Source organism: Arachis hypogaea, chromosome 12 (assembly GCF_003086295.3).
Source record: "Arachis hypogaea cultivar Tifrunner chromosome 12, arahy.Tifrunner.gnm2.J5K5, whole genome shotgun sequence".
NCBI classification, from domain to species: Eukaryota; Viridiplantae; Streptophyta; class Magnoliopsida; order Fabales; family Fabaceae; genus Arachis; species Arachis hypogaea.
The window spans coordinates 71428231-71572409 of NC_092047.1; the positions used below are offsets into that span (position 1 = coordinate 71428231).

The window sequence follows — 144179 nt, forward strand, 5'->3', positions numbered from 1 at the left end:
CGAGTTCTGTAACTCCAGAAAATCCACTTTGAGTGCAGGGAGGACAGAATCCAACAACATCAGCAGTCCTTCTTCAACCTCTGAATCTGATTTTTGCTCAAGTCCCTCAATTTCAGCCAGAAAATACCTGAAATCACAGAAAAACACACAAACTCATAGTAAAGTCCAGAAATGTGAATTTAACATAAAAACTAATGAAAACATCCCTAAAAGTAACTAGATCCTACTAAAAACATACTAAAAACAATGCCAAAAAGCGTATAAATTATCCGCTCATCACACATCTCCATGGAGACGTCGCCCTTCGGATTTCTCTTATGGGAACCCCTGAGATATAGTGCCCAGATCACTGTCCAGGTACCGGCACCTGCTCGCCTATAGGTCTGAAGGGATGCGAAGGGGATACTCTTGCCACAGACCTCACATCTCAATGCAAGCGGCACGAACCACCGCCCTTACGCCGCCGCCACTACCTTGACAGGCGGGATCCAACCGCCGTCCTTGCCGGGCGTATAGCGTCTCATATTCTTAATAAAAACAATATTTCAGTGGTTTTCAGAAAACATTTTCAATATACAGAGATCCATCGTCTCAATTTGAGTCCTCGACTCATCTCAACCATTGTCCATTCATAACTCAGTTTCCAATTATCAACAATTCATCATTCCTCATATCATATATCAATCATCCTTCACCTAACGTCAAATCGTTCTCAGCACGCCAGAAACCTAGGTCTCCGTTTTCTAATTATCATAAAATCATGTACTAGGACTCTTAAGTTATATCCCATACCCTAATACTCAAAACTAGGCCCAAAAGTCTTAAAATGGTGTTAAAGAAGCTTGCAACCTTGTTGGGAAGGTAGAATAGTTGAAAACAAATAAAATTTTGAGAAACAGGACGTGTGCGGCTGCACAAGGGTCTGTGCGTGCGCACACTCCTGAGAGTTTTAAAATTCGTGCGTACGCACAGGGGTATGCGTACGCACAGGGGTATGCGTACGCACATATGTCAATTTTTAGAAGGATTTGTGCGCTCGCACAACCTGTGCCAGCGCCCCCAACAAACCAGCCTCCCCAACTTGTGCATCCGCACAAGCCTGTGTGTCTGCACAGGTTGAAATTTTTCCTTGGATATATGCGTGCACAAGCTGTGCTAGCGCCGCGACCAGAACGCACTTTCCTGCCTGTGCGTGCACATAGATGTGTGCGTCCACACAGGTCAAAATTTTTGCAGCGTGTGCGTCCGCACGAGTGTGTGCGCCCGCACATATCAGCAAATCTTGAAATCATGCAACTTTGCAGAATTTTATATTTTTAACACCAACTTTGAAGGATCATAACTTCCTCTACAAAATTCTAATTTTCACCAATTTTATATCGATTTAAAGAGTTTTCAAAGATCTTTAATTATAAATAAATTTCAATCAGTTTTGAAAATTGAGGCAAAAGTTATGATCGAGCAAAGTTCACCAAAAACTCCATTTTACCAAAAGTTCACAATTTACCAACTTACTTATTTTCACAACTCAACCCAACCAATACCAAATAGAACCATTCCAAAACTCCATTTCTCATCAACACCTACACTTCATGACATTTTGCACCATTCTTTCCACATTTTCCTTCACATATTATTCTCAACCTCAATATCACATATTCACTAATCAACATTATATCACTATCAATTTTTCTCATCAACTCAACCATGATTCATATTAATAATCAACAATATTCATTTATCCAATCCAATAATCATCAATAACATATAAATTTCCAACCCTATCCTATAGGTCACTAGCCTAACTGTCCATGAATATTATATACTACATAGAGCAAACTGAAACCATACCTTGGCCAATTTCCCTTTATGTACCAAAACTCAAATTGATCACCAAATAGCTTTTAACCAATTTCGAAGCTTTCACTTCTACTCTAATAAGCACAATTAAGTTCCAAGAGCTCCCAAAGCCACAATAATCAAACTATATACATATAAATCACCTCAAATCAACCTAGGGTTCTAATTAAACATAAATTCACAAGGGTTTAGTGGCTCTTACCTTCTCCAACAGATTTACTAGTAAGAATCCAAGGCTAAGCAAGGATTAGAGCAAACCTAAACACCAAGACTCACAAAAACTCATTTAGGCACAAAGCCTAAGTACCCGAAATTTTCAAGAGTGAAACTGGGAAGATTTCTTGATTACCTTGAGGGTTTCTTGGGTGGGTTTTGTAGAGCTCTTCACAAGGAACGTGTAGCCGTAAACGGTGCGGCGATCGGAGCTTTCTAGCTCAAGATATGAGCTTTGGAAGAAGATGATGAATAGTAACCAAAAGGGTTTCTCTCTTCTTCTCTTTTCAGCATGTATGAGTGTGTTTGTTTAGTGTTGTGGCTGGTTTGGTTCATTTAATGAGCCTTTTATATGTTGGGCTTGGGCCCAACTTGGGCCCGGTCCAATCCGTTAGCGTTTTTAGCCCGTTTGGCCCAACTTCGGGCCAAACCTTTAAAATTAACGCCCGGTTTTCCATTCCTAACATTTTTCTAAGGTTTTCGCCGGTTTTCACTTTTTCTCATGCGGTACCGGGCAGACTTGAATCGGTTCAACTGGTTCAATTGCCGGTTCACAGTTTTTTGCAGTTTTTTGCAGAAAGCACATCTTCTGACTCAGAAAGACCCACTGAGTCCGAAAATCACCTTTAAATCCTCAAATTCTCTCTCTAACTTTTCAGAATCTAATTTGGGCAATTAATCACTTAATTAACCGGTTGATTTGTTGCGGTTCTTACATTCTCCCCACCAAATAAGAAATTTTGCCCTTAAAATTTGAATTACCTGAGAAAAGCTCGGGATAATCCTTTCGCATCTCAGACTCCAATTCCCAAGTGTGCTCTTCTACTCCTGCTCACTCCCAAGCAACTTTAACCAATGGGACATCCTTTCCTCGCAGCTTCTTCACACTAGTGTCATCAATTCTCATTGGCGTTACTTGGAAAGTTATGTTCTCCTTCAACTCAACCGACTCGGGTTCCAACATATGAGCCGCATCCGACGTGTACTTACGGTGCCGTGACACGTGGAATACATCATGCAAGTTAGACAGATGAGGTGGCAAAGTGACTTGATATGCCACCGGCCCGAATCTCTTTAAAATCTCAAACAGTCCTATGTATCTTGGGTTCAACTTCTTGGTCTTGATTGCTCTTCCAATCCCAGTTGTCGGTGTAACCTTAAGGAATATGTGTTCTCCTACTTCAAACTCTAACGGTTTCCTTCTCTGATCCGCATAACTCTTTTGTCGACTCTGAGCAGTCAAAATCCTTTCTCGTATTCTCTTAATCTTCTTAGTAGTCTCTGCTATCACATCTGGACACAATACACTTGCTTCACCAGATTCATACCAACAAAGTGGAGACTGGCACTTCCATCCATATAAAGCCTCACACGGAGCCATCCCAATGCTTGCATGAAAACTGCTGTTATATGCAAACTCCACCAACGGCATGTAATGATCCCAACTTTCAGGTTGATCCAAAACACACGCTCTTAGCATATCCTCCAAGGTTTGAATAGTCCTTTCCGATTGTCCATCGGTTTGCGGATGATATGCGGTGCTAAGACATAGCTTCGTACCGAAAGCTCTTTGGAAAGCTCCCCAAAACCTTGAGGTGAATCGGGGATCATGGTCCGATACTATGCTCGACGGCACACCATGCAACCTTACTATCTCCTTGATGTACAATCTTGCTAACTCCTCCATAGAACAGTTCACTCGGATAGGCAGAAAATGAGTGAATTTGGTTAGGCGATCCACGATCACCTAAATCGCATCAAATCCCAACCTAGTCCTCGGTAAACCCGTCAAAAAATCCATTGCAATTCCTTCCCACTTCCAATGAGGAATTTCAAGTGGTTGAAGCATTCTTGATGGTTTCTGGTACTCTATCTTTACCTTCTGGCAAGTCAAACACTTGGATACCACGGTTGCTACATCACCTTTCATCCCAGGACACCAAAACATCCTCTTTAAGTCATAATACATCTTCGTGCTTCCGGGATGAATAGAAAACCCACTGTTGTGAGCTTCTGACAATAAATCTTGTCTCAAACTCCCCACATCCGGTATGCAAATTCTTCCCTTGTACCTCCATAACCCTTCATCATCCTTAGTGAATTCTTTGTGCCTCTTATCACCAACTAGCTGAAACAATTATTGAAGCTTCTGCTCATCTTGTTGAGCCCTATATATTTCTGAGTTAAACGTGCTTGAGATTTGTAGCTAGTTTAGATAAGCTCTCCCGGAAACTTCACCAATATCCAGCTTAAGGTCTACAAACTTATCTACTAGCTCCTCTTCCTTAATCCTCATCCAAGCTATTGTTAGAGATTTCTGACTCAAATCGTCTGCTACTATGTTCGCCTTTCCAGGGTGATAACTCAACTCAAAATCATAATCTTTAAGCAATTCCATCCACCTTCTCTGGCGCATGTTTAGCTCCTTCTGATCAAAGATATACTTGAGACTCTTATGATCAGAAAAGATGCTAAACCTTACTCCGTACAAGTGGTGTCTCCAAATCTTCAATGCAAACACAATCGCCGCTAATTCCAAGTCGTGAGTGGGGTAATTCACCTTATGCGGTCTTAGCTGACACGATGCGTAAGCCACCACGTTCCGGTGTTGCATCAACACGCAACCCAAACCCTTCAAGGAAGCGTCACAGTACACTTCAAACGGTTCATGCGGTTCCGATAAGATTAGAACATGTGCTGAAGTTAATCTCTGCTTTAACGTATGAAAACTCTCTTCGCACTCCGACGTCCACACAAATGGCACCTATTTCCTCGTTAATTTCGTCATCGGTAGCGCAATCCGGGAAAATCCTTCGATAAATCTTCGGTAATATCCGGCTAAACCCAAAAAGCTCCTGACTTCCGTCACAGCCGTCGGTCTCTCCCATTCCATCACTGCTTCTACCTTAGAAGGGTCTACCGCTATTCCTCCTTTACTCACCACGTGGCCTAAGAACTATACTTTCTCCTTCCAGAACTCGCACTTTGACAACTTAGCGTATAACATATGCTCCTTCAAGATTTGCAACACAATCCTCAAGTGGTCCTCATGTTCTTTTGCCGTCTTAGAGTAAACCAAGATGTCATCTATGAAAACCCCCCACAAATTTGTCCAAAAAGGGATGAAACACTCTGTTCATGTAATCCATGAAAACAGCAGGTGCATTCGTTAACCCAAAGGACATTACCGCAAACTCGTAGTGTCCATAGCGTGTCCTAAACGCAGTCTTAGGGACATCATCTTCCTTCACTCTTATCTGATGGTAACCGAATCTCAAATCAATCTTGAAAAACACTCCAACTCCTTGTAATTGATCCATCAGATCATCTATCCTTGGCAGCGGGTACTTGTTCTTCACAGTCACCTTGTTCAACTGTCGGTAATCCACGGACAAGCGCATTCCTCCATCTTTCTTCTTCACCAACAAAACTGGCTCTTCCCACGATAACACACTCGGTTGAATGAACCTCTTATTCAGAAGCTCTTCCAACTGAGTCTTTAACTCTGACAGCTCTATCAGAGCCATTCTATACGGCACAATCGACACTGGTCCGGCTCCCGACACCAATTCGATCGCAAATTCAATTTCCCTCTGAGGTGAAAACTCAGGGATATCTTCCGGGAATACTTCTGGAAAATCTCTAACCACCGGTATCTGATCTAAGTTCTGGGCATTACCAAATACATTAGCAGCCAACAAAATATAACCCTGACATTATATTCCTCCCCACTACAATGCACCATTACAGAGTTCAGGTAATACCCCGTAGCTACCACTGCTCCATTTTTTCCTTTCGGCATAAACCGAATTGTCCGTTCAAAACAATCCAATAAAACCCGGTTCTTCGACAACCAATCAAACCCCAAAATCATTTCAAGCCCCACCATTGGTAAACAGATCAAATCATGCACAAAATCTCTACTCTCAAGCTTGAAAACTACTTGTCTACAACCTGACCTAGTCATAACTGTTTGATGCGGAGTATGCACATGCAGATCAAAAGGTAACTCTGACACTTTCAAGCCTAATTCCTCAACTTTAGCAAACAAAATAAACGAATGCGAAGTTCCAGTATCATATAATGCAACTAAGGATTTATCACCAATTAGACATATACCTCTCATCACTGGATCCACCTTGGAAGCATCCTTGGCATTCATAGCAAAGACTTGGCCTTGATGCTGACTATGGCCCGCACTCTGATTCCTCCAACAAGGGCAATCCTTCGCAATGTGGCCAGGTAACCCACACTTGAAGCAACCACCTAAACCAATCTAGCATAAGTCATAAGGGTGAAAACGTCCACAACGATTACAAGCTAAATCCGGAGAATCCTTACTCTGATTTCCTCTTCCCCTAGCATACTGAAACTTATTCTGATTGTTCTTTCTGAAGCCCCCTTGGCCTTGAGGCACATATCCTCCTCTTTTGAAGCTTTGTCCTCTAGGATGGAAATACTTGCCACACCCCCGACTAGAGCTCCCTCCATGAGTGTCTTTAGATGCCACCACGGTCTTGGCATATTCCTCCACTACTCTAGCCTTATTCACCAAGTCGGAGAAGCCACGGATCTCCATAGGAGCCACAGCAGTCATAATGTTATCCTTCAAACTCTTCTGGTACTTAACGTATCTCTAGCTCTCGTAAGTCTCTGGGTCACCCTGACACACCCAAGAAAACCTACAAAGCTCTTCAAACTTGTTGGTGTACTCAGCCACAGACATGGAACTTTGCTTCACCTGCATTAGCTCCATCTCCTTCGTTTCCCTTGCAGACTCAGGGAAATATTTCTTATAGAAAGCCATTTGGAACTCCTCCCATGGAATGTCAGCGTTCTGAAGCTATAGCAAATGACACTCAGCTTGCCACCAGAGCTAGGCCTCTCCCGCTAGCTGATAAGCTGCAAACTCTACATATTGATTGAGGGGAACATGCTGCGCCTGTAAAGCACGCTCCATAGCCTGGAACCAGTGGTCCGCTTCAGTAGGATTTGTGGACCCTCGGAAAGTTGGTAGATGAACCTTGAGAAATGTCGCCAAGGTCATCAGAACTCCTCCCGTGTTATCGCCGTTACCCTCAGCATTATCATTGGCATTCCCTTCGCCATTCCCATTCCCGGCCGGTTGGCCCAATCTCTGCACCCCTTGCAGAGTCGCAGCAGCATTAGCTTCCATGGTGTTAGCGAGGTTCACCATTGCCACCATGAATTCGGCATGATTGTTAGCTGGTTGCTCATTACTACTTTCTCACGTACGCGTTTGACCTCACCCGTGAGTAGCCATATAGGGTTACTGTCTACACCAAACAATCGATATCAAGGTGATCAGTCTCAATATCAAAAGCCTAGTGTTTCAATTATTCGAAACAGGCACTCACAAACAAGCATGCTAGGCATATATCCAGTAGATAACCTAATAGAATCAAAGAAAAGACACACAGAGTATGCAATGAAGCACAATCGGTCCATCCATCAGGCTCACGAGGACGAACCGCTCTGATACCACTAAATGTAACACCCTAATTAGCCTAAGCTTTACCTCGCATCGTAAAGCAAAGGTTAACCAGAGATTATGACAGTTCTAAAGCTCATACGTATAATATATAGAAAGAATAATATAATCTAGAAGTCCGATGAAAAATATAGCTCACATATTGGATTTCAAAGCGCAAAGCGTACTATCATAAGGCATAAGAAACAGAAGTGATATAAACAAGGTAATAGTATAATATCATAAGAAAACTAGCCACGACTCGTGGAGTTTAAGCCGGCTAGCCATATACAAACCATATAGAAACCTGACAGTTTAAAACTCCTTATACAAGTTTTTCTCTCATAATACAAGCCTCTAGGCTAAACAAGATACAAAAGTGAGAGACATAAAAACCAAATAAACCAAAAAGACTCCAATGGAAATCAAGATCCTCTGCTCCTGTCACCATCCAAAACAACTCACCGAGGTGGGTTGCGACCTGCATCTGAAAAATACAACAAAGATATGGTATGAGAACCGGAGGTTCTCAATATGGTAACAGTGCCCAATGATGTAGGATATAAGACTTCGGGATGCCAAAGGCAATCCTAAGCTCCATATCCATCACAAGATTCAAGCTTAAAGCATTCTAAAACAAATAAGCATAATATAAACCTCATCATAAATAAACCGGGTGATCTATCTTAAGGGAAAAACTATTCTAATCAAACACCACTGTCCCACAGCCTTCACCAACCTATCCTCCATGTGATCCCATCGTCACCGCCTTCCGAACCTCCTCAATCCCAGTAGAAAAAAAAAATTAATAACAATGCAAGTAATTTACAAGTAAAAGCATACAAGGCAAGTAGATCAAGTAAGCAATTAGACATGTTATTCAATTAGGCATACAATGATAAGTCGAAAAAGCAAACAAACAGATAGGAAATGCATATGATGAATGCCTGCCCTACTGGCTGTGATATCACATTGTCGGTTCAACTGCCAACCCGACACATCTCCATGGAGACGTCGCCCTTCGAATTTCTCATATGGGAACCCCCGAGATATAGTACCCGGATCACTGTCCAGGTACCGGCGCCTGCTCGCCTATAGGTCTGAAGGGATGCGAGCGGGATACTCTTGTCACAGACCTCACATCTCAACGCAAGCGGGATGAACCACTGCCCTTACGCCGCTGCCACTACCTCGACAGGCGGGATCCAACCGCCGTCCCTGCTGGACGCATAGCGTCTCATATTCTCAGTAAAAACAATATTTCAGTGGTTTTCAGAAAATATTTTCAATATACAGAGATCCATCATCTCAATTCGAGTCCTCAACTCATCTCAACCACTGTCCATTCATAACTCAGTTTCCAATTATCAATAATTCATCATTTCTCATATCATATATTAATCATCCTTCACCTAGCGTCAAACCGTTCTCAGCACGCCAGAAACCTAGGCCTCCATTTTCTAATTATCATAAAACCATGTACTAGGACTCATAAGTTATATCCCATGCCCTAATACTCAAAACTAGGCCCAAAAGTTTTAAAATGGTGTTAAAGAAGCTTACAACCTTGTTGGGAAGGTAGAATAGTTGAAAACAAATAAAATTTTGAGAAACAGGACGTGTGCGGCCGCACAAGGGTCTGTGCGTGTGCACACTCCTAAGAGTTTTAAAACGCGTGCGTATGCACAAGGATATTCATACGCACATATGTCAATTTTTAGAAGGATCTGTGCGCTCGCACAACCTGTGCCAGCGTCCCCAACAGACCAGCCTCCCCAACTTGTGCGTCCGCACAGGTTAAAATTTTTCCTTGGATATGTGCGCGCAGAAGCTGTGCTAGCGCCGCGACCAGAACGCACTTTCCTACCTGTGTGTGCCCACAGATGTGTGCATCCCCACAGGTCAAAATTTTTGCAGTGTGTGCGTCCGCACATATCAGCAAATCTTGAAATCATGCAACTTTGCAGAATTTCAGATTTTTAACACCAACTTTGAAGGATCATAACTTCCTCTACAAAATTCCAATTTTTACCAATTTTATATCGATTTAAAGAGTTTTCAAAGATCTTTAATTATAAATAAATTTCAATCAGTTTTGATAATTGAGGCAAAAGTTATGATCGAGCAAAGTTAACCAAAAACTCTATTTTACCAAAAGTTCACAATTTACCAAGTTACTTATTTTCACATCTCAACCCAACCAATACCAAATAGAACCATTCCAAAACTCCATTTCTCATTAACACCTACATTTCATGACATTTTTCACCATTCTTTCCACATTTTCCTTCACATATTATTCTCAACCTCAATATCACATATTCACCAATCAACATTATATCACTATCATTTTTTCTCATCAACTCAACCATGATTCATATTAATAATCAAAAATATTCATTCATCCAATCCATCATATCTCAACTTCATCATTCAATCACAACAACAACAACATCAATTCATTATACATTATCAACCCAATAATCATCAACAACATATAAATTTCCAACCCTATCCTATAGGTCACTAGCCTAAGTGTCCATGAATATTATATACTACATAGAGGAAACCGAAACCATACCTTGGCCGATTTCCCTTTATGTACCAAAAGTCAAATTGATCACCAAATAGCTTTTAACTAATTTCCAAGCTTTCACTTCCACTCCAATAAGCACAATTAAGTTCCAAGAGCTCCCAAAGCCACAATAATCAAACTATATACATATAAATCAACTCAAATCAACCTAGGGTTCCAATTGAACATAAATTCACAAGGATTTAGTGGCTCTTATCTTCTCCAACAGATTTACTAGTAAGAATCCAAGGCTAAGCAAGGATTAGAGCAAACCTAAACACCAAGAATCACAAAAACTCATTTAGGCACAAAGCCTAAGTACCCAAAATTTTCAAGAGAGAAACTGGAAAGATTTCGTGATTACCTTGAGGGTTTCTTGGGTGGGTTTTGTAGAGCTTTTTACAAGAAACGCGTAGCCGCAAACGGTGCAGCGATTAGAGCTCTCTAGCTCAAGATATGAGCTTTGGAAGAAGATGATGAATAGTAACCAAAAGGGTTTCTCTCTTCTTCTCTTTTCAGCATGTATGAGTGTGTTTGTTTAGTGTTGTGGCTGGTTTGTTTCATTTAATGAGCCTTTTATATGTTGGGATTGGGCCCAACTTGGGCCCGGTCCAATCCGTTAGCGTTTTTAGCCCGTTTGGCCCAACTTCGGGCCAAACCTTTAAAATTAATGCCCGGTTTTCTATTCCTAACATTTTTCTAAGGTTTTCACCGGTTTTCACTTTTTCTCATGCGGTACCGGGCAGACTTGAACCGGTTCAATTGCTGGTTCGCAGTTTTTTGCAGAAAGCACATTTTCTGACTCAAAAAGATCCACTGAGTCCGAAAATCACCTTTAAATCCTCAAATTCTCTCTCTAACTTTTCAGAATATAATTTGGGCAATTAATCACTTAATTAACCGGTTGATTAGTTGCGGTTCTTACACCTTTATTCTAACTTAACTGAATTAAGTACGAGAGTATATCTTGGAGAAGAAGTAAGTGTGAATTGAAAGAGAAATAGTACTTGTATTAATTCATGAAGAACAGCAGAGCTTCGCACCTTAATCTATGAGGTGTAGAAACTCTACCGTTGGAAAATACATAAGAGAAAATAGCCTAGGCATGGCCGTGAGGCCAGCCATGCATCAAGTTGATAAAAGATGATAAAGGTATGAATACAATAGGAAAGACTAGTATTTATACTAAACTAGTTACTAAGGATTACAGAAATTGAGTAACTAAGTGCAGATAGTGCAGAAATCCACTTCTAGGGCCCACTTGGTGTGTGCTTGGGCTGAGCATTGAGCTTTACACATACATAGGCTTTTTCTAGAGTTAAATACCAGCTTGGATGCCAGTTTGGCCGTTTAACTCCAGTTCTGGTGCCAGTTCTGGTGTTTTACGCTAGAAAAAGGGTCTCTTGCTGGCGTTTAACGCCAGTTTGGGCCATTAAATCTCGGGAAAAGTATGGACTATTATACATTGCTGGAAAGCCCAAGATGTCTACTTTCCAACGCAATTAAGAGCACATCAATTGCGTTTCTGTAGCTCCAGAAAATCTACTTCGAGTGCAGGAGGGTCAGAATCCAACAGCATCTGCAGTCCTTTCTCAGCCTCTGAATCAGACTTTTGCTTAGATCCCTCAATTTCAGCCAGAAAATACCTGAAATTGCAGAAAAATATACAAACTCATAGTAGAATCCAGAAATATAAATTTTTGCAAAAAAACTATAAAAATATACTAAAAGTTAACTAAAACATATTAAAAACTATGTAAAAACAATGGCAAAAAGCGTATAAATTATCCGCTCATCAGGATATAGTGCCCGTCGCTTTTCTCGGGATAAAGTATTCCCACACTCTTAGGGTATAACGCCTGTCACGTTCTTGGGATATAGTACCCGCCACACTCATGGGATATAGCGCCCGACACACTTCCTAAGGTAAAGTGCTCCCACACTCTTGGGATATAGCACTCGCCACGCTCTTGGTATAAAGTACCCGACACACTCATGGGATATAGTGTCCAATACACTTTACAAACAGAGAGAAAATAATGCAACATTAACAGAATAAATTATACACAACCAGTATCACAAACAAAAACGTAACTTAACATAACCATTCTTCAATCCACCTCGTCATAGTCATAGTCACTACATATCAAGAATATAGTGCCCATCACACTCTTAGGATATAGTGCTCGTCCCACTTTCCAATCATAATAATTATCCTCATAATCACTTTCAATTATTCTAATTATTCTTTTTCCTCAATTCTTGCTCGAAGCAAGTGGACAACGCCACCGCCTCTTACCCGGTCACATATATCTCATCTAATTTTAAATCATTACTTCTTCCATCATCCTCGTCAATCTCCTCTCATTCCACATTACTAATGCCTCTTTAATTCATCTAATACTTTGCAAAATTCTTCCAAATATCTTTCCAACCTTTTTAACACACCCATTCTTATTCTAAGGCTTAAAGGCTCACTAACAGATCTTAAATAAGTATAAAAGAGGTTTAGAAAGCTAGAGGCTTGGTTACACATTCAAAAATGCCATTTTCAGCCAAAACAGGGGTTTCGCATAAGCGGGACTATGTCCGCGTAAGCGAGTTTTCAAAACAATGAGGGATTCTTGCGTCGTGTATACTGCTCGCGTACGTGAGCGTCCAATTTTGCAAGTCCGCGTACGCAGCACCATTCTCGCGTATGCGAGACTCTAAGGTAGCGCCTAGATCCCATGTTGCGTGCACATTCCACGTACGTAACTAACCCCTTTTTACCAAAATCTGTTAAGTTTGCAGAAAATCAGATTTTTATACCAAACTTCACATGCGCATAACTTTTTTGTAAAAAATTATTTTTAGTATGTTCTTTGAACGGCGTAAACTTCCCGGATCTAATTTTTATTTAAAACAAGTTTCACAAAAATTGGAGTTCCAGAAGCCGAGTTATAGCACATGAAAGTTGGTCGAAAAATCATTTTTTACCAAAAACACCAAAACCTCTATTCTTTCCAAATTCTCAATTTTAAACCAAAGTTTCACAATCCAAAACACACCAACTCTCACCCAAACAACTCCATACCCTTATCATCCCTTTCAAAATATATCAGTTACTCAAACTCAAATTTCTACCCTAACAATTCTCAATCAAAACAATGCAATTCATCAATACATTAATAATTATACTCAAATCATCTAGTCTCATTAACCATCATCAAAGGCTCATCAATCGTCATCACAAACTTATAACAAAATCAATATTTCACCAAAACTTCTAACATTAGCAAGTTCACAACATTCAACTTATCCTATGGTCAACTAGCCTAAGTTTTCACAATATATTATATGTTATCTACGTGAAACCAAAATCATACCCTGGCCGATTCCTCCCTATTGCTGAAGCACCTCAAATTTCTCCATTCCACCAATGCCCCAGGCTCCAAACATACATCAAACAGAAACACAGCCTCCAAAGATCAAAATCAAGCTTTCAGCACCACCAATTTGGTTCTAACATATATAATTTAATCTAATACCAAATAATATTACTCAAAATTAACTTAGGGTTCATAGTTATTAATGATTCATAAGAGTTAGTGATTTCTCATCTTACCAACAGAATTTTGAACAAGACCCAGCAAGCGCACAAAGCTAATTTTATCCTAAACGCCAAAATCACATAATTTCTCAAAAATTAAAACCTTAAATTTTTTAAATTAGGGAGAGAGTGGTTGAGTAAGAAATAACAAATTTATTACTAAATTATTTGGTGAGTTTTGTAGAGAATTTTTAAGATGAACACGTGGCCGCTGACGGCTCGTCAATTGGAGCTCCGGATTGAAAGTTATGGAAGAAAGAAGATTGGAATGAGGTTAGGGTACTTCCCTTGGTGCTCACTGATAAACCCCATTTTTAGGGTTTATCTTGTGTTGAATTTAGAGGGTCTTGTCAACTTTTCTCCCATGTATCCAATGAAGTAGCATGGTTTTGTAAATTCTCCTTTAATTGTGCTTAAGAGTGAAAACAAACTTTTTAGGACTTAAAATAGCTAAATTTAATTCACCTTGATTCCATTAGATGCCTTGATGTGTTTGCTAAGTGATTTCAGGTTTAGAAGGTAAAGATTGAATCAAGGGAATGAAGGGAAAAGCATGTAGAAATGGAGAACTCATGAAGAAATGAAGGAATCGCAAAGCTGTCAAGCTTGACCTCTTTGCACTTAATCGACCATAACTTGAGCTACAGAGGTCCAAATGAGGTAGTTCCAGTTGTGTTGGAAAGCTAACATCCGGGGCTTCAAAATGATATAAAATTTGCCATAGTTGCATCTCGTTTAGAGATGCGCACACGCACTGTACATATACGCACCAATGTTGCACTTCACTCACTAAAGTGCAACTCGTGGCCAGCGATTTCTGGTGCATTTTGGGCCCAATCCAACTCATTTCTGATGCTATTTAACCTAAGGATTGAAGAGGGATGAGACATATAGTCATCATTAGTTTAGTTTAGATTAGTTTTGGAGGAAAAGTTAGATTTAGAGAGAGAAGCTCTCACTTCTCTCTAGGATTAGGATTAGGTTTTAGATCTAGATTAGAATTTCTTAGATCTAGGTTAATTTCATGCTTTGATTTACTTTTCCTTTTGTAATTCTTCTTCTTCTACATCTCTTCTTTTTAGTTAAGCATTTAATTCTTGTAATTCTCTACTTTTATGTTGCTGCACTTTTGTTTCCTCTATTTTCTCTTTATGCAATTTATGATTCATGTTCCTCTATTGTTCATTTGATTTGTTGTTGTTTAATTCCTTTCAATTGAGTAGTGTAGATTTACTTTTATTGCAATTTTACTATGCTTTTCCTTTTATTCCTTCCAAGTGTTTGATGAAATGCTTGGTTGGATTTTAGAGTAGAATTTTATGCTCTTGGCTTGGGAAGGTAACTTAGGAACCTTTGAGTTACTAATGTCCAAGTAATTGATGATTGGGAGCCATTAACACTAGGTCTCACTAATTGATTTGGTGGAGAGCTAGGACTTATGGACTTGGATTGATATAGCTCACTTGACTTTCCTTTACTACTAGTTAAAGGATGACTTAGTGGGATTGATCCTTGCCAATTCTCATGTTGTGGTTATTGACAAGGATAGAGATCCTTGACCACCAAACCTTGCCAAGACCTTTTTAGCTATTAGTTTACTTCCTTGTCATTTATCTTTCATGTCTCTTATCAAAAACCCCAAAAATATACAACTCATAACCAATAACAAGAACACTACCCTGCAATTGCTTTGAGAGACGATCCGAGGTTAAAATACTTCAGTTATTAGGATTATTAGGGGTTTGTTACTTGTGACAAATAAAATTTTTGTATGAAAGGATTATTGATTGGTTTAGAAACTATACTTGCAATGAGAACTTATTGTGAATTCTAGACTGCACAAAAATCCGTTCATCAAAATGGCATCGTTACAGGGGAATTGCAATTGTGTGCATTGTTATTGGTTATTGTACATATGTGAATATTGTAAATATGTTTATTTTTTGCTTGTTTGTTAGTTTTTGTTAGTTTTAGGACTCTATTAGTTTTGTTTTTATTTGTTACTATGAATTCTTGTCCTTGTGGTTTTGGATATGATTGTGACTATGTTGTAGGTGATGGAAACTTGAATGATGGCTCACATTTTGGGAGAGATGAATTTTTGAGAAGGGAGCCACATCCATATGAACACTCATCATGGCAACCTCCTCATTCAAGCTACTATGATGGTAATTCCTCCTACAATGCATATCATTCCAATGGATATGATGGTCATTATCATGATTATTCCACTCAACCACCATCATTCCATGCACCATACTCTCAATATAGTCCTCAAACACCATCATTCTAACCACCATATTCTCAATCCACATCCTATTTTCACCAATTGCCTCCACACAATCCTAATCCATATCCCCCCTATGCATATCCTTGTGATAATTATGAACAAGAAACCATTGAATCACAACCACTCCAACATCTTTACCCTTCAAACTAAGTTTCCATGGATGATACACTTGGTATCATTCTTCAAGAGCAAGAAGAGCTCCAAACCGCACTCACTAGTTTCACCTCTACCCTCCAAGAACTTATGTCCCGTATACTTCCACCTTCTACCAACAACCAAAACACCTTCCAACCTCCAAGCTTTGGTGAACCTCCTTTCCAACCACATGATGAATTTTCTTTTCCATCACAATCCTCCATGGAAGAATATCCATGTCCATCAATTCAAGAGCCATATGATCCTACTTATGTTAGTGAAGAGGAACAAGAGTCAAAGGATCATCTCAAGGAAGCAATGGATCGGCTCCAAGCAACCATCCGTCAAAAGTTGGACTCGTGAGATTCATGTCTCAAGCAAAATATGTCCACAGATGATGGTGAAAAAGCGACCAAAGAGGGAAGTACGAGGGAGATTTTAGAGTCTCAAGTTGAGCACAAGGAAATGGAGCGTGTTTTACAACAAGTGGAAGAGGTGGAGATTGTTGAAGAAGAAGAAGTGGGAAAAGACATTGGGGAGGTTGAACAAGAAGAAAACTCCATCATCGAAGACAACTCTACACCAAGCGACAATGGTGATCTTGTTGAAGCTTCTTCCATGAGATGTGAACCCGATGTTGAGGAGGGTGCGCAACCTCCAACACATGACTTGATCAATAAGGAAGAGTTACAAGAAGTTAGCAACCAAGAAGAATTTGAAGAAAGTTGTCAAAAGATGGAAATCATCAAGGAGGAGCCAAAGGAAGTGGACCCTACAATGTCAAGACCATTGGATATATTCCTTGCTAAACCACCATCCAAATCACAAATTGAGTGGGTAATCATCTCATCCTTTAATTTCCTTGGTCCATATCAATATGCATTGTTAGAAATGGATGGTCAATTTAGAACTATTTGTGCGTTAGAAAGTAGAAAAGAGTTGGATGTTGGTTGGCAACAAGAATCAAGGTACATAGTGGGTAGAAACTCAAATTTTAGGATCCAAAGGTGGAGTGGAATTCAAGTCAATGGAATTAGGATGATGAGAAGGAGTTACAAAGATAATTCAATAAGTTTGTCATCCTATTGGAAGCATGAAAATCAAGAAGAAGGGGGGGTTGACAAACAAAGTCTGGGACCCCGGAATATACATAGACAATCATCAACTTTGGGTCCTTGTCACTTGCTTACGCTTCCTTGAAGACTTTATGCGCCTAATTTGGGATCCCGGTGGTCATTGGAAGTGCAAACATTGGTGGGGATTCAAGGATGAATTCAAGCATAAGCCACCATAGCAAGGACCCCATGAAATGTCTAACTTAAGGACTTAAACTAAAAGTGCTAGGTGGGAGACACCCCACCATGGTAAACTCTTTCCATTCTCTTGTATATATACTTAATAAGTGATTTGAGTTGCCATTATAGGTAGTTTTCTTCTTTTCCATACTCTTCTACATTTTGTTTTGATTGATAGGTTGTTGTAGTGTATTTTCATTAGTTTAGATTGTTGTTAAAGTAGGTTACTTGAAGTGCAAGTTTTGTTTGTAGTGTATTTGAAAATTTTTCAAAAAAAAAAAAACAAAAAAAAACTTAAAGATTTTTGCTAAATTTGATTTTTAGTTGCTCTAGAATGTTTATAGGTTAGGAGAGTGTTAAATTCTGTTTTTATGCTTTAAAAAAAAATTCTTCAATCCACACTTAAGCACGCATGGCGCTTACACGTGGATTGCACTTCCGCAACTCCTACAAAAATCCGAGAGTTGTGCGAGATTTGCGCTGGAAGTGTGCGTTTCGCACAAACCAGACCCACACGTAAGCACGCATGACGCTTACGCGTGAATTGTCCTTGCTGCATCCGCGCATAAGCATGCATAGCGCTTATGCGTGGATTCGCACCCTGTTTCTCTCCTTTCTCCTTCTTTCTTCTTTTCTTCTTCTTTCTTTCTACCTTTCCTCTTCTTCCTCTCTTGAAAAAAAAATTAATTAAAAAAATATTAAATAAATAAATAAATAAATAAATAAAATATTAAATAAATAAATAAATAAAATACTCAAAAAAAATTTTTTTTATTCTTCCATTTTCTTTTATTGCATTTTCTCATTTTCATTTATTGCATTTTAATTTTGTTTTTATAGCTTGTTCTCATTTTATTTTCTATGTTTCTCATTTCAATAATGGTATTGTATCTTCCTACTCAATTGCTAAGAATTTTTTGCATTATTTTGGTGCTTCTTGACTTGTTTGATATTGATGGGTGATGAAACATTTAAATCAATACTTCCTCTTTTATGACCCTTATATCCCTTGCGCATTGATATGAACTCATATTGTTTTTCCTAACCCACTCTTCCTTGTTCGAACTTGATGCTTTTGAGTGCTCTTTATGCTTTGACTTTACTCTTGCATCCAGTATTAGTTGATATGCCCTTTGCCTATATTGCTCTCTCACTTACATGCGTAGCTAACATGTAGTGAGAACCTTACTCTTATTTGGCATTAGCCCCCGCCTATGTTCTATTTGCTTTGATATCTTTGTTATAGGCTTAATTTTCTTTCTTTTTCTTTCCTTTTAGGTTGGCCAGTAAAAGAGGAAAGGATAAGCTTCAAATGGGGAAACAAACAAGTTCATCTGCACAACCTTTTAAAGGAGCTCATCAATTGTAGCAACCCATCCACCTTGCCCTCCTTTGCATGCACCGAGGACGGTGCAATCTTCAAGTGTGGGGAGGTCGTCCGACCGATCTCCATGGGTAACAATTTCCTTTCAACACCAATTCTTAGTTTTCTTTGTTAGATTAGTTATTGTATTGCATGATAGGTTGCATGTTAGTTAGAATTTGTACATATTTTTATCACTTCTTTCTTATTAGGACTACTTGGTTAGGGTGATGATTTCTTTTCCAAGAAATTGTTTTAGGGCACCTTACCAATTCGAAAGAAAAATTTTTTTTGGTTGAACTTGCTTGAAGAATTTATTTTGGAACATGGTTTTTGAGCTATGAACACAAGCATGTGAGTTTTGAGACTAATTGCGTGGTTACATCTTATAACCACTTTTCCATTCTTGTGTGTAATTGTTCTCTTTCTATGATTGTAATCTTTGATTTGTTTGAATCTATATGTCCATTATTTTGTGTATTCATGCATTCATATGATTGAGGCCATCAATTCATTAGCTCACTTACCCAAATAGCCTACCTTTTACTCCCATTGTAGCCAACTTTGAGCCTACGCTTAACCCACTTATTCTCTATTTTAGCACATTACAAGCCTAAGGCAGAAAACCAATTAAAGTCCTTTGTTTGGATCTTTGATTAGCCTAGACTAGTGAGAGTGCTTATTATTTTCAAGTTTGGAGAGATTTGGGAACATTGGGTGGAGATAAAAGGATGTTTTGTATTTTTATTTTTGGGAATTGGGTACATACTCATGTATTAATTAAATGTATAGACCTTATGCATTGATGTTCTTGTATGTAGTTCGAAAGAAAGAAAAATGAGAAAAACAAAAGGAAAAGAAATAAAAGCCAAAAGGAAAAGAAAAGAAAAAAAAATTATATATATATAGAAGAAAAAAAGAAGAAAAAGAGAAAAGCAATAAAAGGGGACAAAATACCCCAAAGTAAACTTCAATAAAAGAATCAATGCATAAGTGTTGTGAAATGAAAAAGAGAATGCATGGGTATGTGGAAAAGTGAAGAATGGGTAGTTAGGTTAGCACTCAAATTGTATAGGTTGTCATAGGTTAGGTGGGAAGATTAAGTTGATCAAAGATTCAAATTCTAATCCACTTGACCATATATGCAATCCTACCTTGATCCTAACCCTATTACAACCTATGAAAAGACCTTATGATGAATGTATGCATGCATTGAATAAATGTTGATTGTTAGATAAAAAAACAAATCTTGGAAAGCATGATTAGGGGAGAATCGACCCTATACACTTGAGCGACTAGAGTGCAAACACTTCCGGTGAGGGTTCGATGCTCAATTCTTTAATTTCCGGCTTTCATGAGCATTCTTCTTGCAAGTCTATTTGAACTTCATTTTTATACTCGAATTGGTAGGATTCATGAATCGTTATATGATCTTGGCCCTACTTGTGCATGTATGCTCTTGGAGGATTGATTTATTTTTAACCAAGTAGGTAGAATCATTTGGCATTTAGTTGCATGCATGTAGATAAGTTTATATAGTTTCCTTACAATGAATAAATGTTCATACCCCTTCTCTTATCCTTCTTGGTTTAGCATGAGGACATGCTATGGTTTAAGTGTGGGGAGGTTGATAAACCCCATTTTTAGGGTGTATCTTGTGTTAAATTTAGAGGGTTTTGTCAACTTTTCTCCCATGTATCCAATGAAATAGCATGGTTTTGTAAATTCTCCTTTAATTGTGCTTAAGAGTGAAAACATGCTTTTTAGGTCTTTAAATAGCTAATTTTAATTCACCTTGATTCCATTAGATGCCTCGATATGTTTGTTAAGTGATTTCAGATTTATGAGGCAAAGATTAGATTGAGGGAATGAAGAAAAAGCATGTAGAAATGGACAACTCATGAAGAAATAAAGGAATCGTAAAAGCTGTCAAGTCTGACCTCTACGAACTTAATTGATCATAACTTGAGCTACAGAGGTCCAAATGATGAGGTTCTAGTTGCGTTGGAAAGCTAACATCCGGGCCTTCAAAATGATATAAGATTTTCCATAGTTTCCATACGTATAGGGACGCGTACGCACACTGTACGCGTACATGCCGATGGTTGCACATGATTCACTTAATGCAACTCGTGGCCAGTGATTTTAGAAGCCTTGTGGGCCCAATCCAACTCATTTCTGATGCTATTTAATCCAAGGATTGAAGGGGAATCAACATCTTTAGTCATAGTTTAGGTTTTAGTTAGTTTTAGTGAGAGTTAGTTCCTAGAGAGAGAAGCTCTCTACCCTCTAGAATTAGGATTATGTTTAGATCTAGATCTAGCTCTTCTTCTCTCTTATAATTTTCCTTTTCCTTCCTTAATTGTTCTCTTGTAGTTGTAGAATTCTTCTTCTCTTGTAATTCCTTTGTATTGTTAGTTGTAGTTTATGAACTTTCTTTTATAGATCTACATTTCTTCTTCAATGCAATTGGTAAGTTCTTTGTTGTTTCATAATTGTTTTTCTTTTCTATTGTTGATCTCTTGCTATTCTAGTTAAATCTCTCTTTAATTCTTGCAATTCATGTTGTTTACTTTTATTTCCTTCTATGTGTTTGATGAAATGCTTCTTCTAGTTATTAGTTAGATTTTGTTTCTCTTGGCCTAGATAGAGTAATTAGTGACACTTGAGTTATCAAACTCTTTTGTTGATTGATAATTAGAGATTGCTAATTGACTTGGATACCACTAAAACTAGTCTTTCCTTAGGAGTTGGCTAAGACTTGTGGAATCAAGTTAATTCATCCACTTGACTTTCCTCCATGGTTAGAGGTTAACTAAGTGGTAGCAATGGACAATTCTCATCACAATTGAGGAGGATAGCTTGGATAGGACTTCTAGTTCTCATACCTTGTTAAGAGCTTTGTTAGTTGTTAGTTTATTTTCAATGCCATTTATATTTCTTGTTCCTTATTCCCAAAATCCTAAAACATACCTCAACCAATAACAAGAACACTTTATTGTAATTCCTAGGGAGAACGACCTGAGGTTTAAATACTTCGGTTTATAATTTTAGGGGTTTGTACTTGTGACAAACAAAATTTTTGTATGAAAGGATTATTGATTGGTTTAGAAACTATACTTCGACGAGATTTTAATTGTGAAATTCTATACCATCAATTTTTCGATCATCAAAATGGCACCGTTGCCGGGAAACTGCAATGGTGTTGTGTTATTGGTTATTGTATATATGTGAATATTGTGAATAGCTTTATTTTTAGGATTGCTTGTTAGTTTTTGCTAGCTTTAAGACTTTGTTTCATTATTTCTTGTTAGCTTTTGTTTCTTATTTTCACTTTTCACTATGAATTCTCACTTTGGCTATGAGTTTGGTTCTAACTATGTTGTAGGAAATGAGGGCTACAATGAGGATATATATCAAGGATGGGACAATCAAAAGTGGGAGGAGCCATATGCATATGATCAATCTTCATGGCAACAACCTCCACCAATGCACTATGAACAAGAGCCATTCTATGATGCTTACCAATCAAATGGCTATGGTGAATCCCATTGTGACTTTCAAGAACCACCACCATATGTCTATGAGCCATATCCTCAACATAACCCTCAACCATACTCACAAGTCCCTTTTCACCAACCACCTTCATATGACCCTCATCTATATCCACCATTACAACAACCATATGAGCCATATGAACCACATATAGAGCCACCACCATTCCAACATCAATATTTTCAAGAACCACCCCCTCCATATTATTACCAAGATGAACCACCTCCAATGTATAAAAATTTTTAACCACAAGATAAACTCTACTTCCCACCACAACCTCCCATGGAAGAATACTCATGTCCATCGATCCAAGAGCCATATGATCCCAATTATATTATCCAAGAGGAACAAGAGTCAATGGGTCGTCTCAAAGAAACATTGGATCAACTTCAAGCAACCATGGAGCGTGTTGTGCAACAAGTGGAACGAGTGGAAAGTATTGAACCACCACAACTCTAGCAAGAGGAACCACCTTCCTACTATGAATCCTTCTCCCAAATTGATGAACCCTTTCATTCACCCCAACCTCCAATGGATGACATCCTTGATGTTCTTGTTCAATGACAAGAGGAGATGAAAAGGGATGTGCAACAATTCACGGCCACCTTGGAGGAGGTGGTAAGCCGGTTAGCATCCCAATACTTAAATACTTAAGGAACTCCCATGGCTACATGTAGAGAATCAAATGAAGAGCATAACATGAAGGAGAGATTGGTGGAGAATGAGGAAAGTTGCTTTGTATTGGAACAATTGGAGGAAGCTATAATTGTTGAAGAAGAGGAAGAGATGGTTGAAGACTTAGGAGATGCGGAACTACCTTGGGAATCTGGAATTGATGAAAACCCCTCCAACAAGATTGAAGTTGATGTTGAGGAGGAATGTGCACAACCTCCAAGGCATATTCCATATGAAGAATTGGATGGGATAGAACAAGAATTGAGTTCCCTTGGAATTGAAGATCATGCATCAATTCTTAGTGGTGAAGAATCCTTTGAGCATGAAGAACCTTCTCCCATTGCATTTGAGAGCGTTGTGGAGGTAAATTTCTCTCATCCTCCCAATTATGATTTGAGTAAGGGAAAATGTTTAGATAAAATTGTTGAAAAAATGATTACATTTGAGAAAACTTATGAAGAGGTGGAAGTCCTTAGAAAGAGAAGGACGGGAGTCGGATATGCTTTATCAAGACCCTTGGAATTGTCTTTACCTAGGTTGCCATCTACTCCTTCATTTGAGTGGGTGAAATTCATTTCTATTAGCTTTATTATCCCACTTGAATATGGTTTGCTTGGAACAGATGGCCAACTTAGGGAACTTTGTGGGATGAAGCGTAAGAGAAAAAGGTTTTGTGGTTGGCATTGCAAATCAAGGCTCATTATGGTTGATGCATCAAACAAGAGATATAAAGGTTGGAGTAGTGCTCAACTAGATGGGACAAGGAGGATTGTTGGCCACTTCATTGAGAATTCACCTTACCTACCACCCGGTTGGACTAATAATGAGAGTCAACTTCAAGACGGGTGTGAAAACGAAGTGTGGGATCCCGGATTACAAGAAGCAGATCAACTTTGGGAGCCCCAAGCTTGTGAAGAACTCCATCAAGGCTTAGAATTATTGACTTTGAAGAATGGAGCTTATTGGAGAACCAAGTATTGGTGGGAGTTCCAAGATGAATTCAAGCACAAGCCACCTTGAGAGGAGCTCCCCATAAGTCCAACTTAAGGACAATAAACAAAAGTGCTAGGTGGGAGACACCCCACCATGGTAAATTCTTTTTATTTTTTTTTCTCTTTTTTACATATTGGTAAAGTAGGTTTAATCCCATGTTTTGTTTAGTTTGTTGAGTTTATTTAGTAGTTTGATACGTTAAATAAGGTTTTAGGGTGTTTTGGTAGCTGTTTGGAGGTTTGGAAGGCTTGGTTTGGTGCAAGAACTTGGAAAAATTTTGAAAAACAGAGCACCAATCCACGCGTGCGCGCACTTGGCGCGTACGCATGAACCAAGCATTTTCGACCATCCACGTGCAAGCGTACATGGCGCGTACGTGTGGATGCAAAAATTCCATCCCCAGCCAAAAACCCGAGAGTTAGGCCGGCACTATGCGAACATTGGGCCTAAGGCACAAACCAACCCGTGCATACGCGCACCTGGCGCGGATGCATCCTTGATTCTAATTGCGCAATACACGCGTACGCACGCTGTACGCACGTGCATCGATAGCACCACTTGCCCTCTCGGTACATTTTTCCAGAGAGTTGGGCTAACCTTGGGCTGATACTGTGCTCAGCTCCTAGTCCCACCCATGTGTGCGCGCAACTGGCGCGTGCGCACCCTTCGGCTAATCTGCGCATCGACGCGTGAGTGTACATGACGCAGCCGCGTCGATTAAAAAAAAAGGAGTTTTTCTTTTCTCATCTTCCATTTTCTTTTCTTTATTGCATTTGCATACTTTTATTCTTTGCATTTCAATTTTATTTTTATAGCCTATTTTCATATTTTTTCCTAAGTTTCTCATTTTAATAATGGTGTTGAACTTTCCTACTCAATTGTTGAGATTCTCTTGTATTATTTTGGTGCTTCGTGACTTGTAGCATTAATTGTAATGTTTGTTCTACACACGAGATTAGTGCTTTAGTCCTTCCTAACTCATTACTCTTTGTTCTTGTGCCTCATTATCATCGAGTTAGGATGGGACCAATTGCTCTCATGCTTATCACTAATCTTGTTTGTGTCAATTCTTATTTGATCTTGATGCTCAATGTGCTCTTCATGCTTTGACTTTACTCTTACATCAAGTGTTAGTTAATATGCCTTAGCTTATATTGCTCTCTCACTCACATGTTGTAGCTACCATGTAGTAAGAACCTTACTCTTATTTGGCATTAGCCCCCGCCTATGTTCTCTTTGCTTTGATATCTTTGTTGTAGACTTAATTTTCTTTATTTTTCTTTTCTTTTAGGTTGGCCACCAAGAGGGAAAGGATAAGTTTCAAATGGGGCAACAAACAAGTCATCCGCACAATCGTTTGACGGAACTCATCAGTTATAACAACCCATCCACCTTGCTCTTTCTTGCATGCACCAAGGATGGTACAATCTTTAAGTGTGGGTTGGTCATCCGACAGATCTCCATGGGTTAAGTCCTTTTTCAACACCAATGTTAGTTAGTTATTGCATTGCATGATAGGTTGCATGTTAGTTAGAATTTGTACATATTTTTACCACTTCTTTCTCATTAGGACTACTTGGTTATGGTGATGTTTTCTTTTCCAAGAAACTGTTTTAGGGCAACCTACCAATGTGAAAAATTTTTTGTTGAACTTTCTTGAAAGAATTTATTTTGGAACATGGTTTTTGAGCTAAGAACACAAGCTTGTGAGATTTGAGCCTAATTGTGTGGTTACATTTTATAACCACTTATTTTTCCTTCTTGTGTGCATTATTCTCTTTCTATGATTGTAATCTTTGATTTGTTTGATTTTTTATGTCCATTATTTTGTGTATTCATGCATTTATATGATTGAGGCCATTATTTCATTTAGCTCACTTACCCAAATAGCCTTACCTTTTATCTTCCATTGTTAGCCAATTTTGAGCCTACGCTTAACCCAATTGTTCTTTATTTTAGCACATTACAAGCTTAAAGTGAAAGCCAATAAAAGTCTATAGTTTGGATCTTTGATTAGCTTAGGCTAGTGAGAGTATTCATTATTAAAGTTTGGGGAGATTTGGGAACATTGATGGGATAAAAAGGTGTGTATTGTATTGTTGTTAGTAATATTGGGAATTGGGTACATGCTCATGTGTTAATTAAATGTAAAACCATATGCATTGATACTTTTGTATATACTTTATTGCAAAAAGAAAAAAAATGAGAAAATAAAAAGAAGAAAAAAAATATATGTAGATATCAAAAGAAAAAGAAAAAAATAGAAAGAAAAGAAAAGTAATAAAAGGGGACAAAATGCCCCAAGTGAAGCTCAATAATAATCAATGCATATGTGTTGTGAACAAAAAAAAAATACATGAGTATGTGAAAAAGTGAAGAATGGGTAGTTAGGTTTGTTTAGCATTGTATAGGTTGCTATATAGGTTAGGTGGGAAGTTTAAGGTAATCAAAGATTCAAATTTCAAGTCCACTTGACCAAATATGCATCCTTACCTTGACCCTAGCCCCATTACAACCTATGAAAAGTCCTCATGATAGTTGTATGCATGCATGAAATAATTTTTGATTGTTAGATGAAAAATAAATCTTGGAAAGCATGATTAGGGGAGAATTGAGAGAATCGACCCTATACACTGGAGCGACTATAGTGCAAACACTTCCGGTGAGGGTTCGACGCTCAATTCCTTGATTCCCTGCTTTCATAAGCTTTCTTCTTGCAAGTCTACTTGAACTTCATCTTGATATTTGAATTGGTAGGATTCATGAAGCGTTATATGATCTTGGCCCTACTTGTGTTTGTATGTCTTGGAGATTGATTTACTTTTAACCAACTAGGTAGAATCATTTTACATTTGGTTGCATTCAAATAGATAGATGCATTTAGGTTATTTGCATTGAATAAATGTCCATACCCCTTCTCTTATCATTCTTGGTTTAGTATGAGAACATGCTATGGTTTAAGCGTAGGGAGATTGATAAACCTCAATTTTAGGGTTTATCTTGTGTTGAATTTAGAGGGTTTTGTCAACTTTTCTCCCACGTATCCAATGAAATAGCATGGTTTTGTAAATTCTCCTTTAATTGTGCTTAAGAGTGAAAACATGCTATTTAGGACTTAAAATACCTAAATTTAATTCACCTTGATTCCATTAGATGCCTTGATGTGTTTGCTAAGTAATTTAAGGTTTAGAAGGCAAAGATTGGATCAAGGAAATGAAGGGAAAAGCATGTAGAAATGGAGAACTCATGAAGAAATTAAGGAATCGCAAAGCTGTCAAGCCTGACCTCTTCGCACTTAATCGACCATAACTTGAGCTACAAAGGTCCAAATGAGGTGGTTCCAGTTGCATTGGAAAGCTAACATCCGGGGCTTCAAAATAAAATAAAATTTATCATAGTTTCATTGGGTTTAGGGACGCGCACACGAACTGTACACGTATGCGCTGATGTTACACGTGACTCACTAAAGTGCAACTCGTGGCCAACGATTTCTGGTGCATTTTGGGCCCAATCCAACTCATTTCTGATGCTATTTAACCCAAAGATTGAAAAGGAATGAGACATCTTGTCATCATTAGTTTAGTTTAGATTAGTTTTGGAGGAAAAGTTAGTTTTAGAAAGAGAAGCTCTCACTTCTCTCTAGGATTAGAATTAGGTTTTAGATCTAGATTAGAATTTCTTAGATCTAGGTTAATTTCATGCTTTGATTTACTTTTCCTTTTGTAATTCTTCTTCTTCTACATCTCTTCTCTCTAGTTTAGCATTTAATTCTTGTAATTCTCTACTTTTATGTTGATACACTTTTGTTTCCTCTATTTTCTCTTAATGAAATTTATGATTCATGTTCCTCTATTGTTCATTTGATTTGTTGTTATTTAATTCCTTTCAATTGAGTAGTGTAGATTTACTTTTATTGCAATTTTACTATGCTTTTCCTTTTATGCCTTCCAAGTGTTTGATGAAATGCTTGGTTAGATTTTAGAGTAGAATTTTATGCTCTTGGCTTGGGAAGGTAACTTAGGAACCCTTGAGTTACTAATGTCCAAGTAATTGATGATTGGGAGCCATTAACTCTAGGTCTCACTAATTGATTTGGTGGAAAGCTAGGACTTATGGACTTGGATTGATATATCTCACTTGACTTTCCTTTACTACTAGTTAGAGGATGACTTAGTGGGATTGATCCTTGCCAATTCTCATGTTGTGGTTAGTGATAAGGACAGAGATCCTTGACCACCAAACCTTGCCAAGACCTTTTTAGCTATTAGTTTACTTCCTTGTTATTTATCTTTCATGTCTCTTATCAAAAACCCCAAAAATATACAACTCATAACCAATAATAAGAACACTACCCTGCAATTCCTTTGAGAGACGACCTAAGGTTTAAATACTTCGGTTATTAGGATTATTAGGGGTTTGTTACTTGTGACACAAAATTTTTGTATGAAAGAATTATTGATTGGTTTAGAAACTATACTTGCAACGAGAACTTATTGTGAATTCTAGACCACACAAAAATCCGTACATCAAAATGGCGCCGTTGCCGGGGAATTGCAATTGTGTGCCTTGTTATTGGTTATTGAACATATGTGAATATTGTAAATATGTTTGTTTTTCGCTTGTTTGTTAGTTTTTGTTAGTTTTTTAGGACTCTATTAGTTTTGTTTTTATTTGTTACTATGAATTCTCTTCCTTGTGGTTTTGGATATGATTGTGACTATGTTGTAGGTGATGGAAACTTGAATGATGGCTCACATTATGGGAGAGATGAATTTTTGAGAAAGGAGCCACATCCATATGAGCACTCATCATGGCAACCTCCTCATTCAAGCTACTATGATGGTAATCCCTCCTACAATGCATATCATTCCAATGGATATGATAGTCTTTATCATGATTATTTCACTCAACCACCATCATTCCATGCACCATACTCTCAATATAATCCTCAAACACTATCATTCCAACTACCATATTCTCAATCCACATCCTATTTCCACCAATTGCCTCCACACAATCCTAATCCATATTCCCCCTATGCATATCCTTATGATAAGTATGAACAAGCAACCATTGAATCACCACAACTCCAACATCTTTACCCTTCAAACTAAGTTCCCATAGATGATACACTTGGTATCATTCCTCAAGAGCAAGAAGAGCTCCAAATCGCACTCACTAGTTTCACCTCTACCCTCCAAGAAATTATGTCCCGTATACTTCCACCTTCTACCAACAACCAAAACACCTTCCAACCTCCAAGCTTTGGTGAACCTCCTTTCCAACCACATGATGAATTTTCTTTTCCATCACAACCCTCCATGGAAGAATATCCACGTCCATCAATCCAAGAGCCATATGATCCTACTTATGTTAGTGAAGAGGAACAAGAGTCAAAGGATCATCTCAAGGAAGCAATAGATCGGCTCCAAGCAACCATCCGTCAAAAGTTGGACTCGCAGGATTCATACCTCAAGCAAAATATATCCACGGATGATGGTGAAAAAGTGACCGAAGAGGGAAGTACGAGGGAGATTTTAGAGTCTCAAGTTGAGCACAAGGAAATGGAGTGTGTTTTGCAACAAGTGGAAGAGGTGGAGATTATTGAAGAAGAAGAAGTTGGAAAAGACATTGGGGAGGTTGAACAAGAAGGAAACTCCATCATTGAAGACAACTCTATACCAAGCGACAATGGTGATCTTGTTGAAGCTTCTTCCATGAGATGTGAACCCGATGTTGAGGAGGGTGCGCAACCTCCAACATATGACTTGATCAATAAGGAAGAGTTGCAAGAAGTTAGCAACCAAGAAGAATTTGAAGAAAGTTGTCAAAAGATAGAAATCATCAAGGAGGAGCCAAAGGAAGTGGAGCCTACAATGTCAAGACCATTGGATATCTTCCTTGCTAAGCCACCATCCAAATCACAAATTGAGTGGGTAATCATCTCATCCTTTAATTTCCTTGGCCCATATCAATATGCATTATTAGAAATGGATGGTCAACTTAGAACTATTTGTGGGTTAGAAGGTAGAAAAGAGTTGGATGTTGGTTGGCAACAAGAATCAAGGTACATAGTGGGTGGAAACTCTAATTTTAGGATTCAAAGGAGGAGTGAAATTCAAGTCAATGTAATTAGGATGATGAGAAGGAGTTACAAAGAGAATTCAATAAGTTTGTCATCCTATTGGAAGCATGAAAATCAAGAAGAAGGGGGGTTGACAAACAAAGTATGGGATTCCAGAATATACATAGACAATTATCAACTTTGGGTCCTTGTCACTTGCTTACGCTTCCTTGAAGACTTTATGCACTTAATTTGGGATGCCGGTGGTCATTGGAAGTGCAAACATTGGTGGGGATTCAAGGATGAATTCAAGCATAAGTGATGAGCGGATATTTTATACGCTTTTTGGGGTTAATTTCATATAGTCTTGAGTATGTTTTAGTTAGTTTTTAGTCTATTTTCATTAGTTTTTAGGAAAAATTCATATTTCTAGACTTTACTATGAGTTGTGTATTTTTCTGTAATTTCAGGTATTTTTCTGGCTGAAATTGAAGGAGCTGAGCAAAAATCTGATTCAGGCTGAAAAAGGACTGCTGATGCTGTTGGATTCTGACCTCCCTGCACTCAAAGTGGATTTTCTGGAGCTATAGAACTCGAAATGGCATGCTTCCAATTGCGTTGAAAAGTAGACATCTAGGGCTTTCCAGAAATATATAATAGTCCATACTTGACACAAGGATAGATGACGTAAACTGGCGTTCAACACCAGTTCTCTGCCCAATTCTGGCGTCCAGCGCCAGAAAATGATCAAAAGCTGGAGTTGAACGCCCAAACTGGTACAAAAACTGGCATTCAACTCCACAAATGGCCTCTGCACGTGGATTGCTTAATTCTCAGCCCAGCACACACCTAGTGGGCCCCAGAAGTGGATCTCTGCATCATCCATCATAGTTTACTCATTTGTTGTAAACCTAGGCTACTAGTTTAGTATTTAAACAACTTTTAGAGACTTATTTTGTACCTCATGACATTTTTAGATCTAAACTTTGTATTCTCTGACGGCATGAGTCTCTAAACCCCATTGTTGGGGGTGAGGAGCTCTGCTGTGTCTCGATGAATTAATGCAAGTATTTCTGTTTTCCATTCAAACACGCTTGTTCCTATCTAAGATGTTCATTCGCGCTTAACTGTGATGAAGGTGATGATCCGTGACATTCATCACCTTCCTCAAATCATGAACGTGTGCCTGACAACCACCTCCGTTCTATATACGATTGAATGAGTATCTCTCAGATTCCTTAATCAGAATCTCCGTGGTATAAGCTAGAACTGATGGCGGCATTCATGAGAATCTGGAAAGTCTAAACCTTGTCTGTGGTATTCAGAGTAGGATTCAAGGATTGAATGACTGTGACAAGCTTCAAACTCCTGAAGGCTGGGCGTTAGTGACAGACGCAAAAGGATAGTGAATCCTATTCCAACCAGATCGAGAACCAACCGGTGATTAGCCGTGCTGTGACAGAGCGCGTGAGCATAGTTTTCACTGGAAGGATGGAAGGTAGCCATTGACAACGGTGATCCACCAACACACAGCTTGCCATAGGAGGACGTGCGTGCGTGAATCAGAAGACAGAGGAAAGCAGAGATTCAGAAGACAAAGCATCTCCAAAATTCCAACATATTCTCCATTACTACATAACAAGTAACCTTCAATTTATGCTCTCTTGTTTATTTGCAAATCAACTGATAAACATAATTGACTTCCTGACTAAGATTTACAAGATAACCATAGACTGCTTCAAACCAACAATCTCCGTGGGATTTGACCCTTACTCACGTAAGGTATTACTTGGACGACCCAGTGCACTTGCTGGTTAGTGGTACGAGTTGTGAAAAGCGTGATTCATAATTCGTGCACCAAGTTTTTGGTGCCGTTGCCGGGGATTGTTCGTGTCTGGACAACTAACGGTTTATTTTGTTGCTTAGATTAGGAAAAATTTTTCTTTTTTTGGTTTAGAGTCTTTTATTATTTATCCCTTGTTAAAACACTTTAAATTTATAGCTCAATTAGTTAGAACGTGGTGTTTATGTTCATGGTAATTGGCTATCATATTTTTAAAATCTTTTTCAAAAATAATTTTTCTATTAAATCCTGTGCCAAACTTTAAGTTTGGTGCTTTCTTGTTGATTTTTCAAAAAAAAAAATATATACTTCTTCAAAACAAGTGTTACATTCATAACTCATTTGGCTAGAGCGTTAATCTGTGTTCTTGGTAATTGGGTTAGAATCTTTTATATTCTTTTCAAAACCTTCTTTTTCATAAATAATAATTTCTCTATTAAATTGTGTGCCAAACTTTAAGTTTGGTGTTTTCTTGTTGATTTCCCTTTGGTTTTCGAAAATTTTGGTGGTTTTCTAAAAATTTTAAGTTTGGTGTTCTTTCTTCATGTTCTTGTGTTCTTGTGAGTCTTCAAAGTGTTCTTGAGTTTTCCTTGTGTCTTGATCTTAAAATTTTTAAGTTTGGTGTTCCTTGGTGTTTTCCCTCCAAAATTTTCAAAAACAAGGAGCATTAGATCTAAAAATTTTAAATCTTGTGCTATCTTATTGTTTTTCTCTTTCCTCACTAAATTCAAAAATATCTTTTCTCTCTATTTTTAAAACAAATTTTCGAAAATTATTTTTAAAAAAAAAAATTCAGATTTTTTTTTTAAATTTAAAATCTTTTCCAAATCATATCTTTTTCAAAATCTCCTAACCACTTTCTCTCTCCTCACTTTTTCGAAAATCTTTTACTCATTTTTATTTATTTTATTTTGATTTATTTTATTTTCGAAATAAATTAATAAATAAATAAATAAATAATATTTTTTTATTTTACATCATCTCCCTTTCTCCATCATGGACCTAAGCGGAAATGAACAGTCCAGGAGGACTCTGGGGTCATATTCTAACCCCTCTACTGCTTCATATGGGAGTATCCATTGGAGTCAGTAGCTTTGAGTTGAATCCTCAGCTCATTATCATGGTGTAGCAAAGTTGCCAGTATTCCAGTCTTCCACAGGAAGAACCTACAGAGTTTCTGGCACAGTTTCTACAGATTGCTGACACAGTACATGATAAAGAAATAGATCAGGATGTCTACAGACTATTGCTGTTTCCATTTGCTGTAAAAGATCAAGCTAAGAGGTGGTTGAATAACCAACCTAAGGCCAGCATAAGGACATGGAAACAGCTGACAGAAAAATTCCTGAATCAATATTTCCCTCCAAAAAGGATGACACAGCTAAGGCTGGACATCCAAGGCTTTAAACAAGGAGATAATGAATTCCTTTATGATGCCTGGGAGAGATACAGAGAGATGCTACGAAAATGCCCCTCTGAAATGTTTTCAGAGTGGGTTCAGTTAGACATCTTCTACTATGGGCTTGCAGAAGGAGCTCAGATGTCTCTAGATTACTCAGCTGGTGGATCTATCCACATGAGAAAGATAATTGAAGAGGCTCAAGAGCTCATTGATACAGTTGCCAGGAATCAGCATCTGTATCTAAGCAGTGACCCTTCCATGAAAGAAGAGGTTAAAACAGCAACTGCTGAACTCAGTCCTGTAGAACAAGCTGCTGAATTCAATCAGCAATTGGACTTTCTAACAAGGCAGTTAGCCGAATTCAAAGATAGATTACAAGAGACAAGGATGGCTAATATACATATGGAAGAACAGTTTAAGCAAACAAAGCAGCAGCTGTCAAGGCAAATAACAGAAGAATGCCAAGCAGTTCAATTAAGAAGTGGGAAGACATTAAATACCCCACCTCAAGGCATCAAAAAGCCAAGAAATGAGCAACCCACCAAAGATTCACCTGAGGACAGTAAGAGCCCAGGGAAAAATGATTCTGGCGCTAAAACGCCAGAAAATTGGTGGAAGGCTGGCGCTGAACGCCCAGACCATGCCCAAAATTGGCGTTTAACGCCAGAAACAAGGCAGGATTGGCGTTCAACGCCAGAAATGGGAAAGAATCTGGTGTTGAACGCCCAAATAGGGCAAGATCTGGCGCTGAACGCCCAAAATGGGCACAGTTCTGGCGTTCAGACGCCAGGAGCAGACAAGGAGCTGGCGTCCAGTTTCACTCCAACTTCTAACTCTGGCACTCAATCGCCAGTGAGGGATCAGACACACACAAATGCTGATAACAACCCCTCCAAAAAGGCTTCTTCAACCACTTCTGTAGGCAATAAACCTGCAGCAACTAAGGTTGAAGAATATAAAGCCAAGATACCTTATCCTCAAAAACTCCGGAAAGAGGAGCAGGATAAGCAATTTGCTCGCTTTGCAGATTATCTCAGGACTCTTGAAATAAAGATTCCATTTGCAGAAGCACTTGAGCAAATACCTTCTTATGCCAAGTTCATGAAAGAGATCTTGAGTCATAAGAAGGATTGGAGAGAAACAGAAAGAGTTCTCCTCACTGAAGAATGCAGTGCAGTCATTCTGAAAAGCTTTCCTGAAAAGCTTAAAGACCTTGGGAGTTTTCTGATACCATGCATATTAGAAGGTAATTGCACCAAGACAGCTTTATGCGATCTTGGGGCAAGCATCAACCTAATACCTGCATCCACTATCAGAAAGCTTGGTTTAACTGAAGAAGTTAAACCAACCCGGATATGTCTCCAACTTGCTGATGGTTCTACTAAATACCCATCAGGCGTGATTGAAGACATGATTGTCAGAGTTGGGCCATTCGCCTTTCCCACTGACTTTGTTGTGCTGGAGATGGAGGAGCACAAGAGTGCTACCCTCATTCTAGGAAGACCCTTCCTAGCAACTGGACGATCCCTCATTGACGTCCAACAGGGGGAAATAACCTTGAGAGTCAATGATGATGAGTTCAAGCTGAACGCTGTCAAAGCCATGCAGCATCCAGACACATCAACAGACTGCATGAAAGTTGATCTTATTGACTCCTTGGTCGAAGAGATCAACATGGCTGAGAGTCTCGAATCAGAGTTGAAAGACATCTTTAAAGATGTTCAGCCTGATTTGTGGATTCAGAGGACATGAAAAAGCCTCTGAAATTTCTTCTGAAAGAGGAAAAACCTCCTAAACCCGAGCTCAAGCCATTACCACCATCCTTGAAATATGCATTTCTGGGAGAAGGTGATACTTTTCCAGTGATCATAAGCTCTGCTTTAAATTCACAGGAAGAGGAAGCACTTATTCAAGTGCTAAGGACACACAAGACAGCTCTTGGGTGGTCCATAGGTGACCTTAAGGGCATAAGCCCAGCTAGATGCATGCACAAAATCCTATTGGAGGATAATGCCAAACCAGTGGTTCAACCACAGAGGCGGCTAAATCCATCCATGAAGGAAGTGGTGCAGAAAGAGGTCACCAAACTACTAGAGGCTGGGATTATTTATCCTATTTCTGATAGCCCCTGGGTGAGCCCTGTCCAAGTCGTCCCAAAAAAGGGAGGCATGACAGTGATTCATAATGAAAAAAATGAACTGGTTCCTACAAGAACAGTTACAGGGTGGCGCATGTGTATTGACTATAGAAGGCTCAATACAGCCACCAGAAAGGATCATTTTCCTTTACCATTCATAGACCAGATGCTAGAAAGACAAGCAGGTCATGATTATTACTGCTTTTTGGATGGCTACTCAGGCTATAACCAGATTACAGTAGATCCCCAGGATCAAGAGAAAACAGCATTCACATGTCCATCCGAAGTGTTTGCTTATAGAAGGATGCCATTTGGGCTATGTAATGCACCTGCAACCTTCCAGAGATGCATGCTCTCTATTTTCTCTGATATGGTGGAAAAATTTCTGGAAGTCTTCATGGATGACTTCTCAGTATATGGAGACTCATTCAGCTCCTGTCTTGATCACCTGAAACTTGTTCTGAAAAGATGCCAAGAGACTAACCTAGTTTTAAACTGGGAAAAGTGTCACTTCATGGTGACTGAAGGAATTGTTCTTGGGCATAAAATCTCAAACAAGGGAATAGAGGTGGATCAAGCAAAAATAGAGGTAATTGAAAAATTACCACCACCTGCCAATGTTAAGGCAATCAGAAGCTTTCTGGGGCATGCAGGATTCTATAGGAGGTTTATAAAGGATTTCTCAAAAATCGCAAAACCTCTAAGCAATCTGCTAGCTGCTGACACGCCATTTGTGTTTGACACAGAGTGCCTGCAGGCGTTTGAAACGCTGAAAGCTAAGCTGGTCACCGCACCAGTTATTTCTGCACCAGACTGGACACTACCATTTGAGCTAATGTGTGATGCCAGTGATCACGCCATTCGTGCAGTGCTGGGACAGAGGCATGACAAGCTTCTGCACGTCATTCATTATGCTAGTCGCATTTTAAATAATGCCCAGAAAAATTACACAACCATAGAAAAAGAATTACTTGCAGTGGTTTACGCCATTGACAAGTTCAGATCATACTTGGTAGGATCAAAAGTGATTGTGTATACTGATCATGCTACTCTTAAATATCTTCTCACAAAGCAGGATTCAAAACCCAGGCTCATCAGATGGGTGTTGCTTCTGCAAGAGTTTGATATAGAAATAAGAGACAGAAAAGGGACAAAGAACCAAGTGGCTGACCATCCGTCCCGGATAGAGCCAGTGGAAGGGACGTCCCTCCCCTTTCTTGAGATCTCTGAGACGTTTCCTGATGAGCATCTATTTGCCATTCAGGAAGCACCATGGTTTGCCGATATTGCAAACTATAAAGCTGCAAGGTTCATACCCAAGGAGTACAACAGGATACAAAAGAAGAAATTAATTACTGATGCAAAGTATTACTTGTGGGATGAACCCTATCTCTTTAAGAGATGTGCAGACGGAATAATCCGTAGGTGTGTGCCTAGAGAAGAAGCACAGAGGATCCTATGGCATTGCCATGGATCACAATATGGAGGCCATTTCGGAGGTGAGCGAACAGCCACCAAGGTCCTCCAATGTGGCTTCTATTGGCCCACACTCTATAAAGATTCCCGAGAGTTTGTACGTAACTGTGACAGTTGCCAAAGAGCTGGCAATCTGCCTCATGGTTACGCCATGCCTCAACAAGGAATCTTGGAGATTGAGTTGTTTGACGTATGGGGAACTGACTTCATGGGACCTTTCCCACCATCATACTCAAACACTTATATTCTGGTGGCAGTTGACTATGTATCAAAATGGGTTGAGGCTATTTCCACACCCACCAATGATACTAAAACAGTACTGAAGTTCCTCCAGAAACATATCTTTAGCAGGTTTGGTGTCCCTAGAGTACTAATCAGTGATGGGGGCACTCACTTCTGCAATAAACAGCTTTACTCTGCCATGGTTCGGTATGGAATTCGCCACAAGGTGGCCACTCCATATCATCCACAAACCAATGGGCAAGCTGAAGTCTCTAATAGAGAATTAAAGAGAATCCTGGAACGGACAGTAAATACCCGTAGAAAGGATTGGGCACGGAGCTTGGATGATACTCTGTGGGCTTACAGAACAGCATTCAAGACCCCTATAGGGACCTCTCCATACCAACTGGTGTATGGTAAGGCATGTCACCTGCCCGTGGAACTGGAACATAAGGCCTACTGGGCAACCAGATTCCTAAACTTTGATGCCAAATTAGCAGGAGAAAAAAGATTACTCCAGCTAAATGAGCTAGAGGAGTTCAGATTCACAGCTTTCGAAAATGCCAAGCTATATAAAGAAAAATAAAAAAAGTGGCATGACAGAAAGCTGTCATCTAGAATCTTTGAACCAGGACAGAAGGTTCTGTTGTTTAACTCTAGACCCAGGCTATTCCCTGGGAAACTGAAATCCCGGTGGAGGGGACCATACGTGATTACAAGTGTATCACCATATGGTTATGTGGAGCTTCAAGATATTGATTCTGATAAGAAGTTCATTGTCAATGGACAGAGAATCAAGCATTATCTTGAAGGCAACATTAAGCAAGAATGCTCAAAGCTGAAGCTAGATTAAAAGCTCAGCAAGGTCCAGCTAAGGACATTAAAGAAGCGCTTGTTGGGAGGCAACCCAATTTTTATTTATTTTCATGGTTTTTCATGTTTTATTAGGTTCATGATCATGTGGAGTCACAAAATAAATATTAAAAATTGAAAATAGAATAAAAAATAGCAGAAAAATCAAACCCTGGAGGAAGCACTTGTCTGGCGTTCAACGCCAGAACAGAGCATGGTTCTGGCGCTGAACGCCCAAAATGGGCAACATCCTGGCGCTGAACGCCCAGAACAAGCATGGTTCTGGCGTTCAACGCCAAAAATGGCTAGTAAATGGGCGTTGAACGCCCAAAATGGGCACCAACCTGGCGCTGAACGCCCAGAGTTGTGTGCAAGGGCATTTTGCATGCCTAAATTGGTGCAGGGATGTAAATGCCTTGACACCTCAAGATCTGTGGACCTCACAGGATCATTTCAAGATCTGTGGACCCCACAGGATCCCCACCTTCCCTCCTCATAATCCTAGTTTTTTCTTTCCACATCTTCTTCTTCATCTATTCCCTCTTCTTTTGCTCGAGGGCGAGCAACATTCTAAGTTTGGTGTGGTAAAATAATTATGTGAAGGATCTATAGTTCAGTGGTAGAACATGTGGCTACAAATCAAGAGATACCTCAGGGGATGCACTTCCCTCCACATAATTATTGGAAGCAACTGAGGATAGAAATACCAAAAATCACTAGGAATCAAGCCACAAAGGCAAGGAAGAGACATAAAAGAGCTCAAGAACATCATTGGTGCCTCAAGAAGGAAATGCCATCATCACTAAGGTGGACTCGTTCCTTGTTCTTACTTTCTCTGTTTTTCGTTTTCTCTATGTTAAGTGCTTATCTATGTTTGTGTCTTCATTACATGATCATTAGTAGTAATTAGTGTCTAGTTTGATTTTATCCCCCAATTAGTGTCTATTTTTCTCATCATCAGCAAACATGAATAAAATAGTAGATCTTTTGAATAAGAGGCAATAAAATTTCGAGTTTTTAATAAGAAAAATTCTAATTAGTAACATGTGGTGGCAACGCTTTCTGTCTTCTGAATGAATGCTTGAACAGTGCATATGTCTTTCGAATTTGTTGTTTAAGACTGTTAAATATGTTGGCTCTTAAAAGAATGATGAACATGAGACATGTTATTGATAATCTGAAAAATCATAAAAATGATTCTTGAAGCAAGAAAAAGTAGCAAAGAACAAAGCTTGCAGAAAAAAAAAATAGAAAGAAAAAGAAAAAGCAAGCAGAAAAAGCCAAAAGCTCTTAAAACCAAGAGGCAAGAGCAAACAGCCAATAACCCTTAAAACCAAAAGGCAAGGGCAAATAAAAAGGATCCCAAGGCTTTGAGCATCAGTGGATAGAAGGGCCTAAAGGAATAAAATCCTGGTCTAAGCGGCTAAACCAAGTTGTCCCTAACCATGTGCTTGTGGCGTGAAGGTGTCAAGTGAAAACTTGAGACTGAGCGGTTAAAGTCAAGGTCCAAAGCAAAAAGAAGAGTGTGCTTAAGAACTCTGGACACCTCTAATTGGGGACTTTAGCAAAGCTGAGTCACAATCTAAAAGGTTCACCCAATTATGTGTCTGTGGCATTTATGTATCCGGTGGTAATACTGGAAAACAAAGTGCTTAGGGCCACGGCCAAGACTCATAAAATAGCTGTGTTCAAGAATCATCACACTGAAATAGGAGAATCAATAACACTATCTGAATTCTAAGTTCCTATAGATGCCAATCACTCTGAGCTTCAATGGATAAAGTGAGATGCCAAAACTGTTCAGAAGCAAAAAGCTACTAGTCCCGCTCATCTAATTAGAGTCTGAGCTCCACTCAAAAACTCTGAGATGTTATTGCTTCTCAACCTATTAGTCTTCTATTTTATTTGTCTAGTTGCTTGAGGACAAGCAACAGTTTAAGTTTGGTGTTGTGATGAGCGGATATTTTATACGCTTTTTGGGGTTAATTTCATATAGTCTTGAGTATGTTTTAGTTAGTTTTTAGTCTATTTTCATTAGTTTTTAGGAAAAATTCATATTTCTAGACTTTACTATGAGTTGTGTATTTTTCTGTAATTTCAGGTATTTTTCTGGCTGAAATTGAAGGAGCTGAGCAAAAATCTGATTCAGGCTGAAAAAGGACTGCTGATGCTGTTGGATTCTGACCTCCCTGCACTCAAAGTGGATTTTCTGGAGCTATAGAACTCGAAATGGCATGCTTCCAATTGCGTTGAAAAGTAGACATCTAGGGCTTTCCAGAAATATATAATAGTCCATACTTGACACAAGGATAGATGACGTAAACTGGCGTTCAACACCAGTTCTCTGCCCAATTCTGGCGTCCAGCGCCAGAAAATGATCAAAAGCTGGAGTTGAACGCCCAAACTGGTACAAAAACTGGCATTCAACTCCACAAATGGCCTCTGCACGTGGATTGCTTAATTCTCAGCCCAGCACACACCTAGTGGGCCCCAGAAGTGGATCTCTGCATCATCCATCATAGTTTACTCATTTGTTGTAAACCTAGGCTACTAGTTTAGTATTTAAACAACTTTTAGAGACTTATTTTGTACCTCATGACATTTTTAGATCTAAACTTTGTATTCTCTGACGGCATGAGTCTCTAAACCCCATTGTTGGGGGTGAGGAGCTCTGCTGTGTCTCGATGAATTAATGCAAGTATTTCTGTTTTCCATTCAAACACGCTTGTTCCTATCTAAGATGTTCATTCGCGCTTAACTGTGATGAAGGTGATGATCCGTGACATTCATCACCTTCCTCAAATCATGAACGTGTGCCTGACAACCACCTCCGTTCTATATACGATTGAATGAGTATCTCTCAGATTCCTTAATCAGAATCTCCGTGGTATAAGCTAGAACTGATGGCGGCATTCATGAGAATCTGGAAAGTCTAAACCTTGTCTGTGGTATTCAGAGTAGGATTCAAGGATTGAATGACTGTGACGAGCTTCAAACTCCTGAAGGCTGGGCGTTAGTGACAGACGCAAAAGGATAGTGAATCCTATTCCAACCGGATCGAGAACCAACCGGTGATTAGCCGTGCTGTGACAGAGCGCGTGAGCGTAGTTTTCACTGGAAGGATGGAAGGTAGCCATTGACAACAGTGATCCACCAACACACAGCTTGCCATAGGAGGGCGTGCGTGCGTGATTCAGAAGACAGAGGAAAGCAGAGATTCAGAAGACAAAGCATCTCCAAAACTCCAACATATTCTCCATTACTACATAACAAGTAACCTTCAATTTATGCTCTCTTGTTTATTTGCAAATAAACTGATAAACATAATTGACTTCCTGACTAAGATTTACAAGATAACCATAGACTGCTTCAAACCAACAATCTCCGTGGGATTCGACCCTTACTCACGTAAGGTATTACTTGGACGACCCAGTGCACTTGCTGGTTAGTGGTACGAGTTGTGAAAAGCGTGATTCATAATTCGTGCACCAATAAGCCACCATAGCAAGGACCCCATCAAATGTCCAACTTAAGGACTTAAACTAAAAGTGCTAGGTGGGAGACACCCCACCATGGTAAACTCTTTCCATTCTCTTGTATATATACTTAATAAGTGATTTGAGTTGCCATTATAGGTAGTTTTCTTCCTTTCCATACTCTTCTACATTTTGTTTTGATTGATAGGTTGTTGTAGTGTGTTTTCATTAGTTTACATTGCTGTTAAAGTAGGTTACTTGAAGTGCAAGTTTTGTTTGTAGTGTATTTAAAATTTTTTCAAAAAACAAAAAACTTAAAGATTTTTGCTAAATTTGATTTTTAGTTGCTTTAGAATGTTTATAAGTTAGGAGAGTGTTAAATTCTGTTTTTATGCTCTCAAAAAAATAAAAATTCAATCCACGCTTAAGCACACATGACGCTTACGCGTGGATTGCACTTCCGTAACTCCTACAAAAACTCGAGAGTTGTGCGAGATTTGCGTTGGAAGTGTGCGTTTCGCACAAACCAGACCCACGCGTAAGCACGCATGACGCTTATGCATGGATTGTCCCTGCTGCATCCGCGCATAAGCACGCATGACGCTTACGCGTGGATTGTCCCTGCTGCATCCGCGCATAAGCACGCATGGCGCTTATGCGTCGATTCGCACCCTATTTCTCTCCTTTCTCCTTCTTTCTTCTTTTCTTCTTCTTTCTTTCTACCTTTCCTCTTCTTCCTCTCTTGAAAAAAAAATTAATTAAAAAAATAATAAATAAATAAATAAATAAAATACTCAAAAAGAAACGTTTTTTTCTATTCTTTCATTTTCTTTTATTGCATTTGCTCATTTTCATTCATTGCATTTTAATTTTGTTTTTATAGCTTGTTCTCATTTTATTTTCTATGTTTTTCATTTTAATAATGATATTGTATTTTTCTACTCAATTGCTGAGAATTTGTTATATTATTTTGGTGCTTCTTGACTTGTTTGATATTGATGGGTGATGAAAATTTTAGATCAATGCTTCCTCTTTTATGACCCTTGTATCCCTTGTGCATTGATATGAACTCATATTGTTTTTCATGACCCACTCTTCCTTGTTTGAACTTGATGCTTTTGAGTTCTGTTTATGTTTTGACGTTACTCTTACATCAAGTATTAGTTGATAAGCCCTTTGCCTATATTGCTCTCTCACTTACATGCGTAGCTAATATGTAGTGAGAACCTTACTCTTATTTGGCATTTGCCCCCGCCTATGTTCTATTTGCTTTGATATCTTTGTTATAGGCTTAATTTTCTTTCTTTTTCTTTCCTTTTAGGTTGGCCACCAAAAGAGGAAAGGATAAGCTTCAAATGGGGCAACAAACAAGTTCATCCGCACAACCTTTTGAAAAAGCTCATCAATTGTAGCAACCCATCCACCTTGCCCTCCTTTGCATGCACCGAGGACGGTGCAATCTTCAAGTGTGGGGAGGTTGTCCGACCAATCTCCATGGGTAACAATTTCCTTTCAACACCGATTCTTAGTTTTCTTTTTTAGATTAGTTATTGCATTGCATGATAGATTGTATGTTAGTTAGAATTTGTACATATTTTTATCACTTCTTTCTTATTAGGACTACTTGGTTAGGGTGATGATTTCTTTTCCAAGAAATTATTTTAGGGCACCCTACCAATTTGAAAGAATAAAAAATATTTTGGTTGAACTTGCTTGAAGAATTTATTTTGGAACATGGTTTTTGAGCTAAGAACACAAGCATGTGAGTTTTGAGCCTAACTGCGTGGTTACATCTTATAACCACTTATTTTCCATTCTTGTGTGTAATTGTTCTCTTTCTATGATTATAATCTTTGATTTGTTTGAATCTATATGTCCATTATTTTGTATATTCATGCATTCATATGATTGAGGCCATCAATTCATTAGCTCACTTACCCAAATAGCCTACCTTTTACTCCCCATTGTAGCCAACTTTGAGCCTACGCTTAACCCACTTATTCTCTATTATTGCATATTTCAAGCCTAAGGCGGAAAACCAATGAAAGTCCTTTGTTTGGATCTTTGATTAGCTTAGGCTAGTGAGAGTGCTTATTATTTTCAAGTTTGGAGAGATTTGGGAACATTGGGTGGGGATAAAAGGATGTTTTATATTTTTATATTTGGGAATTGGGTACATACTCATGTATTGATTAAATGTATAGACCTTATGCATTGATGTTCTTGTATGTAGCTCGAAAGAAAGAAAAATGAGAAAAACAAAAGGAAAAAAAAGAAAAAAAAATATATATATATAGAGAGAGAAGAAAAAAAGAAGAAAAAGAGAAAAGCAATGAAAGGGGACAAAATGCCCCAAAGTAAAGTTCAATAAAAGAATCAATGCATAAGTATTGTGAAATGAAAAAGAGAATGCATGAGTATGTGAAAAAGTGAAGAATGGGTAGTTAGGTTAGCACTCAAATTGTATATGTTGTCATAGGTTAGGTGGGAAGTTTAAGTTGATCAAAGATTCAAATTCTAATCCACTTGACCATATATGCAATTCTACCTTGATCCTAGCCCCATTACAACCTATGAAAAGACCTCATGATGAATGTATACATGTATTGAATAATTGTTGATTGTTAGATAAAAAAACAAATCTTGAAAAGCATGATTAGGGGAGAATTGAGAGAATCGACCCTATACACTTGAGCGACTAGAGTGCAAACACTTCCGGTGAAGGTTCGATACTCAATTCTTTGATTCCCAGCTTTCATGAGCATTCTTCTTGCAAGTCTATTTGAACTTCATTTTTATACTCGAATTGGTAGGATTCATGAATCGTTATATGATCTTGGCCCTACTTGTGCATGTATGCTCTTGGAGGATTGATTTATTTTTAACCAAGTAGGTAGAATCATTTGGCATTTAGTTGCATGCATGTAGATAAGTTTATATAGTTTCCTTACATTGAATAAATGTTCATACCCCTTCTCTTATCCTTCTTGGTTTAGCATGAGGACATGCTATGGTTTAAGTGTGGAGAGGTTGATAAACCCCATTTTTATGGTTTATCTTGTGTTGAATTTAGAGGGTTTTGTCAACTTTTCTCCCATGTATCCAATGAAATAGCATGGTTTTGTAAATTCTCCTTTAATTATGCTTAAGAGTGAAAACATGCTTTTTAGGTCTTAAAATAGCTTATTTTAATTCACCTTGATTCCATTTGATACCTTGATATGTTTGCTAAGTGATTTTAGATTTAGGAGGCAAAGATTGGATTGAGGAAATGAAGAAAAAGCATGTAGAAATGGAGAACTCATGAAGAAATGAAGGAATCGCAAAAGCTGTCAAGCCTGACCTCTTCGCACTTAATCGATCATAACTTGAGCTACAGAGGTCCAAATGATATGATTCTAGTTGCGTTTGATAGCTAACATCCGGGGCTTCAAAATGATATAAGATTTGCCATAGTTTCCGCACGTATAAGGACGTGTACGTGCACTATACACGTACGCACCGATGGTTGCACATGATTCACTTAATGCAACTCGTGGCCAGTGATTTTAGAAGCCTTGTGGGCCCAATCCAACTCATTTCTGATGCTATTTAACCCAAGGATTGAAGGAGAATCAACATCTTTAGTCATAGTTTAGCTTTTAGTTAGTTTTAGTGAGAGTTAGTTCCTAGAAAGAGAAGCTCTCTTCTCTTTAGAATTAGAATTATGTTTAGATCTAGATCTAGTTCTTCTTCTCTCTTCTAATTTTCCTTTTCCTTCCTTAATTGTTCTCTTGTAGTTGTAGAATTCTTCTTCTCTTGTAATTCCTTTGTATTGTTAGTTGTAGTTTATGAACTTTCTTTTGTAGATCTACATTTCTTCTTCAATGCAATTGGTAAGTTCTTTGTTGTTTCATAATTATTTTCCTTTTCTATTGTTGATCTCTTGCTATTCTAGTTAGATCTCTCTTTAATTCTTGCAATTCATGTTGTTTACTTTTATTGCCTTCTATGTGTTTGATGAAATACTTCTTCTAGTTATTAGTTAGATTTTGTTCCTCTTGGCCTAGGTAGAGTAATTAGTGACACTTGAGTTATCAAACTCTTTTGTTGATTGATAATTAGAGATTGTTAATTGACTTGGATACCACTAAAACTAGTCTTTTCTTAGGAGTTGGCTAAGACTTGTGGAATCAAGTTAATTCATCCACTTGACTTTCCTCCATGGTTAGAGGTTAACTAAGTGGTAGCAATGGACAATTCTCATCACAATTAAGGAGGATAGCTAGGATAGGACTTCTAGTTCTAATACCTTGTCTAGAGCTTTGTTAGTTGTTAGTTTATTTTCATTGCCATTTATATTTCTTGTTCCTTATTCCCAAAACCCCAAAACATACCTCAACCAATAACAAGAACATTTTATTGTAATTCCTAGGGAGAACGACCTGAGGTTTAAATACTTCGGTTTATAATTTTAGGGGTTTGTACTTGTGACAAACAAAATTTTTGTATGAAAGGATTATTGATTAGTTTAGAAACTATACTTCGACGAGATTTTAATTGTGAAATTCTATACCATCAATTTTCCGATCATCAAAATGGCGCCGTTGCCGGGAAACTACAATGGTGTTGTGTTATTGGTTATTGTATATATGTGAATATTGTGAATAGCTTTATTTTTAGGATTGCTTGTTAGTTTTTGCTAGCTTTAAGACTTTGTTTCATTATTTCTTGTTAGCTTTTGTTTCTTATTTTCACTTTTCACTATGAATTCTCACTTTGGCTATGAGTTTGGTTCTAACTATGTTGTAGGAAATGAGGGCTACAATGAGGATGTATATCAAGGATGGGACAATCAAAAGTGGGAGGAGTCATATGCATATGATCAATCTTCATGGCAACAACCTCCACCAATGCACTATGAACAAGAGCCATTCTATGATGCTTACCAATCAAATGGCTATGGTGAATCCCATTGTAACTTTTAAGAACCACCACTACATGAAGGAGAGATTGATGGATAATGAGGGAAGTTGCTTTGTATTGGAACAATTGGAGGAAGCTACAATTATTGAAGAAGAGGAAGAGATGGTTGAAGACTTAGGAGATGCAAACTACCTTGGGAATCTAGAATTGACGAAAACCCCTCCAACAAAATTGAAGTTGATGTTGAGGAGGAATGTGCACAACCTCAAAGGCATATTCCATATGAAGAATTGGATGGGATAGAGCAAGAATTGAGTTCCCTTGGAATTGAAGATCATGCATCAATTCTTAGTGGTAAAGAATCCTTTGAACATGAAGAACCTTCTACCATTGGATTTGAGAGCATTGTGGAGGTAAATTTCTCTCACCCTCCCAATTATGATTTGAGTAAGGGAAAAGGCTTAGATAAAATTGTTGAATAAAGGATTACATTTGAGAAAACTTGTGAAGAGGTGGAAGTCCTTAGAAAGAGAAGGACGGGAGTCGGATACGCTTTATCAAGACCCTTGGAATTTTTTTACCTAGGTTGCCATCTACTCCTTCATTTGAGTGGGTGAAATTCATTTTTATTATCTTTATTATCCCACTTGAATATGGTTTGCTTGAAATGGATGGCCAACTTAGGGAACTTTGTGGGATGAAGCGTAAGCGAAAAAGGTTTTGTGGTTGGCATTGCAAATCAAGGCTCATTATGGTTGATGCATCAAACAAGAGATATAAAGGTTGGAGTAGTGCTCAACTAGATAGGTCTAGGAGGATTGTTGGCCACTTCATTGAGAATTCACCTTACCTACCATCCGGTTGGACTAATAATGAGAGTCAACTTCAAGACGGGTGTGAAAACAAAGTGTGGGATCTCGGATTACAAGAAGCGGATCAATTTTGGGAGCCCCAAGCTTGTGAAGAACTCCATCAAGGCTTGGAATTATTGACTTTGAAGAATGGAGCTTATTGGAGAACCAAGCATTGGTCGGAGTTCCAAGATGAATTCAAGCACAAGCCACCTTGAGAGGAGCTCCCCATAAGTCCAACTTACGTACAATAAACAAAAGTGCTAGGTGGGAGACACCCCACCATGGTAAATTCTTTTTATTTTTTCTCTTTTGTACATATTGGTAAAGTAGGTTTAATCCCATATTTTGTTTAGTTTGTTGAGTTTATTTAGTAGTTTGATACATTAAATAAGGTTTTAGGGTGTTTTGGTAACTGTTTAGAGGTTTAGAAGGCTTGGTTTGGTGCAAGAACTTGGAAAAATTTTGAAAAACAGAGCACCAATCCACACGTGCGCGCACTTGGCGCGTACGCGTGAACCAAGCATTTTCGACCATCCACGCGCAAGCGTACATGGCATGTACGCATGGATGAAAAAATTCCATCCCCAGCTAAAAACCCGAGAGTTAGGCCTGCACTGTGCGAACATTGGGCCCAAGGCAATAACAAACCCGCGCGTACGCGTCCTTGATTCTAATTGCGCAATGCACGCGTAAACAAGCTGTACGCACGCGCGTCCATAGCGCCACCTGCCCTCCCAGTACATTTTTTCAGAGAGTTGGGCCAACCTTGGGATGACACTGTGCCCTGCGCCTAATCACACCCACGCGTGCGCGCCCTTCGGCCAATCTGCGCATCGACGCGTGAGCGTACATGACGCGTCCGCGTTGGTAAAAAAAAGTTTTTTTTCTCATCTTCCATTTTCTTTTCTTTATTGCATTTGCATACTTTTATTCTTTGCATTTCAATTTTGTTTTTATAGCCTATTTTCATATTTTTTTTCCTAAGTTTCTCATTTTAATAATGGTATTGAACTTTCCTACTCAATTGTTGAGACTCTCTTGTATTATTTTGGTGCTTCGTGACTTGTAGCATTAATTGTAATGTTTGTTCTACACACGAGATTATTGTTTTAGTCCTTCCTAACTCATTATTCTTTGTTCTTGTGCCTTATTATCATTGAGTTAGGATGGGACCAATTGCTCTCATGCTTATCACTAATCTTGTTTGTGTCAATTCTTATTTGATCTTGATGCTCAATGTGCTCTTCATGCTTTGACTTTACTCTTGCATCAAGTGTTAGTTAATATGCCTTAGCTTATATTGATCTCTCACTCACATGTTGTAGCTGTCATGTAGTGAGAACCTTACTCTTATTTGGCATTAGCCCCTGCCTATGTTCTCTTTGCTTTGATATCTTTGTTGTAGGCTTAATTTTCTTTCTTTTTCTTTCCTTTTAGGTTGGCCACCAAGAGGGAAAGGATAAGTTTCAAATGGGGCAACAAACAAGTCATCCGCACAATCGTTTGACGGAACTTATCAGTTGTAACAACCCATCCACGCACAATCTTTAAGTGTGGGGAGGTCGTCCGACCGATCTCCATGGGTAACAAGTCCTTTTTCAACACCAATGTTAGTTAGTTATTGCATTGCATGATAGGTTGCATGTTAGTTAGAATTTGTACATATTTTTACCACTTCTTTCTCATTAGGACTACTTGCTTATGGTGATGATTTCTTTTCCTAGAAACTGTTTTAGGGCAACCTACCAATGTGAAAAAAATTTTGTTGAACTTGCTTGAAAGAATTTATTTTGGAACATGGTTTTTGAGCTAAGAACACAAGCTTGTGAGATTTGAGCCTAATTGTGTGGTTACATCTTATAACCACATATTTTTCCTTCTTGTGTGCTTTATTCTCTTTCTATGATTGTAATCTTTGATTTGTTTGATTCTTTATGTCCATTATTTTGTGTATTCATGCATTTATATAATTGAGGCCATTATTTTATTTAGCTCACTTATCCAAATAGCCTTACCTTTTATCTTCCATTGTTAGCCAATTTTGAGCCTACGCTTAACCCAATTGTTCTTTATTTTAGCACATTACAAGCCTAAAGCGAAAAATAATAAAAGTCCCTAGTTTGGATCTTTGATTAGCTTAGGCTAGTGAGAGTGTTTATTATTCAAGTTTGGGGAGATTTGGGAATATTGGTGGGATAAAAAGGTGTGTATTATATTGTTGTTGGTAATATTGGAAATTGGGTACATACTCATGTGTTAATTAAATGTAAAACCATATGCATTGATACTTTTGTATATACTTTATTAAAAAAGGAAAAAAATGAGAAAATAAAAAGAAGAAAAAAATATATGTAGATATCAAAAGAAAAAGAAAAAAAAAAGAAAAAAAAGAAAAAAGAAAAGAAAAGTAATAAAAAGAGCACAAAATGCCCCAAGTGAAGCTCAACAATAATCAATGCATATGTGTTGTGATCAAGAAAAAAATACATGAGTATGTGAAAAGGTGAAGAATGGGTAGTTAGGTTTGTTTAGAATTGTATAGGTTGCTATATAGGTTAGGTGGGAAGTTTAAGGTAATCAAAGATTCAAATTTCAAGTCCACTTGACCAAATATGCATCCTTACCTTGACCCTAGCCCCATTACAACCTATGAAAAGTCCTCATGATAGTTGTATGCATGCATAAAATAATTGTTCATTGTTAGATGAAAAACAAATCTTGGAAAGTATGATTAGGGGAGAATTGAGAGAATCGACCCTATACCCTTGAGCAACTAGAGTGAAAACACTTCCGATGAGGGTTCGACGCTCAATTCCTTGATTCTCGGCTTACATGAGCTTTCTTCTTGTAAGTCTACTTGAACTTCATCTTGATATTTGAATTGGTAGGATTCATGAATCGTTATATGATCTTGGCCCTACTTTTATTTGTATGTCTTGGAGATTGATTTACTTTTAACCAAGTAGGTAGAATCATTTGCATTCAGTTGCATTCATATAGATAAATGCATTTAGGTTATTTGCATTGAATAAATGTCCATACCCCTTCTCTTATCCTTCTTGGTTTAGCATGAGGACATGCTATGGTTTAAGAGTGGGAAGGTTGATAAACCCCATTTTTAGGGTTTATCTTGTGCTGAATTTAGAGGGTTTTGTCAACTTTTCTCCCATGTATCCAATGAAATAGCATCCTTTTGTAAATTCTCCTTTAATTGTGCTTAAGAGTGAAAACATACTTTTTAGGACTTAAAATAACTAAATTTAATTCACCTTGATTCCATTAGATGCCTTGATGTGTTTGCTAAGTGATTTCAGGTTTAGGAGGCAAAGATTGGATCAAGGGAATGAAGGAAAAAGCATGTAGAAATGGAGAACTCATCAAGAAATGAAGGAATCGCAAAGCTGTCAAGCCTTACCTCTTCACACTTAATCGACCATAACTTGAGCTACAGAGGTCCAAATGAGGCGGTTTCAGTTGCGTTGGAAAGCTAACATCCGGGGCTTCAAAATGATAAAAATTTGCCATAGTTACATCGCGTTTAGGGATGCGCACACGCACTGTACGTGTACGCACTGATGTTGCACGTGACTCACTAAAGTGCAACTCGTGGCCAGTGATTTCTGGTGCATTTTGGGCCCAATCCAACTCATTTATGATACTATTTAACCCAAGGATTGAAGAGGGATGAGACATCTAGTCGTCATTAGTTTAGTTTAGATTAGTTTTGGAGGAAAAGTTAGTTTTAGAGAGAGAAGCTCTCACTTCTCTCTAGGATTAGGATTAGGTTTTAGATCTAGATTAGAATTTCTTAGATCTAGGTTTATTTTATGCTTTGATTTACTTTTCCTTTTGTAATTCTTCTTCTTCTACATCTCTTCTCTCTAGTTTAGCATTTAATTCTTGTAATTCTCTACTTTTATGTTGATGCACTTTTGTTTCCTCTATTTTCTCTTAATGCAATTTATTATTCATGTTCCTCTATTGTTCATTTGATTTATTGTTGTTTAATTCCTTTCAATTGAGTAGTGTAGATTTACTTTTATTGCAATTTTTACTATGCTTTTCCTTTTATGCCTTCCAAGTGTTTGATGAAATGCTTGGTTGGATTTTAGAGTAGAATTTTATGCTCTTGGCTTGGGAAGGTAACTTAGGAACCCTTGAGTTACTAATGTCCAAGTAATTGATGATTGGGAGCCATTAACTCTAGGTCTCACTAATTGATTTGGTGGAGAGCTAGGACTTATGGGCTTGAATTGATATAGCTCACTTGACTTTTCTTTACTACTAGTTAGAGGATGACTTAGTGGGATTGATCCTTGCCAATTTTCATGTTGTGGTTAGTGATAAGGATAGAGATCCTTGACCACCAAACCTTGCCAAGATCTTTTTAGCTATTAGTTTACTTCCTTGTCATTTATCTTTCATGTCTCTTATCAAAAACCCCAAAAATATACAACTCATAACCAATAACAAGAACACTACCCTACAATTCCTTTGAGAGACGACTTGAGGTTTAAATACTTCGGTTATTAGGATTATTAGGGGTTTGTTACTTGTGACAAATAAAATTTTTCTATGAAAGGATTATTGATTGGTTTAGAAACTATACTTTCAACGAGAACTTATTGTGAATTCTAGACCACACAAAAATCCGTTCATCACCCACCACCATTTCAGCGTGAATTATATGAAATGAAGGAGGAGAGTGGCTGTTTCATAATTATATATGTCAGGCCTTGGACTCGATCCAATCAGTTTGGCTCGTTGGTTCGTTTTTTGGTCAAAAATTTTGAAATTAATGTCAAAATTCATATTTTAATTATTTCTACCTCCCTAATCTATAAAATTAAATTTTTTAATTTCATAAATAATAATTAGTTTATTAATCAATTATTTACTAATTATCTGGGATTTACAAGGAGGATTGAAGTAGAATGGAACGACTGAGCAAAGAATTTAGATTGAGGCAGCGACAAAGTGGAGCTGGCGATAGTCCGGGTTAGTGACACGAACGGTTCAGCTCCAGTGGCACCAACAGCTCCAGTGACAAAGTGTGGGGAGGTTGATAAACCATTATTTTATGGTTTATATTGTGTTTAATTGTGTGGTTTTATCAAATCTTTACCCACTTATTCATTAAATTAGCATGTATTTACAATTCCTTCCCAAAATTACCCCATGGTTGAAAAACTGCTTCCTAGAGATTTTTAATTATGTATTTTAATTCTCCTTTATTCCATTCGATACCGTGATCTGTGTGTTAAGTGTTTCAGGCTTTATAGGGCATGAATGACTTGGAGATTGGAAAGGAGGCTTGCAAAAATGGAACACAAGAAATTGAGGAGATGACCAGCGAGAAGTGACGCGGACGCATGACTCATGCGACCGCGCGAAATAGAGGAAATTACAGTGACGCGCCCGCGTGCCTGACGCGAACGCATGGAATAGAAACTGCACAAGTGACGCGAAGGCGTGGACGACGCGCACGCGTGGCAAGGCAAGACGATGGATGACGCGAACGCATGGATGACGCGATCGCGTGACGTGCGCGATCTGCAGAATCTGCAAAATTCGCTGGGGGCTATTTTGGGCCCTGTTTTGACCCAATTTTCGGCCCAGAAAAGCAGATTAGAGCCAGGGAACATGCAGAGACCAACAACAACATTCATTCCGCGTAATTTTAGTTTTAGATCTGATTTTACTCCTCCTCTAGGTTTTCTCTCTACACATTCATAGTTCTTAGGATTTTGATATTATTGCTTTTTTTTGGATTGGGATATTGAGAAGAGTTATTACCTCCATCAAGACTTCATCATTCTAGTTTGTTTCCTTACTTGTCACTTACTCTTTCATATCCTTATTTTATTCAGAGTTACTATTGAACTATTTTTAGAATTTATTAATACAAGACTTCATATCCTTACTTGTCACTTATTTTATTCAGAGTTTGATCTTTTTGATTATTTATCATGTCTTTCTTTATTTTCCCTTCTTATTTCATGAATTTCACAATCATAATGAGCGAGTAGTTCCATAACTTGATTGGGAGTTGATTAAAAGGAGGACCTTGAGTTGGATGCTCAAGAGTAAAATTATGATTGGGATTAGCGTTGGATCACCATCTAATCACTGACACTAACCCTTCCCAAGGGAGAGGATTAGAACTTGTGAATAGAAACTGATTCCAACTTGCTTGACTTTCCTTTATCCGATAAAGGATAACTGAGCAGACAACCTTCAATTATCAATTGATCTTGAGAGAACTCTATCAAGGATAGGGCTTCCAACTAATCTACTCCCGGTCAAGTTTTTTATTTAAATTATATAAATTCTCTGATTTAATTTCCTGTCTATCAAACTCAACCCTTTTTGGAAAACATCTGATTAATAAAATAGCACATCTTTCTGCAACTCGTTGGGAGATGACCTATGATTCATACTCCCAGTATTTTAATTCTAATTTTGTGACAACCCTTTTTAAATTGATAAGCGAAATTTTGGTTGGTTGAGAACTATACTTGCAACGCATCTCTTATAATAATTTCTTAACTTGCCAATTTCTGCCACGTCAATTTTTGGCACCGTTGTCGGGGAGTTGCAATAGAGTGCTAAGTTATTGATTGGAATTTATTTATTTGCATTTTATTTTATTTTGCTACTATGAGCTGCATGTTTCTTTCGTTAAATGACGCGTTCACTTCCTGATCCAAGCTTGCCAGTATTTGATCCTGAGATTGAAAGAACTATTTCACGTATAAGGCAAGCTCGGCATCGGTTAGTCCTCTCCGAGGGCGAATCTGAAACGTCACTTGAGGAAGAAACAAGCTCCCTTTCTACTGATTCGATTGATTTACGTGCAGGTGACATGGCAGCACCTAGGAGAGTTCCTATCCAGGAGGCGGGAGCCCCTGATTTCATACTGCAACCATTTCAAGCGCATCACCCAGCAGTGACTACAGATTTTAAAATAAAGACTGCACTACTCAACTTGATGCCTAAGTTTCATGGCTTACCTGCTCAAGAGCCTATCAAGCATCTCAGGGATTTCCAAGCAGCCTGTTCTACTGTCAGGCGTGATGGTGGAGATGAAACTTCTATTTTATTAAAAGCCTTCCCATTCTCTCTTGAGGGAAAGGCGAGAGAGTGGTACTACACTCAACCCGCAGCAACTGTTTCTGACTGGGATACGCTTAGAAGAGAATTTTTGGAAAAATTCTTTCCAGCTGAAGTTACTGATAAATTGAGGAAAGACATTTTCATGATTGTTCTGAATGAATCCAAGACTCTCTACAAATACTAGGAGAGCTTCAACAATCTTCTGGAAGCATGCGCCCACCATATGATTGACAAGATAGAGTTGCTCGGCTACGTCACACAGGGCATGAGGCCCCAAGATAAGACCACATTGGAAAGTACTAGCAATGGGTCTATGAAAAAGTACAAGACCACTGATGAGGCATGGCAATTGATCAGCGACTTGGCTGAATCTACTAGGAATCACAGGCAGAAACAAAGCCGGTCAAAAGCTGTTGCAGAAGTATCCTCTAGCAGAGAGACTGCTGCTCTAACTCAGAGTATCTGTGAAATAACCAACTTACTGAAGCAGATGCAGTTGAGTCAACAAGCTCAGCCCTCTCCACCACAGCAAAGCCAACAGTTAGTCCCACAGAGAGTGTGCAGGATCTGTGCTGATTATAGCCATTATACTGATGAATGTCCGCAGCTCCAGCAGGAAGACAACACTGTAGCAGCCACTCATAACTTTTATGACCGCACCAATCAAGGATACAATCAAGGTGGCAGCTACAACCATGGATGAAAGGACAATTCAAACCAAGGTTGGAGAGATAATTCTAACCAGGGCTGGAGGGACAACAATAACAGAGGAGGCAGAGACAATCAGGGAAATCAGAGGTGGAATAATAACAAAAACAGGCAGCAGAACCAGAACCAGCCTTGAGGCAATTCCAAGGACCACAGCACAATCAACAGCAGACCTCTCAGATCACTTATCCCTCTTCATCTTCTAATGATGAGTTACTATAATCTATTGATCGGAGACAGAAGGCCATGGAAAACAACCTTACTTCTACTCTAAATGGTCTTAACTCTACCTTGCAAGCTCTTGTATCACAGATTGGATCACTAAATAACTCCAACAACCAGCCTTTGAGCTCCAGTGGAATCCCCTCTCAACCATTGCCCAATCCAAAGGGTGGTATCAATGCCATTATCCTAAGGTCCGGAACCACACTGCAAGAGAGGAATCAGGAAGAGCCAATCCCATCAGAACACGCCTCAGCTGAAGAGGTGGTGGAAGTAGAGGATGCTGAAGAGGAAGAGGACATACAAGACATGGTTAAAGAAGAAGAAGTTCAACCACAGAAGGAAGCACCAAAGGGGGCAGACCCTGCAGGAAACGCCCTCCCTATTCCATTTCCACAAATTGCAAGGAAGCCCAGGAAGTAGATGGAACTTGATCCCAAAATGGTAGAAATATTCAAAAAGGTTGAGGTAACTGTTCCCCTTTTTGATGTTATTCAGCAGGTACCTAAATACGCAAAGTTTCTAAAAGATTTATGTATACATAAAGACAAAATTAATAAATTAGAAACTATTCCTTTAGGTAGTTCTATATCTGCTTTAATGGGAGGTATACCTGAAAAGTGTAGTGATTTAGGTCCATGTATGGTTAATTGTACTATTGGAGGTGTGATATTTTCTGACTGCATGTGTGATTTAGGAGCATGTGTTAGTATAATGCCTTTGTCTATATATGATACTTTGAGGCTCCCTCCCTTAAAAAGGTCGGCAGCTCGTTTGGTGTTAGCAGATAAAAGCATAATTACAGTGGTAGGAATTGCTGAAGATGTATTAATGAGCATTAAGGGGCTCATATTTTCCATTGACTTCTATATCCTGGAAATGCCCCCCTAATGACTCAGGAAAGCCATCATCAATCCTGCTTGGAAGACCATTCCTGAAGACTTCAAAGTTCAAGCTGGACGCATTTTCCGGAACTTATTCCTTTGAAATAGATGGCAGAATAGTGAAATTCAGTTTAAATGGAGCTATGGAGCACCCTCTGGATGACCTTTCTATCTCCCAGTGTGACATCATAGATGAAACCGTGGCTGAAGTTCACCAGGAGGAGTTAGAAGAGAAGTACCCAGGACAAGGTCCAAGTGTGAGGACACTTTCAGAGGACAATGAGGGTACTTTGCCATTATCATCAGCCCCAGATAATCCAGAGCCTGACCATGAACAGAAATTAGAATTAAAGCCCCTCCCTCCACACCTCAAGTATGCTTACCTTGAGGACAAGCAAAAGTTTCCAGTTATCATTGCAAGGGAACTCACTTCCCAACAAGAAGCACAGCTACTCAGTGTGCTGAGGAAACACAGAAAAGCAATTGGATGGAGCTTGGCAGAATATTTTCTGTGCTTGGCATCAACCTTCAAGTTTGTAAGCACAGAATATTTTTAGAAGAGGGAGCTAGGCCTGTTCGTCAACCCCAAAGAAGACTGAATCCCACTATCTTGGAGGTTGTCAAAAAGGAAGTGACCAGACTACTTAAGGCGGATATCATCTACCCCATCTCAGACAGTGAATGGGTAAGCCCAGTACAAGTGGTACCCAAGAAGTCTGGAGTCACTACCGTGGAGAATGAGCATGGAGAGCTCATAGCAACCAGAGTACAGAACGCCTGGAGGGTCTGCATTGATTACAGGCGCCTCAACCAGGCCACTCGTAAGGATCACTACCCCCTTCCATTCATTGATCAAATGCTGGATCGCCTGTCAGGTAAATCACATTATTGCTTTTTAGATGGTTATACATGCTATTTCCAGATTCATATAGCTACTGAAGATCAGGAAAATACTACTTTTACATCTCCTTTTGGGACTTATGCTTATAAGAGAATGCCCTTTGGCTTGTGCAATGCACCAGCTACTTTCCAAAGGTGCATGATAAATCTTTTCTCTGACCTTATTGAAGACTGTATGGAGGTTTTTATGGATGATTTTAGCGTTTATGGTGATTCCTTTAGCCTTTGCTTAGATAGTTTATCTAGAGTATTAGATAGATGTGTCAGTACAAACCCTGTATTGAATTTTGAAAAATGTCACTTTATGGTAAAACAAGGGATTGTACTAGGACATGTTGTGTCTAATACTGGCATTTCTGTAGATCCAGCAAAGGTGGATGTTATTTCTAGTTTACCTTACCCCTCCTCTGTGAGGGAAGTCCGTTCGTTCCTTGGCCATGCAGGTTTTTACCGGAGATTCATCAAGGACTTTAGTAAGGTAGCACTGCCCTTATCCAGACTACTGCAGAAGGATATTGAGTTCGAGTTCAGTGAGGATTGCAAACAAGCGTTTGATAAGCTGAAGACCGCCCTGACTCAAGCTCCAATTGTGAGAGGACCAGATTGAAACCAGCCGTTTGAAATCATGTGCGATGCTTCCAACCATACAGTAGGAGCAGCGCTGGCTCGGCGTGAAGGTAAGGATTCTTTTGTCATTGCTTATGCGTCTAGGACTTTAGACACTGCTCAGTCTAACTACACTACTACTGAGAAAGAGCTTCTTGCTATCGTTTTTGCTCTGGATAAATTCCAAGCCTATTTACTTGGTACTAAAGTAGTAGTGTACTTAGACCACGCAACTCTAAAGTATTTATTAGCTAAAAAGGAGTCCAAACTAAGGCTTATACGTTGGATACTGCTACTACAAGAATTTGATTTAGAAATTAAGGATAAGAGTGGTAACCAGAATCTAGTGGCAGACCACTTGAGTCGCCTTGAGCACATTAAAGATACCGCCACTCCTATAAATGATAATTTCCCGTTTGATAACTTACAAGCAGTATCTGAAGTAGTCCCTTGGTATGCGCCTGTAGCTAATTATTTAGTTAGCCGCACTTTTCCTCCAGACTTTACTAAGCATCAAAGAGACAAGCTGAAAAGCGAGTCCAAATATTATATATGGGATGACCCATATTTATAGAGATGTGGCACTGACCAGGTAATTAGAAGGTGTGTGCCTCAATCAGAATTTCAGTCCATTTTAGAGGCCTGCCACTCATCTGAGAGTGGAGGACATTTTGGCCCTCAAAGAACAGCTAGAAAAATCTTAGACTGTGGATTTTGGTGGCCTACTCTTTTTAAAGACGCTACTGAATTTTGTAAATCTTGTTCCCCATGCCAAAGGTTTGGTAATATATCCAAGAGGGATGAGATGCCTCAACAGACTATGCTTTTCTGTGAAATTTTTTATGTTTGGGGTATTGACTTCATGGGTCCATTTCCAAATTCTAATGGTTATTTTTATATATTGTTAGCTGTAGATTACATTTCTAAATGGGTGGAAGCAATTTCTACCCGTACTGACGATGCTAACACTATTGTTTCCGTTGTTAGAAACCACATTATTTGTCGCTTTGGATCACCACGAGCAATCGTGAGTGATCAATGCACCCATTTCTATAACAGGAAACTAACAGGATTTCTGAAGAAGCACGGGATAGTTCATAAAGTGGCAACTGCCTACCATCCCCAGACTAATGGACAAGCTGAGGTGTCTAACAGAGAGATAAAGAGTATATTGCAGAAGATAGTCAAATCTCATAGAAGAGACTGGAGCACCAGACTACAAGATGCACTCTGGGCATACAGAACAGCATACAAGACACCCATTGGGATGAGTCTCTTCCACTTAGTTTATGGAAAAGCCTGTCACCTCCCAGTTGAGGTAGAGCACAAAGCCTTTTGGGCAGTAAAGGAGTGCAATATGGGATTTGAGAAAGCCGGAGCTGAAAGGAAGTTGCAACTGCAAGAATTAGAAAGCCTTCGCCTAGAAGCTTATGAGAACTCAAGGCTGTACAAGGAAAAGATGAAGGTTGTGCATGATAAGCACATCAAGAGGAGAGAGTTCCAACCTGGAGACTTTGTCCTCCTTTACAAATCTAGACTGAGGCTCATGCCAGGCAAGTTGAGATCAAGATGGGAAGGTCCATATAGAGTAGAGAAGGCTAAGCCATACGGAGTCTTCCATCTGAGTCATCCTTCAAGCTCTGATTTCATCAAAGTTAATGGGCATCACTTAAAGCTATATCATGGTGAGAAGGCGACGAAACCCAAGGAGCTAGAGATCTTCCTTTTGGAGAATCCACCCACAGCAGAAGACTGAGCTAGTGGAGCGTCCAACTTAAGGACGTTAAAGCAAAGTGCTAGGTGGGAGACAACCCACCATGGTATGATCGTTCCTTTCTCTCTTCTTAATTTTCTTTTTTTCAATAACTCTTCTCAATTATTCATGCATTCAGTTTGCATCTTCATCTGCACATTTGCATATTTCTATTTAAAAAAAAGGAGGCTCGCGATGCGACAGCGTCGCCGACGCGTCCGCGTCGCAGGTGAGTAAGAAAGAAAAATAAATCGAACAGAAAGTCACGCGGGAGCGTGGCTGGAGGCATGCCTTTGGCACAAATTGATCCACGCGACTGCGTCGCTGACGCGTCCGCATCATGTGGGAAAAATGCCTCCCACGCGTCCGAGTCACCCACGCGGATGCGTGATCTGGAAATCGACGTAAAAACGGGTGCCTGGCCAAAAGTTGTGCTGGAATGGGGCTGGACTGGCACTAGACGCACAAGCCTTACCATGCAAATGCGTGCCCCACGCGTTCGCGTCGCATTCCAATATTGGCCACCCACGCGATCGCGTCAACCACGCGACCGCGTCACCCTGGAATTTGGCAATAATGAGTTTTGAACAGAGAGTTGTGCGAGCGTGAGGCTGCCCTCGCGCCAGTAGCACAAAACGAATCACGCGTCCGTGTGACCGATGCGACCGCATAGCACAGGCGTCCGCGTCGCTTGCGCCGCACAGCTTATCCTAATCTGCCAACATATCTTATCTTTCTCTTCCCCTAATCCTACTTTTTCTTTTCCTTCATTATTTTCTTCCCCTTTCTTCTTCTTCCTTCTTTCTCACTTTCTACTTTCTCTCTCTCACCACCATTAACAAGGTTTTTCTTTTCTTCTTCCCTCCTTACTTTTCTATTCTTCTTCTTAATTTATGTTTTCTTCTTCTTTTCTTTTTCTTTTTACTTGCATTATCCATGTTTTCTTTTTCTTTTCTTTCCTTTTCTTTTAATTGGTGTTAAAAATTTAGTAGGGTCATTATTATTCCTTATGATTTGCTTGTGGATTGTTTTAAAATTGTTTGGCAATTATATATTAATTTTTAAGGGTTGCTTGCATGTTCAATTTAATACATTCAATAACTTATTCACCATGCATGCTATGTGTTTGTGAAAACGCCCATATGGCATTGTGCACTATTTTTTTATATCTTTTATTCTACTACTCTAAATGCTTGCTTTTCACAAAAAACCTTCTTTTATTTTGTTATTTAAATATAATTGTCGTTACAAACAAATTATCAGTTTGAAAGGCTTGGTAATCTAACTTGGACATTGAATGCTTGATCTATGCTACTCATGCCTTTGCCTGCATGCCAATAAACACCTTGCATTTAATTGTCATCATATGCACTTGCTATATTTCCATAGTTGATTTCTCACATGTAGTCATGACCATGTGTTAACATCATTCATCTTTAATGTGCACTGATTACCTCCTTTCCCACCTTCTTCCTTGCTCCAAACCGTGACATTTTAACATACTTTCCCTTTTCTTTCTTTTAGGATGGCCACGAAGAAAGGCAAGGAGAAAGCTACTCCCAAATCAACAGCAAGGAGAGGAACCAAATGAGCTCTAGTGGCAGAGCCATCTTCAACTGCAGTCAAGCCCTCAACAAAAAGAATTAAGAGAATTATTAATGTTGATGACAAAGAAAAAGCCTTCCCAGCAAAGGACACTGCACGATTTACCAATCGCTACTGTGAGCAGATGTTCCCCATCCTGGCAAAAAGGAGTTACAACAACGAATACCTTCTTATCCTCCCGACCCATATTGCTGAATTTGTTGAGCCGCAAATTGAACGAAGACAATGGGGTTTCCTTCAGAGACAGCTACGGCAGGTTAATCTTTCCTGGGTAGTCGAGTTCTACTCTAATTTCCACCTACCAACCCTGCAGTCTGTCTACGTCCATCAGAAATAAGTCCCCATTACAGAAGAGGCCATTCAACGAGCTCTAGATCTCCCCCTTACTCCAGAAGGACTGGACACATTTCAAGAAGCCTCACTCAAGCGCCAGATGTACCAATTTGACTGGGACGCTGTTCTCAGAGTTATCGCACTACCTGGCAGCAGATGGATCTATGGATACCATCATTCCCGACCTAAGGGAATATCGGCTTCTGCACTTACCTTGGAGGCTCGCGTATGGGCATAGATTATGTCCCATTACGTCTTTCCGAGCACTCACGAGTCCTCCTTCACTGCAAACATGGCCGTTCTACTATGGTGCATCCTTATGGACCAGCCTCTGTACCTACCAAGACACATCCGGAATGCCATGGGACATGTACAAATTGCGGGCAACTTACCTTTTCCCGCCTTGGTCTCATATCTTGTCTCAGCAGCCGGAGTCTCCTACAGAGCTGGGGACACCAAAGCCATGCTTCCACGGGATGATCAATACGTCCCTCACGAGAAATATATCAGATCTCCAGCCGTAACTACAAGCCAGCCCACTGAACCGGCTGAAGACATTCCTCCTTCAACACTACAAGCACCTACAACAAACCAAATGCTCCACCAGATACTTTAGAGGTTGGATCGGCAGGAACACAAAGCAAAGCTGAGAGAGCACCGTAACAAGCGCTGATTCACATACCTCAAGGAGCTACTTAAAGGAAAATACAGAGACTCAGACACCCCGGACTCCACTTCGTTTACCAGCACAGGGAGCCATGACGGTCCCGACTGTGGAGATACTGCTACCAGCCCACCTTTGTTCCTGACAGATGGCACCGAGGACGGTGCAAAGCCTTAAGTGTGGGGAGGTCGGTCAGTACCTGACTTCCGGAGGTAGTTTCTCTTCCTTAAACCAATAAAATAGGATATTTAGTTAGTTTTTCTTTTGTAGAATAGGATAAATTGCATAATAATAGGTTAGTTGCATGCATGTTCTACTTTATTGAAAAGACATTAAGCTTCTTCTAAGACCCTATTTTTAGAACACAATTTCACTAATTTTAATCAAAACTTTTATGTTAAATTTGCTTGAGGTTGTATTTGGAACATGATTTTTGAGCTAAAGAACACACAACCTGTGAGACTTTGAGCCTAAATACATGGTTACATTATTTAGCCATAAATATTTTATTCTTGTGTGTTTATTTCTCTATGATTGTAATCTGTATTTTGTTTCATCCTATATGTCCAATGTTTAATATATTTATATGCTTGCGTATGATTGAGGCCATTATTTGTTTATCTCACTTATCCAAATTAAGCTTTCCCCTTAAGTTACCTTTGTTAGCCACTTTGAGCCTTTAAATCCCATTTGTTCTTTATTTCACCACATCACTAGCCTTAAGCAGAAAAACAATTATATATCCCAATTGAATCTTTGGTTAGCTTGAGATAGAATTGTGTGTTAATTGGGTATGGGAAAATTGTGGGAACAAAAGATAATAAGGGAATGTGTCATGATAATATAATGGGAATTTGGGTACCTACTCATGTGAAATTATAAAAGAAAAATTAAAAATTCTATGTGCATTGATAAGCTGTGTTTATTTTAATGTCAAAAAAATCTAAAAATATTCAATAATTAAATAAGGGGACAAAATTACCCCAATGCTAAGTTAAAATTTCAAAGATCAATGCATATATGATAAAATTAAAATAAAAGTTGATACATCAGTATAGAATGTGAAAGGAAAAATTTTGGGTAGCTAGGTGTGAAATTTAAGTTACATAGAATATATATATGTGTGTGTTAGGTGAAAGTTTGGGATAATTAAAGATTCAATTTATAAGCTTATTCAGCCATATATATATATATATATATATATATATATATATATATATATATATATATATATATATATATATATATCCTTACCCTTACCTTGGCCCCATTACAACCTTGAAAAGACCTCTTGATGTTTGCATTGGTATATTAATTGTTGTTGATTGGTTAGGTGAAGAACAAAAATTAGAAAGCATGATTAGAGAAGGATAGAGTGATTACCCTATACACTAGAGAGATTAAGAGCGTACATACATCATTAGTGAGGGTTCAATGCTTAAATTCTATGTTCTCTGCTTTCATGAGCTACCTTCTTGCATTTTTGTCTGTTGTTCCTGTATAAGAATTAAATTAGTGGAATTTCATTTGTGATTATCTTGAAGAGCTTATTTACTTTTGACCAAGTGGACAAGAATCATATAGTTGCATTCACATATATAGGTTGCATTGCAGTGCATGAGTTTTACATGTTCCTACTCATTCATTTTATCTCCTTCAACTAAGCATGAGGACATGCTAATGTTTAAGTGTGGGGAGGTTGATAAACCATTATTTTATGGTTTATATTATGTTTAATTGTGTGGTTTTATCAAATCTTTACCCACTTATTCATTAAATTAGCATGTATTTACAATTCCTTCCCAAAATTACCCCATGGTTGAAAAACTGCTTCCAAGAGATTTTTAATTATGTATTTTAATTCTCCTTTATTCCATTCGATGCCGTGATCTGTGTGTTAAGTGTTTCAGGCTTTATAGGGCATGAATGACCTGGAGATTGGAAATGAGGCTTGCAAAAATGGAAGGAACACAAGAAATTGAGGAGATGACCAGCGAGAAGTGACGCGGACGCATGACTCACGCGACCACGCGAAATAGAGGAAAATGCAATGACGCGTCCGCGTGCCTGACACGAACGCATGGAATGGAAACTGCACAAGTGACGCGAAGGCGTGGACGACGCGTATGCGTGGCAAGACAAGACACTGGATGACGCGAATGCGTGGATGACACGATTGCGTGACGTGCGCGATCTGCAGAATCTGCAGAATTCGCTGGGGGCGATTTTGGGCCCTGTTTTGACCTAGATTTCGGCCCAGAAAAGCATATTAGAGCCAGAGAACATGCAGAGACCAATAACAACATTCATTCCGCGTAATTTTAGTTTTAGATCTGATTTTACTCCTCCTCTAGGTTTTCTCTCTACACATTCATAGTTCTTAGGATTTTGATATTATTGCTTTTTTTTTGGATTGGGATATTGAGGAGAGTTATTACCTCCATTAAGGCTTCATCATTCTAGTTTGTTTCCTTACTTGTCACTTACTCTTTCATATCCTTATTTTATTCAGAGTTACTATTGAACTATTTTTAGAATTTATTAATACAAGAACTATTTCTATTTTTATTGATCTTTTTTATTATTATTTATCATGTCTTTCTTTATTTTCCCTTCTTATTTCATGAATTTCACAATCATAATGAGCGAGTAGTTCCATAACTTGATTGGGAGTTGATTGAAAAGAGGACCTTGAGTTGGATGCTCAAGAGTAAAATTATAATTGGGATTATCATTGGATCGCCATCTAATCACTGACACTAACCCTTCCCAAGGGAGAGGATTAGAACTTGTGAATAGAAACTGATTCCAACTTGCTTGACTTTCCTTTATCCGGTAAAGGATAACTGAGCAGACAACCTTCAATTATCATTTGATCTTGAGAGAACTCCATCAAGGATAGGGCTTCCAACTAATCTACTCCCAGTCAAGGTTTTTATTTAAATTACATAAATTCTCTTATTTAATTTCCTGTCTATCAAACTCAACCCTTTTTAGAAAACATCTGATTAATAAAATAGCACATCTTTCTGTAACTCGTTGGGAGACGACCTGGGATTCATACTCCCAGTATTTTAATTCTAATTTTGTGACAACCCTTTTTAAATTGATAAGCGGAATTTTGGTTGGTTGAAAACTATACTTGCAACGCATCTCTTATAATAATTTCTTAACTTGCCAATTTTTGCCACGTCACATGGAAATATAAACCTTTCAGCTTCGATTTCTTGTGATTCGTAACTCCAATAAAAAATCTAATCCAATCAAAGTGTTCGTATCTTTCTCCTTTTCATGCTGATGTCACTTTTGTTGAAAGAAATTGATGGTGGAGCTGCTGTCCCTCCATGCAAAGTTCGGCCGAGGGATCCCCGGAGTTAGAATAGCCGATTTTGACGTTTTCTTCTTCAATTTCTCATTCAGAAACCTTTCCTGAAGCTTCTGTTGTTGTGATTTTTGCACATGGAGGTTGGGTTTGATAATTTGGTAATAATTAAATGTGAATTTGATAAGTGAATGTTGGTTTGATTGTTTATTGTTTGAGTTTGATTAAGTTTATGTTGAATTTTTGTTGAATTATTGTTGTTTGCTTGAGAATTTGGTTCGACTATGTATGAACAGCCAGTTGGGGTGTTTTGATTATTTTGGAGCTATTGTGATGTGATATTTTGAGATAAATTTGATGAGGTTTGATGACCGCGAGATTAAATTAAAAGCTGTGAAAAATTAGTTACCGAAACTGTTGAAAAACTAGTTAAAAATTAAGTAATTTTGATGAATTTTTTATGAGTTTAATTTGGTTCTTTAAAAAACACAAAATCCCCATGTTTTGACTATTTTGTGGCCAAAATATAATTAAAAAAGAGTCTGGGGCTAGATGTTGAATAAAAAAGATTTGTGAGTTAAAATAGAATTTTTAGAAGTTTAGTGATTAAAGTATAATTTATAAAGAGTTTGGGGTCAAAATAAATTTTTAAAAGTTTTAAGAATTATATTAGCTGATTTTGAATTATTAAAGAAATGATTATATTTTGAGTTTTATCGAGAAAAATATTATGTTTAAATTTAATTTATCAAGAAAAGAGTTTGAGAAACGGTATGGATGGGACCCGAGAAGGGTAGCAAAGTCCCAGTTATAGAGGAGGTGCTGTTAAAATTTTTAGAAGAACTCTGAGAAATTTTATTTTGGTTAATTTGGATTGAAAGAATTGTTTTATTTTATTTTGATTTATTTAAGAAAAGAAGGAATTATGTTTGAGTTTAAATGATTTGGTTTTGAAATGAGATATGTGACCCCGGGTAAGAGGCAGTGGCGTTGTCTACTTGTTTCGGGAAAGAGATGAGGAAAAAGAATGAAGAAAATTGAGTTTGGTTATGAAATTGAATGAATATGATAAATGGGACATAGTTGAGGATGATTGATGACAAGTATGTCTGTATTTTCTCTCTGGTTGTAAAGGTGACAGGGCACTTATTCCCTCTAATGGTGACAGGACACATAATCCCTCTAATGGTGACATGGCACGTATTCTCTCTAATGGTACTAATGCGCAATAGAGAGACAGTATCCGGGTTAGCTATCGAACATGTCGGCTTGACTATATAACCGACAAATGAACTCATTAGCCATAGGACAGACATGCATCATACTTGTTTGTGCATATTTGTTTGTGAGTATGTTTTCTGTGATTGTGGATGTGCTATATGATCGTTTGATTTCTGTGTTATTTATTTGTTAAGTCTAAATGTATTCTATTGCTCGTTGCTGTTGGCTATGATAATACAATGAATATGACCATACACCCCGACTCTACTAAGAACTCCGCAATTCTTACCCCATATTTTCACCCCTTTCAACTACAAGTGCGAAGGTTTAGTGCACAGCTACAGGAATATAGAAGATTATGTTTACGAGTTACGTTGTTAGAATTTATTTTTCCTACGCCTTGTTAGTTAGAGTTTTATTCAGAGGATATGTTTTGTAATTGCTTTTGTATGTAATACTATAATATATTATTAATATTAAGTATGTGAGTATGTGTTGTTTGTTCTTGTTGAAAAAGTTTTAAGTTTTTAGTAAAACCATCGATAGATTTACACTTAAAGTCTCATATCTTATTATTTAATATATGAGGGTCATCGTAATATCCCCGCTATCAGAGTGGTGCACCCAGAAGCGTGACATTCTGATGATAAGGGTGTTACACTCCACACCTTCAACTGCGATGACAACAGCAACAACTTTCCTTTCTCTCCTTCCTCTCTTCTCTTCCTTCATCCTCTCATTCACTTTCTTTCTCTTCTCTTTTTTTTTTCTTCATCATTTCATATTGTGAGAGTGAGTAAGAAATGTAGGTGTATATCTAAGATTAGAAAAAGAAAAAAATATTTAGGAGTGGATCCTATGTCTTATTTATTTATTTATTTTTTCTGGTTATTATAAATGCTATATTGGTCTATGTGGATTGTGAATTTCTTTCCTAGCACGTAATGCCTAAACTTGGCAACAGCTTTTGTTATTGGAATTTTATAATTGGGACAACTTCTTAGAGAAATAAGGAATAAAATGTGTACACTGCTTAAGCATTGCACTCGAAACCGTGCCTAAGGCATCCGTTTTGATCTTGAAGGGAAGATCGAAATTCGGTAAGATCAGAAGTGGTTTCAAAGTGATTGTCACCTTTCATTGATTGAAAGCTACCCAGTCTTATCATTCTAATTGAAGGCATCTTTCTTCAACAATTTAGTGAGTGGTGCAGTCATCCCAGCATATCCTCGACTAACCCTTCGGTAGTAGCTGATAGGCCTAACAATCCTCAAAGTTGTTTAATGTTCTCATACCTTTTTCACTCTTTCACTACCTGTAACTTATCTTTTTTTTTTTTTTTCTATATGAACGCCATTCCCTGAGATTGTATGCCCTACATAATCAGTATGGTAGGTGCCAAAAGACATTTCGAGAGCTTTGCATAGAAAGACTCTCGCTGCAACACTTTCAAACCCCTTCCAATTGTTGTAAGTGCATATTTTAAGTAGACTTATAAACTAGAATGTCATCAAAGAAGATTAAATCAAATCTTCTCAACCATGGTCTGAACATGTCATTCATCAAACTCTAAAAAGTGGTTGGGGCGTTGTCCATCGAAAAGGCATCACAAGCTACTTATAGTGGCCTTGATGCGTACAAAAGACTGTTTTGAATTGATCTTTCTATTTCACCAATATCTAATGATTGCCCGAACAAAGGTTTAGTTTTGAAAAGATATTTGCCACATGCAACTCATCTAATAACTCACCTACGGTAGAAATGAAAAATTTGTCCTTTCTCATAATGTTGATCGTGGGCTCATTAAAGAGATAGGCCTAAAGCTTTGTTTAGTTGAAAAAGAAAAAAGAGAAGAAGGAAGTAGAAAGCAAAGAAGTTGAAATGAATTTTTATTTTTTGTTAGATATATTTGGATAAAAAAATAAAAAGATTTAAAAAGATAATTTTATCCTTGTATTATAAAATGAATTAAAAAATAGAAACAATATTAAAATAAAATAACAGCAAATTTTCTATCACTTTTTCATCCAATATTAAAAAAAAAAATTTAGTGAATTCTATTATTTTTTTATTCTATTTAATTTTTTTATTTAATTTTTCTCTTTAACCAAATAATAAAAAAAAATCATTTTTCTTTTAATTTTTTTTCCTCCTTTTTCTTTCCTTTTCCACTCACACAAACAAAGCCCAAATGTTGATCGAAAACCTTGGCAAAGGTGCAATGCGACAAAACTAGTTGAGGTTCCATATCCTCAGGAAGTTGTAGAGGAAGTTTGGGATGCTCATCACTTTTGTTCGCTTGAATTTTAAAAGCTTCTGCGATTGCATCATGTTAACCAATCTCTTGATGTGGTGAAATTGAGCTTGGATTGGCATTGTTGATTTGTCCTCATGGGTGATTACAAATTGACTCTAGTGTAAAAAATGAATGAACGAAGAATCACAATCAACAATGTATGCTTTAAGAGTTTTTATCCATATAGTTCCAATTACAAGGTCTCCCCACCATATGCAATACATAAACCTCTGGAATGTTAATCTTGCAGCCTTTCCTATTGACTTCCAAGTTTGCCTACAATATATAACGTTGAATTTCGGGGCTGGTTCAACCGACATGTTAAGAAACTTGAGTAAATTCCTATAGTAGTTACTGAGATTCGCGTGTATACTCAATATAATCCTCAAGATTTCGATTTTTCCATTGTAGTCCTCTAGATAGAGCTCATAGTACTCATAGTGGTCCCTGGGCATATTTCTAGTGATAAGTCATCACCGGAGCACTTACGTGACGACGTGGAGGGATCCAAAGGCTAGCTGAGATGGCTCATCTCCAATTTATACCCACGTTGGTCCCTCCCACTATATTTAACCCTAAATCCCCAAATTTTCATAAAATTTATCTCTTCTTGTTCATCGCTCTCTTCTCATTCTTCTGTTTGGGGCTCTTGCTCATATCGATGATGGGTGGTGGTAGCACTGCAGGTGGAAACTCTGTTCGTTTTCCATCTAGCTGGAACCGGACAAAAACGCCAAGCAAGAGCAGAATAGAGTAACCAAGTTGCAAGGCCGAGAACTTCAGACCAAGTAGAGCAACTGTGCTGGACCAAGTAGTTACAAGAACTAAATGTACCTTAATTTGGTTCAAGGCCGAGAACTTCAGATCAGTCATATCCAAAACCTTTACACATGTGGTAATAGGTTGCCCATGTTTCTTTGATGAAGAAGGCTACAGACAAATATAAGTAAAAACTCATAATGAAATGGCAGAAACTAAACTACCAAATTAATCTTAGAAAAATCTAAAGAATAATACTCACAAGTCACAAAGACCACACGATCACGATATTCATTGATCTGAATGTGAGATTGAACATAATAATAAACCTGTGGATCATACAAGATCAGAATACACAGTTAGAAGTCAAATAATGCCCCCCAAGAGACCAATGTTTCTCTTCCTTTCTCTAATAAATTGAACTTACAGAAGCTTTGTCAAATGTGCTAAGCCCAACACCAATTGCAAAGACAGGAAGAATCTGGAATTGATCACAGAAAGAAGGGAAAAAAGAAACAGAGATAAGACAATTATATAAATTTGATTTAGGAGAATACAATGTGTGCTGAACTGCATATATAGCATAACTTGCACATGTTGACAAGAACATACATTCAGAAGTGACTGAGATGACATGGGATACCAACAAAAAAAGATTATGTTTCAGAATGAGCACCTCTCTTGACTAACCTGACAATCCTATTAGTTGTGAATTGCGAATTGATCTGTATAAATTAGACGGGACTATTGGTTTCTGAAAATAAAACATCATCGAAAATAACCAAGTAAAAACTCATAGCCATTTGTCAACAAGGTCTTGCTAAGTATATAAAGAGAATTTCTAAACAGCATAACAATTGGCTTAAGTATGTCTTACCATTTTATGAGCCTTAGAAGCATTCCACTCCCTTGCTTTAGAAATCGTACTAAGGTTTCGGTCACATATCCTTGATGAACATTCTGCATATCACCCAGGATTAAATTCTAAAAGGGGAACATTTAGGTGCACTTTATAAAATTTGCATCCATCCAGAAAAAGAAGAAACTATTAATACAACTATGAATAAATAAATCCTTCAAGCAAATTAATGAATAGTGTTAAAGATATACAGTGCTACATTGATTGAAACTTCAAAACTTGAAAATCATATCTCAATTTATCCCTTCTTTACTAAATCAATACAAATTATAAATCCACCAAAAAGCATGTAGAAAAATAGCAGCACTAATTAGTTAACAACATGAATGAAACATTCAAAATTACTTTAACCATCATGACTTTAAATGGCCACACTAGACACAATCCACCGAAAAGGAATTAATAGAGAATAATTTACACAACCACACAGTACGGAGATCAAAACCAGCACATATTGAAAACATGCAAAAACTATACCAAATAACAAAAAGGGGCAGCTTAGAATGAATAATTCAGAATGTTAAAATAATCAGAATGAGTATCTAAAAACAATAAATAAAAAAAGATAGAAAATAGATTACTTGAAAGCTTCTCTACTCTCAACTAAGCATAATTACAAAAAGATAAAAGAAACATTTTTTTAATATGAGCATAAAAGGGGGGAGGGGAGAGTAAGAGACCCAGATGATAAAAAAAGAGAAAGGATTACGAGAGTGATAAAAAAGGTGAGATCTTGATCTATGAGAGATTTGAGGTTGTTGAGGAAATTTTGGGAAACATCTTTCATCCTGGCAAAACGAGTAAACCTCAATCACACTAATAACTTGCATATCATGAAGAACCAACACTGTATTGGAAAACTAAGGTAAAAAAAAAGGTTACCTTGAGTCCGATCACAATATCGGAACTTCGTGCTTCTGGTAGAAGAGGGGAACAACAAAAAGAGTCTTCAGTCGAATTACTTCTTCTCTCAACTTTTTCAACCCAGCAAATAGAACTCTACGGTAATGTCATTGATGAAGAGACGAAGATGAAGTGAGAGGGTAGAAGAAGAAGAAGAGACGAGTGAAGTGTTTGTATTGGAGACAAAACTATTTTTCATGCTAAATAACATCTAAACGGCATCGTTATTTGCACTCAAAGGCGCCAAAGCATAACGACGACATTTTGGAGCCCTCCAGCGTGGCAAAACGTCGCCACGTAAGCGCTCCAGTGATGATTCATCACCAGAAATATACCCAGAGACCACTATGAGTATTCGGAGCTCTATCTGGAGGACTACAATAGAAAAATCGAGATCATGAAGACTACGTTGAGTATTCACGCGAATCTCAAGGACTACTATGGAAATTTACTCTAAGAAACTTGGCAATTATTGGTTGAATTGAACTGTCTGAGCTGCCCCCGTCAATCGTCAATGAGAGCTTGCATCTCTAAGCCATTTATCAAGGCTTTGATACGGATGGTCACAGGTCCTGACTCCTGATGTCCCATGCATCGCGTTATAAGAAAGGTGGTGCTCCACCACTTGTTGCTCCCATTGGTTCATCACATCATCCTCATTCGGAATTTCCTCCAAAGTCGCCTCCATTTCATGATCCCCATCAGCCTCAAGTTGCAAAAGCATGCACTACCGATTGCCACGTTTGTGACTCGCTGATAACTTCTCATCACACCAATAACAAAAGCCTTTCTTTCTACGGCGATGTATTTTAGCAAGGGTCAATTTTGTTATTGGGTTCTTGTTTGTGTTGTTAAAAGGACGACGTTGGGTTGGTTTGGGGAGAAGAGGTGGAAGGTTGCTTTGTGTTTTGGTTCATTGTGGTGTTTTGGTTGGAAGTTTGGGTGCGGTAATGATTATTTATCCTTGGAACTGATGCAAATTTATCCTTGTAGAGCCTAGCTAAAGTCACAGCTCTCATGAGGGAAGAAGGGCATTGAGCCTTCACCTCACGTCTAATATCTTCTTGTCTCAAGTCACTGGTGAAACAATCTTTAAGAGCTTCTGGAGGATCAATTCTAGTCCGATTCGCCAATGCCACAAACTTAGATAATAGTCACTTAACGAAACGTGTTATTACAAATTGAATAGAAGTTCTCCAAGTGACTCAAACAATAGTCTTAATTTAATCTCTATTTCTCTCTTCAACTGAGTCCGCGACCTGAGTTGTGTCGTACGCTGTGACATTTGGAACCAAGTGATTGCTCTTCCTGACATGTGGATTGCAGCGACTCCAATTTGCTCCTCCTCAGGAACCATGAAAAACTCAAAATATTGATTCATGGAGAAGATCCATCCCAACGCATCACTACCGTCAAAATTGCGAAGATCGGCCCTTCGATATTGTGGATTATAACGTGAATGTTGATCATAGCTTGAGTTCAAACTTCGAACCATGCACAATCTCGTTTGAAGGAGAGTGGCCCCGATTCTGATCAGAAATCAACTGAGTAATCGAAGTTTGAATTGCTTCCGTCGTCTTAGATATTCTCGCTTGCTCGGCTCTGATTTCTCATTTCTTCCGCCCTGGTTTCCAGCATCTGATAGAGTCTCTTAATATCGGCTTTTATTCCCTTCATACGTGTGTTTTCCACCACTAACAAGGTTAATGAAAGCACCAATTGGATGGGTGAACTGAAATATATGCGAGTTTAAAGAATAATAGAATGAGTATGGAGTAAGTGGAAGTATATATGTATCAGCAGTGAAACAGTAAATGGCCAATTCAATTACAACAAAGAATGTAGGGTATAATATAATAAGATCGAAGAGATTGGTGAGCTATTCACGATCACAACCACGATCTGGGAGCTACCTGATTTCAAGGAAGAATTAGAGTTAGAAGAATAAATTCCCATAATAATCCCTGATATTTATGTAATTATTTGAAATTGTTCTCAAAATTTAAATTTTTTTTATAATGGTCTCCTAAAGCATTATAGTGGTCCCTACATCATTTTCGATGCTCAGCCAGCTATCAAGAGTGCTAATGTGGCCATCTTTTACCACGTTAGACAATCTCAACGGCTAGATGAAATGGATTTATTCCAATTTAAATCCAATTTGATCATTTTCCTATTTTATAAAGTGTTTGCTACGATACGATGATAAATTCATACATACCGATATATTTAAAATATAGATAAGTAATAATAAGGCACGTGGAATTTATTTTTCACATCAGTATTTAATTTTTTTTTTTAAATATATATTATATCACCACTTTTACTAATACACCCTTTTAATTAAATAAAAATAAAAAATATTTTTTATTTAATTTTATAAAAAATCTTAAACATCCTTACTTTATTTGATTAGACAAAAATACCCTTTTAAATTAATCAAATTTTAGAATTCAATCAATCCTAATTTTATAGTTTCAAATAATTTAAACAATAAAACAAAAATATAAAAAAAAAAACTAAAAATCAATCGTTCGTTATCTTCTCTAATTTTCCTAATCATTCGTCCCCTCCATATCAAAAAAATAAAAAATCAATCATTCTTCATCTTCTCTAATTCTCCTAATCATTCTTGCCCCCCTTCTGAAGCAAAGCATTGAAAGTCCCAAATCAAAACGGCAAAACCCTAGCCCTAGATTCTTTGCCGCCGCCGTCCCCAAGTTCTCAGCACTTCCGCTTCTTCCTATTCCCCCTTTCCAGAACCCAGGTAGCTCGACACGTCGTTTTGCATTGCCTTTAGAAGCCAGAATCAAATGCTTAGCTACACTACACAACAACACAATCTTGCAGCCATAGATATTAATCAATTACCTCAGTTACGGGCTCCTTCAAGGTCTTCCTAGTGACGCGAAACCTTATTTCCAACTTCTCCAGTTCCCTCGACAAAACCTTAGAAATGGCAGAGGTGCTCCTCAAATCCTCCTCCAATTTCTCAATCCTCTGCAGCAGGTTCACCTCCAAGCCATCCTTCACCGTCTCCCTACAAACCCTCCTCCATTGCCGTCTCCGGATCCACGCGCCACTCAAAACTCCAAAAACCAGTGCCAAGGTTCCCCAGACAGCAGCCTTACTCCCAATCGTGGCCAAAAGCTCCTTCTTCAAACACGCAACCACGACGACACAGACTGACGCGAACGCAGAAGAAAGCAGGCACGAGAATTCGATGAGAGAAAGGAAGTAGTCGAAATCAAAACCGCCAGCGCCAGCAGCATGTTTGGGGAAAGAGGGAAGAGGAAGAAGCAGAAGCGCTGAGAACCTGGGGACGGCCGCGGCAAAGAACCTAGGGTTAGGATTTTGCTGTTTTGGTTTGGGACTTTTAATGCTTTGCTTCAGAAGGGGGCAAGAATGATTAGGGGAATTGGAGAAGATGAAGAACGATTGATTTTTTATTTTTTTTGATATGTTTTGCTTTGCTTCAGAGGGAGGGGACGAATGATTAGGGAAATTGGAGAAGACAAAGAACGATTGATTTTTAGTTTTTTTTTTATGTTTTTATTTTGTTGTTTAAATTATTTGAAACTATAAAATTAGGATTAATTGAATTCTAAAATTTAATTAATTTAAAAAGGATATTTTTGTCTAATCAAATAAAGTAAGGATGTTTAAGACTTTTTATAAAATCAAACAAAAAATATTTTTTATTTTTATTTAATTAAAAAGGTGTATTAGTAAAAGTGGTGATATAATATATATTTAAAAAAAAATCAAATGCTGATGTGGAAAATAAATTCCACGTGCCTTATTATTACTTGTCCATATTTTAAATGTATCGGTACGTATGAATTTATCATCGTACCGTAGCAAACACCAAAAATCCTGATTCCAAATGTTCCAAAGGTTTTTTTTAATCTCTTTTTTTCTTTTTCTCCTTCTTTTTATTTCTACATAACGAAAGTATGGTTCCAATTAAACAATATTTTTCAATTAAATCAATTTGAAACTACTGGAACCATCCTCAATAGAAGTGAACAATATTTTCAATGTATCTCATAGTATTGCTGCATTGCAACCAAGACAAAAAAACAAATAACAGAATACTTCACCGACTAAACCTACCCTTGTATGAAGAACTAAACGATATCTCATGTTTACAAATAAATCAATGAGAACTTTAGGAACTAAAATAAAATAAAGCGAATCCAATTTGAAAGCTCAGCTCACATATTGAAATAAACCTAACGCAACATGCAGCAGAAGTAGATGCAAAAAATATTCCATTAGGAACAAATGAAGGGAGAACATACGAATAAATCAGAAACAAACAGTGCCTTAGTGATTGGTAGCTAGGATTTTATGAAGCAGCTCAAAAAGCAACTAGTACAAAGGTGAGTACCTGAGCTAAAGAGATAGAGAAAAAAATAGATAAAGAAAAAATGAAAACTACCTCTATACATTTGGAATTAGGGTTATAAAATAGGGGATGGACCAAATTCAATCCAAATTGGAATGAATCCATGTTGTTGGACTCTCTAACGTGGCAAAAGATGGCCACACTTTGGCAGTTGACTCAGCGTCAAAAATGACGCAGGGACCACTATGGTGTCCGAAGCTCTATTTGAGAAATTACTATAGAGAAATTTGAAAATTGAGGACCATTTCGGGTAATTGAATGAATCGTAGGGACTATTATAAAAATTTACTCAGAATAGGAAGGGAAAAAAGAAAGAAGAACATAATAAATTAGGGGGAGAAGTGAATACCACAACACGCTACCATGCAAATTCATCGAGCCTCTTATTAATCATTCTCTCCCTTCGCTTCTTCTTAGCCCCGAATTGTTCGGATCATTTATCACATGTCCCTGGCTCATAACTAACTCCCCATGCGTATTTGGTGACGCCAGCTCGTTAGTTTGTGAGGCTAATTCTACATGGTTCTCATTTACATACAAAGCCATATTTTTATTCATTACAAAGAAAACTAACTCAAGGATGAAATTTTTACTCTTAAAATACCCTTAAACACTCACACATCTTCATAGAATTTCTATGTTTGCTCTGAGTCCCAAAAATGATATTTGTACACTAAAATCAGCCACTAAAATCAGCCACCAATATAATTATGTATAAATACATGTGTGGTTTAATTTATTTTTAATATATATTTGTATTTCAACATGTATTTTATACTGATAACTACCTTTGATAGCTTAATTTTGGTGTACACGTAACATAATCTTCTAAGTCCTGTTCTTGTTTAGAATTCATTCTACATTTCTATGTTTTCTTTACTTTACATGCATTTTATTTCTCTACATGTTGTAGAATAAATAAATAAGAAAGAGAAATAAATATAAAATAAAAAAGTATAAATAGAAAATTCTAGTATTCATGTTCACCAATACTCTTATCTCACTATAAAAAAAAGTAATTTATATATATTTACTAATATTATATATGTTGCAGCTTACAGAGAGATAGAGAAAAGAAAGAAAGTTTATTATATGAAAAGAGGAGTATTTTGTTGTTTCTGTGTGTACGTATATGTAAAACTATATTTCACTATTTATACAGGTAAAATGTTTACTTTTTCAATACCTCTTTAATATCATTCACTTTTGAGAATGTGAGCCGCCGATAGTGAATGGGCATACACACCATCATCTTTATCACAACACTCTCCCTTGGATGACCATTTAGGATTATACCTCGTTAAAACCTTACTAAAAAAATCCAATGAAAAAAACCTTTAGTGAAGGAAAAAGAGTACAAAATCCTTTGTGATAGTTACTGCCTCATTAAAAACTTTGTCAAGAAAAATCCAATGGAAAAAAAACTGACCAAGAGAAAAAGAGTATAGTCCCCCTCTTGTCACCATTATTTAATATCTCGAAATCGGCGCATCCCATTCTGATGTACTAATCTTTCAAAGGATTTTGGAAGTGACTTTGTAAATAAATCTGCCAAATTATCACTTGAGCGGATTTGTTGGATATCAATTGTTCCTTGATTTTAAAGATCATGAGTGAAGAAGAATTTAGGAGAAATATGCTTTGCTATATCACCTTTGATGTATCCACCTTTAAGTTGCGCAATGCATCATGTATTATCTTCAAACATAACAGTTGGAGCTATCTTATGATCAATCAGTCCAAATGATGACAGAATATATTGGATCAAACTCCTAAGCCAAAAACACTCGCGACTTGCTTCATGTATTGCCAGTATTTCAGCATGATTAGAGGATGTTGCTGCAATCATCTGTTTCGTGGACTTCTATGATATAGTTATACCACCATATGTGAACAAGTACCCTGTTTGAGACCTCCCTTTGTGTGGATTAGACCAGTATCCTGCATCTGCATAGCCAACTAGTTGTGACTTGAATCCATATAGATAAAACAATCTCATGTCAACCGTTCCATGAAGATATCGAAAGATTTGTTTGATTCCATTCTAATGTCTTCTGGTTGGAGAGGAACTATACCTTGCTAGCAAGTTCACAGCAAATGATATATCGGGTCATGTGTTATTTGTGAAAATTAGTAAAGCTAATTTTAGAAAATATATAAATAAATAATAACTAAATAAAATGAGAGTTAATAAACAATCTTAGTTTATAACTTTAGAATTTTAGTGGTTGAAAAAGAGAAGAATTATATACCTCTAATTGACGGATGGTTCATATTGAAGAGACTTACCTATAAATTGAGTTTTTCTTTAATTCATTTCAATCAAGTCATCCAAAGAGAATAACATAATATTTCTTTGAGTAGTTTTCTTCTATATATATAGAGAGAAGTGTGTTCTCCTTTTGTCAAGAGAGAGTGTTTTGTAGTCTCCTTGTGATAGAGAGAAGTTGTAATTCTCAAAGAAAGTTATTCAATTGTTTCCATATTTTATACAAATTTCTAATTTTTCATCTCTATATTTTGCTGTGTCATTTGTCTGGTACCTAACAGTGGTATCAGAGCCAAAGGTTGCTGATTAATATATTTTTTTTCCGCTGCGAGTTACCGTCTAAAAAAAATGGCAGCAAAGTATGAAATTCCGAAATTCAGTGGGAGTAATTTTTCCATATGGAAATTGAAGATAAAAGCCATTATGAGAAAAGACAATTGCGTGACAGCAATTGAAGGTAGACCCACTGGAATTACAGATGAAAAATGGAAGGAGATGGACAACAATGCTGTTGCAAACTTACACTTGGCACTAGCTGATTCAGTTTTATCAAGTGTAGCAGAGAAAAAGACAGCAAAGGAAATTTGGGATGCTCTCACCAAATTATATGAAGTCAAGTCACTTCACAACAAGATATTCTTGAAGAGAAGACTTTATACTCTTCGAATGAGTGAATCCACATCGGCAACGGATCACATCAACAATCTAAATACGCTATTTTCCCAACTCTCATCGTTGGAATATACCATAGCAGAAAACGAACGTGCAGAGCTCTTACTTCAAACTCTACCAGATTCATATGATCAGCTTATCATTAACTTAACTAATAATGTTTTGACTGATTATCTTTCTTTTGATGACATGGCTGCTGCGGTTCTTGAAGAAGAATCTAGGCGTAAGAATAAGGAAGATAGATTAGAAAGCTCAAAACAAGCAGAGGGTTTGTTGATGACAAGAGGGAGATCAATGGAGCGTGGTTTTAGTGGGAGTCAAAGTAGACCAAAGTCACAAAGTAAGAAGCAGGTCAAATGCTACAATTGTGGTAAGAGAGGGCACTTCAAGAAAGATTGTTGGAATAAGAAGAGTATAGAGAAGGTTCCAGAAGGATCAAGTTCTCAAGGATGTGTTGCAAGTACCTCTGATGATGGAGAAATCCTGTATGGCAAAGCAACAATTGGTTCTAAAGGCAGTAAACAACTAACTGATGTTTGGATTGTTGATTCAGGAGCAACATGGCACATGACTCCTCATCGTGATTGGTTTTGTACATATGAACCTGTCTTGGAAGGATCTGTGTTTATGGGAAATGATCATGCCTTAGAAATTGTTGGAATGGGTACTGTCAAAATAAAAATGTTTGATGGTTCTATTCGTTCACTTCAAGGGGTAAGACACGTGAAAGGCTTAAAGAAGAATTTGTTGTCAATTGGGCAATTGGATGAACTTGGTTGTAAGACCCATATTGAAGGTGGGATCTTAAAAGTTGTTAAAGGAGCTCTTGTGGTAATAAAAGCAGAAAAGATTACAGCAAATCTATACATGCTTATGGGAGATACTTTGCAAGAGGCAGAGGCATCAGTTGCTTCAACAAGCCAAGAAGAAATGACGATGATATGGCATTGCAAACTAGGCCACATGTCAGAACGATGCTTGAAGATTCTTGTAGAACGTAATCTCATTCCCGGACTCAAATTGGTAAACTTACCATTTTGTAAGCACTGCGTTACAAGCAAACAACATAGATTGACGTTTGGTAGATCAACTGCTCGGAGCAAGCACATATTGGAGTTGATTCAATCTGATGTATGGGAATCGCCGGAGATGTCCCTAGGAGGAGCAAAATATCTTGTATCATTTATTGATGATTACTCTAGGAGGCTATGGGTGTACCCGATCAAGAAAAAGTCAGACGTGTTTGCGATGTTCAAAGAGTTCAAAGCAAAGTTAGAACTTGAATCTGGAAAGAAGATCAAGTGTTTAAGGACAGATAATGGAGGAGAATATGTTGATGGTGATTTTCTAACATTTTGCAAGCAAGCAGGTATTCAACGACAATTCACAGTTGCATATACGTCTCAGCAAAATGGTGTAGCAGAGCGAATGAATAGGACTCTCCTAGAAAGAGCACGAGCTATGTTGCAAACTGCAGGTTTAGCCAAGTCTTTTTGGGTAGAAGCTGTTAAAACCACCTGTTATGTGATAAATCGGTCACCATCAACTGCAATTGGGTTAAAGACACCAATGGAGATGTGGCAAGGTAAGCCACCTAATTATTCTTCTTTACATATATTTGGTTGTCCTGTGTACGTGATGTACAATTCCCAAGAAAGAACAAAGCTAGACCCAAAGTCTAGAAAATGTATATTCTTGGGTTATGCTGACGGTGTTAAGGGGTATCGCCTGTGGGATCCCACTGCCCGCAAGGTAGTTGTCAGTAGAGATGTGATATTTGCAGAAGATGAATTGCAAAAAGAACAAGAAAATGACAGCACTATTAAAGAGATAACCACTGTTCAAATAGATGAAAAATGCAGAGAATGTGATCTTTCTAAAGCAGAACCACAGCACGAAGAACAAGAAGTAGAGGCTAATGACATAGAAGTTTGTCGATCCACTCGACAAAGAAGAACACCATCATGGCACTCAAATTATGTTTTGACAAACCATGATGCATATTGTCTTTTGACAGAAGATGGAGAGCCAACAACTTTTATGGAGGCTATGCGCAATCCAGACGCTTCTATGTGGATGACAGCAATGCAAGAAGAAATTGAGGCATTACATAGGAACCATACCTGGAAACTTGTTGAACTTCCAGCAGGTCAGAAAGCCATTGGTAACAAATGAGTTTACAAGATCAAACGGGATAGTAATGATCAGGTGGAACGATATCGTGCAAGATTGGTTGTCAAGGGATATGCTCAGAAAGAAGGTATTGACTTCAATGAAATATTTTCTCCGGTGGTGAGACTAACTACTATTAGAGTAGTTTTGGCTATGTGTGCTATATTTGATTTACATTTAGAGCAATTAGATGTAAAGACTACTTTTCTTCATGGAAAACTTGAAGAAGAGATATATATGCTCCAACCAGAAGGTTTTGAAGAAAAAGGAAAAGAAAACTTGGTTTGCAGGTTAACTAAATCTCTGTACGGTCTAAAGCAGGCGCCAAGGTGTTGGTACAAGAGATTTGATTCTTTCATTATTAGCCTTGGATACAATAGACTTAGTTCAGATCATTGTACTTATTACAAGAGGTCTGGTGATAATGATTTCATCATTCTGCTGTTGTATGTGGATGACATGTTGGTGGTAGGTCCCAACAAAGATCAAATCCAAGAATTGAAGGCACAGTTGGCTAGAGAGTTTGATATGAAAGACTTGGGACCAGCAAACAAGATTTTAGGGATGCAAATTCACTGAGACAAAAAGGATAGGAAGATTTGGCTATCGCAAAAGAATTATTTGAAGAAGATCTTGCAACGCTTCAACATGCAAGAATGCAAGCCAATTTCAACCCCACTTCCTATTAATTTTAAATTATCCTCAAGTATGTGCCCTAGTAGTGAAGCAGAGAGGATAGAAATGTCTCGAGTACCGTATGCATCAGTGGTGGAAAGCCTTATGTATGCCATGATCTGTACAAGGCCAGATATTGCTCAAGCAGTTGCGGTGGTAAGTCGATTTATGGCAGATCCGGGTAAAGAGCATTGGAATGTTGTTAAGAGAATCTTGAGATACATCAAAGGAACCTCAAATGTTGCATTATGTTTTGGAGGATCAGAATTCATTGTCAATGGATATGTCGACTCAGACTTTGCAGGTGATCTTGATAAACGAAAATCTACTACAGGCTATGTGTTTACACTTGCAGGAGGAGCTGTGATCTGGCTATCTAAATTACAGACTGTTGTAGCTTTATCTACTACAGAAGCTGAATATATGGCAGCTACACAAGCATGCAAGGAAGCTATTTGGATCCAAAGGTTGATAGAAGAACTCGGGCACAAACAACAGAAGATTTCTGTGTATTGTGATAGTCAGAGTGCCTTGCACATTGCAAGGAATCCTGCCTTTCATTCAAGAACAAAACACATTGGAGTACAATATCACTTTGTTCGGGAAGTAGTAGAAGAAGGAAGTGTTGATATGCAGAAGATTCACACTAAAGATAACCTAGCAGATGCCATGACAAAACCAATCAACACAGAAAAGTTTGAATGGTGTAGATCCTCATACGGGCTATGGAATACATGAGCAACATGAATTTTTAAAATTTATCAAAATTAGCTTTAAGTGGGAGATTGTGAAAATTAGTAAAGCTAATTTTAGAAAATATATAAATAAATAATAACTAAATAAAATGAGAGGTAATAAACAATCTTAGTTTATAACCTTAGAATTTTAGTGGTTGAAAAATAGAAGAATTATATACCTCTAATTGACGGATGGTTCATATTGAAGAGACTCACCTATAAATTGAGTTTTTCTTTAATTCATTTCAATCAAGTCATCCAAAGAGAATAACATAATATTTCTTTGAGTAGTTTTCTTCTATATATATAGAGAGAAGTGTGTTCTCCTTTTGTCAAGAGAGAGTGTTTTGTAGTCTCCTTGTGATAGAGAGAAGTTGTAATTCTCAAAGAAAGTTATTCAATTGTTTCCATATTTTATACAAATTTCTAATTTTTTATCTCTATATTTTGCTGTGTCATTTGTCTGGTACCTAACATTATTGGCAAGATACATTAGCGCTCCAATGGCACTAAGATATGGTGCTTCAGGACCAAGGATATCTTTATTTTCTTCTTTAGGACGGAATTGATCCTCTTCCACATCCAAAGACCTTACGATCATTGGGGTACTTAATGGATGTGACTTATTCATATAAAATCTCTTTAAAATCTTTTTCTGTGTATGTTGTTTGATGAATAAAGATCCTATTTTTTGTATGCTTGATCTGCAAGTCGAGACAAAATTTAGTCTTTCCAAGATCTTTCATTTCAAACTCTTCTTCTAGAGCTTTTATAATTGTTGAAATCTCTTTAGGGGTTCCAATGATATTTAAATCATCAATGTATACAACAATTATAATGAATACAGATGCAGATTCTTTATGAAAACACATGGACATATATCATCATTCTTAAATCCGTTTTTGGTCAGATACTGAGTAAGACGATTATACCACATTCGTCCATATTGATTTAGATCATATAAAGATCTTTACAATTTGACTGAGTATAACCCCTGTGAATATTCATTGGATGATTTAGATATCTTTAACCTTTCAGGGACTTTTCTATAGATATCACGATCTAATGATCCGTATAAGTAGGTTGTTACCACATCTATTAAATGCATATGCAGTTTATGTTATGCGAATAAATTGACCAAATAACGAAATGTTATTGCATCCACTACAGGAGAATATGTTTCTTCATCATCTATACTAGGCCTTGGTGAAAAATCTTGTACCACAAGTCGAGCTTTGTAGTGTACAACTTTATTTTTCTCATTTCGTTTTCTCACAAATACCCACCTGTATCCCACAGGTTTTACATCTTCTAGTGTACGGACTACAGGTCCAAAGACTTCACGTTTTGCAAATAAGCCTAACTCAACCTTCATAGTTTCTTCCCATTTTGGCCAATCATTCCTTTGTCGATATTCTTTGACTGTTCTTGGCTCAAGATTCTTACTTTCATGCATGATATTTAATGCCACATTATATGCAAATATTTCATTGACAATTGTCTTATTTCGGTTTTATTTTTCTCCTGTAAAGACATAATTTATTGAGATCTTGTTATTTTCACAATTTTCAGGTACTTGAATGTTTTCTGGCGTCAAAATTATATCAGAATTTTAGACAACTGCAGGTGTCTTTACTATGTCTTTATCTTTTTCATTAGGAATAGTATTTACCTCTTTTCTTTTTCGAGAATTTTTGTCTTTGGAACTGACAGACCTACCATGCTTATGACGTGAATTTGTTTCAGTGGCTATTTGTTCGACTGGGACATCAATTTGAATTGGAGCATTTTCAGCTGGTATATAGGATTAATCATTTTCGTATCAGAAAATGTATCAGGCAATTCATTTGCTATTCTTTGTAAATGTATAATCTTTTGAACTTCTAGTTCACATTGCCCTTATCGAGGATCTAAATGCATCAAGGATGATGCATTCCACTTAAGTTCCTTTTCAGGAAGCTTATTCCCCCCCCCCCTAATGTTGAAAATTTTGATTCATCAAAATGACAATCCACAAATCGGGCTTTAAATACATCTCTAGTTTGTATCTCCAGATACCTCAGTATAGAGGAATAATCATATCCAACATATATCCCCAATTTTATTTGGAGTCCCATTTTTTTGCGAGAAGGTGGTGCAATGGGAACATATCGCACACCCGAATATTCTTAAATGGGAAACATTTGGCTGCTGGCCAAAAGCTAACTACATAAGAGAGAACTAATGGTAACTTGTTGGCCTCAAACAAATAAGTGTTGCGCCATGTAAAATAGCATGCCTCCAAGCCGAGGTTGAGAGATTTGTTCTCATAAGTAAAGGTCTAGCAATTAATCGGAGGCGTTTAATAAGTGATTCTGCTAACCCATTTTGTGTGTGAACATGAACTAATAGATGTTCAACGCTTATTCCATTAGCCATACAATAAGCATCAAAGGCTTGGGAAGTAAATTCACCAGCATTATCAAGACGAATTGCTTTGATTGGATTTTCTGGAAACTGTGCTTTTAATCGAATAATTTGAGCAAGTAATCTTGCAAACGCCAGGTTGCGAGAAGACAATAAGTACACATGTGACCATTTCGAATATGCGTCTATTAGGACTATAAAATATCTAAAAGATCCATATGGTGGATGAATAGGTCCACATATATCGCCTTGAATCTTTTCTAGGAATTCAGGCGACTTAAATCAAATCTTTACTAATGATGGCCTTAAAATTAGCTTTCCTTGAGAACATGCCGCACAACAAAATTCACTAGATTTAAGAATCTTCTGGTTCTTTAGTGAATGTCCATGGGAGTTTTTAATAATTTTTCACATCATAGTTATTCCCGAATGACCCAATTGATCATGCCAAATTATAAATTCACTTGGGCTGGTAAACTTTAAGTTTACAATGACATGTGATTCAATTACACTAATTTTAGTATAATATAATTCAGATAAAAGTGAGGGTAACTTTTCTAATATCACCTTTTTATTTGAATCATGAGTGGTGATACATAAGTATTCCTGATTTTCCTCAATTATTATTTCAATATGATATTCATTTCGGTGAATATCTTTAAAACTCAATACATTCCTTAGAGACTTAGTAGACAATAGTGTATTATTTATTATGAATTTTGTTCTTCTGGAAAACAAAATTATAGTTCTTTCGGAGCCTTCTATTGCATTACCTCAGCCAATAATAGTATTAATATATTCTTCTTTTGGTACAAGATGTGTAAAATATATTATTTTTTAAAATGGTATGCGAACTTGCACTATCCGCAAGGCAAACTTCTTCATTATATGTCCTTACTATTTTCTTCAAAGATAAATAATAATAAAATGAGTAGAAGTATATGCGCAGTAAAATTATTTTCTTGATTTTTTATTAAGAAATACTGTACATAGTATCGCATATTAAAAATTTTATTATTATTATTTTAGAACTTGACACATTTAGTAATTTTGAAATTCATAAACACTAAATATTTTATTAAACATTATTTATATACATTATACTTGAAATTCAAATGTATAGAAAATCAAACTTAACAAGAAGTTTCTTACATTATTTATTTACATGATTACTTAACAAACCACATATTAAAATTTTTCATCATTGATCAAATGACCAATATTTCTTTCAGGATCCTCAAAGAAATTAGATACATCATAATGAGTGGTGTAATTTCCAGCAACATCCTTTGAAACAAAATCCGTCTCCTTTCCTTTGTCGTCCTTTTTCGAAGATACTTGATAAAGATCGACTAGGTGCCTTGGGGTACGACAGGTACGCGACCAATGGCCCTTTCCACCACAACGGAAACATTTATCCTCTGTTAATTTATTTTGTCCATCGTTTCTTTCTTTATCCCACTTTTGGTGAGATCCTTTCTTGTGAACATAATTTTTCTTCCTTCCATAATTTTTTCTTGTTACCAAAACCTTGTCATTTACCTCTTTTGTGATTTGTCGCATTTGCTTCAAGAAATAGGACAACGCCAGTTGAGCGTGCTTTATGATTTTTTAAAAGCAACTCATTGTTGCATTTAGCAACAAGAAGGCAAGAAATTAGCTCAGAATATTTTTTAAATTCTTTTTCTCGATATTGCTGCTGCAGGAGCACATTCGAGGCATGCAAGGTCAAGAAAGTTTTCTTTAATATATCATTATCAGTTATTTTTTTCCCACATAATTTCTTTCATGAAGTAATTTAGAACATTGTTGAATTGTATTCATTTATGGATTTAAAATCCTGTAGACTCAAGTGCGTCCACTCATATCTGGCTTGAGAAAGTATCACTGACTTTTGATGATTATATCTTTCTTCAAGATTTTTCCACAGATCCGCTAGATCTTTTAATGTGAGATATTTATTTTTCAATCTTTCGTCAAGATGACGACGAAGGAAGATCATGACTTTGGCTTTATCCTTCTGGGATGCATCATTTTCAACCTTAATGGTATCTCCTAGATCCATTGAATCAAGATGGATTTCGGCATCTAGTATCTATGATAAGTAATTATTTCCAAATATATCAAGAGAATTAAATTCAAGATGAGAAAGCTTTGACATAATGAAAATTTATTACCTGAATTTTTCGAAATTTTGATCAGAGTCTCGTACTGATAACGTATTGTAGAACAAATAAATAAAGAAGAGAAATAAATATAAAATAAAGAAGTATAAATAAAAAACTCTAGTATTAATATTCACCAATACTCTTATCTTACTATAATAAAAGTAATATATATATATATATATATATATATATATATATATATATATATATATATATTATATGTTGCAGCTTACAGCAAGAAAAGAAAGAAAGTTTATATATATGAAGAGAGGAATATTTTATTGTTTCTATATGTACATATGTAAAACTATATTTCACAATTTGTGGAGGTAAAATATTTGCTTTTTCAATACCTCTTTAATATTATTCACTTTTGAAAATGTGAGACGTCCATAATGAATAGACATCCACATCATCATCTTTATCACAATACTACAAAGTTTTTTCTTTTATTTCTTGTTACTCTTTCATTGTAGTTGAATCTTCAAATGTCTGTAAAGATTATACTTCGTCAAACGCTTTGGATTTCTGTAAAGTCTAATTTTATTTCAAGTTATTATTTCCAGAAAGTTGTATTCTTTGTTTATAACTGTCAAATTTACTTCTTTTTCATGACAAATTCTGAACTTTGATGTACTTCTTTGACTAGCACCCATAAAGAAGAATTGGTTTTACTTCCAGAACAAGATCTTGAACCTTTGATAATCGTCCAGGACACCTTAGTTGATAGGAAATCAGAACCCCAGTAAAACAGAATTTTAGCTACGTCTATGTACATGGTACTCACTGAACATTGCTGATTTGTTATTTATTGCAGATAAGTGGGGAATACAAAATACGACATAGGTGATGCTGCAAAGCAACTCTAAATCCTTAAATAATCAGTCAAGTTTGTAGGATGCATTTGGAGGTTACTTGAACATTACATACCTTTAGGCTTATTAGTTATACATCGATGGAAAGCAAAATAAAACAAGTACAAGCGATATCTCAATACATCCTTCAAAATTATGAGGTTTCTAATCTTCGAGCTCAATAATCTTCACCACTGACGAGTCGCCAACTTTCTGGCAAACAACAATACGATCATGTGGCTTTACGATACCGCAGGCCTTGCCGTGGTCTAAAGCAACCTTGAGGATTGATTCATTTGTTGCACTTTTAGATTCAGCCTACAGCCACAATACAAACAAGTTCAAGTTCTTATAGGTAGCATTTGGTGGAGAGACAGAAACGGAAAGACTGAGACTGAGAGACAGAGACTAAGAGACAGGAATTGAAATAAATCTCAGTATTCTGTTTGGTGCAAAATGGGAGACAGGAATTGAAACAAGAATGAAACTCTAATTTAATTTGCACAAAGGGTAAAATTGGAATTAATTAATTGAAATGAAAGTATTTTAGGTATAAAATGTTATTAAAGTTTCAGTCTCCATCTCTAAAAATTTTAGTCCCCTGTGTCCCTACTTTTTGGAGGTACTGAAATACTGAAATTTTAGAGACAGACAGAAATTTTAGTACCAGTCTCTGAACTAACAAACACGATACTGAGTCTCAGTCTCTCAGTCTCTGTCTCAGTACCTCAAAACAAACGCTACCATAAGTAACATGTATCTTGGTCAATTATTGGTATTTAATAGTAACAAGATAAAATTGGCCCTAAGTGTGTACATACTAGGAATAATACTATGATTCCTTTCACGTGATACCAAAATGATGCTAACAATATTCCATGCTTATATACTATGCTTTTAACATATTCAATTCACGAACTAGGGATAATTTTGTACATCTAGGATGAGATATGTCCCTGCCCAGATGAATATCATTCTCATCCCTATTTTTTAAATCAAATTTTCATCTTCTATACATATAAAATATGAATAATCAAGATTAATTATTCTTACTGGATGACGTGGATCTGCTAGCATAGGAAAAAGGCCTCTAATAATAAGTGATTGTCTTGCCTACAAATGAATCACCAAAGGATGTGTCAAGTCAGAGTGGATTTAATGTTGTTTCCTTATAAAATATTCTTAATGAATCAACAAGTGTTACACCCTTATAAAAAGTACCTGAAAACCTCCGGTGAAAGTCCATCGGAGTTGATTTGTCTTTAGTTGAGGAATGACAACAGATATTACAGGCATGGTTGGCCGGTACTTTGCAATTAACCTGCTCAGTCACGGATCATCATATTCTCAAAAACTATAGGCTTGCAAGATATTAAAAATGAAGAAAATACCATGCAACTGTTAACAGCCTAGATAAACTGGCAAATTACACTGATCTCTGCTGAAATTGGACAAAATTCAACCCGACTCCCCTCATTGTTAGTGTAAAAGACTTCGAATTTGATTATCTAAACCAATGAATTGGATTAGATGATAACATAAAACCTTTTACAATGTCAGTCATCAAAATAGAATCGTTCTAAAAACATACTTTGATCTTCCCAAAGATTTAGGTAAAATACACTTGGTGTCTTTGTACTTGGTAAAATTTACACATAAGACTCCCCTAAGAAGGTTATTAGGGGAGATCAATATCATCTGATGAATTTCATCAAAAGATGGCCATTCAGAAACTATCAACACAATAAGCAAATACTAATAAACATTGAGATTATGGATTTTAAAGGGGAAATTTTAAGGGGGAAAAATAGATACTATAAATTATTTGACAATATATTGATATGAGACACTGTAAAATAAACAAAGCAATACAGTGCACTGAGTAAGCCAATAGAAAACCCAAGGCCAATATTATTAAGGGGTATGCAGAGGGAAATTGAGTGATCACCATAGAGTAAGCCAGTGATAGCTCCATAGGAATTAGTTAGAAAATCAGCTAGGGTAACTAACGTAAGTAGAGAAAAGACAGTTCTAACCCTTGGGGATTAGCTTGCTAAGCAAGCCACTGTGCGTTGTATCAAAGCACTCTTCAGTGCTCACAGAGAATAAACGATTAAGTTTTTTCTCTGTATTCTCTTTCCCTCTGATTTCTCTCTTCTATCTCTCACATTCTAAGAACTCTAATATATCTATTATTGCAGTGAAATGAGAAAAAAGATGGTGAGTAACTATCAGGGTGGCCTCGGAAAGAAACACGCAAATGATGTTCGGAGGAAGGACATGCTTAGGAAAAAGGATTTGGTCCTAGGTACAGTTGGATCTCATCTCAGTGCCTACAAAGTGGTAACTATAGAAGCAGCTGTGTGTGTAGTGTGTCGGGGATTTTGACCATAAATGTTGAAGCAGCACACAGCAGGACCTGGCAACATGCCTCTGACACATGTCTGCAGTGGCAGTGTCAGTTTTGTTGCCATGTCCAACACTGAACAACCAACACCAAATTACTTTGAAATCACCAGAGCATACCTCCCTATCCTTAACACAAATTTTTCAAACGAAACAACAAAACTCATCAAAGAAAGACTTAATGAGCACATACACAACTCTGCCTTATAACATAGACCACTGGACACATGTTTAACCCTTATAGTCACACGCCCTAGCCAGTGGCACAACCTTCGGTTACCAGAAAACACTGTCGCAAAGCTACTCAGTGCATAACTGAAGCCAAACAATTAGTGGAAGAATTGATTACAATACTTGGTACGCGAGAAGAGCAGTTGTTTCTGATGGGAAAGGGTTTTGCTCCCCGAATTCTTTCCAGTGGTTGGCAAAGGAGGGTGACTTTTACAATTCTTAAGATACAATTGCAGAGAAATTTGAGCAAAAATATTGAAAAAATTAATCACATTAGTCATAATATCCCGCTATATTAAAAAAAAAAAAAAAAGTTCACGAGAGCAGTATCATCCCGGCCAACTAATAGAAACAAATTCTCTAGCAATAAGGGAATATGAAAAACCAGTATCAAAGATCACCAAAGACAGTAGTATGATACAATAAGGATGTTATAAGATAGTTTATTTGATAACAACAAGGTATAATGAACAAAAGATGATAAAATTATTTTAACAAAGTTATAAAAACAGATATAATAAAACCTTGCAGCCCTTCCAGAAGAGGTGAAGCATATAATAACAGATGCCTTAACCTTGATTGCTGCCCGAACCTGCATGTACAAGGATATTAATTTACTTGAATACTAGTGTTCTTGGATGAATTCTATCTCCTGAGCAAATTCTGTTTATGTTATAATCAGACTTATTTTTTATATATATATATATATGCCCTGAGGAAAAGACACAATAATCCCCAGTAAAATTACTCAAAATTGATGCATTCATATATATACACAAATGCTATTAACGAGATATGCACATGATATACTATATATGTAGAATACTAAGGCTCCTCCAACAGAAACTGGTAACAGACAAAAGAATATAATGATGAGAAAATGTTCTTTATTATGGTCTCAACAGCAACATTAGTATGTGATATCAAGTAAAAACCTTGATATAGAAAAAAATTAAAGAAATGGAACAATCAAAATGGAGGCACTTTGAGAGATCTCTCTATTCCATCATATTCCCCATAATTAATTTCCTATCTGTTCTCTGCTCTCTCAACACCTGCTACATATCACATCACATGAAATTCTCCCAAACTCCACTTTTCAGGGCAGCACATGAGGCAGCAAAAGTTGAATGCCCCCCCCCCCCCCCCCCCCCCCCCCAAAAAACCCCAGAAACAGAAAAACTCATTGTCGTCACCATTCAACATATCCGTGCTCCTAATAATATAATATGTACCAAGTTTGCTAAAAGTATAGTTGACCCGGGGACCTTTGCTGTAGTATAAATTTCTGTAGGCTGAGTATTAGAGTTTGAAAAAGCATTAGCAGGGTCTCACAATACTGACAATAGAATTCTCTCTCAAAAAAGTGACAACAAACTTAGTGGTGAGAGTTAAGACAAGAGAGAAGCATAAGTGTAAAACTCCTTGTGTCTCAGTTGCACCATGGCTGCCATATACATGCATGCAGCTACAGTGAAAAATAACATGATTATAATGACCCCAAATATTTAGTATGATTTTCCTAATTTATAGGAAATGGAATCCAAATTAAATTGTAATATTATTAGTATTATTTCAAGGAGCCTATGGAAATGTCTCCTATGGACATGAATAGTAACCAAACATAGCCTAAGGTGTTTAACCAAATGGATTTACAAGAGGCCAAGGTAAACGCCAGCTTATTCCGGCATTCAAGACTTGAAACCTTTTGTGAGATTGTGACCATGAACTCATTTGCAATAATCAAGCTGCCTTGCACATCACCTCTAATCTACTCTTTCATGAACCGCACCAAGCATATAGAAATTGATTACTATTTCATGGGTAAATATTATCTCCAAAGAAATTGAATAGACGTAGCACAGTTCAACAAATAAACAAAATACTGAAAACCTAAGTAATGGAAGAGCGAGTAATACCGCAGAGGAAGCTATTGATTCCATATGGCTCATTGGCTCTCCTACATATCTGACAGTCTTCTTGAAATACAAATCTTGATTGTAAACTTTCTCTGCCTGCAAATGAGCAGCTTGTTAAGACCAACTCTATGGTTTGGAATTAGAAAGTATTCTGACTATCAGAACTATATTTAAATGATATATTAAATGTTTCTGGTGCCAAATATGAATTCCAGATCTAATTTATAAATCTTTTCCCACTTGAAATGGAATATATTTAACAAAACACAGTATATCCTTCTTTTACTTTAATACCTAAAACTAGTATTATTAAACATCCTCCACACAACTTATTCATAAAAAAGGACTTGAGCAGATATCCTCCAAACTATTTCTAGACAAAATATTCAAACCAGTTGCAGCTTCAATTAGCATCTCTCTCTTTCTAGGCATTTTGATCTTTCTACAGATTTAAACGCAGAAAACAGAGTAGTTAAAACATTATCCTAAATCTTTTGGGAGACCACTATCAACTTTAAAATAAAAGATAGCAGAAGTTGTTGAATGGATTGTTTCGGCAAGAAAACACATCCAGCAATGTGATAATTGCAGACATAAAAGAACAATTACATCTTCCAGTTGAGTGCTCAATCTCTCCCAGTAGCCTAAGATGCTTCCCCTTACAGCATATACCCTTTGCACGTTCACTCTTTCTACATACTATGCCACCACAGCAGTTAGTTACACGTAGAGCCCACTATAATTAGCCCAGTTTTCTCTAGGTTCCTATCAGTTCTATGCTGCCTCATTGAACAGAGATAAGCAACACTAATAGCAGATTTGTTGTTAAGAAATAATTTTATAGAGGTAGTTGCAATTTATTATCAAGTTATCTGAAAATCAAACATAGTTCACAAATTCCAAATGCTGTGGCCTAAAAGGCTAAAATTCTGTCTCGGCACTTGATTTTACTCCTCAAAGTCACTAGATTTACAACAAGTATTCAAATGCCACAGAATTGGCTCCTCTCAATAACCAATCTTGTATAATCTACATTTATGATTTATGTATGCTCCCATGGGGATATAGTCCCACCTCTCTCGGACTCCGAATAACATTCCTCTTCTAGATGTATTTTATCAAAACAAATCCTTTTTCAAGGATAAGTATAGGATTAATACAGCTTTCATCAGATCAAAATGGCGTCAAGTTAAAGGATTTCTCTAAGAAAATAAAAGCCATATGGACGTATCTGGTTAAAAGTGTCAAAGTTTTCCTTCAAATAGACACTCTAAAGATAATGAGTTTTTCAAGGAGATAATTTGGTATCTTGGAAAAGACGTAAGTTGCTCTGTATAGACTTTTTCTTCAAGTCTCCAATGAATAAGGCATTCTTAATATCCAACTGATACTGTGGCCAAAGATAGTTCAATAGAGGCCATCTTGGCACTGGAGAAGGCATTGACACAATCCAAAGTTCCAAACTGAATATTTGGGTGTGACATTTGGCAACAAGCAATAGCATCATTAGGACCCCACCCTACTAAGATATTTCCATCAACAATAACCAATGTGGCAGCAAGAACACCATCCTACCCATCTCAACCTCCACCTGGAACTGCAACCCCAACCAAAAAATAAAGCAGAAAAGACACCACTATAAATAGAGGACTTCAAGCTGCTTCAGTGGGGTGATGGGTTTTGTGTTCAACAACCTTTCCTTGCCAAGGAGTATAAGCACAAGAAAGTCGATAAAGAATGCCATGGGATGTCATAATATCTAGGAACTCGTTAGACAAATATTCCCTAGCATTAGCACCACCTAAATCATGAATAACACCAAATTGAGGTTTGATTTCTCAATAAAAATTTTGTAAAAGGCAGGAAAAAGGTAAAAGAAAAAATGTTTGGTAGACAATAGGACGACTCCTAAAATATCACAAATGGAAATTTCATCAGACTACCTAAAAGTGAACTTGATCTTTAAGAACTGAAAAGTGACATGGAAATTTGGTATATAACTGTATAAGTGTAGTAGGAATGTTGTTTACAATAAAAAGCACAAACCTACCTCGGAACAAATTTTCCCAACAGTGGAAATAGTCTCCACTGGGTATAATCCTCGTAGGGTCTCTGCCCCAAGAACAATTGCATCACTGCCTGAGAATTAAAAAGGAGAAAAGAAAACATATTTAAGATGAAGGTGAATTGCATACTTATTTATAATGTGATAAACCCAGAACTAAAAGAAATACTGAAGAAACAGATAATATCATTGTATCTAATCCCAGTGTCTAGGCCACAGGCAGAATTTGCTAAATCTAACAATAAAACTATAGCACATCATGAAAGGGATATATTTGTAAAATAAAACTTACCATCCAACACAGCGTTGGCAACATCAGTTGCTTCAGCACGGGTAGGTCTTAGATTATCAGTCATAGTGTCCACGACACGTGTAACAACAGCCGGCTTTCCAGCCATGTTGCACTTGTAAATAGCAGCCTTTTGGAATAAAAACACCTGCCAAATGTATAGACATTTGTAATAGTCCAGTAAAATGTACTATAAGCACTATAAACAGCTACAAAAGGCATACTACAATGACAACAATCACATGAAAGAATTTTAAATTCTGGTTTTTCTATACACGAAAAAGCTAACCTTCTCTGGTGGCAGATCTATCCCCAAATTTCCACGTGAGAGGATTATACCATCAGCTTCTCTCAATATCTCATCAAAATGAGTCAATCCCTAAAGAGTAGAAAACAGAAAGATGAGACTTCCAAAGCAATATCTTGACTATACGCCAAGGGTCTTCAACAATTATTATTGTCTATTTGGGTGGAAAGTAAAATGTTCAAATGATCTTAAAGTGCCTCACCTCTATATTTTCAATCTTTGCAAAAATTTGTGTCTGTTTGAGGTCACCGAATTTAGAGAGAAACTCACGAGCCTGCAGAATTGAAAATTATTGGCACATAAGCTAATTCCATTATGAAAAAACCAAAGGATTCCACCGACCTAGAGCTTATTATTTATGTTCAGGTTCAATGAACTCGAGCCTATATTTGTGTATCTTTCAATTTTAGTTAATAACAGAAAAATATTTTAGATTAACACCTAAAGGGATAAGCCATGTAACAGTGCAAGATATCCCTTGTTCCCACAGCTTATCAATTAGATAGAGTAATGTGCAGCAGCAACTACTCACTGCATATAAATACATCAATTAATGTACACTGTGACTCATTAGTTCAACAATATCAGATTTCAGAACTCAATCCTCTCCCTTTCTAAATCACTAAGATCCAAAGCTCCCTCTAAAGTCAAACCCTTTATCTCGACAGTTGTGCTTAACAAAATTAATACCAATGACAATTTACAGGTTCAAAGGCTGCATAAGGATATCTCCACTGATGTGTTTTATGTGTGGGACAAAATCGGATACACTTTCATATCTTGTTTGCCCTGTCCTATGGCTCTTTATGGAATACTTTGGTGTCTTTGGTGAGTGTTGGTTCTGCCTCGCAACCTTATGATAAGCTTTGTTGATTAAATTTGTTGGTTTAGGGGGAAAGAAAGAGACAACCTGTGGTATTGTGCAATATATGCTACTATTTGGACACCGGGTTGTAGTGCAATTCATGCTCCTTTAATGATAGATTTTCAAATAAGCAAATTCTGTGAGATAGAATTAGACACTTCTATTATGTCTAGTGTAAAACTCTTGATGGTTTTAGGGTTTTCCCTCTTAGGCACATTGAGAGATTGGAATCTACACTTCCACTAAGCTTTTGTTCAGAGACTTCAGAGGATCTCTTGTCCTCCCTTCTTGTATTATTCCATTCCCCGTCTTAATGACATTCTTTTATGTTCTTTTTCTTAGTTTTGTTTTTGGGAGGGGGGGGGGGGATAAACATTTTATACAACAATGCTATATCTACAATTAAGCACATATTCATCATTAATAAGCAGAAATCATAATCTATACACAAATATGCAATCGGCATCACCATCAAGTTATTCTTAATGCGTTCATAACAAGTCAATAGAACAAAAGTCAATTATCATAAGAGAAACAAAGTAAAATACAGCAGCAAAATCCTGACAAAATTTAAGTATCTGTCTCAGTTTTAAATCTTAGTTATTTCCTTTGAACCTATCTTATAACAATAAAGGAGAAAAAAATAGGCAATCATAAAGAAAAACCTAGCGGGGATAGACCTTACATGACGAACATCTTCTGCATGTCTAGTGTATGATAATGACAAGAAGTCTATATTGTTCTGAAGCCCCCATGTGCTTATTACCTGAGTGAGCGAATGGAAAATCAGAAGATTAACACGACTACGTGAGATTAAAATTGTAGGTATCTTTACAGCCATGAATGTGAAATTACACTAAGATACACAAGCAACTAGAAGTGATATCATAATTTACCACATCTATTTTGTAGCCATTAGAACACTTTTAAATCTATCTAAACTTCAAATAAAACATAAAAGAATATTCAGAAATAATTGAAAGATAATTCTGTAAAACAAATCTATGATTTTGACAAAGATATATAACTCAATTCTACCCCTATTCCCAGCTTATGTAGGTAAAAAGGTATAGCACTACTCGCAAGCAACAAAAGTAATATATCATCCTGATCAGCTTGTGAATCTCACTAATTTAAGCACATAATATTTTGTAAGTTACCTCCTTATCCTTATCAGTAAGCGTAGGAAGATCAATACGAATTTGTGAGACATGTAGAGTATAAAGAGAGCCAGCAAGTGTAGCAGAATTTTTTATGACACAAGTGACATCATCACCATCCACATCTTTGACCTGCATTTCGAAATCAGAACTAATTGAGTAAAAGAGTAGGAAGAATTATGAGAACAAGTATCAGCACTATGCTCCTTTCAATATCCCTATAATTTTCCCTCTCCATAGAATCAACAGAAAATAGGAAGCATGGAAACTATCTGATGCTGACAGCACATACTATGGTAAGAAAGCTTTAAAAGGAGAAGTGAAAAAAGAGGAGGCAAGGGAAACAAACAAGGAGAAAATAATGAGGATCCAAATAATTTTCATCTACATGCAATATCTAAGTCACCTTTGTCTTTGTAGAACAAACTGCTAAAGCAACTTATAATAACTGAAAATAGTTGTTATAACCTGCAATAAGTACACAAAATCACAAGGAATAAAACAATATATGTTTTTGGTCTCCCACCAGGCATCCAGCCGTTTGGGCCAACTATCCGGATTCAGGCACTGCAGACTGAGCGACCCTCCCAAATTGTTGCTCCTTTTACATCCCAGGATTTGAACCCTGGAGTTGCTTAAGTGATACATGTCAAGAGGACAATTGGGGCATTTTAAGGCAAAGGGGCAGAATGGAAATTTCACACTTCCAGAGGGCCCCATAAATTTTTTTCCCAGTTGCTCTAAGCACGTTTTTATTGTGTGATCAATTAACGTGAGTAATTTGCTTCGCTTGTTGCATGAAGGAAATTGAAGGATCCAACCTAAGGTAATTCTGTGTGTTAGTCTCTTTCAATTTCCCCCTTTGATCTAGGTTGTCAAGGACAAGTTCCTTGGAGGTCTAGTAGGGAATCCCTTCCGGTGACCTAGGTTGCTAAGAATAGGTTTTTTAGAGGTCTAGTAGGAAAACCCTTTCTTTTCTTGCTAAGAATAGGTATTTTGGGAATTCTTTTTAAATTTGAGGATTATTTTGGTAATTTATGAAACCCTAAATGCAACAACTCACCTTCCTCAGCCTCCTTTTTTCAGAAAACAGCTTCTTCCTCTCTAACAGTCCCAAAACTCTCTTCTATATCTCTCCCTCTCTGCTCTGGGCTGCACTGCTGCCGGAAGAATAATGCATGGGCATCATCTTGTGTTTTGCTATGCTTTTTCATATAAGAAATAAATGCATAAATGCCTAATTATAGAGTTTTGGTGCTTAAGTTGGATATTGCTTTGACCTTTGATTTGATGATTTTGTAGGAAATAATAGAAAAAAAAGTAAAAAAAGCACAAAACAAGTACGCTTTGAAGCTTAGGATACACTTTGAAGAAAGCGTGGCCCTTGAAGAAAGCGTGGCCCATGAAGCCTTCTCAAGCGGCGTTGGTGATGTGCACTAATGAAGCATTCATATGGCGTTAATTAATGAATAAAGTATGCATGTGGCGTGAATTAAAGGATGCATGCATGAAAGTTAATTAATAATGCACGAAGCAATGCATGCATGCGTTACTATGAAGCCAAGGAAGCATGCCATATATAAAGCAAATCAATGAATAAAGCACGCCAACTGAAGCAAGTAAGGCATTCATTATTAACTAATGAGGCCAATGAAGTATGAAGCATATATTAAAGGAATGCATGCATATATAAAGCAAATCAATGAATGAATAAAGAAGCATGCATGTTTATTAGCGTTCTTCAAGTGAAGCATGCATTAGGCGCTAATAAAGAAATCAATAAAGCATGCATGCAGTGGCGTTTTACAAGGAACAAAGCATAAGGGAATGGCGTGTTACACGTTCAAAACGCCTTCAAGCCCTTTTTTGAGCAAAAATTACAAGGGCATGTAACGCCACTTGTTGGCGGGCCGCACGCCAAACACCACCCTCCAGAACTTGAATTTTGTTGTGGCGTTTCACACACCAAAGCCCGGCGTCCAGAAGGCCACTTCAAAGACTTCAAAGACCCATTTGGGCGTGTTACACGCCAATTTTTATTGGCGTTTTACACGCCACATATTGGCATTCCACATGCCAACCAGGGAGCACTCCCAAGAAAGAAAAAAGATGGCGTTTTGCATGCCAAGGGAGGGCGTTTCACACGCCACTTGGCCCAAGTCTCCACAAGCAAATTTTTGCAACATTCAAAGCCCACACTTTGGACCAATGAAGCCTTGAACCGGAGGACACAAAGCTGAAGATTTAATGTGAAAGATTTGATTTGATTTTATTTTATTTTGAATTAGTTGGAATTTAAGGATTAGGTTTTGTTTTAAGTTTTAGTATATAAAGTCCTTAAGGAACTTAGAAAAGGGCATCCAACATCCGGGGAATTTGCCCCTTGGCCATTTTTTCATATTTGTTTTGTTTTGAAGTTAAGCATGAGCCACTAATCTCCTTGGTTAAAGTTAGGAGCTCTGTTCATCTTTTTATTGATTATTAATCTAAGTGTTCTATTTTATTTTGATTTAATTCATGATTGAGTTTTCATTCTTCATCCTTAAAGATTTAGAATTGTTGGGAAACATTCTAACTCCGTTTTGGATTCTAAATATTGTTTTGGAAAAAATTAATATTTGAATTAGCTGAAAACTCTTTCACACTACTTTTTTATTACACTAGGAATAGGTTCAAAGAGTGTGCGACACCTTGTGAGTTTCAATTGTTAGGACTAGCTTGAATACGTGACATATAATTCAACCTTAAGACTATTTTTGAATCTTACTTGAAATTAAATCAGAATTATGCTTCACCTCTTTTCCTTAAGTAATTGACTAAGGAATTAGCGGTTAATTAAGTTAAAGAGAAATTAAATTATCAACGAATTGGAATTTGATTATTTATGATTCGTCATGATTAATCTTTGCATACCTCATATAAATAAACATAAGGATTGTTTTCCTAAGAAGTGAACATCTCTGATACCTTAACTATCTTTATCATCTTACTTTCTCAACCAATTTTTGTTTGCTTTTGTTAAATTTGCTGTTTTCATGCTATTTATTATTGAAACACTTATTCTTGATTGTCTGATTAGAGTAGTTAATTGACCATTGCTTGCTTAATCCTAATCCTCGTGGGATCGACCCTCACTTACCTGAGATATTACTTGATACGACCCGGTGCATTTGCCGGTGTTTTGTGGTTTATAAAAATTCGCGATCAAAGAACCACCGGCAGCATGCTAGACACCACCATCCGGCTCCACTTCCTCCTTCTCTGTCTTCCCTCTCTGTCGTTCTCCCGTGTTCTCTTTGACTTGCTGACGCGCCAGGCACCAATGTCTTTGACTCGTTGCTCGTCGCCGCTCCTTGCCGTTGCTGCTTACCGCTGCTGCAAGCCGCCGGTTCTCTCTCTCTAGTTCGTAACTTAGAACATAATATTTTTAAATGATATAATGAAGGACCAAATGACACCCTTTGATATATATATAGTGATACAAACCCAATCTTAAACCTGAGGTACTATGAGAAAATTTTGGACTTTGGCTGAACCAATTCTCCCACAAATCCATGCTCTTAAGTAGAAAGACATAAATTGTTTTATATCTAACACGGTCCATCATGCAAGAGTTCATTGTGTTGCATGAGAATGCATAGATCCACCTAACATTTTGCTATAACTTAATGTTTATAGTTAGAAGAATGAAAACATCAAATATAGAACTCAAGACCATTTGATCTTGTCAACTCTAATAACATGTCAGGCCTTAAAGCATAAGTCAATAAACAAAGGCAAATGAATGGATTTCAATCTAACAATCTTTGTAAGAATATTAGTATTATTACTAATCAATAGTAGTAGTATAAATAAAAAGTAGCAGGTACATGCTACTAACATAACATAATAAAATAACATATAATAATAGTAATTCTGATGCTCCACAAATAATTGAACTCATTATCATCAATTCATATCAAGATAACACACCCCACATCAATTTGATGCTTATTTAAAACCAGTTTACTTTCCACTTTCAATGTGTTTCTCTGTTTCATAATAGAGTACGTTAGGAGAAGCTGTAGTGACTCTAAGTTCATCTAGAGTGTAACTGAGGCAATGTAACTGCCTCAGCCAGCTAGGATAGGTCAGCAACTAACTTACCAATGTATTTCCCATACTACCCACATTGTAGCTTCCCTCACAAGCTACTCTCAGCTTCTATATAAGCTGAAAACCGTTCAGCTATGATTCAGTTAATCATAAAAAGAAAATTCTACAGACCTTCTGTGACAAACCCCGACAGCCAAGAAGTTCAGGGGCAACATAGAGAAGTTACTCCTTTTAAATATACATATAGGAGAAGAGGAATAAGAAAGGCTCTGTGAGTTTAGGGAGTTAGTTACAAATTTAGGGAGTTCGTTACAGGAGAGATATAAATAGGAAATGAGGAGCATTGGTTTTAGGTAGGAAAAGACTAGAGAGAGAATTGTGGAGAGAATTGGCCTCTTGAATGCCAAACGTCATTTCTATTACAATCATATACTCTTACTCAATATACTCATTCACTGGGTTGGGACTATCAGATTGATACTCCCTCTTCAGTGATTTCTCACATTATTTCTATTCTTGTTATTCTGACTATTCATACTACTGCTTCTCTACGCTTTCTCTATCCAAATCCTAGAACCTTACACCTTCGTCCTTATTATTTCATCTTTTCCTATCAGAAATGCCAACATTTTAAAAAACAATAAGCATGCCTATTTGCACAAGCATCAAATATTAAACTTTATCCATGAAAGGCAACATTACCTCTAGCCACACAGAAGTTGTTTCACTTCCTGTAAACAGGTATTGACCAATAAAAATAGTATCACCCTTCTTCACAGCCTACAAAATTATGGAGACAATAGTCAAGACAAGCATCATAAACACAGAAATAATCAATATAAAATGAGAAATAAGAAAACAAAATTTGCAAACCCACACAAAAGAGAAAGGAGAGGTTTTAAAGAATATGGAGTAGAAATGTTTCCTGAATTGCTTGAGTACTAGAACTTCAGAGAAGTAGTATTTCTATACATTCAAACATAAATAAAGAAACTATATAAATAAATTTGAATGTTACTGCCAATGTGGATGTTATTATTAACTAGGGATAACTGGTTTGGTACGCATGGGAAGTATTGAATCCTAAGATTTTGTAAAGATGTACATCAGTTGAATGTTTGAACTAATAAATTAAAGCATCCTTCCAAAGGACTTTAAACAAAATGACACTTTTTCAAATTTTATTATATTCAATTCTTTCAAGAAACATCAGATTATAACACCAAGTTAGAAACAACTCCTAACAAAGGATACTGAAAGTGAAATTTGAGTTGTGTGACAAGGTGAAGGTAAAAGTTCATTTATATCATTGAAGACATAGAGGATCTTGTGTCATCAGCACAAAGAGTGGAGGAATGGAACTCACCTATCCTATCAAGTAAATAGGCAGGGTCAATTATTCATAATTTGAACAACCAGCCTTGTTAGGTACTTACATCAAATGCATGGGCCTTCAGAGAATTTGGGATCTGGGAGTGATAGAAACCTCAAGGCGAATATTACTAATGGGTATGTGGTGAGGAATCAGATGGGAATGATGCAGCAGGAAAGTGAGGTGAGGCAGGGATTACGAACCAAGCACACAAACACCGTAAAATATTCAACACAAATATATTACAGACCCCAATAAACGAGTTACATGGAAAAGGTACACCAACCTTTGATAGCCCATTAAAATTTACTGGTAAAAGATTTGAAGTAGCTTCTTTGTCTTGATCCGGCGTTAAGACAACCAATGTATCAGCTTGTAGGGAAATTGGGTGCTCAGTTTTGTTGACAACTTGTAGTTCTGGACCCACAGTGTCTAGCATAACCTGAAATTGGATAAAAATGAGTACATATTTCTATGTTAAATGATCTTTATACAGTATTTTCACATATAGAAAGTACATCTAAGGATAAAATTTATCAAATGAAAATCACAGTAAATTTTGATGATATGCAATAACAGAAGCCTTGGTATCAAGAAACATAAGCTCGAGCCTCAAGAATTAATTCATTATTCATTCAGTATTATTTAGCTTCTTATATCAGTATTATTAAGTAAAAGGTTCTGCGCAATTGTCACAGTATTTTTTACCTTTTGGGATTGCTGAGATTGAATTTAAATTCTTTTGGTCCTCATATAGTCTTATTTTGATGTTTAAATACTTCTGAATTTGTTAGGATGCCTAGATTCAAAGAGGGTCAATGTTATGTAAATTCAGAAAATTAATATATAGTCGCACTTGAACTTGAGCCAAATGAATTCTAGCATCCCATTTCCTACACTAGGATGTTAAAATGTTCATTTCCCCCCCCCCCCCACCCCCATTTTAATTTTTTTTTTCTTATAAATTATATACAAAGTTTAGTTTAGCCCTCTAAAAATTTTATTTTAGTCTTACTTAATTGTAAAATTAATTTTTGGCCCCTCCCTAATATTTCACCTAGCTCGCCCCTGCTTGGAACGGTGAAGATCAAAACCTATTATAGTGCAGATTGTATGACCAACTTACAAGGAACAAGGGAATAAACAGAGACAGTGAAATATTAGACTGAACTTCTGGGACAATATATTATAAAAATAAAAATATCAAAGATGGACATGTAAAACAAGAGCACTCATTCAAAGGAGAGACCAATTAATCTCATATGTTTGATCATGTAGTAGTAAAAACAGCACATAGATTGGCCTGAGTATATATGTGTATGTGTGTGGGTGGCAAATGTTTACCGCACACAGTTTTTTGGTACTTTTGATAGCAGCCTTTAAATTTTCCAATGTCTCTTGATGGTATTCTGGATCACCCCATGAGAAATCAAACCTTGCCACTAGCAAAAGGTAAGATAAAAAACAATAAGATGACCAATGAATAATCTGAGCTAATTTTAGACATCAATAATATAAATATTTCAATTCCCTCGAGCCTTGGTTTTTTCCCCAAAAGAGAAAAAGAATATGACACTAGAAAACAATAGGTCATATTTCTTTTACCAAAATAAAAGAAAATCTAGTTATTGGCTTTAACATCACATTAACCATAATTATATAATTATAATTATATAGCTATGAATTTTTAAAAACTACTAGGCATTCTAACTCTTAGTTAACCAACTATATATGACAGCATAGGAACCCAGAAACCCAAACTAACCAAATACTACCCAATCATGTTCTTTCAGAAAAATAATAAATAAAAAGGGTCATTGATACAAAAGAAAAAAAAAACTAAAATCAATTGTTAAACAAAGATGACAGACAGCCAAGTTGAAATACCAGACATTCCAGCTTCAAGGCATTGCGAAATCACATCGACTGATCGCGACTTTGGACCGAGTGTGCCAACAATCTTTGTCATCGCTGGGAAAAAGCACTGCAGATTGCATCTCAACAACATCAATCATCATCATGATTGACAAAAACACTCAAAATCTCCAAAAGAACAAGGACAAACTTCTCGTAGAAAACGAAAGAAAACTGCAGAAATAAATCAAATCTCCCACCCTCTCCAAATTCAACTTAAACCTACACGCTACAGTCAAGTCAAAAATAGAACATTAGTTGTTATCGGTACGATTCTATACAATTTTACTCCAAATACTTGAAGAACTAGGACCATTAAGGTTCACAATGAAAAAATGATGAAAACCACACTCCCCCCAAAAAGAAACTTTTATCGATTTGCATCTTTCTTAGCTAATCAAAGCAGCATCAGGAAAACTGCAAACCGACACATGATCAGTGAGAGTGACCGGTACACCTTCTCCTAAACTAGTGATCGCAGGTTCGACTCCTAGCTATGAAAAAAATGGGTACTGGGAGAGCCATGCCCTGTATGAGATATGAAATGCTCAAATAGATTTGACTCCAAGGATCTTAATGGTTTCGGAGAAACAAAAAAGAAAAGCAAACAGTAATTGAAATCAAAGAAATTAACCCCAATACAACGATTGCTTTTACTCCAGGGACAACGGAACAAGCGAATCAACAAGCATTACTAAAGAAATCCGAAAAAGGAACAAAATGAAACAAGGCGGGGAGGGAGAGAGAGAGAGAGAGAGAGAGAGACTAACAGGCTTTGATGGCTCGAGGATGGAAGCCATCCTGATGGGTTCTTCGAGGAGCAAGGGGCTGGACTGCATTTTAGTGAAGCCAAACTGACACCAAAGTGCTGTTGGTCAGAGCAAGTTCGTTGATGGTCAATATTCCGAAAACGATGCTATAGCTCAGAGTAGACAGCGCAGCAAGCAATAGTGCAATACACATTACACACGGGGGGACCGGGGGAGAGAGGAAAACAAGGAGACCACGAATCAAAAAATCGGTGTGGGTATTGGGTAACATTGTAATTTGCAATTTCACATCACCGCATGATTAACAGTAGAATTTTTTTCCCGACAGAAATTAAATAATTTCTTTTCAATCTCACTAAGTATACGCCTTTTATTGGATTTTTTATTTACATAAATTAAATAAATGTATTAATTATTGAAATAAATAATTTTAAAAATTATTACCGAAATTATTCTCAAATTTTATCTTGTTTATACTGGAGATAATTTTGTACGTATTTCGTTTACAACATATAAAGTTATTTGTATTCGTACAAAATTATCTCTTTTATACTATAAATGAGATAAGACTAGTGGACGGCTATAAATATATGTCATTGACAGTAAGGTTCTGATCCCCAGTTTGAACCTTTCGATCACTTTCTCCTCTTTTTTACCCCCTTTCTCTCTATATTATCGAGTAATACAACGATGGCATGCGTAGAAGGTAGTAATTAGGACATCAACCGGCTGAATGAGACTTGACATTATGCTATATATATATATATGCCATGGTTAGGGTACTTGCCAACCACTATCATCGGCATTGAGTGCAGCCTTGATGGCCTGTGATCTATCGGAGACAACCAACAGGCCTTTTTATGGGGTAACATAGCGTCTCAGATTACTAAGGAAGAACGACCATGACTCGGTACTCTCGGACTCCACAATGGTAAAAGCAATAAGCAGGATATTGCTGTTGCCATCTTGTGTCATTGCAATAAGCAGCACCCCATCGTATCTGCTGGTGCACGAATTCCACACCTTCGTACAACTGTACCAGCAAGTGTACTGGATCGTCCAAGTAATACCTGAGCGAGTCAGGGTCGATCCCACGAGGTTTGTAGTTTGAAGCAAGTTATGATTATCTTGTAGTCAGGTGAAATCAGAAGGTTGTTGGAAGAGTTGTCAAATTTGCATTAAAAGATATGTTGGAATGAAATGAGTAAAATGGATATAATTGAGGATTTGAGTTGCTTTGTCTTTCTAAATTAACTTTGGTAGCACTGTTTCCTTTGCTTGTGAGTGATTTCTTCAATGGCAGGCTGTATGTGATCAACGCCTTTTTTGAGATGTCGTCAATACTCCTTCGGATCTGAACCCCCAGGGTTAGTACGGATCTGGTCTACTTGAGGATGAAGCTCGTACAGTCCATTCTCCTTAATGATCCTACTCAAAACGCCACAGACAAGGTCATATCTTTCGGATCAGAGAATGATGCACCTTGGGTTCTAGCCTCTACCACAGAGACCCTAATCTCCCCATAAATCGACTGAACTGATGTCTCGAGAAGTCCCCAACGAAGTCGTGGATTAGCCGTCTGAGAGACGTATATTCAAGTTGGTGGTTCATCATTGTCCGATGAAAGACGCACTCTGAACCCATGTAGAATGTGATAACCTTATGCCAGTTCAACGCATTTATATTGATGAAGAACGAATATACATCTTAGAATTAATCAAACACGGATCGAAGAGAAACAGTAGTACTTTTATTAATTCATAGGACTCAGCAGGGCTCCTCCCCTTAACCTAGGAGGTTTAGAAACTGATACTGAAAGGAAAAATACAAAGTAAAAATGTGTAAAGTGTGCATGATTCTAGATCTTTTTGAATGATTATGTAAAATACACTTTAAATACTAAACAGATGATTAGTAAGGGTAAAACAGTCTATCTAGTGCTAAAATTCACTTCTGGAGCCCACTTGGTGAGTGTTTGGACTGAGCTTTGATGAGATCCACGTGCTATGAGGCTTCTAGGGCGTGAAATGCTGGCTAGGGTGTCCTCTTTGGGCATTTGGACGCTAGTCTATGCTCCTTGGGCACTGGACGCCTGGAAGGGGGCAGGAAGCTGGCATTGGACGCCAGTTTTGGTCCTTCTAATCCGAAGAAAAGTATAAACTATTATACATTTCTGGAAAGCTCTGGAAGTCATATTTCCATAGCCGTTGAGAATGCTCCATTTGGACTTATGTAACTCCAGAAAAGTTCTTCCGAGTGCAGGTAGGTCAGATCCGGACAACATCTGCAGTGCTTTCTCTGTCTCTGAATCAGACTTTTGATCCAGCTCCTCAATTTTAGCCAGAAATTACCTAAAATTGTACAAAAACACAAAAACTCATAGTAGAATCCAAAAATGTGAATTTAACACTAAAACCTATAAAAACTTAATAAAAACTAAACACAATACACTAAAAACTATATAAAATTGATGCCAAAAAGCGTATAAAATATCCGCTCATCATCTGCCATACAGATGCGTGCCATCGATGGAAACAAATGGCTTACAATGCTTGAAAGCCTCAACACAAGATGGGAAAGCCCAAAATACTTTGTAAAACATGATACGGTCACGGATTAGAAGGTGTCCATCGTAGTACGGGGTGGCCCGTAGCTCACAAATAGTTCTCAGGAAACAACTTTGCAGTGCCTGAAGCAGTTTCGACACCTTGTTGTATGACTCCTCCTAATCCCCGTAGATCTGATCAATTATCTTTTGTTTCATCATCCACACCTTTCTGTAGGAGGGTTTGAAGTGATAGCAATGTCAGACTGCACCTTGCAGGACAGGGATGATGACGGATGGTTTGGACCGTATCAACGACAGGATGACCTTGCAGATGAGACTGCTATCCAACTGTCGATGGTCCTGGGACATGGTGGGTACTAAACAAGTGTCCGCTCCACCAACCCTACGGACCTCCCTAACGAAATAAAACAGCCATGATTGGAAACTACTTAATGAGTAAGTACGCCTCAATTAAACTTGAACTCACCAGTATCCGAGGTTCTGTCGAAGGGCAATATGAAGACTCCATGGACACCCATTTGCTGCTTAACGGTAATGCACATTGTATTTTAATCGGTCCGATCAATCACCTATTACTCAGTACTCCTGCGAATACTATAGTTCTTCACACCCTGCATCACTGCATCTCGGCATTTGAATCTGTGACCAACCCGAAACTCTACACCACCGTCTAGGTTGTAATCCTCTTTTTCCGAGTTGAAAATGGAGTTCTCTCATATAGGCGTCCAGATCCAATGTATGATAGTGACTTGGTACATTTGATAGCGCCGGAATTGGATGGGGGGAGGCAAAATTTGGCGCATTGCTGTCTCGGCGGGCTCTTTGGTGCAAACTCCTCTTCATCGCCCCCTTCAGAGGAATCACTATCGGCACCATCGGCAACGTACTCTTCGTCGGAGTCTTCCTCACCCACCGCTATGTCTTCCACTAGAATGGCAATATGAAGGTGCGAGAGGTCGGTCGTCCCGCACATAGGTCGAGTGTACCGAACCACCACCAACATCTCTAACCTCGGCGGACAGCTCCATCACTTGTTTCGCCATGATTCTTACATGGATGTCAAACATGAGTCGCACATGCTCGTCTCCCAGAAGGCAAAATAGTTGAAACCGAAAAACTCCATTACCTAACGGTGCTAGCAACCTATACCCCACCCTTTCGACCTCCGTCGTTCCTATGCCACCAAGGTTGCTCAATATCAAACTCTTCAACTCGAACAACGAACTTACACGTCGAGTGCGCAAGAGTATCGGATTCTCACACTCAAATATCACCCATTATCGCCATTTCTCATACAACATTTCGGGTAAACACACACAACTATGTATACGCTATTATTGGTCATTTTTGCCTTCTTTTTGTGAGAAAAACGGGAGAGAAGAATATATGAAATGTATGTGGAGAATACCAAGAGTTGCACATCCTTTTATAGCTGCTAAAAATTTGTTTTACTATATCTCGTTTACATTGTAAACACATTAATTTAACACGTATCTCGTTTACAGTGTAAACGAGATAACGTCGTACAAAGTTATCTCATGTACACTGTAAACGAGATACGGCTTAGAGACGAATTTCGATAATAATTTTTAAAATTATTTATTTTAGTAATTAATATATTTATTTAATTTATTTATTACGTCCATTTTCTTTTTCCCTTAATGAATAATATCTCTCTCAAACATCGTTTTTCCCTTTTTCTTTTTATTTTTTGCTGCAATGTGCTACATTTTTTATGTATTTTGTTCAGAATTTTATGCTTATTCTATCTTGTTTTAAAATTTTTTAATCTACAACGTAGTATTTAAAAAATTGGAACTAAATTTTCATTAAATACACAAAATTTCAATTATAATAGATAATCATTATGCACATAAACTAAAATAGTATATATTAATTGTTTCTTTTTCATTAAATGTAATAGAAGAGGTAGAAATGTCTTCTTTAATAATTCTAATAAATTAGTATGAACTATCAGGATATTAACTTCTATTGCTTCTGTTATTGTTCTATACTCTATATTTATATGTTATTTTTATATATTTTTGTTCTTTTGTTCTTGATTATGGTTATTTATGATGATGTTAGTTCTGGTTATTTGAGTTGTCCTATAATTAGGTTGTTCTAATATTTCTTTTTTATATATGTAAATTTTTTATGCTATGCTTAAATATTTTTGTTCTGTGATGATCCAAAACTTTTTTTTATGTGATTTTTACGATAGTTATTTTAGGATTAGTTTTTATATGATATTGATGACCAATATGTGCTAAAGTGATAAGTAGGTATCTGAAGATTTAGATTTCAGACTAATTAGTCTCTACAGAAAAAAAGTACCAATTTATTCCTCCAAGATAGCAAACGGTAGACATATAATGTCTTTTTATTAATTCATTAACTAAAACTTAACCGTAATACTTATATGTACTATTAATTACTCTGACGTGTTTATCTATGAAAGATCATGTAGATAATAACTTTTGTAGCAAAACTTTACTTGTTTTGATAGAATTTGTGATAAATAGAGAGCAGTCGATAAAATGGTATATGAAAACTCAAAAGATAATAAATGTTTTATTGTCCAAAACTGCATCGTTTTCATGCTCATGTGACAGTAACAAGACATACACCATTATAAATAACGAAATACATAGACAATTCCATTTTGTTTTGCACTATTCATTAACAAAAGGAAATACATGTCTACCGTTTATTATCTTAGAGGACCTAATTGATACTTTTTTTTTCAAGGACTAATTAGTCCAAAATCCATATTTTTGAGAATCTAATTTTCACTTTACTCTACTTTATCTATTGACCAAATCAGCTGATGTTGATTGATAAAAAGGCTTTGCAATGCAATAGAGGGTTTAAGTATTTTTTTTTTTTACTTTTTTAATTCCTTCATTTCTATGTTCATTTAGTTTACTGAAGAAAATTATAGTAATATACTCCTTCCTAAATTTTTGAAGATTATCCTATAGTTGAGAAAGAATATGCTTAAATTCTATCAAATTAGAATTAGAAAATCAACTAGATTTAAGATACTTCTTTCTATTTTGGCGTAATAATTCTTTTATTTGTTAGCTTTGCTAGATTAACCAATTCTAGCCACTTCATGACATAGAATAGAGAACTTATAAATTATGTTAAAAATAAAGTAACTAATAAAAATTCGTACTTTTTTTTGTCCCAAAATATTCATATATTTTGTTGGTTGCTGAACTATTTGTTCTTCTTTTAATAGTCCAGCATATGCTAACATCTCATGTATGATTATGATCTGAAAGTCACAAATTGAAAAATATATTAATATGGAACAAAAACAAGCACAACACATAAAGATACATGAAAAGCACAAAAAATAGATAACTTACAGCAAATTTGTGTATGTTTTTTCTATCAGGATTTAGACTGCTTTTGCGCAAAGAGTCAAGCACATAAAGTTTATTACACTGAATATTCAAAATATATAACCACCAATGAGCTTGATAATAACCTGGTGCAAAGAAGTATGGTTGGGTTGCCAACTTATCCTTGTCAAGGAAAGGTAGAGAATCTTCTAACTTACATCTAAATAAGAAAGGTTTCTTTGTTTTCTAATCAATATAATTACTATTGTGCCTCATAAACATGAGATTCTGAAATAGTATGTAATAACACATCAATAATAGACCACAACATATGAATACTAAGCACCAGCATATAAATAATAGAGTATAGCACATAAATAAGAAAGCAAAGTACATCAATAATAGAGCATTATACAACAAATTTTGACTAAAATAAATAAAAGTAGATATTTGTAGTTTATAGGAGAACATATCAGTATGTTTAAGGATATGCAATATATTTATTCTGCAAACCTCTCAATATTTTTGCTAATCAAGATGAAACACATTACACTAATAAACTGTGGAAAGAAAATAAATAAATGTATGATACGTATTTAGGAAGGTATTTTGGTCATTTTAGAGACAAGATGCAGAATGATGATTTTGACATGTTCAAGAATCTGAATACTAAAAAAATTATACTATGTTAGTCTTGGAATCAAGGAGACTAAGAGTTCATTTTAAAAATAGTAGTATTAAAATAACAGCACTCATAAAGTCTATTGAGCTAAATAAGGACATCAAGAATACCAAGAGTTCTTTTGAAATTCACTGGGAGACATAAACTTAGTATTAAATTTGAAATTATTTAGTTATATTTAAATTTGATTTATTGTTAGGGTTGTTAAAAGTTTTGATTTGGTTTTGAATTGTTTAGTAGCATTTTTTGTGTTTGAAATTTAAATCAAATTTGATCTAATTTTTATAGATCAAATCTGATTTAAATTGGTTATCATGTCTTTAGGTATTTAAAATTTAAATCAAATCTGATATAATCAAATAAGATCATATATAATTTAAATTAGTTAGAGATAATTTTGGAGTCATATTTTTTATTTAATTTCAATTTTTATTATTTTATTCTAGTAAGATTTGACCCACTTATACGCTAATCTGTTAGGGGGTCTATTTAAATACTTTTTGTGAGACATTTTAAACACTTTTTGATGAATAAAAATTTTAAGTTGCTTTATGCACGTTTTACCTTGTGTGATTAAGTGAGGTGAGTGATTTGCTTTACTTGTTGTACGAAGAAAATTGAAAGATCCACCCTAAGATAATTCTTAGTATTAATTCTTTCAACTTTTAGCCATTTGATCTAGGTTATCAAGGATATGTTCTTTAAAAGTCTAGTAGGAAAAACACTTTCAGTGACCTAGGTTACTAAGAACATGTTTCTTAAAGCTCTAATAGAAAAACCACTAAGCTATCTTCTTGTTTCCGCTGTGTCTTTCATAATCGTTCTTTTTTTTCTTATTAACAAGTGATCTACTTGACTTGGTTTGCTAGACAAGGTGAGATCCACTAGTTCGTCATGTCCTGATGTCATAATCGGTTATAAAAGGATTTATGTGATTCTAGTCAATTCACGTAACTGTATTCTCCCTCCAGGACTTTTCCTTGGTAGTCCATGGAATCAACATTCAAGACTGGAAAGCCACTCTATGGGTTGTCCTGACTATCTAGAATGAACCTCTTTATGTCACAAGCTAAGTGATCTAGTTGACTTGGTTTGCTAGAAACGGCGAGATCCACTAGTCCAGGAATTGTAACGTAATACTAGTTTCAGTGTCGTAACCGGTTGTGAAAGAATTTTTGTGATTTTGGTAACATTCTCATAATCGTATTATCCTTCTTAGACTTTTTGTTGGTAGTTCGTAGAATCAACATTCAAGGTTAGGAAGCCACTACATGGATTGTCATGACCATCTAGGGTGGACCTCCTTGTATTAGAAGTGATTTAGTTGACTTAGTTTGCTAGACACGATGAAATTCATTAGTCCAGAAATTGTCATGTAATACAAGCCCCAGTGTCGTAATTGATTGTGATAGAATTTCTGAGTTTTTGGTCACATTCACGTTATTGTATTCTCCTTTTAAGACTTTTCTTTGCAGCCCATAGAATCAACATTCAAAGCTATGAAGCCATTCCATGGGTTCTCATAACAATCTAGGGTGGACCTACTTGTGTCACAAGTTATCTAGCTGACTTGGTTTGCTAGAAAGGGTAAGATCTACTATTCCACGAATCATCATGTATTACTAGCCCCGGTGTCTTAATCGGTTGTGAATGGATTTTTATGTTTTTCGTCACATTCACATAACTATATTCTCCCTCCATGAATTTCTTTGTCAATATGTGGAATCAATATTTAAAGTTGGAAATCCACTCCATGGGTTGCCATGTAAGGGTGGCAATACGCACCCTACCTGCCTGTACCCAACCTAACCAAACTCGGTCTGCAGCGGGTAGAGTTCTTATGCGGGTTGGTGCACGAAATCGTGATCGTTCATTCCTTGATAATGGAGCCAAAAACTTAATACGCACGTTCATAATCTTAGTTCTTTGTCACAACTTCGCACAACTAATCAGCAAGTGCACTGGGTCGTCCAAGTAATAAACCTTACGTGAGTAAGGGTCGATCCCACAGAGATTGTCGGCTTGAAGCAAGCTATGGTCATCTTGAAAATCTCAGTCAGGCGGATTCAAATGCTTATAGAGTTTTAATAATTAAAAGATAAATAAAACGTAAAATAAAGATAGAGATACTTATGTAATTCATTGATGAGAATTTCAGATAAGCGTATGGAGATGCTTTGTTCCTTCTGAATCTCTGCTTTCCTACTGCCTTCATCCAATCCTTCATACTCCTTTCCATGGCAAGCTGTATGTTGCGCATCACCGTTGTCAATGGCTACATCCCGTCCTCTCAGTGAAAATGTCCAAATGCGCTGTCACCACACGGCTAATCATCGGTCGGTTCTCGATCATTCTAGAATAGGATTCAGTAATCTTTTTGCGTCTGTCACTACGCCCAGCACTCGTGAGTTTGAAGCTCGTCACAGCCATCCCTTCCCAGATCCTACTTAGAATACCACAGAAAAGGTTTAGACTTTCTGGATCTCAAGAATGGCTGCCAATAATTCTAGCCTATACCACGAAGACTCTAATCGTAGATCAGGAGGCTAAGAGATATGCATTCAAGCTTGTTTTCATGTAGAACGGAAGTGTTTGTGAGGCACGCGTTCATAGGTGAGAATGGTGATGAGCGTCACATAATCATCACATTCATCATGTTCTTGTGTGTGAATGAATATCTTAGAGAAGAAATAGGCTTGAGTTGAATAGAAAAACAATAGTACTTTGCATTAATTCATGAAGAACAGTAGAGCTCTACACCTTAATCTATGGTGTGTAGAAACTCTACCGTTGAAAATACATAAGAACAAGGTCCAGACATGGCCGAATGGCCAGCCTCCTCAAATGGCATATAAATTCGAAATTAGGGAAAAAGAGACTCCTAGTACAATAGTAAAAAGTTCTATTTATACTAAACTAGTTACTAGGGTTACAGAATTAAGTAAATGATGCAGAAATCCACTTTCGGGCCCACTTGGTGTGTGCTTGGGCTGAGTATTAAAGCTTTCACGTGTAGAGGTCTTCCTTGGAGTTGAACGCCAGTTTGTAACTTGTTTCTGGCGTTTAACTCTGCTTTGCAACTTGTTTCTAGCGTTTAACGCCAGAATAGGGTAGAAAGTTGGCGTTAAACGCCAGTTTGCATCGTCTAAACTCGGGGAAAGTATGAACTATTATATATTGATGGAAAGCCCTAGATATCTACTTTCCAACACAGTTGAGAGCGCGCCATTTGGACTTCTGTAGCTCTAAAAATTCCATTTCGAGTATAGGGAGGTCAAAATCCAACAGCATCTGCAGTCCTTCTTCAGCCTCTGAATCAGATTTTTGCTCAAGTCCCTCAATTTCAGCCAGAAAATACCTGAAATCACAGAAAAACACACAAACTCATAGTAAAGTCCAGAAATGTGATTTTTATTTAAAAACTAATAAAAATATACTAAAAACTAACTAAATCATACTAAAAACTATGTAAAAACAATGCCAAAAAGCGTATAAATTATCCGCTCATCACAACACCAAACTTAAATTGTTACTTGTCCCCAAGCAACTGAAAATCAAATAGGATAAAAAGAAGAAAATATACTATAAATTCCAAAATATCAATGAAACTTAGCTCCAATCAGATGAGCGGGACTAGTAGCTTTTTACCTCTGAACAGTTTTGGTATCTCACTTTATCCTTTGAAGTTCAGAATGATTGGCATCTATAGGAACTCAGAATTCAGATAGTGTTATTGATTCTCCTAGTTCAGTATGTTGATTTTTGAACACAGCTACTTTATGAGTCTTGGCCGTGGCCCTAAGCACTTTGTTTTCCAGTATTACCACCGGATACATAAATGCCACAGACACATAAGTGGGTGAACCTTTTCAGATTGTGACTCAGCTTTGCTAAAGTCCCCAATTAGAGGTGTCCAGGGTTCTTAAGTACACTCTGTTTTTGCTTTGGACCTCGACTTTAACCGCTCAGTCTTAAGCTTTTCACTTGACACCTTCACGCCACAAGCACATGGTTAGGGACAGCTTGGTATAGCCGCTTAGGCCAGGATTTTGTTCCTTTGGGCCCTCCTATCCACTGATGTTCAAAGCCTTGGATCCCTTTTACCCTTGCCTTTTGGTTTTAAGGGCTATTGGCTTTTTCTGTTTGCTTTTTTTTCTTTTTCTTTTTTTTTTTTTGCCTTCTTTTTTTTTTTCGCAAGCTTTTCTCTATTCACTGCTTTTTCTTGGTTCAAGAATCATTTTTATGATTTTTCAGATCATCAAATAACATTTCTCCTTTTTCATCATTCTTTCAAGAGCCAACAATTTTAACATTCATAAACAACAAATTCAAAAGACATATGCACTGTTCAAGTATTCATTCAGAAAACAAAAAGTATTGTCACCACATCAAAATAATTAACTGGTTTCAAGGATGAATTTGAAATCATGTACTTCTTGTTCTTTTGTGATTAAAAGCATTTTTCATTTAAGAGAGGTGATGGATTCATAGGACATTCATAGCTTTAAGACATAGACACTTAAACACTAATGATCATATAGTAAAGACACAAACATAAATAAAACATAAGGCTCAAGAACCGAAAAACAGGAAAATAAGAACAAGGAGATTAAGGAACGGGTCCACCTTAGTGAGGGTGGCGTCTTCCTCTTCTTGAAGAGCCAATGGTGCTCTTGAGCTCCTCTATGTCTCTTCCTTGTCTTTGTTGCTCCTCCCTCATAGCTCTTTGATCTTCTCTAATCTCATGGAGAATGATGGAGTGCTCTTGGTGTTTCATCCTTAGTTGTCCCATGTTGGAACTTAATTCACCTAGGGAGGTGTTGATTTGCTCCCAATAGTTTTGTGGAGGAAAGTGCATCCCTTGAGGCATCTCAGGGATTTCATGGTGAGGAATTTCCTCATGCTCTTGTTGAGGTCCATGATCTCTTGTTTGCTCCATCCTTTTCTTAGTGATGGGCTTGTCTTCATCAATGAGGATATCTGCCTCTATGTCAATTCCAGCCGAATTGCAGAGGTGGCAAATGAGGTGAGGAAAGGCTAACCTTGCCAAAGTGGAGGACTTGTCAGCCACCTTGTAGAGTTCTTGAGGTATAATCTCATGAACTTCCACTTCCTCCCCAATCATGATACTATGGATCATGATGGCCCGGTCTACAGTAACTTCAGACCGGTTGCTAGTAGGAATAATTGAGCGTTGGATGAACTCCAACCATCCTCTAGCTACAGGCTTAAGGTCTGGTCTTCTCAATTGAACCGGCTTGCCTCTTGAGTCAACTTTCCATTGAGCTCCTTCCACACATATGTCCATGAGGACTTGGTCCAACCTTTGATCAAAGTTGACCCTTCTAGTGTAGGGGCGTGCGTTTTCTTGCATCATTGGCAAGTTGAACGACAACCTTACATTTTCCGGACTGAAATATAAGTATTTCCCCAGAACCATTGTAAGCCAGTTCTTTGGGTTTGGGTTCATACTTTGATCATGGTTCCTAGTGATCCATGCGTTTGCATAGAACTCTTGAACCATTAAGATTTCGACTTGTTGAATAGGATTAGAGAGAACTTCCCATCCTCTTCTTCTAATCTCTTGTTGGATCTCCGGATACTCGCTCTTTTTGAGCTTAAAAGGGACCTCAGGGATCACCTTCTTCTTGGCCACGACTTCATAGAAGTGGTCTTGATGGACCTTTGAGATGAATCTCTCCATCTCCCATGACTCAGAGGTGGAAGCAATTGCCTTCCCTTTCCTCTTTCTTGAGGTTTCTCTGGCCTTAGGTGCCATTGATGGTTATGGAAAAACAAAAAGCAATGCTTTTACCACACCAAACTTAAAAAGTTTGCTCGTCCTCGAACAAAAGAAGAAAGAAAGTAGTAGAAGAAGAAGAAAATGGAGGAGATGGAGGGAGAGAGTGTATTCGGCCAAGGGGGAGAAGTGGTGGTTGTAATGTGTGAAAATGGAGTAGTGTTGAGGGGTTTATATAGGGGTGAGGGGAAGGGTAGGTTTCGGCCATCAGGGTTGGGTTTGGGAGGGAAAAGAATTTGAATTTTGGAGGTAGGTGGGGTTTATGGGGAAGAGTGGATGGATGTGAGTGGTTAAGGGTAGTTGGGGAAGAGAGTTATGAAAAGGTGTAAAGAGGAGAGAAGAAGAGGTGGGGTAGGTGGGGATTATGTGGGGTCCACAGATCCAGAGGGGTCAAGGACTTAGCATCCCTGCTCTATTTAGGCGTTCAAACGCCCTTAGAATGCATGTCTGGCGTTAAACGCCAGCTTGCTACTTGTTTCTGGTGTTAAACGCCAACTCCATGCTCTGTTCTGGCGTTAAACGCCAGTCTGGTGCTTGTTTCTGGCGTTTAACGCCAGCTTGATGCTTCTTTCTGGCGTTAAATGCCAGTTTGATGCTTCTTACTAGCGTTTAAACGCCAATAAGCTCTTCCTCCAGGGTGAGCTATTTTTAATGCTGTTTTTCATTCTGTTTTTTATTTTTCAATAGTTTTTGTGACTTCACATGATCATCAACCTAAAGAAAACATAAAATAGCAATGTAAAATAAATAGATATAATTAAATAACATTGGATTGCCTCCCAACAAGCGCTTCTTTAATGTCAATAGCTTGACAGTGAGCTCTCATGGAGCCTCACAGATGTTCAGAGCATTGTTGGGACCTCCCAACACCAAACTTAGAGTTTGATTGTGGGGATTCAACACCAAACTTAGAGTTTGGTTGTGGCCTCCCAACACCAAACTTAGAGTTTGACTGTGGGGGCTTTGGTTGAGTCTGCAGTGAGAGAAGCTTTTCATGCTTCCTCTCCATAGTTACAGAAAGAGAACCTTGAGTCTTAAATACAAGGTAGTCCTCATTCAGTTGAAGGATCAACTCTCCTATATCCACATCAATCACATCTTTTGCTGTGGCGAGGAAGGGTCTTCCAAGGATGATGGATTCATCCACATCCTTCCCAGTGTCTAGGATTATGAAATCAGCAGGGATGTAAAGGCCTTCAACCTTTACTAACAAGTCCTCTACTAATCCATAAGCCTGTTTCATTGATTTATCTGCCATCTCTAGTGAGATTCTTGCACCTTGTACCTCATAGATTTCCAGTTTCTCTATTACAGAGAGTGGCATGAGGTTTATCCCTGATCCAAGGTCACACAGAGCATTCTCAAAGGTCATGGTGCCTATGGTACAAGGTATGAAGAACTTTTCGGGATCGAGTTTCTTCTGAGGCAATGTCTGCCTTATCAATGCACTTAGTTCATTGGTGAACAAGGGGGGTTCATCCTTCCAAGTCTCATTACCAAATAAACTGGCATTCAACTTTATGATGGCTCCTAGATATTTAGCAACCTGCTCTTCAATGATGTCTTCATTCTCTTCAGAGGAAGAATAGTCATCAAAGCTCATGAATGGTAAAAGGAGGTTCAATGGAATCTCTATGGTCTCTAGATGAGCCTCAAATTCCTTTGGTTCCTCAAAGAAAAACTCCTTATTGGTCAGTGAACGTCCCAGAAGGTCTTCCTCACTAGGATTCACGTCCTTCTCCTCATCTCTGGGTTCGGCCACACCAAGTAAGGTTATGGCCTTGCACTATCTTTTTGGATTCTCTTCTGTATTACTTGGGAGAGTACTAGGAGGAGTTTCAGTGACTCTTTTACTCAGCTGGCCCACTTGTGCCTCCAAATGTCTAATGGAGGACCTTGTTTTATTCATGAAACTTAAAGTGGCCTTAGATAGATTAGAGACTATATTTGCTAAGCTAGATGGATTCTGCTCAGAATTCTCTGTCTGTTGCTGAGAGGATGATGGAAAAGGCTTGCTATTGCTAAACCTGTTTCTTCCACCATTATTAAAGCCTTGTTGAGGCTTTTGTTGATCCTTCCATAAGAAATTTGGATGATTTCTCCATGAGAGATTATAGGTGTTTCCATAGGGTTTTCCCATGTAATTCACCTCTACGATTGCAGGGTTCTTAGGTTCATAAGCTTCTTCTTCAGAAGATGCTTCTTTAGTACTGTTGGATGCAGCTTGCGATCCATTCAGACTCTGAAAAATCATATTGACTTGCTGAGTCAATATTTTGTTCTGAGCCAATATGGCATTCAGAGTATCAATTTCAAGAACTCCCTTCTTCTGAGGCATCCCATTATTCACAGGATTCCTCTCATAGGTGTACATGAACTGGTTATTTGTAACCATTTCAATGAGTTCCTGAACTTTTGCTGGCGTTTTCTTTAGCTGAATGGATCCACCTGCAGAATGGTCCAATGACATCTTAGATAATTCAGACAAACCATCATAGAATATATCTAGAATGGTCCATTCTGAAAGCATGTTAGAAGGACACTTTTTGGTCAGTTGCTTGTATCTCTCCCAAGCTTCATAGAGGGATTCACCTTCTTTCTGTTTGAAGGTTTGAATATCCACTCTAAGTTTGCTAAGCTTTTGAGGAGGAAAGAACTTGGCTAAGAAAGCCGTGACCAGCTTATCCCAAGAGTTCAGGCTATCTTTAGGTTGAGAGTCCAACCATATTCTAGCTCTGTCTCTTACAGAAAACGGGAAAAGCATAAGCCTGTAGACCTCGGGATCAACCCCATTGGTCTTAACAGTATCACAGATTTGCAAGAATTCAGTTAAGAACTGAAAAGGATCTTCTGATGGAAGTCCATGAAACTTACAATTCTGTTGCATCAGAGAAACTAATTGAGGCTTTAGCTCAAAATTGTTTGCTCCAATGGCAGGAATTGATATGCTTCTTTCATGTAAGTTGGAATTTGGTGCAGTGAAGTCACCAAGCATCTTCCTTGCATTGTTGTTGAGTTTGGCCATGTCTCCTTCTTTTTCAAAAATTTCTGTCAGATTTTCTCCAGAGAGTTGTGCTTTAGCTTCCCTTAGCTTCCTCTTCAGAGTCCTTTCAGGTTCAGGATCAACTTCAACAAGAATATTCTTATCCTTGTTCCTGCTCGTATGAAAAAGAAGAGAACAGAAAAGAAAATATGGAATCCTATATGTCACAATATAGAGATTCCTTATATGAGTATAAGAAGAGAAGAATAGAAGAAGGAAAAGATAAGAATTCAAACACAAAGGAGAAGAGTGGGTTCAAATTTTTTGAGTGAAAGAGGGGTGTTAGTAGATAAATAAATAAATAGAAGGAGATGAGAGGGAGAAGAATTCGAAAATTAAATAAAATAAAATAAAAATATTTTTGTTTTTATTTTAAATATTAGTTATAATTCAAAAATACGAAAAGGAATAAAATTAAAATTAAAATTTAAAATAATTAGTTAATGAAAAGAAATTTTGAAAAAGAGGTTAATGATTTTCAAAAATTAGAGAAAGAAAATTAGTTAGATAGTTTTGAAAAAGATAAGAATCAAACAAAAAGATAGGATTAATTTGGAAAAGATTTGAAAATCAATTTTGAAAAGATAAGAGGTTAGAAAAGATTTTGAAATTGATTTTGAAAAAGATGTGATTGACATTTATTTTGAAAAAGATTTGAAAAAGAAATTTAAAAAGATTTGATTTTGAAAATTAAAGTTGATTACTTGACTAACAAGAAACAAAAAGATATGATTTTAAAATTTAAAGATTGAACCTTTCTTACTAGGAAAGTAACAAATTTAAAATTTTTGAATCAATCACATTAATTGTTAGCATTAATTTCCAAAATATGAAATGAAAATAAGAAAAAGATTTTGAAAATAAATTTTGAAATTATGAAAGAAAAAATGAAAAAGATTTGATTTTTGAAAAAGATTTGAAAAGGATATAATTTTTAAATTGAAAGTTTGATTTGACTCATAAGAAACAATTAAATTTAAAAACTTTTTGACTAAATCAAACCAAATTTTCGAAAATTTATGAGAGAATAAGGGAAAGATATTTTTTTATTTTTGAATTTTTAATGAAGAAAGAGAAAAACATCAAAATGACTCAAAACATGAAAATTCAAGATCAAAACACATGATGCATGCAAGAACACTTTGAATGTCAAGATGAACACCAAGAACACTTTGAAGATCAAGATGAACATCAAGACTTATTTTTGAAAATTTTTAAGAAAAGAAAAACATGCAAGACACCAAACTTAGAAATTTTCAAACTTTAGACACTAGTAATTCAAAAATGCATATGGAAAATAAGAAAAGACACAAAACAAAGAAATGCAAAGATCAAACAAGGAAATTCATCAAGAACAACTTGAATATCATGAAGAACAAATGCATGAGTTTTCTAAAATTAAAGGAAAATTAAAAAGCATGCAATTGACACCAAACTTACAATTTGACACAAGACTTAAACAAGAAACACAAATTATTTTTGGTCTTATGATTTTATTAAATATTTTTTTCGAAAATATAAATAATAAAAATAAAAAGCTTAAATTAAAATAAAATTACCTAATCTGAGCAACAAGAGGAACCGTCAGTTGTCCAAACTCGAACAATCCCCGGCAACGGCGCCAAAAACTTGGTGCACGAAATCGTGATCGTTCATTCCTTGATAACGGCGCCAAAAAATTAATACGCACGTTCATAATCTTAGTTCTTTGTCACAACTTCGCACAACTAACTAGCAAGTGCACTGGGTCGTCCAAGTAATAAACCTTACGTGAGTAAGGGTCGATCCCACGGAGATTGTCGGCTTGAAGCAGGCTATGGTCATCTTGAAAATCTCAGTAAGGTGGATTCAAATGGTTATAGAGTTTTAATAATTAAAAGATAAATAAAACGTAAAATAAAGATAGAGATACTTATGTAATTCATTGGTGAGAATTTCAGATAAGCGTATGGAGATGCTTTGTTCCTTCTGAATCTCTGCTTTTCTACTGCCTTCATCCAATCCTTCATACTCCTTTCCATGGCAAGTTGTATGTTGGGCATCACCGTTGTCAATGGCTACATCCCGTCCTCTCAGTGAAAATGGTCCAAATGCGCTGTCACCGCACGGCTAATCATCTGTCGGTTCTCGATCATGCTAGAATAGGATTCAGTAATCCTTTTGTGTCTATCACTACGCCCAGCACTCGCGAGTTTGAAGCTCGTCACAGCCATCCCTTCCCAGATCCTACTCGGAATACCACAGACAAGGTTTAGACTTTCCAGATCTCAAGAATGGCTGCCAATAATTCTAGCCTATACCACGAAGACTCTGATCGTAGATCAGGAGGCTAAGAGATATGCATTCAAGCTTGTTTTCATGTAGAACGGAAGTGTTTATCAGGCACGCGTTCATAGGTGAGAATGGTGATGAGCGTCACATAATCATCACATTCATCATGTTCTTGTGTGCGAATGAATATCTTAGAGAAGAAATAGGCTTGAGTTGAATAGAAAAACAATAGTACTTTGCATTAATTCATGAGGAACAGCAGAGCTCCACACCTTAATCTATGGTGTGTAGAAACTCTGCCATTGAAAATACATAAGAATAAGGTCTAGGCATGGCCGAATGGTCAGCCTCCTCAAATGGCATATGAATTCGAAATTAGGGAAAAATAGACTCCTAGTACAATAGTAAAAAGTTCTATTTATACTAAACTAGTTACTAGGGTTACAGAATTAAGTAAATGATGCAGAAATCCACTTTCAGGCCCACTTGGTATGTGCTTGGGCTGAGCATTGAAGCTTTCACGTGTAGAGGTCTTCCTTGGAGTTGAACGCCAGTTTGTAACTTGTTTCTGGCGTTTAACTCTACTTTGCAACTTGTTTCTGGCGTTTAATGCCAGAATAGGGCAGAAAGCTAGCGTTAAATGCTAGTTTGCGTCGTCTAAACTTGGGAAAGTATGGACTATTATATATTGATGGAAAGCCCTGGATGTCTACTTTTCAACGCAGTTGAGAGCGAGCCATTTGGACTCCTGTAGCTCCAAAAATTCCATTTCGAGTGCAGGGATGTCAGAATCCAACATCATCTGCAGTCCTTCTTCAGCCTCTGAATCAGATTTTTGCTCAAGTCCCTCAATTTCAACCAGAAAATACCTGAAATCACAGAAAAATACACAAACTCATAGTAAAGTCTAGAAATGTATTTTTTATTTAAAAACTAATAAAAATATACTAAAAACTAACTAAATCATACTAAAAACTATGTAAAAATAATGCCAAAAAGCGTATAAATTATCCGCTCATCACGGGTCGGGTTGGGTGCGGGTTGAGCCTCAACCTTACCCAACCAATCCACATCTTAGATATGTATATATGACATAGTTATATAAAAATATATTTTAAGTGGATATTGAACCAAAGACCTCTCACTAAATGCAAAAAGATCATTAGCCACTAAGAGAATATTATTAATTATTAATTAAATATTTTTTTTACATAAATGTCAGTTCTATTTTAAATTATCATGAAGTTATATAATAATATTGCATCTTTTTGGTAACTCGCGGGTAAGGTTGGGTACTCGCGGTTAAGAACAGATAAGGTTAGGATTGGGATATTCTCAGCTCGTGGGTAGGATAGGATTACGTTTATATAAAAATCTCAACCTATGGGTAGGATTAGGGTTGGATCCAAACCCTACCCTACCCTACCCATTGTCACCCCTATTGCCATATAGGGTGGACCTCCTTGTGCCACAAGCGATCTAGTTGACTTGACTCTAGTATCGTAACTAGTTATGAAAGTATTTCTGGTTATGAAAGTATTTCTGTGATCTTGGTCACATTTATGTAACTGTATTCTCCCTCCAAGACTTTTTCTTAGTAGTATATTGAATCAACATTCAAGGTTTAGAAGCCACTATGTGGGGTACCATGACCATTTGGAGTGGACCTCCTTTTGTCACAAGTGATCTAGTTGACTTGACTTGCTAGAAAGGGTAAGATCCACTAGTCTTTGAATCATCATGTAATACTAGTCCCAATGTTGTAATCGGTTGTGAAAGGATTTTGATGATTCTGATCACGTTCACATAACTGTATTCTCCCTTCAAGACATTTTCTTAACAGTTTGTGGAATCAACATTCAAGAATAGGAAGCCACTCCATGGGTTTTTATCACCATCTGGGGTGGACCTCCTTGTGTCATAAGTTGTCTAGTTGACTTAGTTTTGCTAGAATGGGTGAGATTCACTAATCCAAAAATTGCCATGTAATAATAGCTATGGTGTCGTATCGGGTTCTAAAAGTGTTTTTGTGATTTTGGTCAAATTCACGTAACCGTATTTTTTTTCTACGACTTTCTCTTGGCAGTCTGTGGAATCAACGTTCATGATTAGGAAGCCACTCCATGGGTTGTCAACTTGTCATGACCATTTAAGGTTGACCTCCTTATGTCACATGTGACCTAGTTGACTTGGTTTGCTAAAAAGTGTGATATCTACTAGTCCATGAATCCTCATGTAATACCAATCGCCAGTGTCATAACCCGTTATGAAAGGGTTTTGTATATCTAGTAACATTCACGTAATCGAATTCTCCCTTTAGGACTTTTTTCTCAAAATCCATGGAATCAACATTTAAGGCTAGGAAGCCAGTCCATGGGTTGCCATAACCATCTATAGTGGACCTTCGTATGTCACAAGTGATCTAGTTGACTTGGTTTGCTAGACAGGGTGAGATCCAATAGTCCAAGAATCATTGTGTAGTAGTAGTCTTGGTGTCAAAACCGGTTGTGAACGGGTATCTGTGATCTTGGTCACATTCATGTAATTGTATTTTCTCTTAAAGACTTTTCCTTGGTAGTCCATAGAATCAACATTCAAAACTGGAAAGTCATTCCATGGGTTGCCATAACCATATGGGGTGGACCTCCTTGTGTCACAAATGATCTAGTTGTCCTAGTTTGCTAAAAAGGGTGAGATCCACTATTCCAAGAATTGTCATGTAAAAAAAAACCTTGGTGTCATAACCGGTTGTGAAAGAGTTTTTGTGTTTCTATTTACATTCATGTAACCATATTCTCCCTCCAAGACTTTTCCTTAGCAATCCATCGAATCAACAATCAAGGTTGGGAAGCCACTCCATGGTTGCCATGACCATCTGGGTTTGGACCACCTTGTGTCAGAAGTGATCTAGTTGACTTAGTTTGCTAGACAAGATGAGATTCATTAGTTCCAGAATTGTCATGTAATACTAACCAAGGTGTCGTAATCAATTGTGATAAAATGTCTGTGTTTCTGGTCACATTCACGTTATCGTATTCTCCCTTTAAAACTTTTCCTTGGAAGCCAGTGGAATCAACATTCAAAGCTGTGAAACCATTCCATGGGTTTCCATGACCTTCTAGGGTGGACTTACTTGTGTCACAAGTTATCTACCTGACTTGGTTTGCTAAAAAGGGTAAGATCTACTATTCTAGGAATCGTAATGCAATATTGCCCTTGGTGTCTTAACTAGTTATGAATTGGTTTCGGTGTTTCTAATCAAATTCACTCATCAACAATTAAACTCACAAAGCATAGCCACATACACCATATCTAACTACCTAACCCTTACCTTTTTGTTGATAAAAAACACAAAATTTTACCTCTACTGCTGTTTTAAACCAGAAAACCAGACAAGGAAAATTTGAAGAACAGGTTGATAAATATGGTGTGCCTATCTCATAGCTTCGGTCAGCTCACCTCCATGGCCATCACTTTCCTTCTGTTGGTGTTGGGATTGGCAAAAGATCAAAAGGAATGGGAAGAACGTTCTTACTCTCATCCTTGGTTCTCTATCACACTCCCTTTCTCATTCTTTTCTTGTGTTTTTGCGTGTCTCTGATGACCCAGATGAATCAAGTGTTCAGAGAAGAAGAAGAAGAAATGGAGGAACTCGTTCTTACTCTCCTTCTCTCAGTCTCGGTTTCATTCCCTCTCTCTCTTTGCTACCTTCTATTTTTTTTTCTTTCTGAAGTGAAGAGGGTGAGAAGCACTGATAAGTGATATATAGATGAATTGAAGATGAGGTGGTGAAGAGAGCTTCGTTGGTTTCTTGCTCTTTCAACACCTGGACATGAGCTTTAATGGCAAGCGGTGACCAAGGGGTGAAATCATGGTTGGAAGATTCCCTGTAGTTTGGTTACAGAAGGAGAAGAAAGAAGGAGGATTAGGGCTAAATCATGGTTAAACTTCTCCTGGCTTTATAATGTTGATCATAATTCGGTTAAACCAAGAAAAAGAGCGATTCAATGAGTTTTGGTTCACGGTTACTAATCCTAATGATATATCTATACTTTTCTTTAATTAATTAATCAAATGAATAAATAAAGATATGGTAATTGATTAATAAACTTGGTTTTAATCTTGTAATAATAATTATTCCATAGAATAATTAACTAAAACGATAATTTTTAATTACCAAATCTCGTTGTCAAAAATTTACAGAAAACTCTATCTTGGTGAGTAAAGTTTAACTGTAATTTCTCTCAAGCTTCTGATCATGTTTGATGAAAATAAGATTTAAGATGTGTGAGAATATAGTGTGGAGGAGAGAAAATCGTGACTTTATAATGCAAAAAAAAATCGGTTTGATTATGAAAGAGTAGAGTTGGTTTGGTTCAGTTCAAGCTTGGATAGATTTCTTGGTTCCTTATTTTTCTCTAGGTAATCTTCCTAGAGACTTTATGAATTTTAGTTGAAGATAGTTCCTTGATGTTATGGCCGAATTGCCAAAGAAAGAAGAATGTGGTTTGATAATTAAAACTGTAAAATTACCGTTTTCAAACCGTATCAATTTAAACAACCGGCAATTGAGAAATTGGTAGCAAAGAGTATCTCGGCTCTAAATAATATCTAGAATACTTTACCAAGGCTAAATCTATCAAGAAAAACTAGTAGTAAAGTTTCTATAGATGACTTTAACTCGGTGGTCAAATTCATCGTTATCGATATGGTTTTTTGCGTAGGACACGCTTTTATCTTTCACGACGTATCTATTCTTTTCACTTATCTAATCTAAATCCGCCTTATAATATATGATAATGTGATTCTCGGACATTTATCAATTTTTCATCACAGAATTTTTGAGAATAAATTCTATGGAGAAATGGGGTGTTACACACGGGACTACGAAGGCTCAGTCGGCGTCTGTTTCAACTCCACCATAATCGTCTACTCCTTTTTTCCCACAGTTAACTGATGCATCACAGTCACTACAAGAAATGATTCGAGGAAGACTGCCATGGACTCCTTAAGCAAGTTATGCAGGAGGTTATTGTACTCTTTAGAGTGTACAACTACTTCTGCAACCTTGCTGAAATGGTCTTAAAGGCAATCATAACGCTCCATGTGTGGTCGTGTGTGGTCCACTATGTAGCAACTTTTGATGGTAGAATGCCTTCTAAAAATTCTCTTGCTCCACCTCTAAAGCAAATAATGGTTAGGGACAACCAAAACTCTATCCTATTGAAGCACAACCAGTGAATGATAGTACATAATATCCTTGAATTCAAACAGCAGGCTATCACACCATACGTGCTCACCGTCCCTCTCAAATATGACTCGGTGCCTTACCTCCTGTCATCGGCCTGCTATGTTCACATCATGGACCACCTCATGGATAATGTTATTGTCTTCATCCTAGATGAACGAGACAATGTAGTTCATCTTCTCTCGAAATTCAAGTTGCACCTTTTGAAAAATGTCATTTGTGTATTCAAACAAAAATTGTACCTCAATCTCGTTGTTGGAGTAACAAGACAAAAATTTGTTTATAGAGTCAAAAACCTTTGTGGCCTCCTTGTCTATCGTAAACATTAGAGCATTGTTGTACTGGGTTATAAATTCGGCCAAGGTTGTCTTCGGAGTCAACTATTTGTCGAATTAGAAATTAACGCCTTCACTTCTCTGGGTGGATGATATTCTAGCCCATAAGTCACCCTTTAGATACACTGGAATCCAAAATCTACGATCATTCCATAGCACTTACAACCATTCGTTATCCTCGAGGTAGTAGGCGTTCACAAAACTACTCCAATTGTCTTTAAACTCCTCTACAGTTAGACTTTGGTGGATGACTTTACTCATTGTAACCTGAATATCTTTATAGCAATCATATCCTTTCAACTTCTCACGAACACTTTTTATTATGTGCCACAAGCACCACCTATGCTTAGTATGTGGCAGGGACATTGGTCGGTTATTGTAACACCCTACCACACAGAGCTTTACGCCTAGGATGTAAATCAAAGGTGGCGAGGTGCTACGACCTCTAAAAGTAAAAATACATATATATAACAAGGATAATATATCTAGGAGCCTTGAAAGAAAAGGGCACGCTCAAAACAAAATCGAAGATACAACGCTCACGAGTAACAGAAAGACAGAAAGCTTATACAAAAAACCAAGAGAGAGAGAGAGAGAGAGAGAGAGACACACACACACACACACACACACACACACATACACACACACACACACACACACATATATATATCTAAATACATAATATAAACACCCCCAAAAAGTAGATCTTTGCTTCAAAAAGAGTCGTCCAACATGCTCAGCGAGGTGCCTCATGTTCTGCATCTGAAAAATAACAAATACATGTGGAATGAGAACCGGAGATTCTCAATATGGTAAAGGTGCCCACATAGATAATATATAAGGTCCCGGGAAAGTCAGAGGCATTCCTAGAACTCTGACACTCAGATTTAAACTTAAATTTAACTCTAAACCAGAAAATCTCGGTAATCTATTGAAGAGAGAACTTTTGCGTGATCTAGAATTCAGAATAAATTTCCGTTGCAAGTATAGATTCTAAACCAACAAAAGTCCTTTCTTACAAACGTTTGGTTGTCACAAGTAACAAACCCCTTTAAAATTGATAACTGAAGTATTTAAACCTCGGGTCGTCTTCTCAAAGAACTGCAGGGAAGTATGTTCTCAGTATTGGTTATGAGTTTTGTAAATTGGGGTTTTGAAGGTAAGGAACGAGTAATTTAAATGACAATAAAATAAATAAATAACTATAAAATAAACTTTTGGCAAGGTATGAAAATTCGGAAGTCCTATCCCAGTTACTCCTATGAGAATTGAAGTTAATCCCACTTAATTAACCTTTACTAAAGTAAGAAAAGTCAAGTGAACTAATTTGTTAGATTTCCCAAGTCCTAGCCACTTCCTAAGGAAAGACTAGAGTTAGTGGAATTCAAGTTAATTAGCAGACATAACCATCAATCACGATAAAATTGATAACTCAAGGGTTTCCAGTTAATCAATTAAAGCCAAGGATATGAAAAGCTAAATAAGAATTATAAACTGAAATACCTCAATTGCATTAATAAGAGAAAATTAATCTAAACATAAAGAGTCCATAAATCAATCTGGCAACATAAGTAATTAAAGGAAAGCATTAAAATATCTGAAAGCAAAAGAGAAATAGAAAGTAAAAGAAATATTGAACCTGATAGGGAATTGAAATACTTAATTGAAATAATAAGAAATCCTAATCCTAAAACCTAAGAGAGAGGAGAGAACCTCTCTCTCTAAAAACTACATCTAAACTATGAGAATTAAATTATTGAGGGCCTCCCCTTGAATGGATGCATTCCTCCATTTTATATCCTCTAATCTGTGCTTTCTGAACTTGGATCTGGGCCAAAAAGAGCTTCAAAAATTGTTGGGGGTGTTTTCTATAATTTCTGGTGTGTGGCATCTGTCACGCGTCAGCGTGGGTCACGCGGTCGCGTCATCTGGAGTTTTCCTTATCACGCGTTCACTTCGGTCATGCGTCTGCGTCATCTGTGTTCTGCTTAAGGCGCGCGTCCGCGTTAGTAACGCGTTCGCGTCGCTGCCAGTTTCTTCAAAAACTCCATTTTGTGCTTTCCTTCCATTTTTGTATGTTTCCTTTTCATCCTTTAAATCATTCCTGCCTTAAGAGATCTGAAAATACTCAACACACAAATCACGGCATTGAATGGTAATAAAAGATAATTAAAATAATTATTTTTGAAGCATAGGAAACATGTTTTTCACATATATCACATAATAAGGAAGGAAAAGTAAAACCATGCAATTTACATGAATAAGTGGGTGAAGGATTGAATAAATCACTTAAATTAAGCACAAAATATATCATAAAATATGGGTTTATCATCTATCTAAGGGGATTCAAGTTCTAAATCTAACCCTAACTCAGTACTTCACTTTCTGCCTCCTCTAACCCTCCGAAATACCGGTGGAACAACCATCGTCACACCTCCATCATACGAGGGATCTCTCAGTTGTAGAGACATACAATACAAACAAAGAAAAATACAAATAGAATGCAGTTACAGCAGGTAGAGCATATAGCAAATAAGCATAGATAATCAACTAGGAAAACTCAAGTAATACACACTCAAACAAAACAGACAAATGCATATGATACATGCCTACCCTACTGGCCGTGAGCTCAAGTGTCGGTTACTTTTCTAGAATCCGACACACTCGGTAGCTAACCCGGATATCGTCTCTCTGATATGCCTCCACACTCTTGGGATATAGTGTCCGTCACACTCTTGGGATATAGAGTCTGCCACACTCATGGGATATAGTGCTCATCGCATTTTTCGGGATAAAGTGTTCTCACACTCTTGGTGTATAGCGCCCGTCACGCTCTTGGATTATAGTGCTCACCACACTCATGGGATATAGTGCCCGACACACTTCCCAGGATAAAGTGCTCCCACACTCTCGGGATATAGTGCCCACCACGCTCCCGGGATATAGTATCCGACACATTCATGGAATATAGTGCCCGACATATGGTGCGCGAAATTTGAACTCGCACAACTTCACTGGCAAGTGCACCGGGTCGTCCAAGTAATACCTCAGGTGAGTGAGGTTCAATCCCACGAGGATTGTCGGACTAAGCAAGCAATACTTATCTTGTTGGACTTAGTCAGGCAAATAGTAAAAGATGATGGGTGTTGTTGAATTTGCATAAAGCAAGATAATAAAGAAAATAAAGAAAGCAATTAACAAAATTGTTAAAGAGATAATATATAGAAGCAGTAAAGGCTTTGGAGATGTTTACCTTTCCATATTAAGACTTCTTACCAACCACTTTAAAAATAAATGATTCATTCTATGGCAAACCATAAGTTATTAAAGCCTACTCTTGTAGTGAATTAATCTCCTCTAATCCTCATCAAAAGTCACTCTCGTGGTCATTCAATTTAGATCAGAGGGTGAAGTTCAGGAAACCAGTTTAGCACCACAAAAACCTCAATTACCCCAAGCTTACAGGATTTCATGGCACATATCCGATTAGTTCATGTAATTAGAAATTTGGGAGGAGTGTTTTCAAGCTGTAGCTTAAGCGAGATAGCTCTCTCGAGAATCACAAGAGCCCATGTAGAATAAGGGTTATACTCTCGTTCCACCCAGATTCATGAGATTAAGAACGAAAACAACACCTTAGAATTGAATCAAATATTAATTAAAATAAAAGAGTAATAATATTAATCCATGAAAATAAGCAGAGCTCCTAACCTTAACTAGGAGGTTTAGTTACTCATACTTTACAGAGAAAACAAAGAAGAAGGTGTAAAGTAATATGTCTGATCCTCCCCTACTGAAAGGCATGATCCTCAGGAGGAAGGGAGTCCATTATTTATAGTAAATACTAGAACTAAAAGATGTTAATTTAAATTTAAAAGTTACAAGGATAAGATAAAATAAACTAAGAAGTGCTAAAATCCACTTTGGGGCCCACTAGGAGTGATACGGGCTGAAGACTGGCATTCAACTTGGGTTCTGGGTGTTGAACTTTGCTGGTCCTGCTCCCTGGCTGGTGTTCAACGCCAGTTTGGGCATTCAACTTGGGAGGTCAGTCCTTCTTGGTCGTTAAATGCCTAGTCTTGGCGTTTAACGCCAGTTTTGGCAGTCATTTTGGAAGAAAAGTATAGACTATTATATATTGCTAGAAAGCCCTAGAAGTTAGTGATGCACAGAAACTTGTCTCTTAACAAATTTCCCTCGGCAAGTATACCGAATTGTCGTCAAGTAAAAACTCACAATAGAGTGAGGTCGAATCCCACAGGGATTGATTGGTCAAGCAACTTTAATTGGAGGACTGTTCTAGTTGAGCTAAGCAGAATTTGATTTGAGAATTGCAGGAAATTAAATGGCGGAAAAGTAAATGGCAGAAAATGTAAATGCTGGAAATAAAGAGCTGAATATAAATGACGGAAAGTAAATTGCAGAGTCTTAAATGGGGAATGGGAAATTTAGCATGAAAGTAAATGGAAGAAAGTAAAGAGAATGGATAAGATCAGAAATGGGGAATTCATTGGGCTTAGGAGATGTTGCATTCTTCGGATCAAGTTCATTTTCATCTCTTCCTCAATCAATGCATTCATTGATTTCCTTGGCAATCTTAAGTGATTGAATTCCAATTCTTTGGTAATTCAACCTCTCAAATCTTGATCAATAGCCAATTCTTTGGTCTAATTGCTCATGAGAAGAGATGAAGTATGGTCACTGATTATACCACATGTATTTCCAAATCAAAGTATTGGGAAAATTATATGTCACCATATCCGCCCAAACCCCAATTTGGTCCAACATAAGAAAGCATTTCTAGCATGATCTCTTCATTCCTCTTCCAAGGTTCCGAAGAGATCCAAGTATGAATAGCTTCTTATCCAAGACAACTACCCAATTGGATGAAGATTGAAAGCTTTCTAGTAAAATCAAGAGATAAGAAAGAAGAAGAATAATGAAAACTATTATTGATCCATCAAATTACAACAGAGCTCCCTAACCCAATGAAAGGGGTTTAGTTGTTCATAGCTCTGGGAATGGAAAACAGAGATGGAGAATACATTCTAAAAGTAAAACTAAGTGCAGAGAAAGTAAAATTATACAGAGAGTAGTTCTCTCAATGCCCCCAAAAGCTCTCCCTCTCTCTAGTTTAAAACTACTCCTATATATACTACTCTTCTGATCTTCCAGTTGGCTCTTCAAGTCTTGGATATGGGCCTTTGGATCTTGAGTTGAAGCAGTTTGGAATCTTCAGTGGGCTCAGCTTTACTTGCAGAGAAAGTGTGAAGTAGGCATGGACTTTAGCTAGGACGTTAGTGGCGTTAATGTTAAGTGAAAATGTGGGTTCGAGAACGTTAGTGATAATCACCTTTTGCACTAACGTTCCTAGCCCAAGATGGTTCACGTTAACTTCAATGTTAGTGGCACTAACGTGACCACTAATGTTGCCTCTTGGTCCATCGCCAGCGTTATTGGCGTTTACCTTTTCCAATAACGTTGCCCTTAGCCCCTCCTTTCCTCACATTAGAGTTCACGTTAGTATAACTAATGTGGCTCTTAACATGGGCATGCCTTAGCCTCGAGAGCGTTAGTGACACTTGCCTTTGTCACTAACGCTCCAAACGCCTCACCTTCCCACGTTAGAGTTCACGTTAACTTAGTTAACGTGACTCTTAACGTGTTGAAGATTGCCATCTCCAACGTTAGTGACAAAGGTGAGTGTCACTAACGTCGGCTTATCATGCTTGGCTCCACGTTACTCTTCAAGTTAGTGGTCTTAACGTGACCACTAACGTGGGCAATGTTGGCTTAGTCCAAAGTTAGTGACAAAGGTGAGTGTCACTAACGTTGGCATTGTTTTCCCCTTCCACGTTAGAGTTCACGTTAACTAAGTTAACGTAACTCTTAACATGGCCAATTGCCAATTTTGGAGCATTAGTGGTATTCACTTTTACCACTAACGCTGGAGCTCCTTTTTCTTCCACGTTAACTACCACGTTAATGTAGTTAACGTGGCAATTAACGTGGGCTATGATGGCTTCGAAAGCGTTATTGGCGATCGCTTTTCTCATTAACGTTGTGAGTTCATTCCCATTCCACGTTAGTGGTCACGTTAATTAGATTAACGTGGCTGCTAACGTGGCTCTTCCTTGCTTCCTTTGTCCTGAAATCAAGCAAATACAATACATCAAAGCTCTAATCCAAGTTATGATATCATGCATCATCTATTTTATCATTCAATTCCAACATAATTCTCATAAAATGATGTAAAAAAAAATCATAGTGTTGCTTGAATCAAGATGTAAGTGATTATCTACCTAGAACATGCTTATTTCCTAAGAAAGTGCATGAAACTACCCTAAAACAATAAGAAAAATGTCAGTGAAACTGGCCAAAATGTCATGGCATCACATAGCTTTCCAACTCCACTAATACCGTATCAATTGGACCTTTGTACTTCAAGATATCCTCATTAGAATGCACAGAGGTCAGGATTGACAGTATATGCTATCATTTCTTCGTCTCTGAACAAGATTCTGCCGAATTCGCCCAAAAATCTCCTGAAATAATAAATAAAACACAAAAACTCAAAGTGGCATCCAAAAGATGAATTTTTCACTAAAACATACTAAAACATAATAAAATATAACTAAAAACACTAAGAAAATGCCATGAAAAAGGGTATAAGATATTCACTTATCACAACACCAAACTTAAATTGTTGCTTGTCCTCAAGCAACCAAAAGCAGGATAGAACTAATTAGAAGAGGAAAATACATCAGGTTTTCAGAGTTGTCAATAAAGCTTAGTTCCAATTATTGAATAGGGCTATTAGCTCTTTATTTCTGAATAGCCTTGGCATCTCACTTTCCTTTAAAGATCAGAAATATTGGCATCATTTGGAACTAGAATCCGGATGATATTATTGATTTTCTTCTTTTAATTTTTCTTGATTCTTGACCACAGCTTTTTCTTTTGGTGCTTTGCACCTTTTGAGCCTAGCCATGACTCTAAGCGTTTTGTTTTCAAGTATTACCACCGGATACATAAACGCCACAAGCACTTAACTGGGGGAACACTTTGGATTCGAATTTAGCTTTTCTTAAATTCCCAGATGTAACACCCTAATTACCCGAAGCCTTACCTCGCGTCGTAAAGCAAAGGTTAATCAAAGGTTACGACAATTCTGAAGCATATAATATCTATATATAGAAAGGAATAATAATTCTAGAAGCCCGATGAAGGATTAAGCTCAAAAACAGAATTTGAAAAGCGTAAAGCGTTCCCAACAAAGCTACACTAATCGAGGCACAAGATATACGTACAGATCAAGATATATATAGATATATAAGAGTATAATAGTCATAAGAGTCTAGCCGCAGCTCATGGAGTTTAAGCCGGCTAGTTATATACAGGCATACAGAGTTTAGAAAGTAAAACAGTTTACACAAACTTCCTCTCAAAGTAAGCCTCTAGGAAAAATAAATACAAAAGTGAGAGAAGCTAAATAAAATAATCCAAAAAGACTTCAAAACATAGTGAAGATCCTTCGCTCTGTCACCATCAAAGCAACTCACCGAGGTGGGTTGTGACCTGCATCTGAAAAATAACAACAGAGTATGGAATGAGAACCAAAGGTTCTCAGTATGGTAATAGTGCCTAGTGATGTAAGATATAAGACTCCTGGACGCCAGAGGCAATCCTAGAGCTTCATATCCATCATGAGATTCAACTTAAAGCATAACTAAAACTTTAAAACATAGCTTAAAACCATTATAATAAAGGGGTAATCTAACTTAGTGGATTTTCTAATCTAACAATTCTCTGCTGACCCACAGCCTTCGCCAGCCTAACCGCCATGCGATCCCATCGCCACCTCCTTCCGAACCTCCTCAATCCCAGTAGAATACACAGATAATATCAATTTAAGGAAAGCACAAGTATAAGCATGTATATCAAGTAATTCAATTAGGCAATTAGGCATGTTATACAATTAGACATACAATTCAAGTCGGCAAAGTGATAAACCCATATTTCATGAGTTATTTTGTGCTTAGTTTGAGTGATTTATTCAATCCTTCACCCATTTATTCATATTAATTGCATGGGTTTACTTTTCCTTCCTTATTATGTGATGTATGTGAAAAACATGTTTCCTAAGCTTTAAAATTAATTATTTTAATTACCTTTATTTCCATTCGATGCCGTGATTAGTGTGTTGAGTAGTTTCATATTTTCTAAAGGCAGAATGATTTAAAGGATGAAAAAGGAAACGTACAAGAATGGAAGGAAAGTGCGAAACAGAGTTTTGAAGAAACTGGCACCCACGCGATCGCATGGACGACGCGATCGCGTGCCAGAAGCAAAGAAGCAGCGACGCGGCCGCATGACTGACGCGACCGCGCGCCTTAAGCAGAACGTATATGACGCGGACGCGTGACTGACGCGACCGCGTGGCGAGGAAATGCTCCGAATGACGCGACCGCGTGACCCACGCGGACGCGTGACAGAGGCCACGTACCAGAATTCACAGAATACGCCTCCAGCGATTTCTGAAGCCTTTTTGGCCCAGATCCAAGTACAGAACATACAGATTAGAGGCTATAAAGTGTAGGAATGCATCAATTCAAGAGAGAGCTCGCAAATTTTTACTTTCCATGATTTAGATTTAGTTTGAGAGAGGTTATCTCCTCTCTCTCTTAGGATTAGGATTTAGGACTTCTCTTAGTTTTTAAGAGTAACTCTCGATCCAGGTTTAGTATTTACTTTAATTTATGTTTCTATGCTACTTTTACTTTAATGCTTTTATTCGTATCTATAAATGTTGCCAATTTGGCTTATGAACCCTTTCCATGTTATGATTTGAATTAATGATTATTTGAGGTATTTCAGTTATTGATTGCTTTCTCTTTAATTTGTGTTACCATTGCTTTCCATCTAAGAACATTTTTATTCCAGCAATTTTACTTTTTCCCCTTTTGGTCTTGGTTAAGAAATCAGTAACTCAACATTATCAAACTCAACATAACTGATAATCGCTATCTTGCTAATTGAACTGAACTTCAATAATCTCAACTTTTTCTTAGGAATTAAATAGGATTCGAAGGTCAAACTAATTAGTCCCTTGACTTTCCTTTGCTTTAGTAAAGGTTAACTAAGTGGAATTTAGATTCAACTTTCATTATTATTGAGAGAGATAATTAAGTTGGACTTCCAATTTCTCTTACCTTGCCAAAAGTTTGCTTTACAGTTTTATTTATTTTAATTGCCATTTACTTTACTTGTCATTTAAATCACTAGCTTCTCACCTTCTAAACCCCGATTACAACCTTTATAGCCAATAATAAGAACATACTTCCTTGCAGTTCCTTGAGAAGACGACCCGAGGTTTGAATACTCGGTTCACAATTTTTAAGGGGTTTGTTACTTGTGACGACCAAAACGTTTGTAAGAAAGGTTGATTGCTTGGTTTAGTAACTATACTTACAACGAGTATTCGTTATAACTTCTAAACCATCAATCTTCAGTTCTTTCAAAATGGCGCCATTGCCGGGGAGCTGCTAACGTGTGTCTTATTATTGGTTATTGTAAATATTTTTCTTTTACTTGTTTATTTGCTTATTTTTATTTTTTATTTTTTTTTGCATTAGTTACCATGAACTCTCACCCCTCTCGCTTTGAGTTTGGTTCTAATTTTGTTGAAAAAAATAGAAGTTACAGCAGGAATGTGCATTAAGGTCAGACCAATCAAGGATGGATGGATCCAAGAGGATCTAATCAACCCTTTAGGCAACAACACCCTCCGAGATATCATGGACAAGGACCATTCTACAATGCATACCCAGCTGAGAGATATGGTGGACAACCTTGTAACTACCAACAAGTCCCACCCCGTGCCTATAGACCATCCTTTCAACATAACCTCGAACCACTACACTCACAAGCTTCTCTTCACCATTCGCTACCATATGATCCTTCCTTACCCCGATTCCAATCCAATCACTCCCAACCACCACCACTTTCCTATGTATCATGTCCAAATCCGGCACCCCGAGAAGCAGAGGTTTGCCTAAAGGAAACAGTAAATAAACTTCAAACAACTATTCGACAACTGGAGCAAGCAGTAATTCAATGGGTTTCTAGGCGCTCAAATATACAAGGATCAGCCACAGCCCCATGTGGACAGTCTAATGAAGAGCGGAGCATAAAGGAGATACCAGAAACTCCAGTGGACAAGACAGAGAATGAATTCGTACTAGAACAAGTAGAAGAAGCTGTCATTGTACAAGAAGAAGAGTTGGTTGAAGATCTAGGAGATGCTGAACCTCCATGGGAATCCAGAACTGAGGAGAACTCCGTCAAGGACGTTATAGTTGATGCTAAGGAGGATAGTGCACAATCCCCAAGGCAAGTCGTTTATGAAGAATCAGACGGAATAACCCAGGACACAAATTCCCTTGATGATGATAGTCACAAGTCTGGCTTTCTTAGTAATGAACTTGCATCCGCAAGTGAATTTTCTGAGATCGAAGAATCTTCCCCAAGTGAATACAAAGACGATGTGGAGGTAGATTTTTCTCAACCTCCAATCTATGACTCAAGTGATGAGGAAGACATAGAAGACTTTGACCAGGAACATAGATATAATTGTAGAACCTTGCAAGGAAGTGGAGGAATTCACAGAAGAGCACAAGGGAGTAGAACTTACAGAACCACCGGAAACACCTACCCCAAGGCCATTACCACCTAATACAAGCTTCAAGTGGGTACAATCCTTAACCTATAACTTTACTTATTCACTTGAATATGGTTTGCTTGAAACAGATGGCCAGCTTAGAGCTCTTTGCGGCTTTAAGAGTAAGAGGGAAATGGCTCGTACTCAGAGTTGGTGCACAAGGTTCAATAATGTTCCACGCTTCACCTCGAAGTACACGGATTGGTATCATGCTCAACTGCATGGATCATAGAGAACGTTTGGTCACCATGGTGAGATTCTACTCTTTAAACTGTCTGGATGGAGACATGTAGATCAAGACGGAGGCGGATTTAAAAGCAAGGCTTGGGATCCTGGAGTTTATTCTGACATTTATCACCCCGGGAGCCTAACAATCTGTTTGAAGCTGTTCAGAAGCTTTACATGCCTAGTTTGGGATCCCGGAGGCTATTGGCATTCCAAGCACTGGTGGAGATTTTTGGACGAATTTAAACATAAGCCGCCATAACAGGAAGCTCCTCCAATGTCCAACTTAAGGACTTTAACTAAAAGTGCTAGGTGGGAGACAACCGACCATGGTATGGTCGCTTCTTTTTCAGTTTATTTCTTGTTAATTGTTTTTGTTTTTATTTCCTTTTCATTTTACTTTATTGAACTTGGAATCATGCATAGCACTCATATTAATCATTGCATTCTGCATTTATCATACATATAAAAAAAAGGGGTGCACGACGCGACCGCATGCCCCATGCGATCGCGTCATATTGCGAAAACACTATCCACGCGACCGCGTCACCCACGCGGCCGAGTGCCCTAGAGATCGGCGTAAAGATCCAACGTCCAGAAAGTTAGGCTGGAATCGTGCGGCCCTTGTGCGTTTTGCACAAATTAGCCCACGCGATCGCATACCCCATGCGATCGCGTCACATACATAAAACCAATCCCACGCGACCGCGTGAGCGACGTGATCGCATCGCATGGATTGCACAACACCCTAGGAGGAGACAGAGAATTGCGCTGAAACGACGCTGGAGTCGTGCGTCCAGCACAAATTCCAGCGACGCGATCGCGCGACCCACGCCATTGCGTCACCCCCTCTTCCACCCCTCCCATGTGATCGCGCGACCCACGCGATCGCGTCACCTCCGTTTTCACCCCCACCACGCGACCGCGTGCCCCACGCGGCCGCGTGGATTTCAAAGTATAACTCCCAACCCCTTTTTCCCCCCCTCTCCTCCTCCAAGCACCAACCACCACCAAGCCACCTCCGCACCACCACCCGGAAGCCGCCGACCACCCAGACGCCACCGCCACCTACCCTCCTCCCTCCTTTTCCCTTCTTTCTTCTTCTTTCTTTTTCCTTCATCCTCCTCCGCCACTGTTCCCCCCCCCCGGCGCCACCACACGCCGCCGCCACCGTCCAACCGCACCTCCCTTCAACCAGCAACACCACCCCTTTCCCCCTCCCTTCCCATACCCCCATCACTCTCTCCTTCCCCCTGCCGAACAGCCGCACCACCGTGCCCACCACCGCCAGCCGCCGTGCCTACCACCGGACGCTACCATCACCACCACCCAGCCACCTTTCAGCCTACTCTCATTATTCAGCCTTCCAGGTTCCGCAACACGCAATTCCTTTTATCCGTTCACAGTTATTCTTATTTTTTCCGTTTTATGTTCATGTTTAGGCTAGTTAGATATGCATATTGTAGTGGATTTTAGGCTGTTAGGTAGCCAAGGCTGTGGTTAGTGGATTTAGGTCTGTTTACTTGCACTGTTTATGTTTTTGTTTTATCAAATCTGCAATTCTGCTGTTACTGTGACCTTGTTCATATGCTGTGATTTCCTGCATTTGCTGCTTGTTACTCTGAATTTTCATGTTTATATTAATTATAGGTAACTGCAGCAAGTTTTTTAATTCATATGAACTGTCTTGTTGTTGTTTATTTTCCGGGATAATCCAATTTTAGCCGGAATGCTGCCCAAATTTTTGGTAAAATGTTGTCATTCATGTTTTGGTTTGGCAATTTGAACTCTGTTGTCCTCTTCTTTAACCAAACCATTTCATGAATGCCATAGCAGACTTTCTTATCCTCTTTGATTTCCTGGTTTATAAACTGCATTTGTGATATTCTGATTCCAATTTTTACTTTCTTTATTCCAATTTGAATCAACATCACCCTGTTTTCCTTGTTCGATTATGAGTTATTTCTAGTCATAATTGTGAATCCTTGTTCCATGTAATATTTTCTTTATGCCACTTACTTTAACCCACATTCTACTGCCTCACTAATTTTAATTTACTAACTCCTCTAACTTTCTAACCATAGCATAATGACAATTTTTCTATTTAACTTGAATTCTGATACATTTTGGATTGTAAATTCTTCCTTTCAAACTTTTAAACTACTACACAATCCTTAATGCACATTTACTTAACTCATTTACCTCATTCTAATTCTCCCTTGCCACTTTGTGTTTTCTTTGACTATATGCCTACTTGCTTTCCTATTTTTATATATCCTGGTTTTCCATCTTTCAGGATGTTTGCCTCACAGAGGAAAGGCAAAGGCAAGGCTACTGGCAAGCGCAAAAGAGGAGATTCCTCCCAGTCCATCATTGACCTAATGCATGATTCCTCATGGCGGGAGAAGAACTTTACACAGCAGGAAAAAGCTGACCAGCTGCTCCCTGCAAATGATTCAATAAAATTTGCAAACCGATACTGTGAGATGAAGTATCCGGCATTTGCAAACTCTAGGAACTTATACCTGGAGAGAACTCTGAAGATTCCAGAAGCACTCCAGCAGTACACCACTGAGCAAATCAAGCAAAGAGGCTGGTTCTTTCTGGAGAGAGCACTGACAGAGGTCAATGCATCTTGGGTCAGGAAATTCTACTGCAATTACTACATCACTACCCTAGATGCAGTGAACCTGAGAGGAAAGCAGATTCTGGTCACTGAGGAGGCCATAGAGGACATTCTCCGGCTCCCAGCCAAGTCCGATCATCCCGATGGTTATCAAAAGGCTGAGGAGGACATGCGCCTGATGCGGTTTGATTGGGATGCTGTGAAGTCACGGATAGCTCTCGACCCGACTGTTCCTTGGGAGATGGGTCAGGACACCACCATGCCTAGAGGGATCAAGAGGGCGTACTTAAATGATGAGGCTCGGTTATGGCACCAGATCATGAGCAACTATGTGATGCCGAGTACTCATGAGACGGAGATCCCGGCTGCTATGATCACCCTTCTATGGTGTGTGATGGAGGGTAAGGACCTTTATCTGTCACGCTTTATCCGGCATTATATGGCCAGGGTCCACGTCCGAGGCACCCTCCCTTTTTCTTATCTGGTTACACAGCTAGGCCGTCGAGCTGACGTGCCATGGGAGGATGCCGACGAGAGACCACCAGCGGCGGATTGCAGGAAGATCATTCCTCACAGCAGGAACTTCCTAGCTTTGGGCTACAGACCACCACCCTTCACTGCTACTGATGAGACAGCCCCACCGTCTGTTGGACCTTCTTCATCCACAGCTGCCCCTGCTGCCCCCGCTGCCACCACTGCACCTCCACCTGCCTCTGAGCCCGTATACCGCCTATTCTGACAGCTTGATCAGATGGAGCGCCGTAACCGGCGCCGGTATGAGAGATTGGAGCGTCGCAGCAAGCGACGCTATTCGCATCTAAAGCTGATGATCCGACAGGGTGGTGACATCCCCTCCGAGCCCGACACACCATCAGAGCCATTAGAGGAGGAGGAGGATGAGCACGAGGAGGAGACTCATTCCCAGGCGGAGACCCATCAGCAGGCAGGCACAGAGCAGGCTGCACCACATCAGGAGGTCCCACATCAGATTGAGGCTGCAGATCCAGAGATCCCGATCCAGTTAGCCCCTCCTCTACAGCAGCCAGATCCTCAGCCCACCACCACCACAGAGCCTCCAGCTACCATCCCTACCAGTGATGACACCCTTCACACCTGGCTTGACTGAGCATCAGGGACGATGCTTCATTTTAAGTGTGGGGAGGTCGCCATCTCTGGCGTTTTATTTTGGTGAACCACTACATCTTTTTTTTCTTTTATTTTGGATATTTTTCTGTATTTTTCTTTTTACTGTTATTTTCTGAGTACTTATACATTGCTACTTTTATGTATTTTTACTCTATTTCCGCATTTTGCATTTTTAGTTTATATTTTAGCTATTTAGTTTATTTTAGTTATTTAGTTTAGTTTGCAATTCTAACTTATTAGTGAATTAATTAGTATAGTTTACCCTTTTTAGCATAAGATAGCATAGTTTAAATTGAAAAATATAAAAAGGTAGTAAGCTAGGAAATTGAACATAACAGATTTAAATCCATAAACCTTGTATATATAGCATTACATCATGTAGTTAAGTTGACAACATTTCATCAAGGAGGAACATTAAAACTTTAAAGGCTACCCTAAATAATTTTTTTATAAGAATAATCGGAATTTTTAACTAAACCTGCATAACATATATGAATGATATATGATGCTTGAGTTAGAGAACACACAGCCTGTGAGTCTTGAGCTTAATTGTATGGTTACATTCAAACCATAATTTCATTCCTGTGTGTTTCGCTTCTTTTTATTCTAATGTCCTTTACTTTGCTTTAATCTATATGTCCAATTATAGAATATAGAATATAGAATATAGATACATACCAAAAGAATGATTGAGGCCATCATTTGATTTTAGCTCACTTACCCCAAAATAACCTACCTTTCACATCACCCTTGTTAGCCCCCTTGAGCCTTTAAAATCCCTTTTATTCTATTTAGCCACACTACTAGCCTTAAGCAGAAAAACAAAATAAAATCCCAAGTTGAATCCTTGGTTAGCTTAAGATAGAAAATTATGAATAGATTAAAATGTGGGAAACCTATTGGGAACATGGATGATAGAAACAAA

The 144179-nt window shown here is 37.5% G+C and overlaps 1 protein-coding gene, 1 non-coding gene and 1 pseudogene across 2 annotated transcripts; 1 reads left to right on the forward strand and 2 right to left on the reverse strand.

Annotated features, from left to right (window-relative positions):
- Window positions 1-69355: 69355 nt before the first annotated feature.
- LOC140176754 (uncharacterized) lies at window positions 69356-72203 on the reverse strand (annotated as a pseudogene).
- Window positions 72204-87772: 15569 nt separating this feature from the next.
- Window positions 87773-105510, reverse strand: LOC112727515 (pyruvate kinase 1, cytosolic). Its single transcript, XM_025777285.3, has 16 exons — window positions 105237-105510; window positions 104440-104536; window positions 103897-103994; window positions 102839-102994; window positions 101883-101960; window positions 97086-97217; window positions 96611-96691; window positions 95263-95334; window positions 95043-95132; window positions 94757-94901; window positions 94450-94538; window positions 92400-92495; window positions 91005-91072; window positions 89065-89164; window positions 88897-88956; window positions 87773-88161 (listed from the first exon to the last, which is right to left on the reverse strand). The coding sequence occupies exons 1-16, from the start codon at window positions 105303-105305 to the stop codon at window positions 88009-88011; spliced, it is 1584 nt and encodes a 527-aa protein (XP_025633070.1). The 5' UTR covers window positions 105306-105510; the 3' UTR covers window positions 87773-88008.
- Window positions 105511-120164: 14654 nt separating this feature from the next.
- LOC112731859 (small nucleolar RNA R71) lies at window positions 120165-120272 on the forward strand. Its single transcript, XR_003167613.1, has one exon. It is a non-coding gene; the product is annotated as a small nucleolar RNA R71 (small nucleolar RNA).
- The last annotated feature ends 23907 nt before the right edge of the window (window positions 120273-144179 follow it).

Coding starts and splice junctions, on each gene's coding strand:
- LOC112727515 (XM_025777285.3), bottom strand. CDS start 105,305: ATGCAGTCCAGCCCCTTGCTCCTCGAAGAACCCATCAGGATGGCTTCC. Junction 95,335..96,610: donor ATGCAGAAGATGTTCGTCAT/GTAAGGTCTATC, acceptor TCAATTCTGCAG/GCTCGTGAGTTTCTCTCTAA. Junction 94,902..95,042: donor TAGATCTGCCACCAGAGAAG/GTTAGCTTTTTC, acceptor TACATTTGGCAG/GTGTTTTTATTCCAAAAGGC.